The sequence below is a fragment of the Xenopus laevis genome, chromosome 9_10L (assembly GCF_017654675.1).
Source record: "Xenopus laevis strain J_2021 chromosome 9_10L, Xenopus_laevis_v10.1, whole genome shotgun sequence".
Classification (NCBI taxonomy): Eukaryota; Metazoa; Chordata; class Amphibia; order Anura; family Pipidae; genus Xenopus; species Xenopus laevis.
In genome coordinates this window covers 55,661,589-55,804,608 of record NC_054387.1, presented here as the reverse complement: position 1 = coordinate 55,804,608, position 143,020 = coordinate 55,661,589, and the positions used below count along the sequence as shown (strand labels likewise).

The 143,020-nt window shown below is 43.2% G+C and overlaps 8 protein-coding genes and 1 long non-coding RNA gene across 19 annotated transcripts; 4 read left to right on the top strand and 5 right to left on the bottom strand.

Moving 5' to 3' along the window:
- Positions 1-9,912: 9,912 nt before the first annotated feature.
- Positions 9,913-42,884, bottom strand: LOC108701237 (cilia- and flagella-associated protein 221). Its single transcript, XM_018235595.2, has 24 exons — positions 42,105-42,884; positions 40,541-40,722; positions 39,427-39,527; positions 31,337-31,423; positions 30,620-30,715; positions 29,362-29,462; positions 27,622-27,725; positions 22,164-22,323; positions 20,526-20,637; positions 19,529-19,640; positions 19,167-19,275; positions 18,130-18,217; positions 17,568-17,657; positions 17,238-17,333; positions 16,917-17,010; positions 15,441-15,535; positions 14,167-14,247; positions 13,593-13,700; positions 13,335-13,499; positions 11,678-11,821; positions 11,504-11,601; positions 10,780-10,872; positions 10,458-10,544; positions 9,913-10,363 (listed from the first exon to the last, which is right to left on the bottom strand). The coding sequence occupies exons 2-24, from the start codon at positions 40,674-40,676 to the stop codon at positions 10,243-10,245; spliced, it is 2,478 nt and encodes an 825-aa protein (XP_018091084.1). The 5' UTR covers positions 40,677-40,722; positions 42,105-42,884; the 3' UTR covers positions 9,913-10,242.
- Positions 42,885-45,975: 3,091 nt separating this feature from the next.
- sctr.L (secretin receptor L homeolog) lies at positions 45,976-60,422 on the top strand. 2 transcript variants are annotated; one of them, NM_001280613.1, is given in 13 exon segments: positions 45,978-46,279; positions 53,380-53,491; positions 54,266-54,373; positions 55,055-55,152; positions 55,410-55,504; positions 55,745-55,877; positions 56,348-56,501; positions 56,648-56,708; positions 57,667-57,736; positions 59,221-59,315; positions 59,585-59,723; positions 59,839-59,880; positions 60,010-60,422. In NM_001280613.1, coding segments are annotated over 13 exon segments (1,353 nt in total). In that variant the 5' UTR covers positions 45,978-46,216; the 3' UTR covers positions 60,193-60,422.
- Positions 60,423-67,017: 6,595 nt separating this feature from the next.
- tmem37.L (transmembrane protein 37 L homeolog) lies at positions 67,018-77,491 on the bottom strand. 3 transcript variants are annotated; one of them, XM_041576194.1, is made up of 3 exons: positions 76,231-77,491; positions 75,186-75,273; positions 67,018-68,477 (listed from the first exon to the last, which is right to left on the bottom strand). In XM_041576194.1, the coding sequence occupies exons 2-3, from the start codon at positions 75,186-75,188 to the stop codon at positions 67,956-67,958; spliced, it is 525 nt and encodes a 174-aa protein (XP_041432128.1). In that variant the 5' UTR covers positions 75,189-75,273; positions 76,231-77,491; the 3' UTR covers positions 67,018-67,955. The 3 variants fall into 3 exon arrangements, with proteins under 3 accessions (XP_041432128.1, XP_041432129.1, XP_018091083.1); XM_041576195.1 differs by lacking the exon at positions 75,186-75,273 and adding an exon at positions 69,758-69,836 and having other exon boundaries at positions 76,231-77,490; XM_018235594.2 differs by lacking the exon at positions 75,186-75,273 and having other exon boundaries at positions 76,231-77,490.
- LOC121397925 (lamina-associated polypeptide 2-like) lies at positions 69,858-75,172 on the bottom strand. Of its 2 annotated transcripts, none has more exons than XM_041576192.1 (2): positions 74,373-75,172; positions 69,858-74,293 (listed from the first exon to the last, which is right to left on the bottom strand). In XM_041576192.1, the coding sequence occupies exon 2, from the start codon at positions 72,062-72,064 to the stop codon at positions 70,085-70,087; it is 1,980 nt and encodes a 659-aa protein (XP_041432126.1). In that variant the 5' UTR covers positions 72,065-74,293; positions 74,373-75,172; the 3' UTR covers positions 69,858-70,084. The 2 variants fall into 2 exon arrangements, with proteins under 2 accessions (XP_041432126.1, XP_041432127.1); XM_041576193.1 differs by having other exon boundaries at positions 72,064-74,293.
- c2orf76.L (chromosome 2 open reading frame 76 L homeolog) lies at positions 74,646-96,648 on the top strand. Of its 3 annotated transcripts, none has more exons than XM_041575652.1 (7): positions 74,646-74,660; positions 84,918-85,032; positions 91,630-91,769; positions 92,618-92,668; positions 92,950-92,987; positions 93,335-93,416; positions 96,097-96,644. In XM_041575652.1, exons 3-7 carry the CDS (start codon positions 91,637-91,639, stop codon positions 96,171-96,173), a joined length of 381 nt encoding a protein of 126 aa, XP_041431586.1. In that variant the 5' UTR covers positions 74,646-74,660; positions 84,918-85,032; positions 91,630-91,636; the 3' UTR covers positions 96,174-96,644. The 3 variants fall into 3 exon arrangements, with proteins under 3 accessions (XP_041431586.1, XP_041431585.1, NP_001086381.1); XM_041575651.1 differs by lacking the exon at positions 74,646-74,660 and adding an exon at positions 79,159-79,220; NM_001092912.1 differs by lacking the exons at positions 74,646-74,660; positions 84,918-85,032 and adding an exon at positions 91,026-91,111 and having other exon boundaries at positions 96,097-96,648.
- On the bottom strand, positions 78,583-81,253 carry dbi.L (diazepam binding inhibitor (GABA receptor modulator, acyl-CoA binding protein) L homeolog). Of its 2 annotated transcripts, XM_018233870.2 has the most exons (4): positions 81,097-81,253; positions 79,505-79,622; positions 79,131-79,193; positions 78,583-78,800 (listed from the first exon to the last, which is right to left on the bottom strand). In XM_018233870.2, the coding sequence occupies exons 1-4, from the start codon at positions 81,166-81,168 to the stop codon at positions 78,727-78,729; spliced, it is 327 nt and encodes a 108-aa protein (XP_018089359.1). In that variant the 5' UTR covers positions 81,169-81,253; the 3' UTR covers positions 78,583-78,726. The 2 variants fall into 2 exon arrangements, with proteins under 2 accessions (XP_018089359.1, NP_001090580.1); NM_001097111.1 differs by lacking the exon at positions 81,097-81,253 and having other exon boundaries at positions 79,505-79,956.
- A 1,320-nt stretch (positions 96,649-97,968) lies between the features above and the next one.
- Positions 97,969-112,074, bottom strand: steap3.L (STEAP3 metalloreductase L homeolog). Of its 4 annotated transcripts, none has more exons than XM_018235590.2 (5): positions 111,987-112,074; positions 104,623-105,101; positions 101,874-102,401; positions 100,061-100,225; positions 97,969-98,903 (listed from the first exon to the last, which is right to left on the bottom strand). In XM_018235590.2, exons 1-5 carry the CDS (start codon positions 112,057-112,059, stop codon positions 98,619-98,621), a joined length of 1,530 nt encoding a protein of 509 aa, XP_018091079.1. In that variant the 5' UTR covers positions 112,060-112,074; the 3' UTR covers positions 97,969-98,618. The 4 variants fall into 4 exon arrangements, with proteins under 4 accessions (XP_018091079.1, XP_018091081.1, XP_018091082.1 ...); XM_018235592.2 differs by lacking the exon at positions 111,987-112,074 and adding an exon at positions 111,631-111,917; XM_018235593.2 differs by lacking the exon at positions 111,987-112,074 and adding an exon at positions 111,687-111,917.
- Positions 111,976-113,552, top strand: LOC121397931. Its single transcript, XR_005964053.1, has 2 exons — positions 111,976-112,277; positions 112,622-113,552. It is a non-coding gene; the product is annotated as an uncharacterized LOC121397931 (long non-coding RNA).
- A 13,736-nt stretch (positions 113,553-127,288) lies between these two features.
- Positions 127,289-133,638, top strand: LOC108701234 (complement C1q-like protein 2). The gene is made up of 2 exons (XM_018235589.2): positions 127,289-128,673; positions 132,250-133,638. The coding sequence occupies exons 1-2, from the start codon at positions 128,116-128,118 to the stop codon at positions 132,427-132,429; spliced, it is 738 nt and encodes a 245-aa protein (XP_018091078.1). The 5' UTR covers positions 127,289-128,115; the 3' UTR covers positions 132,430-133,638.
- Positions 133,639-143,020: the final 9,382 nt, after the last annotated feature.

The following is a 143,020-nucleotide window of genomic DNA, read 5'->3' as shown; positions in this document are numbered from 1 at the left end:
ACCCAAAAATTCCACAGATTCTCTTTCAAATTCACACTTCTCTAATTTCACATACAGACGATGGGTTCTGAGACGAGTGAAGACTTTTTTCATATGGATTCGATGCTCCTGAAGTGACTGTGAAAAAATAAGAATATCATCCAAATAAACAATTGCAAAAATATCAAGAAAGTCCCGTAAAACATCATTTGCAAAATGCTGAAATGTTGCGGGCGCGTTGCAAAGCCCGAATGGCATAACCAGATATTCGAAATGCCCATATCGGGTACGGAAAGCAGTCTTCCACTCATCTCCCTTGCGGATCCTCACTAAATTATAGGCTCCTCGCAGATCAAGTTTTGAAAAAATCTTTGCATCTCGAAGCTGTTGTACCAGTTCTGGAACAAGAGGAAGCGGATATCGATTTTTAATGGTTATTTTGTTCAATTCTCTGTAATCAATACATGGCCTTAATGAACCATCCTTCTTCCCTACAAAAAAAATACCAGCTCCTGCTGGGGACGTAGAATATCTTATGAACCCTTTGGCAAGGTTCTCGTCCACATAATCCTTAAGAGTCTTTAGTTCTGGCTCGGATAGCGGATACTTGACTGCCAGGCAAAAGTTCAATCGGACAATCATATATTCTGTGAGGAGGTAATATGTCCGCACCTTTCTTGTCAAAAATATCTGCAAATTCTTGGTACTGTTCCGGAAGAGGATTAAGTTTGATACTTGAAGGCACCGCACATAACTGTTTCCCAAGAGGTTGTAGACAAGACGTTCGACAAAGTTCAGAGTAAAAAGTTATTTTTCCGGAGACCCAATCAATAACAGGGTTATGCTTACGAAGCCACGGAAGACCTAAGATGACTGCAAATAATGGGGAAGCAACAACATCAAAACTCAATTGCTCAAAGTGAATTTTATTCAAACAAGTGATCAGGGAAATAGTCTCTTGAGTCACAGGTCCGGAGCTGATTGCAGAACCGTCCGCGACTCTAATAAAGACAGGACTCTCTTTAGACAGAAGAGGAATGTGAAGATTATCCACTACTTGAGAGTCAATAAAGCACCCACTTGCACCAGAATCAACAAGGGCTGGAAGATTCACCTGTTCCTTTCCCCACTGTGAAGAAAGAGATACAATCAGTAAAGGGGAATAGCTTAATGACTGATTAGTAACGGAAAAGGAAGTTCTTTTACTTGGGGAAGCTGGACGAATAGGGCAGGTTCGTAGAAGATGTCCTGCTTGCCCACAATAGAGTCAATCAGTAGAATTCGAATGCAGGACAAATCCACAGCAGTATTCTTAACTGCAAAAACTTTTATTGGGAATGCACAACACACAACATGTTTCGGGCTAGGCCCTTTATCAAGTGCACTGTGGATTTGTCCTGCATTCGAATTCTACTGATTGACTCTATTGGGGGATCAACACAGGATACCCCGCAGGATAACCTATCAAGCAAACAAACGGTGAGCTGCAGTCCATTTCTCTATATAATAGATTGCCCACAATAGAGGCATAAGTTAAGCCTTCGTCTTCTCAATCTCTCCTCAGCCGAAAGAGTAGGTCTGATAGCCCCAATTTGCATTGGCTCAGGGTCAGGAAGCACAGGAACGTTTCTCACTGGAGGAGGAGCTCTGGGAGTGACCCAAAAAGGAGAGGTCTCAGCAACTCTTTCAGTTCTCCTTTCGCGCAATCTTATGTCCAATTGTACGGCCAGAAGAATCAATTCCTCCAGAGAGCCAGGAATTCCCACACAAGCAACCTCATCTTTTAAACCTATGGATAATCCCAAACGAAATTGATGTTTGAGTGCAATTATTAACAAAAAGTCTGAATTTCTTCCGGTCACCGGAAAATTTCTCTGGGAGAGATAACTTGGGCTCAGCAGCAGCGGAAGAGGCAGAAGTACTGGGTTGCTGTATGTTTATAACAGGAGGTGGTCCAGCAGCAGGTTGCACATTCTGCAACTGGTCCTGAAGTTGATTGTACCCTCCTTGTAGTTCTTGGACTGCTTGGGTGAGAGCAGCCAGTTGCTGTGTCATTTGGCTTAACACAGATTCCTCTTCTTCTTGATCCATGGCTAGGTTATACTATAAGGCTTTATGCGGATCAATTAGTAGAAGAGGGCTCACAAGCAGCTTCCACCAGCGACAGACTAACCTGAGGATGAAACAGGAAGAATGCGCTGTGAAAAGAGGCCGGAGAGTCCGGACGAAGTAACAGAAGTATGAAGGCTGAGGTCAAACAGGTCCGGGTCAGAGGCAGGCAGCTCAGATTCATAAACGGAGTCAGGTCGAGGTCAGATGCAGGCAGATGAGGTTCGTAGTCAATATCAGTTAGTAAAACTGGTGCATGGTCGGACCAGGTAATTGGTCCAATGGTAGCCCTAGAGCACATAGGAAGAGTATTGTGTGATGTGAGCAGATAATCTATTCTGGAGTATTGTTGATGTGGGTTGGAGTAAAAAGAATAGTCTTTTACTTCAGGGTTCAAGATCCTCCAAGTGTCGATTAAATTGTACTCCTGCAGCAAATGCCTCAGTTGAGCCAGTTGATGGTTCGGTAAACTAGAATGTGTAGCAGAACAGTCTAGAGTTGGTTCCATAGGAAAATTAAGATCGCCACCTATAATCATGGTGCCCTCTGCAAACTGGTCAATTTGTTGAAGTAACGGTGTAAGACGGCCTAGTTGGCCCACATTGGGAAGGTACAGCGATATAAAGGTATACATCGTATTATCAATAAGTCCTTTAATGGCATTCATATGCCCCATTTTATCCATAGTCTGGTCTATATGTGTCCATTCTATGTGGTCTGCAAGAATAATAGCTGTGCCTCTAATTTTAGTCGGTTGTGGTTTGCTAGTGTAGATATTTGAGAAGCCTTTACTATATATCCTAGACGTCGCCTGTTGCTTAAAATGTGTCTCTTGTAGCATGGCAACGTGTATCTTATTATGTTTCAGCTCCAATTTAAGGCTATATCGTTTTTGTATCGTATTGAGACCCCTGACATTCAACGACATTATGCAGAGTTTGTCACTCATTAGTGTCGTTTGGTAAGCGTAAGCTAATGTAACCATAGTGCTTCTCCACCACGCATCTGGAGCCGAGTAACAGAGTAAAGAGATCTGCCCAACATAGAAAATAAAGCTGTAACTTGTAACATAAACAAAATTTCGTATACATATCAGTTCCTCCCTGAGAAGACTCCTATATCAATGTGCAATTAGTCGAACAGGTAGGGGGGATACGGTATAGGTACTCCGTGGGTTCCCTCGCCAAAAAGTGGGGGGAGTTGTAGCACAACGGAGAAAAAGGCAGTGGGGGGGAGAGTCCGAAACCGATTCAAGGTACGTGTTATGGACAGCTCCCAGTCTCCCTTAAATATAAAAATATAAAGCATTGCAACTAGAATATATGAAAGACCATGCTGAGTATATCATGTAATGAGGGTGCATAGGTCAGAGCTATCGTGAGCGAAAAGAGAGAGGGAAGAGAAAAAAAAAAAAAAGGGGGGGGTAGGTCAGGTAGACTGAGGTGTGTATGAAGGGCTATAGGCCAGATATTATAAAAAGGAGGGGAGAAGATGTACTCCTATATTGAACGGTTCGCATTATGCAAAGGGGAAGACTTCAAGCTGAGTATGCATCGACATGGTAGCAGAGTCGTTGTGAGTAATAAGCTCGGTATGAGAGTTGCACAGTCTACATGTTCGGTTCAATCTCAATGAGATAAAAAAAAAAAAAGGGGGGGTAGAAGGGGAAAAGATAAAAATTCTAAGGAAACGAGGCAAGGACATAGATCAAAAAGAAGGAGACAGTCATCCTACAGCATCCAGTAAGCATTATTCATAGCACTAGAATTCAAACCGAGTATACATCAAAATGAAGTGAAGCATGTGATAAGAGTAACAGTCATGTTAGGAAGAATTGCATAGTATACACATCCAGCGTAATCGCAATAAGCATAAAAAGTCTGAGGGAAAATTAAGTAAAAAAATAAAAAATAAATAAATTTAAAAAAAAGGGGGGGGAGGGGGGCGGGATGGGAAGGGAAAAAATAATTCTAGTGAAACGAGGTAGGGACGTAAAGCTAAAGACAGCTTAGCATAGAAAGGGAGATAACCACCCTGTATCACTCAAGTAGCATTCATCATAACAGCAGGATGCAAGTGTGCATCAATATGAAGTTAAACATGTACTGTAATATGAGTAACAAACGTGATAGAAGGAATTGCTTAGTCCACACATCCATCGTAATCGCAAAAATTATAAAAAGACTGTGGGAAAATTGAGGGGAAAGAAAAAAAAAAGGGGGGGGAGGGGGCAGGGAGTGGTAGGTCCTGCGAAAAGAGATAGATACTAGGATCTGAGGGTGGTTAGCATGGGAAGGGCAGGTCGTATCCCACAGTAATCAAATAGTCACATAACTAGCCACATAAGTCTAACTGGATAGATAACAAAGTAAAGGTAGGTGCAGGTAGTATTGCGAGTTACATCACAAAAATAGCAAGGTCCACAGAACTACCTCAAAACGCAAAAAACATGAATAGTCTGGGGAAAACATAGTTCTCTGGGCCCCAGGGCTGATAGGCCTTCAGAAGTGGGGTTATAGTTACCCTCCCAAGGCAGCAAAGATGAGGATCACCAAATCCCAAGCATACAGCCATCTTCATTCGGTAGGTTGTTTATCTGTGCCTCTTCGGCGCTTGGTAGGTGTTGACCAATCTCTGGAATCCAACTCCGGCAGGTCGTCTCCATTGTAAACGAGCGATCTCCATTCTGATAGATCAGGCGGGGCAATTTCCAGTTGATTGCAGAATTGTGGGAGGTCATCTGGTTCTTTAAGGCTGATGAATCTGCTATTTAAATTAGCAATAAGTGCGAATGGAAATCCCCATCTGTATTCCACATTCTTTCCCGTAAGTAAGGATGTCAGGGGACGCAGCATGCACCTCTGTTGTAGTGTAAGCCATGCGAGATCCTGGTAAACTTCCAAATTATGGCCTTCAAAAGTAAGCTGCCCTGCCATCCTTACTTTTTTCAGAATGTCCTCCTTCAGTTTGTGGCTGTGAAGGTAGCAAATGATGTCCCTGGGTTGGTCTCCTCTTAGCAAGGCGTTAAGAGCCCTGTGTGCTCGGTCAAATTCGATGACTGACTGAGGTGGCTTGTCCAGCAGAGGGTTAAAGATCCCACATAGAGTTTGCTCGATGTCTGCTTGCTTAACGGACTCTGGCACTCCTCGAATGCGTAAATTGTTACGGCGTCCTCTATTATCAAGATCTTCCATATGGCGTCGCAGCAGATAGACATATTTATGGTGCAAGTTTACTTGGCCCATGGTTTTTTTAAGTGCCTGCGAATTGTCGTGGATTTGCAAATCCATCTCCTCAAGCCGTGACCCAATGTCTTTTAGTGCAACTTTTATGCCAGAGAGTTCAGCTTTCTGGGCCGCTTTAATAGTTTTAGCCAACTCCAAAAGGTCTGCTTTGGTCGGCATAGCCGCTAAAATTTCGTGCAGCTCTTGATGTTGTGAGCGGGGTGCATCGCTACTCACCGAGTCAGCAGGGCTGGGGCTGCGGTGCGGCACGGCCGCCATGTTGAGTTGTCTCTCGTCGGGCCCAGAGTCCTTCGCCGGAGTCGCTACTGTGGACGGATATTGTCTTTGCCCATCGCCGTTGGTTCTCAGGTCTTTGTGCTATTGAAAGCTGGATTAATAAAGCCTAGAGACGGGAGCTGTTGTGTCGCACGTCTGTTCAGCACGGCATCCGGTCACGTAATGTGAGATTTCATTTCATTGTGAGTGTGATTGGTGGGTCTGTTCTGATCTCATTGGGTGAAAATAAGTTGTGACACTCCCTTCCCTTGTGTTGGGCTCTTGCACACTGAGCATACACATGGAAGAATATTTCAGTGACCCTGTGAGTATTATTCTTACCCTACCCCCAAGGGAAATGGAGTAATTCTTATTAGAGTACACGTCGCTTACATGTGTCTTTGTGAGTACAGCCCCATTGACAATAATTCAGTGTGTCTACTCCTGTGCTCCCCTGCAGCTGCATGGAAGAAAGGCAACGCAGGGGAGCACAGGTAAAAATGCTCGTCTGTAAGAACTCTTAGAGTTGTATGCATTCTTTTCAGAGATGTACATACACTGAGAGCTGCATTTGGGGATCCAATTTTTTTCAGGGGCAGCAGTTGTAGAAAGAAATTCCATCTTTCTACTGGAAAGATATTGTAACACAATAGGGGCATCAGCGGAATGAATAAAAGGCACAAACTTCCATCAGGGTCACCCCTCACAACTTATAGTGTTACTTTAGTTGCCCCAGGAATATGTAATGTAAAGCTGCTGTCTGCACTGAGCTCTTTGGGGGATTTCCCATTGGTCACACTGATTGGTTTATCCTGAGCCTCAAACTATAATTAGGAGCCCAGAACTGAATTGGTTCCCATTGAATTACACAGACTGGCTCCATATTTGCTGGACGTTACTGTCTCACTCTTTGGGGCCTGGGATGTATTCTGGAACTGATCTGCGGGGACGGGACACAGTTGCTCATTCCAAGGTCTCAACTTCGCCCAGCTGTTACATATCCACCAAAGCTAAGTGCAGGGATCCTGCAGGGGACATTAGAGGGACTCACAATGGCCCCAAAAATACCCTGCTGGGGATTTGCCTGCAGTAATACTCCCAGTTTGTGTCCTTCCTAATAAACACATTAGAGGGCGCTAGTGTGACACCAGTATCTAAAAGTTATTTATACAATAAAAATTAAAAAAAGAGCAATTTACTGTTGAACTGAGTCACATTTACTGCCTATCTGTATAGTTGATGATATTTTCGCCAGAAATTAGCTCTCTCTGTGACATTATTCCAGTTATTACTCCAGGCAGTTACAAAGAGTGTTATCAGGCTGGAATTGAGCCATATGCTGGAGATAACAACAAGATAGTGCTAAATATAGGAAGATACTTTATTTCACACTGGAAACACAAGCCATTGCCCTTATTGGGTTTAAACACACAAAGAAGAAAAAGAGCACAGCACCGGCAAATAGAAGATGAAACCATCAAGATGAAACTTAAAATGCTGTGCATATGGGTAACAATATACCAAATGGCCATATTCTGAAGTGTGGCCAATGGCCAAATTAGTAACGTGTACTCGTTTACTGGGCAAATTTGCCCCCAGCTGCAATCGGCATTGCTGCAGGTGAGACAAAGAAAGCAGATCTGATTGGCTGAAATAGTTACTGTACTGGAGCAAGCCCCTGTGGTTAAGGGGAATTCCACCAAAATATTATATAATTTGATTATGAACCTACTTGATAACAGACATCTGGTGTCTTACTGCTCTGAGAGAACGATATCAGCCTTGCAATTATGGGCCAGTACGTTTGACATCTGTGGTATTTGAAAGTTTGTTAAGGGATAACATTCAAGATTATGTTCTGGAGAATGGCATTATGCACAGTAATCAGCTTTATGAAGGATAGGTCGTGTCAGGCTCATTTGATTTGCTTTTATGCTGAAGTTAGGCAGAAGTTGGACAGCAGGGGAGCAGTAGATGTGATCTATTTTGATTTTGCCAAAGCATTTGATACAATGCCCCACAAAAGGCTTCTTTATAAAATGAGGGCTGTTGGTCTTAGTAAAGTCGTTTGCACATGGATAGGAAACTGGCTACAGGATCGGGTACAGAGGGTGGTTGTTAATGGTACATTCTCTACTTGGAGTAAGGTTCTTAGTGGGGTCCCTCAGGGCTCGGTATTGGGTCCACTTTTATTTAACTTGTTCATTAATGACTTAGGGGAGGGTATTGTAAGTAATGTATCAGTGTTTGCAGATGACACAAAACTATCCAGCCCAATTAATTCCATCCAGGATGTGGCATCCTTGCAACTGGATCTTGACAAACTGGCAGTCTGGGGTGCTAAGTGGCAGATGAGATTCAATGTTAATAAGTATAAGGTAAAAAATATGTAGCCACTTACACTATAAATAGGCGAATGTAAGCGCCGAACGCAGGTTGAGACACAGCATGTTGCATTTTACCTGCGTTTGACGATTACATCTGTGTGAGTACAGCCCCATTGAATAGAATTCAGTGCGTCTACTCCTGCGCTCCCCTGTGGCTGAACGCATGAAACCGGAACGCAGGGGAGCACAGGTAAAAACTCTCGTCTGTAAGAGCCCTTATATAGACAAAAAAGGTTGAACGCGATGGATGTGTGTCTTTTTCAACCAAAGTTACTATGTCATTATGTCCCATTGTAACGTCCCACTCAGCTATGGGGCAAAGATGGCATGCTGAGGGAATTTAACATCACTTTGATACAGAGCAATAAATGCTTGTGCTTCACATAAGTTATATATCACAATCACAGGCATGTACTGTGAGATATGGGAGTTACAGTGCAGTTTGCAAAATCCCCCCCCTTCCCCAGGAAGATCCTGTATTTGCCCTTGGCCTGGGTACCATTAACCAGCCAATCACTAAGGATTCTGCTCCAGGGGTGGCCTGACAGAGTTATTGGCTTGAGTCCTGCTGAACGTGTGGCTGCTCAGGCAGCTCAGTAATTAATGGGAGAGTAATAGATAGGGTGCACTGAGCCAAGAAAGGCTTTTAGGGAGTTATGTTCTGACTCAGTAGTATAAACCAACATTGTATATGTGACAAGCAGCTCAGTTCCTTTATTCAATAAGACAGATTGGTGACTCGTCTCTCCTATTGTGCTGCCTGCAATAACCAGTCTAAGAGCGATGTGCTTAGCCATGTGATTTCCCTCATGGGACCCCTTTGCCCACCAATTTAGGATAAGTTCACTTCATCAGCACAACACTAATTACATTCCCAGCGGGGACACAACACCAATAATTGATTTGATTGGTTTTTCCTTATTAGCAGTTATACTGTACAAGCAAAGTGAAATTAACCCCTCAGTGACTGTCTGACAGACTGGGTTTTCCTGGCTACTTACCTCAGGGGCAGGAGAGCTTCTTATATCTTTCACAGAGCTAATCAGTTCTAATATATAGAGAATTAAATGGTAGATTAGTATGAGAGCCTGGACCATTATATTAGAGGTACTTCCCCCTGTGTTTGTAACCCCAATATTTATCCAGGTCCAGAGCTCTAGATCTCTGTACTTCCCACTCTTGTTCTTTTTCCCATGCAGGAACTTTCCCCTGGGTAAGTGATCTTCCATCCAGGTACAGAACCCTGATTCTAGATAGTCCCTGGTTCTGGGCTGCTCTCTTTCCCGTGGCCACAGAGGAACCTAACATGTGAGCAACCCAGATCAGGAAGTACAGAAAATCAGAGCTCTGCTTCTGGGTAAGTACTGGGGTAGGAATATGTCATTCACTTACCACGGGCAGATGGAAATGGACCCACACTTATGAAGTAACTGTAAGATGAATTTTAATTTGTATGGCACCTCAACATCCCACAGTGCTCCCTGGGGGTGTATAAAGTGTTTTCTTTAGTGCAGGGATCCCCAACCAGTAGCTCGTGAGCAACATGTTGCTCTCCAACCCCTTGGATGTTGCTCCCAGTGGCCTCAAACGAGGAGCTTATTTTTTAATTCCTGGCTTGGCGGCAAGGTTTGGTTGTATAAAAACCAGGTGCACTGCCAAACAGAGCCTCAGTATAGGTTGACAATCCTCATAGAGGCTACCAAATGGCCAATGACAGCACTTATTTGGCACCCCAAGAACATTTTTCATGCTTGTGTTGCTCTCCAACTCCTTTTACTTCTGAATGTTACTCACGGGTTCAAAAGGTTGGGGATCCCTGCTTTAGTGGATCTGAGTGAGAGATTCTAGCAGTTCATAGTAAATGTCATGGGCACCTACCCAGGCACACTTCAATCTAAATATGCAGGCCAGCACCAGCCTCAAACTGACAGGAAATATAGAAGATTACTGTGGCCTTTAATGCAGCAAAACAAGAGACTTGGGAGTCGCAGATTGTAATGAGATTTCCATTGATAACATTTGGTTGAGTAACTGGAAATAAATTGTGAGGATGATATACAGAGTGCCATATGATCTAGTCACTTTGCACATATAAATCATCTGCCCACTGCCCTGCACTGGCTACTTGCTGCAGTCACACTATATTGTGGGGTTATTCAGACTGAGTAGAGGAGTTGGTTTCAGGATCAGATGCGCGGCCGGTGAGCAACTTGTGATATTTGTGAATAAAGTGGCAGATGGGGGGGTCACAATAGAAACACATTCTGTTAGTCCAGTACCAGCCGCTGATTGTGTGATAGGTGCTTCATTTGTCCCAGACGCTTACTGATTTTATCAGTCAGTTTGACGCTGTCATTCTGTAACTCCTCCTGCTGAGCCAATGCATCCCTGAATGGGAATAATATGGGAGAGTAAGTTAATCATTCTGAGCTTTTGGGATGGCACAGGATAGTTATTAGTTGGGTCTAGTGGGGATACTCACGCAATGGGGATTTCAGTCTGTATTAGGTGAAATTCAGCCTTTATCATGTCTGGCGTGAGCACTTTGTTCTCTTCCTCTTCCCCGTCCCTGCACAGGGCGAGATGAGGAAAGAGCATTTGTTTGATTGGAAATGGTAAGTTATTTCTAATAACTCTTACTAAATGATATGAATGAAGGGGCAGCTCCCAAGTCATGCCAGTCCATCCTGTCTGCAGGGGGGGGAGAGGGCCACAGATACAGGCAGAGCTGCTTTTAACTTCTGAGCATATTTGGGGAAACGTGGGGCCTTAGTTAGCTCTCACTGTGTTACAAATACACTTACTTGGCTATAATATTCTCCTTGTCCTTCTCCTGCAGGTCACTGAGTGTGGGGGGCACCAGAACTGGCAGCAAGTCCTCACTGAATGGGTTGCACCTGAGGAGATAATCACCTTTTGCATTAAATGCCCACACAGGGAGACAATGAACACAATGTGCAGCACATGAAATTTGGAAACAGAAATAGGGAATCATCCTGGCAGTAAGGATGCTCCCAGATTATGTACAGAATGTATAATATATATTTTTATAGCCCTGCTGCTACGCCACATTTATTAAGGAAGCCTGTGATGAACTTTCTATATCACTCACATGCACATGGATCTGTCACGCCAGTAAGAGCTAGTGTCTGCATATAGGCTCATACGGGCAAAGACTCTGGAGCACTTGCATAACACCTGAACTGGAAACTAGGACTTCACCTGCAGTGCCACCCACTGTAATTAGTAGCACCTAATATCTTCCGATTTTTTCCTGTAATTTACCCACCCACTTAGATTGTAAGCTCTACTGGGTCCTCCATACTCTAGTCTCTTAGACACTAAGCTCTTTAGTAAATGTACTTTGTATTTATTAGTATTTACTATTTTAATGACCCCTTATTTGTTCTAATAATTTATCGTACTACTGTACACTGCTGGGTACATACATACATACAATGTGGCTCTTGTTTCAAGCACAGGGACCATGAAAGAGACATAGATGCAGGCGAAATGGAAGATACTGACCAGCGAGGCTTGTGGGTAATCAATGTGGCCCCAGCAGTAGCAGCAGCCAGAGAGACAGTGGGGAACTTCCTCCAGTCCATCACACCCCGGATCACTTCCTAAAGAATGAAGTAGAATTTGTGACACAATCTTTACACACCCTGGGATAAGCAACCAGTACTACTCTGAATTCACCTCTCGGTCAAGGAACCTCTTCTGTGCGCACGGGGCATTTGGCCTTGTGTTGGGGTACTTTGGCACAGGACAGAGGTGAAACTCCATGTCTATTTCTGAGTAAGAAAGAGGCAGCTTAAAAGCGACCAATCCTGGAGCTGGATTCTAGAAGACAAATTATAAAGCGAAAGTTAAGGTTATTGGCAACGGCAAGCCTGGACTGGCAATCTTTGGATTCTGGCAAATGCCAGAGAGGTTGCTGTAAGTTGACATAGACAGTCACAGTTGATTGGGCTTTTGGGGGGCTTTTAGGACTTCTGTGTACTTGATATACCAGGGTATATTTTGAATCCTAGTCCTGACTTGGGCAGGTGTGGTCGGAAAAAAAAGGAGTAAAACAGGATGTGCTGTCATTGTAAACCGGAAGTGACATCATCAGAAGTAGGCATGATCAGAAAAAAGGAGTAAAAATCACTATTGCGAAGATCTGTGGCCGGACCCGTGACCCGCATAACCGCTGACCCACGTTTATACCTGCACCCGGAACTTCTACCCGCAATCCGCAGGGTACCACAGGTTTTTGTGGGTAACCCGCAGGTACCTGCTGCAGGACTCTACCTCCCAGTCATCAGACAGCAGACCACAGAGCTGACCCCAACCCATGTATTACATAACACCAGAGGACTGCCCTTGCCATCAATGAGCTGATGTGTTCCTTGGCCTGATGGAATTTTTAACCCTGCCTGATGGACAACTGGCTATTTTTTGCCAGATATTGGTCTCCACACACTGGCTAATAAACTGCCAATATTGTCTGTTGTCAGCTTTTATTGGCCTGTGTATGTCTACCTTTACACCGGTGGAATTTGTACTGAGTTGCCAGAGTGACGTTCAGCCCAGAGAAGTTTGGCTCTGAGGATACTGGTTCTGGGTAAATATTTATGTGTGTGTGAAATTAACTGTGAAGAGAAAGATCTGTTTACGACAAGGGAGATGGAGCAGCAAGGACTGGGAGAGATGTGCTGTTGGATTCCCATGTATCACTAGGTGAGACAGCTCATGCACAGGAGATCATGAGGGCTGAGTAATTACTGGAAATGCTGAGGTTAACACATGGCTCAGGGGCAGATGTTCCTATAAGGCAGAAAATTAACCATAGCCTGTGCCACAAGATCTTACTAGCCCAGTCTCCCCTCACAGCCAATACACCAGAACTCTGTAGCAGCCGCTTAAAGGAACAGTAACACAAAAAAAATTTAAGTGTTTTAAAGGAATGACAATATAATGTACTGTTGCCCTGCACTTGTAAAGCTGGTGTGTTTGATTCAGAAACACAACTATGGCTCATATAAACAAGCTTCTGTGTAGCCATGGGAGCAGCCATTCAAGCACAGGATACCAAGTAGATAACAGATAAGTTCTGAAGAATCCCATTTTATACTACAGAGCTTATCTGTTATTGGTTGTGTATCCTGTGCCTTTTCTCATTTTTCAGCTTTGAACGGCAGCACCCATAGCTACACAGAACAGCCAATACTGTAGAGTTTCTGAAGCAAGCACACACATTGTACCAGTGTAGCACAACTGGACATTATATTTTCATTACTTTGAAAGACTTTAATTTTTTAGTGTAAGTGGTTCTTTAATGGGCACAGAAAGGGATAGACCAAGTACTTACAAACACGTGCATGGGGTGATAGTCCGGGGGGTTCAGGAGTAGCTCTGGGGGAATGAATGAGACCATCTGTGATTTCTCTTCCAGACGAGCACTCTTCACTTGGTGCTCTGATAAATCCAGCTTGAAAGGCACTTTAGGGGCCCCAATAGTTGGCGCCAGCTCATCCTTCAAGAAGATTGGAATTAATATTTTACCCCTCTCACTGATTTATACAAGTGAATGCATATATATATAAAAAAGGAATAGGGGTGTTGTTACCTCTGCCCCTCGTTTCAGGGGTCTTGCAAAATGTCTTGGTTTATGGCTGGAAGATGCTTCAAGTACTCGGACTGGCTCATACCCCATCATTCTGTAATACTGGGGCACCTGCGGGTCAGGAATATGCCCGTTAGCCCAAGAAATTTAGTGACCATCTACAGCAAAACCTCAATTTTACATACCTTTTAAGCTTCCTTGCATTTTATACAGTTTTAATGTGCTCCCACCAATATATAATACGTAACACATTTCCCTGATTTTTACATTTTCCCAGATTTTACACCATTTTTCTGGTCCTCTAAAAAGCATAAATGGGGGTTCTACTGTATATGCAAACCATTTGAGATGTGGATATAGTGTGAGGCCTCTCTACCACTCACATTTTATACTGCACATATGGGGGGGCAGTATAATAAGCTGGTGCAAGACTGGGCACCGTTCTCTAACTCATTATGCATAAGCAGATGATCAGGCTGATTAACTCCACCTGGCAGTGGGGTAATAAAAGGAGACCCAGACCTCACCAAGAGGCAGAAAGATACAAAGGCCCAGCTGCAGAACAAGTGAATGGTACCTTAAGGTCGTACAATGGAAGTATGTGCCTCAGTTGAACATCTGTAGGTTTGGGAGGCGCTGAAGTGAGGCCTCCTGCAGTCTGTGCTCATGGGAGGAAAAAATGGAGACAGTAAGTAACATGATGCATGTTTGCAGGTAGCAGTTCAAGGTTGGGAGGAAGTGAATTTTGGAGAGAAGGGAACTGGAGTCGCAGAATAATAGGAGAAGGGAGGCAGCATCCAAAAATCCTGGAAGTGATGTACTGAAAAGGTATATATATATATATATATATATATATATATATATATATATATATATATATATATATATATATATATATATATATATATATATACTTAAAGAAGGGAATTGAAATCACAGAATGTTAGGAGAGACGTGACATCACACTATGATTCTATAATAGCACCTCCACATTAAAGTAAACCCTTAAAATAAGTGAGTGCTATTCTAAGCACTTTTGTAATGTACATTATTTTTTTCCAAGATATTAAAGCTTACATGTGCTATTAACATGAATGAATTTTGTTACAACAGCGCCACCTGCTGGTCATTTTCTGACCATTTCGACCACCAAGTAGCCAAAGAAGTTGGCAGGAGAAAGGAAGACCAGAAGATCATCAAAGCAGCCCTCTTTCTTTCTCCTGACAACTTCCTTGACTACTTGGTGGTCAAAAAGGAAAATGACCAGCAGGTGGCGCTGTTGTAACAAAATTCATTCATGTTAATGCTTCCTTTAATATTCCTTTAATATTTTGGAATTAAAAAAAATAAAAATAATTAATGTACATTGCAAAAGTTCTTAGATGAGCTTATCTTATTCTTTAAAGGGGAAGTATTCACTTAATATCCCCCCTGAAATTGTTCAGAGCTCCTTATCTCCTTTTTAAACAAATCATTAGATAATTATCAGGGGCATTTTATTAAGGTGGTAAATACATGTAGTTTTTTTTAGCTCCTCCTGAACTAGGAAGTGACAGGAAGTGTTTAAGTGAAACCATTTTAATTTTCTTTTTGGTGCCAAAAATAAGAGAAATCATAGATAGTTCTTAATTAAAAAAATAGGCAAAACGTATGTTCAGCACAAGCCCCATTCATTCAGCTCATGGTGAAAAGAGTTGTGTACTGCTCCTTTAATTTACACTATAGGACACAAGACTCTAAGGATGGAGCAGATCTGGTCAACAGAGCGATATATATGCTACTTAGTGAATTTATAATTCCCAAACCTTTCTGTGACTTGAAGATTTCATTTATGGGGCCCTCTTTACTTACCTCCCAGTCCTGCTCCTCTGGGTAGGATGGAAATTGGAATGGCAGCACCAGTTCAGCGGGCAGAGGGAAAGCTGTGGCACCATCCTCCCTACATTCTGTGTGAGACAGGGTCAGTGACTGATTTAATATAGATTTATTTTGCTAATATTTGCAGAAGTGACAATAATCACAGGCCTAATTTAGATTTAATAAACAAGTTAAACACAATGCTTTCCGTGCTCATACTGTGATAATTAAATAATTACTGGAGCAAATAACACGTGTAGTCACAGAGTATCAAACACGGATTATTGAGCAGCACCAGACCACACACATAGAAGGGAAAATACACCCAGTCTATGATTATATTAGCTTTATATTAAATAATAGGGTTTGCTGATGCTGCATGCTCTGTAGGTGTAAAACATAGTCTCATCAATCAATGGAACAGAGCACCTAATGCTGAAATTATCATGAAACTTACTTTTGTGTTTCTGGCACAACGTGTCTCAGAGAAGCAAAACTTCAGCATACCTAGAGAGGCAATACCCTGGTATGAACAGGGAGACAATCCCCAGTATAACCAGGGAGGCAGTGCCCCCCCCCCAATATAACCAGAGAGACTGTTTCCCAGTATAACCAGAGAGGCAGTCTCCCAGAATAACCAGAGATGCAGTCCCTCAGTATAAGCAGAGAGACAGTCCCCCAGTATGAGTAGAGAGGCAGTCCCCCAGAATAGAGTTATTGGCTGAGTGTATTGTGCTTCTGAAGGTATAACACTTATTATCCCATACAGGGAAAACTCAATAACATAAACAGAACCTACCCTGCTTAGATTCCTGGCAAGAAAAGCAGCCAATTACAACATTCATGAGCTCCTACATTAACTATTCATGCACCAGCACAATATTCAAGGGAAACAAAATCACTTGCTGTTATATATTTTACAGCTTGCCTTTAACACACCCCTCACTGCACAACAACCAATGACACAAATGAAGCTACGGGATGTTAAAGGGGAAAATATCATGTTTGCAAAGAGGAAGCATAATTATCGGGAAATCATAAAAATAACAAAGTAGATGCCTAAAAATGATCTTTGAGCAGAAACACCCCCACATGAACATTCACCCTCCTAGGGGGGGCATAATTATCTGGAAATCATAAACATAACAAAGCAGATGCTAAAGGAATGATCTTTGGGCAGATATGATCTGGTAGAGTGATAGAGGTCTGCGGCTAGCAGAATCCATGTAATAATGCAGTGAAGTGCAAGATAAACAGTGGCTGCAGGGAATGGAAGCTCTTCCATTGGTGAACAGTAGCTACATACAGTAGCTCCAACTACAATGGAAAATATTTATAAGGGAGGTAGAAATGGGGCTCAGGCCCAGGTAATGATAAAAAAAACCTTCAGCAACATTAGAGTTCACCATATGATATGTAACTGACTGATCAGCGGACTGTTTTGGGCTTGTGCCAGCACCATTACTTTACCTGGTGCAGATTGGTTTCCTTCTCCTGCTTTCAAACACTGAACCAGTGTCCTCAGCAAAACTAATCTGTGATTTACCCGACAGCGAATAAGAACCTGCAACACACATACATGCTATTTAGTCACTGTAAACTCCATAGGTATAACCAACCTCACCAAGGGCTGCTGGGTCAGGGGGTATTAACAGGAAAATAAGGATATAATTGAGTCTATAAACAAAGCAAAGCAAGACCCTGCCCCACTGGCCAAATCAGAGTTTGCATTTTACTTTACCACTTCTAAAGGTACAATGAAGTAAGTCCCCTCAGGTTTTGGATCCTCACCTTACGGGCCGCTTGCTGGAAGCTGATCAGTGCCCTTTGCCTTATGGCCCACAAGTTATTCTGGTAAAGGTCAAACTGTGGCTGGAAAGTTGGAACCTGTAACATCCATGCAATGTTAATAGAAGATATTTAATCCTACAATAATATTCTCCCATCCATGGCCACCTACATTACAGACTGGGGCGTTCCAGGGTAACCTCTGTGACAGTAAACCATAAACATGCATTTGTCATTAGATACCTTTACTACTTGCTGGGAAACCACAGTCTGTACTGCAAGAGTTGGAACTAACTATACAAACTGCATAGATATGGAACATTAGTCACTTACCTGATGTTTTGCTCGTAACACTCTATGGGATACCACCCTCATAGTAGCTCTTCTGTACTCTTCTTCAGAGACTGGTGTCCCCTTTTTAAACTGCATTTAACAGGAACACATTAAGGAAGTTTTTAATGGTGTAGCTAGGACTTATGGTAGGATGTAGACAGTTCAGAGTAATTTCTTTAATACCCTACCTAGAATATTTATGAAACTGGTGGCGTGCATGAGAAAGGAATTAGTATATTTATTTAATTGGACAAATTACACCCTAGAGTACTGAGCTTACATATTTATCTTATTGGCTGAATTATCTAACTGGTCAAGCGTAATTATCTGCATGTATTTATATTACTTACTTGCCAAGTGATAAACTAGTGCATTGAGATGACATATTTAGGTTTTTGAGCAGGATATTTATCACACTGGTCAAGCGATGAGCCAAAGTGTTGAGCTATTTAGGTTTTTGGCTAAGTGTTGAGCTTGTGTTGTTACTGAGCGGGGCCATTGCTTGTGGTGACAAATGTTGAGGAGTTTTGCTTCCCTAAGGCTTTGCTAAAATGTTACTGACCTGGTATTCTTTCTCTGCCAATATTCTGTCATGGAGGATATTCTGACGTCTTTTTGGAGAAACTGGGTCACTGCCGAGATGACATTGCCTGGAGAGAGTTCAGATTGTTATGGATGAGGCACTTAGGTTTTGTTATGACTGCAGTATGAGGAAAATGAGAGACAGTGTATCACACCATGAGGAGAGGTGGCTGGATAAGGCTAAGCCTAATGTATTTCCCCTCAGCACAGATACTGTACAGACAAAAGAGCGCAGGGCAGGATTCAGTTCACTTACAGGGAGGAAGGGAATGTTGAAAAGAATACATATAACTCCTGATAGAGTGCACATATAATATATGTGTCTTTCCTAAGTTTGCTGTATTATAGATGTATAATAGTCCCTTCCTGTCCCACACTGACCTCCTTATAAGCTTAAAAGATTGTTTACACAATCAAGGCAGGCCTTTTGCAGGACTAGGAGTGCCACTGAACACTAGATGAAAGGTACCAGCTGTAAAGTAAATGTATCAGAGGCAGCAACTGTACAATGACTGTCAATACAGCCTCCACCTTAAAGGGATACTGTCATGGGAAAACATGTTTTTTTCAAAATGCATCAGTTAATATCAGTTGACATATTGTCAATTTCCCAGCTGCCCCCAGTCATGTGACTGATAGCAGATCCCTAACACAAGATAACAGCTCCCTGAAAGATCTAAGAACAGCACTTAATAGTAAAAGCCAAGTCCCACTGAGACCGATTCAGTTACATTAAGTAGGAGAAATAACAGCCTGCCAGAAAGTAGTTCCATCCTAAAGTGCAGGCACAAGTCACATGACTGGGGCAGCTGGGAAACTGACAAAATGTCTAGCCCCATGTCAGAATTCAAAATTGAATATAAAAAAATCTGTTTGCTCTATTGAGAAATGGATTTCAGTGCAGAATTCTGCTGGAGCAACACTATTAACTGATGTGTTTTGGAAAAAACATATTTTTCCATAACAGTATCCCTTTAACTACTATAAATTACTCAAATGAGCCTGTATAGTACTCACCAGCGGAGTTTATTGGCCTCTTCCTCCATTACATTCTGTTGGACCTTGTGTTCAAACATGGCTTCCTTCGCTTGCCTTGTTATAGCTCTCATGTTGGGGTCAGAAGGCCCTGAGAAAAGGGATCAGGAGACTATAATGTTCACCCTATATCGGTGGAATTATGAACCTGCTTTGGTTCAATATTTGGTTGGACTCCCTTCAGCCCATAACAAGGTTACAGATATTTGAAAGCACTGCTTTTTCAGGCAAATAGTCAGCCACTGCTCCAAGCCACCCTAGAGGGCCTGTCGCCACAGCTTGGGAACCACTTTCATGCTCATCGCGTGACTTGTATAAGGCAGATAATAAAAGTATTATTTTACCTTCTCGCAGGTCCTTGGCTCTCAACTTGCCAGGCTGCTGGTTTAGCACTGAAGCTACAGCATGCGGGTTGGACAGATTAACTGGAAACCTCAGGTTCTGATACTCAATGATCTGTGATGGGAAGAAAATTATAAAGGAACAAAGACGTAGACTGGGTGACACAGTTTGGTAAATAGTTTATAGACACAAAGTTGGCTATCAGTCTGTAACTGGTGACTCAGGAGACATATCTAAAACTGCCCTCCATGTGATCCCACTTGATTCCAAATGTTTGGATGTTTTCAGTTGGAAGATGTCAGTGATTATCCGTTTACATTGCAAATTGCTTTTCTGTATATGTAACCCCGAGTAGCACAGCAGGGGTTGAATAAAACCTTCTGATAATAATCCCCGCTGCTAATAAATCCTTCTGGTAATAAACCCTGGTAATAATATCTCCTTCTGTATATAAACCCTGATGCTAATAAATCCTGCTGATAACAATCCTTGCTGCTAATAAACCCTGCTGCTAACAAGACCTGCTGATAATAAACCCTGCTGATATTAACTCCTGCTGCAAATAAACCCCGCTGCTAAGGGCAGTGGCACACTGAAAGATTTGCCACCCATGATTTTTTGTGCACAGCTCAGGGCGACAAATCTCCTGAAAATCGCTCTCCATTGCCAATAATTGAAATCGCTGACAGTATGCCCAACTTATGGCTAAATCACCAGAAGTTGCCTCCGGAGGAAACTTTGGGTGATTTGGCAATATGTTGGGCATAACCTCTGAAGCTTACAAATCCTGCTGCTAATAACCCCTGCTACTAAAAAAAAAAAACTTGCTGATAATAACCCCTGTTTCTAGTAAACCTCGCTGTTAACAACTCCTTGTTATAACAACCCAGTTGATAATAAATCCTGCTGATCATAAACCCTGCTGTTCATATCTACACAAAATGAAGGATGTAAAAAAGAAAGGAAGACAGCATGTTGTAGTTATTGTGCTCTACTTACTTTGGATGCGTTTTGCTGGAGTGCCTTTAAGCGCTTTTTCTTGCGTGATATTATCGCCATTGGTTTCTGTGCGTCTCCCATAGAAACAAACAATTTCTGGGTGATTTCTTCACTGCAATTAAAGTTACACACACATAGATAAGATGGGTTCCTCATCACATATAACTTAAGATGGCCATAAACATGCAGATTATTAGGCTGTATCGCTCCAATCTTCCAACCTGCAACTAACCATTCAGATTAAAATAAAGTAGTAAAGTGAACAAATCACACAATGCTTGGGCCATTAATTTACAGGCAGCAAATGTACGAAAGTTATGTCTGACAAATAGTAGTGAAAGTCTCCCATTGATAGTGTGCCATTGGTATTAGGGAAAAAAGTCACTGCTAGTGATACTTGCAAGTAGGGTTGCCACCTTTTCTGGAAAAAAATAGCGGCCTTCCTATATATTTAACTTTTTTCCCTATTAATAACATTGGGATCAGCCATAATTTTTACCGACCAGGCCGGTAAAATACTGGCCAGGTGGCAACCCTACTTGCAAGTGATCAAGCAAACAAATTAAGAGGATCATGTGATGCACATCTCTGCGGGGGCTATAAGACTGATATGCTACAAATGGATGTGTAAACTATACAGCAAACAGACCCTTTAACTCCTGAGAGGCCCAGAAGGTACAGGGTGGTCTATTGGTCACTGACTGATAAGCAGTTACCAGTGACATAACAATAAAGGAAGCAGACCTGGGGGGGGCAGACTGCTTGGTCTGCTTCCCCTACTGTTGCATATAACTCCCTGTAAGAGCGGATGGGCATCAGGAATTTATACACAAGCAGGCACGAAACTTGAGGGGACATGAATGGGCAGGGGAAACAGTTGGGTAGGGTTTGCTACTCTGCACCAGGCCCCAGCTCCCTTTGGGTTGGGGGGAGCAACACCAAGTAGTTATGCCATTGGCAGCTACAATATATACTTACGACAAATGTCTCATTACAAAAGTTTAGGGAGACCCTAAAAATATACTGTGGGACCTAGTAACATTAAGTTATGCTTTTTAATGAAAAAACAATATGGCAACCCTCCTCCATTGTTCTAAAGGTCCAGATTCAATTCCACAAGAAAAAACATGTTCAGGCTGCAGTGTTTTATGAGGCATTATTCAGCTATTAATGGTGTCACAAATGTGCAGGACATATTCCAAACCATCTCCCAGTCTATAATATTTTTTTTTTCTCTATGGGGACAGCAACAATAGGGGGCTGTGAGTTTTGCAGTTTTCAGGGCTTCTTTTTATCAGGGACTGTCTACGTTGTGCTGCAACTAGAAATTCTATATGCTTGAAGAAAAAAACAGTGAGGGTTAAATTTATTATTGTTTATTATAGCTTCTCTCTCTTTAGGCTTTCTCAGTCATACTCCATTCTGACTTCCAAACTGCTTCTTGGTTTTTAGGGTAACTAAGACCTAGGAACTACTCACTGATGCTGCCACTGGTATAAATTGATGTGTTGGCTGTTGGGAATGAAAGGTGTATGTTTAAGGGCCCTGACAAATAAGATGCTTTATCACCTGTGGGAAATCTCTAGTAACTATTTGGAATATATACTCCCTATACAATTCACAGTGTGTATTAATTACCTTCCCGGTGCTCCTGGAGAGCAGGTTCCAGTGAACGCACAAGAATAGGGTTTTGAGTTGAATTCTGAAACCAGCAGCTGCATCTTCATGTGAGCGGTGCCATATGCAGACGGGGTATAGGTCACAACCACATTGACCTGCCCGTTACCTGGAATTACTCCTGAGACAAGAGGGGTGAGTCCAAACAGAAGGCAAAGACATACGTCACAGACTTTTTTGGTTTACTTATTTCAACAGAAAAACACAAAAAAAATTAAATGTATATATTACTTATTTTGTATGTGTAGTATTGTACATGAGCAATAATAAATAATATATATATATATATATATATATATATATATATATATATATATATATATATATATATATATATATATATATATATATATATATATATAGTTACCTAGTGTTAACTTTAATACTGTTGGCATGTTACTCAGTGCTTCTGACTAGTGAATATAAGAGATTGTGATAAATGCAAAGCAAACACTGGAAACAGAAAATACTGGCACACAAGAATCCATGCATGCTGGGATAACCCCTGCGTGTTTAATGAAGTATAACGTTTCGGGGGCACTCCCCTTCGTCATACATACACACCACAGTTCCCACAGTGGGAACTAAGAGTAGTGCACATGCACAGCACAAAGCACAATTGGGAAATCACAGAAAAGCACATTTTGGTCCCTTAGGGTAAGTCCACACAGGGAGCGTTTTGGGGAGATTTGGTTGAGGCAACTTTGGGCGACTTCGGAAAACAAACTGCCGCGTGGGATTAGCGCCGGCGTTTTTTCATTTTAGTTGGCGCAGATTCAGGGAAGGCGTTTGGGGAAAAACGCAAAAACGAGGCGATTAGTCGCCAGGCGACTAAATCTCCCCGAAACGCCCTGTGTGGGCTGACCCTTAAAATTGTTCAGTATAAAAATAAAAACCTGGTAAATGGATAGGCTATGCAAATTAAAAAAAAAATCAATATAGTTAGTTAGCCAATATGTAACCTATGAAGGTTGGAGTGACTGGATGTCTAATATAACAGAATGTAACTCTACTTCCTGCTTTGCAGCTCTATTGGTTTCCACTAATTGGTTACCGGTCAGTAACCAATCAGTGGCTTGAGAAGGGGGGCACATGAATCTAACCGAACATGCTGAGAATCAATAACAAACTCACTGAACAGTTACAGTATGTCCCATGTGGGCCCCATTCAAGTCACTGACTAATTCAGAGATAGAGAGCTGAAAAGCAGGAAGTAGTGTTAGACATCCAGTCACTCCAAACTTTATAGATTTTTGGCTAACTAACTATAATTTTTTATTTTGCATAGCCTATCTATTTACCCAGTTTTTAATTTTACACTGACCTTTAAGGTCAGTACTTCAGAGCACAGGTTAGGGCATTATGCTTTCTATTAAACAAAACAGAAATGGTTATCATTTAAAATTATATTTAATCATTACTATTCTCCGTTTATTGTTCTTATTTAGAAATAAATGTAATAGTGCTAAGCATGCCCCTATGTGGCTTAATTCAAAGTAAAGACTTAATTGAAGAAAAAAAGAAAATCATTTAAAAACTACTAGTCAGAGGGGACGGGAGCTGTGTTTAATAAATACAAACACAACAATGAAACAACAATGAGGAAGTGTGTATCTAAGTAGTCTCTAAGAAACACAACTACAGCAGATTACTGCTCACTGAGTGCTCTCCTCTAACTATATGGTATTGCAGCAAAAGCTAAGACTATCCCCCCCCAAATGTTTTTAGTATATTAATCGATAAAAGATGCACATTGAGAGTGTGGCTCCATTAAATAATATAATTAATTTGGTCATAAAATATACAGAAAATTGAACATTAGTCAGCATGGCTTTATAGGGGATAGGTCATGTCACACACATATGATTGCTTTTTAAGATAAGGTTAGTAAGAAGTTAGATAGTGGGGGTGCAGTAGTCAGACAGAGTAGTTGAAGTAGATGAGATCTATTTCTATATTTCTATTTTTATTAAAGCATTTAATACAATGCCACATAAACCACTGCTTTCTAAAATAAGGTCTGTTGGTCTTAGTACTGTTCTATAACTGGATAGGAAACTGGCTACAGGATCGGGTACAGAGGGTGGATGTTAATATATGTTTATCCACGTAGGACATAAAATATGGAGCCACTTACACCCTTAATGGGACTGAGTTGGCAAATTTATGATGGGGAAGAACTGTCAGGTCCGGACTGAGAATTAAAATAGGCCGTGCCATTTCAGGTACACAGAGGCCCAAACAGCCCCCACCAGCCCACTAAATAGTCACTTTCTATGAAACCATATAGCAGCCCCTCCGGCATTTGCCAGAACCCACAGATTGCCAGTCTGGGCCTGCCTGGGGTGACTTGTGGTTAATAAACTTGGCTGTAGCAAGCAATGCCAGTTATCAGCTGCAAAGGCAAACAGTGTTCTGAGCTGCAGTAAAAGCTATATCTATTAGCTGGAGGAAGGGGTTATTCTTCCCCCTTCCACAGCACTGGTAAGGCCCCATCTAGAATATGCTATGCTGGGATATTATTAAATTAGAGAAAGAGTCCAAAGAAGGGCAACTACACTGGTAAAGGGTATGGAAGGTTACACTTGAGAAGAGGCACTTAAGGGCAGAGACACACGTGGAGATTTAGGGAGATTAGTCACCCCTCGACAAATCGCATCTTCTACGGGCAACTAATCTACCGCAATGCCTTCCCGTTGGCTAGAATCTAAATCGCTGGTGGGATGGCACTCGGATTGCTTAATTTTCCGAAGTCGCCGGATGTTTCCTTGTGAGGCAACTTCGGGCGACTTCGGAAAGCTAAGCGATCCGAGTGCCATCCTGCCAGCGATTTTAATTCTAGCCGTTGAGAAGGCAGTTCGGGGAGAATAGTCGCCTGAAGAAGAGGTGATTTGTCGTCGGGCGACTGAATCTCCCCAAATCTCTATGGTGTGTCTCTGCCCTAAGTGGGGGTGGGAGATAACTATATATAAATATATAAGGGGAAAATATAAATATATAATGATGCTTTATTTACCAGTAGATTCTTCCAACCACATAAGTCAAATCAACTGGACTTGCTGTCATTTTTTTTGTCTTGAAACAAAAAAAAAAAAATACAGCAATTCCAGTTGACTTATTACTATAGATATCTTATTACAAAGCTGATCCAGGGATTGGTCATATTGCCCTCTTGGAGTCAGGAACGAATTTGTTTTCCCTCTAAGTGAGAATTGGAGAGACTTCAGATGTGGTTTTCCTTCCGTCTAGATCAACTACCACGATCTATTTAGTGTCTTGTTTAACCAACCTACCACTGTGTTTTTCTAATAATAGACAGGTATGAGCGTTATATTATCTGGCAAGCATGGCTGAATAACAGATAAATAATTCTGCTGTTAAAGGGAATTTATTACTGAGCAATAACTGGATCAGCGGAAACACAATTAGCAGTTACACAATAAAGAGCTTTTTCACGTTATGACAAGGCATTTGCATGAAACAAATGGTTTATTAGCACTTTATTACCCTGGCCGTAATGATTCAAAAAAAAAGAGATAGACATTTCTGTGTTTAGCAGAGCTAGACTTGGATTAATCTCATTATGGGGAATATTTCCCATATTCACTGCCGTCCTCCCTGGGAATACATGTTATAAGCACTGCCAAACTGCAGGATATTTATCAAGAGAAATTAGAAATGCAGAATTTAAAAGGTCAGAATAATCTATGAGTTTGGCAAAAAGAGTCATTGTGCATGTTTAGGGCACACATGTGTGTCAAGGTCAGTCAACAGGTTTAGTACAAGGGCTGGAATTCATGGGTGCTGGATAAGAAATGTTCCTATACCCTGGGAAGTTTGCTGGCAGCCTCCTGCAGCCATCATTAATCTCCAAGCAGGTAGGGCAATTAATAACCACACAATGGTGCCAGTGTTTGTCCGGTATGTTTATAGCTGCCTTGCTTAGGCTTGTGTTACGTGGAAGAGAAAAATCTTCACTGAAAATCTGTTTATGCAATATCAATAACAGCTGGGAGTGTATTGCATCATCACAACAGGGCAGATAAGAAGCAGAGACATCTCTCCAGGCTATCCTAGTACAAATACCTCTAAACCAGTGTGCCAATGACCTCCCTTGTGTGGCCCCCCACATGCAAGTATACCTGCTGTGACTGCTTACCTTGTGTAAAAGTATATGTACTGAGATTAAGATCCTGTATTGTTCACACTTGTAGTTCCCCATGCATTGTTCACACCTGTAACACCTCTATTGTTCATACCCCTAAAGCCCTATATTGTTCACACCTGAGACCTAGACTGAAAGTGCCCAAATTGTTCACCTGTTCACATCTTAGACAAACTGCTGGAGGGCCCCAGAATTGTGTGTAGCACCGAATGAACTGTTCATATTAGGCTAGGGCCAGACGATGCTAAGTAATGTGGATTTTCCTCAGGTGGAGAGTCTGCTGCCCTGCTGCTCCTCATGCCTTTCAACTGTGGGCGGATTTTGGTGTGAAATGTTAAATGCTGCATTTCTGCACCGAAATCTGCAGCGTCTGCCCGCACCGAAGCGGAAACAATCATTCCAGGTGCATGCAAATCAGAAGCGTATGTGCAGTGGGGCAGCGGATTCTCAGCATGCAACGCAGGTCAAGATATGTCATCATCTGGCCCTGGCATTAGAGTGGTCCTGCTGTATTCTGCCTGCTGCCCTATGTTCCTTGTGTGTGCCATACTCTGCCTTCCCTCATGCTCATTGTGTGTGCCATACTTTGCCTGCCCTATATTTCTTTTGTGTGCCATACTCTGCCTGCCCTATGCTCCCAGTGTGTGTCATACTCTGCTTGCCCTATGCTAACTGTAGGACAGGAGCCTGGTAGAGTTCGTTCTGGGGGTTTATTAGCATTTTGAAATTGTTGTTAGGGGGCCCCTAAGGTGTTTAACCAAGTCCTGGGGGGGTTGCTGTGTTATTCACAGGGGAGGAGGAGGCATACAGATTTAATGGTATGTTTTAATATGACTTAAAATTTTCACATATGAATGTAATGTGATATCCCTGCAGTGAGCTATCACCATTAATGTGGGCATGATATGCAGGCATGTGGTTCTTGTGGTAACATGGGTGTGATTTATAAACAGGGAGTGGTCAACACCGACTTCCATTATTGGCCCTCCACCACATAGACCAGAAACATTCCAGCCCTTTGTACCACAGAAGTTGGACATCATTGCTCAAAACAAAGAGGTACTAAATGACTACCCCTTCCAAACTGTGATAACACATTCCCATCAAGGGGAGATCTAGTGCCTTGGTTTTCAATAGCCTTAACACTTTAGGTGGATAAAACTTCATCCATAAAAAGTTTCTTGTAATGCATTAGTGTTGTTCATGGAGAGAAACCTTTTCACTAGCGCACTGGTGCCAGAGATTTCCACGTACCTGAGGTTGGTGAGACAGTGAAAGCTTTGTGAACCTGAATGATCTCAACGCAGAACTCAAAATCAATTGGGCAGCTGCAGCGCAAGGGGACGACATATTGTTTGCTGTGCAGATAAGGAGGCACATAATGTGAAAATGAAAATAGACCATAGGGGGGGGGTCTGGGCGTAAGAATGTATAACAATCAATAACTGCTTCATAATAATACATTATTTTTATTAAAAGCATAGGCAGAATACATTTTATACACAATTCTTATTTATTTTTCTCAACTTAATCAAAGATCTATATAGATGTATAATGACTAATGACATTGCAAGTCCTGAAGCCTGGGTAGGGATGAAAAGGGGCTAGAACTGATGCTGTTACACAAATCTTGATGATTGTGTAGATTGATTATTTTGCAAGTCACAGAGGCTGATGAGGTTGGGATGATGGTGGTACAAGTCAAGGAGACTGGGTTGGGTTGATGGTGTTACAAGTTTTGAACACTGGGTATGATTGATTATGTTACATGTCTTGGAGACTGGATAGGAGTAGTGGTGTTACAAGTAGTGGAGACTGGGTTGGGTTGATTATGTTACACGTCTTGGAGTCTAGGTACGGTTGATGGTGTTAACAAATAACAAGCCTTGGAGACTTGTAGGGTTGATAGTGTTTTGGTTGAGTTGATGGTGTTACGAGTCTTAAGAGTCTAGGTACAGTTAATGGTGTTGTCTTGGAGATTGAATTGATGGTGTTACAAATTTGGGAAGCATCTAGTGCACACAACAGCACAAGTCTGGGACTGATGCTGCTTAATACCCTTACTATGTACATTTCGGATGCTGATTTGGGACTAGTTTATAAGAGAACTTTTATTCACAGGAATCAAAGTGTCAGGAAAAAGTAATATTAATTAGTGACAAACACCAGATCACTGTAAGCAGAGCATTTTGTCTTGTATCAGATTAGCATAAACACAGGGAGCATTTTCCATTTTACGTGCTTGTCATGGCACGGTGTCTTGCCAAACTTCTAACGGAAATTAAGCCATAATTTTATAAACAAACTTTTTGTATATTTGTGTAAAACAAACAGTCCGCTCTGCAGGGATTACAACTTTTTATTTTATAGTGAGACTTGTTTTTCCTTACATGGCCAATTCCAAACTCCTGCATCCTGGTGGGAAGAGCCACATCCAGCTGTGAATGTTGGAAACTTAGCAAATAAACAAAATCTCAGTGTATGCAGCACACTTGGCAAGGGAACTACAGTGTTGTTGTTTCAGTTACATTTATAACTGCTTGTTGGACTTCCTTAATGAATACATCAGGTTGTATATGCCTGCATTGTGAATGGCATTATATAATCCAGCTGTGGCTGTGTATGGGCCAAAGGGGCAAGTAAGGCAAACACTTGGACTTCCTAATTAAACTAGCAGGGTGAAACTAGTTTCCTAACACACCAATTATTATATCTCCTTTCAGGGCTTTTGTGCAGTACAAGAGTGGCAGGACATACAGTATGCCACAGGAGGAATGAAGACCTCACACTGTATCTAGGTCCATATGTGTTTGTATAGTTACAAATTCCAGTAACATGCATTTGCAATTAGCCAACGGGAACAATGCCATGTTTGTTCAGTGCATTAGACACACACCAGAGCCCTTCCTCTTTTTACAATGGCGCGAGAATTTTCTAAACACAAAATCAATATTTGTCATTCAATTTGGCAGAATATCAAGCAAGGCAACTCACCACTGTCCCAGGGCAACATCAGATAAGTTGATATGTGATGGAAAATCTAATTGGTTCATGACTGGGTAGGCATGCAAAGGTACAAGCAGCATCTCTCCTTCCTAGGAACAGTACAATCTGCATCAGGTCTGACATACTCAAACCCTGTGCCAATCTGTTCAGGTCAGTGTTACCTGGTAATGGAGCTGGGAGAAGGCATGGGCACTGCTAACAAAGGGCACATATAGCCAAATGTTTCTCACTTTTATACAGATCAAATTAACATATACTCTCACACCAGCATAGGTCCACTCCAACACATGCCAAAGCACACTCTCAATCAAATCCACTTTCTCAGGCATGGAAAACACGTAGGGGCAAATTCACTAAGATTCGAAGTTGCGCCAGGCGCAACTTCGCCGCACTTCGCTGCACTTCGCCAGGCGTAGTTTCGCCAGCGCTCCGCAAATTCACTAAAATCCGAAGTTGCGCTCAGGGGTAGCGTAAGGTTGCGAAGTTGCGCTAGCGTTGATTCGCTATGTAAAGCGAAGTTACGCTAGCGAAGGCTAATTTGCATACGGTGCCAAATTCAAATTTCAATGGAGGAATACGTATCAGCACTACAAATGCCTAGAAAACCTTCAAATCATCAAATAAAAAATTTATTTTGCCCTACACATGTGCCCACTGTCTAGGTAAGTTGCCATGAGTAAGGAAATGTAGGGGGGAAGGAGGGGAGCCCCAAAAATTTTTTCGATCTTTTTCAGCCTATCACCCATAATGTAGAAAACACGCCAGCGTTTTTTGGGACTTAGAAAAATTTTTGACTTTTTTTGAAACAATCCCTATCTACTCTATTGCGCTTCGCCAGGTCTGAGGTGGCGAAGGAAGTCTAGCGTAAAAGGTAGCGTTCAATACACTGCGCAAGTTAGTGAATTTGCGTAGTTACGTCGCTAGAGAAAATTTGCCAGGCGTATGGGTGCGAAGTAACACTAGCGAAACTACGCCAGTGTTCGTTAGTGAATTTGCGCAGTAACGAAAATGCCAAACGCTAGCGAATTAACGCTAGCGTTCGGCGCTTTGGCGCTTAGTGAATTTGCCCCATAATGTGACACAAACACTCAGACTCACACAATCAAATTCATACTGTGAAATTAGCCAATTTATAGTCACACTCCAGGCTCACACAGATGCAAACTCTAGAACAAGCAGATGTGCACTTTTACACAGGTTAATACAACTTCCCTTCAGATACAAACTCACTCCAGCAATATCTTACCTTGCAGTGGACACGAATACAGTCATAGTAATATCTCCACTCATCAGGGGAAAACTGGATGGTTACTGTGATGGCCAAACCAGGAACCAGCCGATGCTACACAGAGACACATTAGATATTTTAGTTCAACAACAGGTAAGCAACGAATGCAAACTCTCCCGATATCTGCAATGTCTATATATACGGGGGGACCCTACCTCTGACACCCTCCCTAACTGAAACAACTATTCCCAATAGCTTTAGTGTTTATATGCAATGGGGGAAATACACCTGATGCTTGGAGAACCAACACAGCATCCCTCTACCAAACTTACTAACCAGTACCTTTCACAATCAAACTGGAAAGTATCTCAACTGAAAGAATGCTCTCCACTCTGTTACCTTGGATCTACACTCCACGTGAATCCATGCTTATCCTAATCCATAGCCCCTGCAACTAAATTTGTACAGAGTATCATTATGTCTTGACCTGGATGTTCACCCATAGGTAGCTTTCACCTGGATCTGTACAGGGTAACTACTGGAGTTTTCTGGAAATTGTATTGTTCAACTGCTACAGGTCCTTAAATTTGAAATGTTGGTCACATAAGCTCCAGTAACAATGTGACCTACATACATCATTTTAAATCCATATAACTTTCTATCGGGTGACCACAGTATAATGGTCTGGGTACTAAAGAACAAGGGCCCATCCCAACACATACAAATATTACTTACTGCTTTGTTGTAGCTAATGGTGAAATGTTTTGTCTGCGGTGGTATAATATGGATATTCATTATATCTGAAGAGATATTTATCAGCTTCTATTTGAAAAACAGACAATAAGACACAGGGTAAATATGTGTTCAGCTGGATTCAAAACTGCATAAAAGCATTATCATTACTGGGTAATTACTGGGCATCAGTACTTGCACAATTATATTACTTTATACTATATATAGACTCTATTGTACAGACCTACGCTAATTTACTAGAAGTTAATTAACACATTATATATATATACAATATATATATATTGAACAAGGATTGCGGCACTTACAGGGTTTTAGTGACAAAACAAAAAAAAAATTTTTTATTAAGCTTAATAATAAAACATTTTTTTGTTTTTTCACTAAAACCCTGTGCGTGCCGCAATCCTTGTTCACTGCTTATTTCCTATGCTGGCACCCAGGTATTAATTTTGACTACGGAGTGCACCATTCCTTTGGTTATTTTATATATATATATATATATATATATATATATATATATATATATATATATATATATATATATATATATAAATTACACAAAGTTTAACCCCAGCACTCCAATATAGAACCCCAAGAGAAACCTATTTTTGCACAGCTGAACTGTAACTAGTAAAAAAGACACTTTTAGTTACAAAGTTTGTACAAAATACTGTATGCATAAGCTGACGCGCCCCGTCAAGGCAGTGTCCATGCGTCAGTCCTACCATTCAATGGTGTTTTTGGAAGAGATCATGCTAAATAAAGAGAAAAGCAGGTATGGTCTTTCTCCCCCCAAAAATAACACTTTTTTCACTTAGGTAGGACTGACGCATGGACACTGCCTTGACGGGGCGCGTCAGCTTATGCATATTTTGTACAAACTTTGTAACTAAAAGTGTCTTTTTTACTAACTGTAAGTTCAGCTGTGCAAAAATAGGTTTCTCTTGGGGTTCTATATTGGAGTGCTGGGGTTAAACTTTGTGTAATTTGTTTATCAAGCCTCACCCACGTGCACCCAATAAAAAAGGGATGAGCTGCAGTTTATTGTGTTTTATTTTATAGTATGGGGAGGTGGCTCACTCCTTAATGCTTGCTCTCCCAACCCCCATTCAATGGTGTTTTTGGAAGAGATCATACGAAATAAAGAGAAAAGCAGGTATGGTCTTTCTCCCCCCAAAAATAACACTTTTTTCACTTAGGTAGGACTGACGCATGGACACTGCCTTGACGGGGCGCGTCAGCTTATGCATATTTTGTACAAACTTTGTAACTAAAAGTGTCTTTTTTACTAGTTACAGTTCAGCTGTGCAAAAATAGGTTTCTCTTGGGGTTCTTTATTGGAGTGCTGGGGTTAAACTTTGTGTAATTTATCAAGCCTCACCCACGTGCACCCAATAAAAAAGGGATGAGCTGCAGTATATATATATATATATATATAATCCCACAGTACCAGCACTCGGACAGATGTAGCCATTGGTGCACGATCAATAAAGCATATATATTTTTGCAAGGGATCAGCACACACCTCGCAAAAAAAAAAAAAAAAAAATATATATATATATATATATACATATATATATAGAGTCCCATATTGCCTGCACTCAATCCAAAGGATGAAGCCAGAGGTGCACGATCCAAATATAATTGATATATGAAAAGAAGATCAGCACTCTCTGTAGTTTGGTGAAATTGTGTTGATTTATTAATCAAAAATCACATCTTATCCGACGTTTCAGTCCCACATGGGGACCTTTCTCAAGAGAATCACTCAAGAGAATCTCCTATAATAATCTTCAAGAGATATTCTAAGACTCCTCTCATATACTATTGCTTCTCAATAGACTCCTTTGCTAATCAAAATATTGTGTATCATTATAACAATGTTATTATATTCACAGATAATAAGAAACAGTCTGTTCACTAATATTGTCCCACACACATCTAGCCCTTATATATAACAAATACTGGTTTCCTATCAGTTTATTTAAAGATAAATGGAGCATAAGAGACCACTTCATTAAGTCCCTTCGGATTTAAGGTGTTCAATTTATGGATCCAGCTGAGTTCTCTTTGTAGGAGTAGTTTCTCATGGTTGCCGCCTCATATGGGTGGGGGCACAAAGTCAATGAGCATACACCTCAGACTTGCTAAGGAATGTCGTTGTTGCAGGAAGTGCAAGGCCACAGGTGTGTCAGCCATGTTTGTCTCCAGGGCTGTGTGTATGGCCGATCGATGATTCGCCATGTGTTCCCGAAAGGTAGTGATGGGCTTACCTACGTAAAGTAAGCCACAGGGGCACTTGATGAAGTATATAACAAACTTTGTGGTACATGTCAGCCTGTAATTGATGTTGATCACCTTACCAGTATGGGGATGATTGAACAAAGAACCCACTATCAAGTTACTACATGTGATGCAGGAAGGACATCTGAAACATCCTTTCTTTTGTGAATTTAGCCATGTTGTCTGTTGCACAGATTGATAGCAGTGTTGTGGGTCTGACTTTACTAGGATGTCTCTAAGATTCCTGTTTCTTTTGTAGGAAATGCGTGGCTGAGTTCTAAAACAAGGAGGGTGTGTTCCATCCCTTTCGATAACCGACCAGTGGTCCTTAACTGCCTGTATAAATTGCTCCTTGTCTGTTGTGTATGTTGTCAGGAACACCAGTCAGTCCTGTGTTATATTTTTATGTATATATTTAATATATATGATTCACAATGGAATACTTTATTGAATGGATGGTGATGATTGGTTCATTTAAATGGTGTATAGACACTCATTAGCCAATGATTTGGCTACATTTCATCACTCATCACACACTTTGAGAAAGGCTGGTGTCTCAGCCGAAACGTTAGTTTTTGTGCCCCTATTAAATAATTTTTTCATTCATAAGACCTGAGAGTGCTCCTTTTTTGAGGATCATTGATTACATAATTTAAGGATTGCACCCCGGCATTCAGGTTGCTGATTTTTCGAGAGTGCCGGTATTCTACAAGTATACTTCAGATTTTTATACCAGCACCCATGTGGATTTTTTTCTTTCACCAATTTGATTGAAGTTATATACAGCTGGCATGGCAAGTGCTGACGGCAGGGATATTATTGAAGTTCCTTTATCAGGTTTCCAATTTTCTGATGCAGAAGCAACAGACATTTTATTCACAGAAACAGCTGACACCGTTACCCCACTAGCTACTAAAAATGAATTGTTTCATGATCTATTGAGACTACGGGAGAAGGAGACGGATTTGAAATTGCATGGCATTTATTTGTCAGATATTTACAAGAGACAACACACCCCTCGAGGCTTTCGCATCAGAAATATCCCCACCATAGGACGCAACAGTGTAGAGTTCTGTAACTAAATAATTGTTCCATGGATCTGATGCTCCTAGTGATCGAAGAAGTTTCTAGGTACCTTACAACTACACGTACAGAAATAGCAGCGTTCAAGACCGCACATTTACAGACCCTGAGGACAGACAGTGATTCCAAGGGGCTCGATAAGTTACAACAACAATTGACCCACTACACTGCAGAACTACGTAAATTCAAACAAAGAAAAGTAATCACAGTTAAAGTAGATTACACGAATAGAAAAGTGTACAGGTGGCTGACTGGAGGAGAAGGGACCCAACCCAGTCGACCACTGAGAACAAGATCATACAATTTCCCTACACAAGTTGATTCTTCACCGTATACCAGCAATTCATCAGATACTGACACCCCAATAAGAGGACAGGGACTTGGATATAATCGGGGGAGAGGTGGATGATAGATACCCTGGAACAGCAGATATTCTACCCCACAGACCAATCTCCAGAACACATCCTCTGAGTCTCCAGCTTTTTTTGGGCAGAGCCAACATCCCTCCGACCGGGACGTCCGCACAAAAGAAGGGGTGGCCATAAACACCAGTTCAGCCAGACAACACAAGCCCCAGAGGAAGTAGTGTTTAATTTAAGCGCTCACCGACTATCTATAGCGGAGAAGCGCCTTCTTTCCAAGAGTTTATCTTTTGTTCTGACAGCCCATACACGTTCATTGGATATAATGGTTGACATACACTGATTTCAAAGAACAATGAAACTAAAAGAACATTTGAGGAACCCCTCTCGGGATCCTTGACTTTTTAAAAAACCAAGTTGGTTTGAACCAACAAACACACCTAAGTCGATCGAGGCCTATACAAGACTGCTGAAGGATGCGACACATAGGATTACTTCTACACGACGCACATTCTCTAATCTTACTCCAACTGAGCGGGAAGCTCTTTACGATCTAGCTAAGAACACCAATATAGTCATCAGACCCGCTGACAAGGGGGGAACTGTGGTGGTACAAGAATATTCAGATTACAGAAGCGAAATAATTAGACAACTGGCGGATACCGCTGTATATATGCAACTCCCTGGCGACCCGACGGTGATCTTCAAAAAACAAGTTGATAGCATGATCCAAATGGGAGTGACAATCAGAGCAATCAATGAAGATACAAAAAACTTTCTGATACAAGAATTTCCAATATGTCATCTACGTATGTCAGAGACACGGGAGACTTATTGATTAAATTAAAACAATCGACTCCATTACCCCAGAAAATGTGTCTAGCCACCATGGATGTATCATCTCTATATACGGTCATCCCTTCAAATGAGGGCATCGAAATAATTAAGGAGTGTTTAATTAACAGCCCAGATCCGGATAGACCACCGACGGAATATATAGTACAACTACTACACCTATGCTTGACGCTCAATTATTTCAAGTTTGAATTAGCATATTACCAACAGCTGAGTGGCACAAGTATGGGGTTGAATGTGGCACCTTTGTTTGCCAGTCTGTATATGGCCAAATACGAACAGACATATATACTCACAGAATATGGCCCCTATATATACAGACTATATTGGTTCATCGATGACCTGCTAATCATCTGGACAGGTACCACCAAACAATTTTGGGAGATGGTAGAGAATCTTAATGCTAAACCAACAACAATCAGGTTCACTGCCGTTATACATGATACTAAGATCGATTTCCTGGATCTGACTCTTACATTAGTGGATGACAGACTTTAAACTACCACATTTAGAAAAGAGACAGATCGCAAAACTATATTGCACCACAATTCCTGTCACCCTCCTCATATATTGGCGAGTGTACCCTATTCCCAAATGATCAGGATGGTGCGTAACAACTCGGAAAATGATCAATTACATCAACAACTAGATGATTTAATAGACCGATTTTTACAACGCGGCTATAAATTGAAGGAGCTGATGAATTGCAAACGGAGGGCGCTACAATATACTCATACTGGAATGTTCTACATCTAATACCAAAAATATAACACAGGACCGACTGATGTTCCTGACAACATACACACCAGACAATGAGGAATTTATACAGGCAGTTAAGGACCACTGATCGGTTATCGAAAGGGTTGGGACACTCCCTCCTTGTTTTAGAACTCAGCCACACATTTCCTACAAAAGAAACAGGAATCTAAGAGACATCCTAGTAAAGTCAGACCCACAACACTGCTATCAATCTGAGCGACCTAAAACATGGCTAAATTCACAAAAGAAAGGATGTTTCAGATGTCCTTCCTGCATAACATGTAGTAACTTGATAGTGGGTTCTTCGTTCAATCATCCCCATACAGGTAAGGTGATCACCATCAACTACAGGCTGACATGTACCACAAAGTTTGTTATATACTTCATCAAGTGCCCCTGTGGCTTACTTTACGTAGGTAAGACCATCACTACCTTTCGGGAACGCATGGCGAATCATCGATCAGCCATACACGCAGCCCTGGAGACAAACAAGGCTGACACACCTGTGGCCCTGCACTTCCTGCAACAACGACATTCCTTAGCAAGTCTGAGGTGTATGCTCATTGATTTTATGCCCCCACCCATACGAGGCGGCAACCGTGAGAAACTACTCCTACAAAGAGAACTCAGCTGGATCCATAAATTGAACACCTTAAATCCGAAGGGACTTAATGAAGTGGTCTCTTATGCTCCATTTATCTTTAAATAAACTGATAGGAAACCAGTATTTGTTATATATAAGGGCTAGATGTGTGTGGGACAATATTAGTGAACAGAATATTTCTTTTTATCTGTGAATATGATAACATTGTTATAATGATACACAATATTTTGATTAGCAACGGAGTCTATTGAGAAGCAATAGCATATGAGAGGAGTCTTAGAATTTCTCTTGAAAATTATTATAGGAGATTCTCTGATAATGACTACAAAAACCACTCTCTATTGGCTCACCTGTAGATGTACTTACTAGACTGTGTTTGTACACTCTTTATTTTTATTATTATTCATCTTTATTTAGATTTCCTTTATTTCATTTTTTCACATAGGTGCCACTTTACCTAGTAAGTCACGTTAAGGGTCACTTTAGTATTTCGGTGGCTGGGGGCATGTATCCCACACACTGTTTCCTCATTGTCATAGAATTAAGAGCCTATTTTAATATTGTTATTGGCTAATACACTTTATTCATGATAGTGCTGACCGCTTGATGTATAACTTGCCCATATTTGCGCTCTGCAGGATCCGTGCACTAGATGAAGGATGAGATCCCTCCAGGTGGTGAAATATGTGGTCTAACACAATACCCCATGAAGAGTTAATATCCGCAGATCCAAGGTGAGAAAGACTGACAACCCAATGAGTATGTGGGGGTCCTGGATCGATGGGACTATTGATACCCACTAGAGAAGTTCAGGCTGAATATGTGGTGATAGATGGACATGACCTGTGGGGACCTACTCCCAGGTAACTAAAAAGAATCTACAGCATATCGCTGTGGTTTGCCCAAAGGGATATAGCTGCCTGCTGAAGCCCTCTACTGATGTGCCATTGTGCATGTATTGCCTTTTGACGAGACGGACGACTGCCACAGACGAAATATGGGAATTTCAGCACCCTGCGTGCTGAGTGACGGCGCGGGTCCTAAGAAAGAGTTTCAGCATGCGGTTGCTAACGGTGCAGGTCCGTAGAGATGGAAGCAACTGAGAGTGGACACGTCACTGATGACCCGGTTGCTAACTCTGAAGGCCTGTATCAGGTTGAGAAACAATTGTGAGCACCAAGAGGTGAGTGAGCACTCTTACTGACTTACTTACCTGGCAGAACATAGAAATTTGGAGAAGAAATGCTGACTACTCTCTGTGGATTGTGTTGGCGCTAAGTACCCCTTGATCTATCGAGTGCGTGGGCAGCGCTAACACACAACAACATCTGAGCGCTTCAACAACGGACATTGATCAGGTAGACTCAATAACAGTTAATCAGGGCTATTTAATATTGCTTAACAATTTTAATAACACTTTGAATCATATACTGTGGACATGAGGAATGCATAGGCTTTGCTATTGTTTGATGCTTTTCTGACACACTATGTTGGTCTAGATAGTACTGACATTTTAGACACGGTTTACATGTTTTCTCTGGCACCTGTGGTTTTAATGTTTCTATGGATATAAGGTTTATTCTCTTGTTTATATTTTTATGTATATATTTTAATATATATGATTCACAATGGAATACTTTATTGAATGGATGGTGATGATTGGTTCATTTAAATGGTGTATAAACACTCATTAGCCAATGATTTGGCTACATGTCACACATTCCTTGCCTGACACACCCCCACTTGTCCTTTCCTGTATATTAAACGTTTATTGTGCAGTGTTGTATCACTTTGAGAAAGGCTGGTGTCTCAGCCGAAACGTTAGTTTTTGTGCCCCTATTAAATAATTTTTCCATTCATAAGACCTGAGAGTGCTCCTTTTTTGAGGATCATTGACTACATATTTTAAGGATTGCACCTAGGCATTTAGGTTGCTGATTTTTCGAGAGTGCCGGTATTCTACAAGTATATATATGTATATATATATATATATATATATATATATACACACACACATACATCGATATATTCACAGACAGATATACAGATATATGAACTACACATCTTCACCACCACTGAACTTTAATCCTCCCAATGAAAGGCCAGATTAAAGGATCTGTGTAACTCACCAAACTTTCCAGGTGGAAATTTCCTATTTTATAGCCTCCAAAGTGTAAGATTCCTGGCTTGGCCTCAACAGCAGTGTTTTTGTGGAGTTTTGAGTAAATCTCTGCAAAAATAAATAGGGGAGAGAATGTACTGATTGGGTGAAATAAGGACAATGTGGGTGAGGGACCAAACACAATGTAATGGGGACAGTAATGGGAAGGAGATAGGTGTATGTGTTGGATGAGGAGGTTAGATGCTTGTATGCAAAAGGAAATTGTTCCAGTGCATCAAATGCCTATACAGTTGGGATGAAAAGCTGTATGTAGGGGTTGCAGAGATAATATAGTAAAGATATACACCATGGTGGTAAGACAAACACCTCACATAATCAGATTCAATCTCAGGGTCTTTCTTGGTAAATTATTCCAAAATGGAAGAATACACCTAGTGTTACCAGACAAGGCATTTGGTGTGACAATTTGCTGTTTGAACTTTGTAAATACCACAAGGAAGTACCAGATAGCTGTGTATAAGAAAGACATGGCAGGTGTAGAACTGCTCTGCATTACTGCTCAGGCCACAAGAGGTATGTATATACCAGGAGGCTGAATTGGTGTGGTAGGTACATGAGAGTTGCATGAGCATAGGAGAGAACGAAGCCTATAATGGATTGGATGCGTTGGCTACGCAAGAGGATGTAGCAGATGCAGGCATTGATACATGGCCACATAACAGGATGAAGCTGGAGCAGGACAGGATGTGGCAGCTGCAAAACTAGATTTGCTATGTACATAGAAGATTATGGCACAAAAGAAAGTGGCAGGTGAGTCAGAAGTTGCAACAGGTCAAAGAAAAAGGCTATACAAGGGCAGGTGCATAAAAGGATGTGAGAGAAAAAGAGTTAATGAGAGTTTGTGGGTCCATGTGCGAATGCAGAAGGTGCACAATAGATTGGCATACAAGAGGATAAGGCAGGTTCATTAGTAAGTGCAGCATGTACATGAGAGGAAGAGGCAGGTTCATTAGTAAGTGCAGCATGTACATGAGAGGAAGAGGCAGGTTCATGGTAGGTTGAATGAGCCCAGAGTGGGTACAGTTCTCTCTGCCATAATCTTCAAATAAGCTAATACTCACTTGACTCAAGCAGATGGTTTGGAACATTTCTTCTTACAGGCTTTTCAACCAGACTCTCCAGAAGTATTGGTGAAACCCTCTTAAATCTTTTATCCTCTGTGGGAAAATCCAACATGGATGCCTGGACCACCTCCATTGTGCAACAGAGTTTAGATATGGGTACAGTAGAATCCAGATGTTACCTAGGAAGTAACCATGTTGAGAGTCAGACCAACATTACATCTGTATCCAACCATACCAGGCTAAGAGAGTCAAACCAACAGTATCTGTGGCCAAACATATCAGGCTTGGAGGGTAAGACCAACAGTATCTGTGTCTAACTGTACCAGGGTTGCAGAGTAAGACCAAAAATATCTGTGTCCAACCATATCAGGCTGGGACAGTCAGACTGATGGTGTTTGTATTCAGCTGTACCACGGCTGGGAGAGTCAGAACATTGGTATCTTTGTCCAACTCTACCAAGACTTGGAGAGTCAGACCAACTGTATCTGTGTCCAATGTAACCAGCCTGGGAGAGTCAGACCAACAGTATCTGTTTCCAACCATACCATTAGTCTGAGAAAGGCAGGCTAATGTTATCTGTGTCCAACTGTACCAAGTCTCGGAGAGTCAGGCCAACTGTATCTGTGTCCAACCATATCAATATGGAAGAGTCAGACTTATGGTGTCTGCGTTCAACTGTACCATACTGTACCTATGGAATCTGTCCAACTGTACCAGGCCACATTGGGCACAGAACACAAACTCTATTATATGAAAATACATACTAATTATTTAAAACAAATCCATGCATTTGAGGGGTCCAGTTTGTGCCACCTATCAAGACATCATCCGGCAGTATCAAAAATCCTGACTGTACAAGACAAATGATCAGCCATCCCTCAGTTATAACTATATAGGTGTTAAGCGTAAGCATATTGTTCTGATTTATCAGATGGACTCCCTCCCTGTTAAATAGGTGATCCAGTCCTGGATTTACTAGTCCCCATACAGCAGTGTCGGACTGGCCCACCGGAATACCAGGAAAACTTCCGGTGGGCCCATGCTGCAAACTTTTGGCCTATTTCGTGGCCATTCCCTATTTTTATGAGAACAAAATGGCTAAATAGGTGGAATAATAGATTATAGTATGTAAAGAAAAGAGACTAGGAGAATAGAGGTTGAGTGAGGAGAGGAAGAAAATAGTACTGAGAGTGGGCCCCTGGTCTGAGGTTTTTTGGTGGGCCCCTGGTGTCCCAGTCCAACACTGCCATACACAGTTGACTAATAATGGTACTCCACTGTGACTGCACACTGGCAGCTCTAGAAACTTCTGACTGATAGTGACACTTCATTGGTTACTTTACGTCAGAGATAATCTAACTCCATTTCATCAGGGGGCAAATGATCCAGTGCTGGCAACTGTAATAAACGTATTCCCTATTGTACCAACCAAACCACCAAGGACCTCTGACACTGCCGTTCCCTGCAATAAAGAATTCTGGGATCAAGATGGCTGCCATTTTCTAAGTGCTTCTCTGATAGGAAACCAAAGAAACATAACAAATAACCCAAGTATATTTACCATGTGAGGCCCGCCAGGTAACTCTCAGGGCTGCTCCTTTTCTGGTCACCCAATGGCTCTCATTTGACCCCTCACCTCTCTGTGCCAGTAGGTGTGACTCTCTCAGAAATCTTGTAAATGTGTGGCGTTCTCTCACCACTTCTTTCAGGGTGTAGGAATGTCTCCCACACTGTCAGCTAGAGGCACTGCCAGGCTGTCTCTCAATAGGTGGCACTATACCAGTCTGTCTCTCAATAGGTGGTACTCCACCAGACTGTCTCTGAGTAGGTAGGAATGTCTCTCCCACTGTCAGCTGGAGGCATTCCTAGGCTACATCTCTCCCACGCCGTCTCTCAGTGAGTGCCCTGAAGTGCCAGTGTACCCCACTGTGTCATGCACTACACCAGTGTATATCCAAGCGTCAATATCAGAACCCCTTTGCCAGTATCAGTGTGCCAGGGTAACGGTGCCAATATTCGTGTCCCAAACCCAGAGTGACGGTGCCAGTGTCCCAGTTGAAAGTTCCAGGGTAACAGGGTATCAGTGTGCCAAGGTATGAGAAGTGGGAAGACGTGCGCCACCAGCAGTCTCTTTCTTCCTTTACGGTGGCAGGACGCGTTGCTATGGTGACGGCCTAACACTGGGCGGATATTTGGCTGTTCCATTCCATGCGGGGAAAGGCTACGGCGGGTTCAATAAATACCTGCCGGTTCTGCGCGTGTTCAGTTCCCCCTATCCTACCACGGGTTGTTATTTCGGGTAAGTAAAACCTCCAGGAATGCGTGTCCATAATAAAGTTCATAGTACTTACTCCCCCCTACCCGACTTCAATTGGTATTTCCCAAATTCACTGATTGACACTTATAGGAAGGGCCGGGTCTCCACCATATGGGACAGTCGTAGGGATGTGTCTGCTCACTGAGACCTTCTTCACACTGAGGGAAATTCGTAGGATGTCAGGCTCTCCCAACTAAGGGCCACTAATAGAAACTGGCAGCCCTACTGACTACAGACTGAGCATCCATGGCAAAATCTTAAGCATAACTAAACTCCTGTGCTACATGCTAACAGGGGCTTATGGGTAACTAGGTTACAATCTCCTGTGCTGTATGCTGACAGGGGGTTACAGGAAGTGCTCACAGTACTACTTCCTGCAGTATACAATTCTTGTATTTATTTACTAACAGTAGTGTAGGCGCCAGTGAAGTTACCAGTAGCAACCAATCAGCAGTTCATTTTCATTTAGATACAGATAAGAATCTAAAAGCAAAGATGTGTTTGTTGTTTGAGAAATGTGGGTCCCATGCAGAGTCGGACTGGGACAACAAGGGTCCACCAGAAAACCCCTGGCCCACCAGAACTTAAAACCTTGTCTTATTGAGAAAATAACCAGCCACTAGATGCCAGTTTGCCGAAGTCTATGGGAATTGGGAAACATTTTATTCATACAGATTTCACAGTAACCAGAGTAAATCTATCAAATATGATAATGTCAGGACCAGTAACGTAACTAGAGGGGGGCGGGCCGTGGCCCCCCGCCCCCCCCATCCGTACACCCGGAACTCCGTAGAAGACAGTGGCGCGCGAGCTACTGGGGGGCCCTGAGGGGGTGCAGGCCCTAGCCCTATCGCACCCCCTGCTCTCCCGGTAGTTACGCCACTGAGTTAGGACTAAATATATGTGGGCTGCTGTGCTCTGCTGTGTGTTCTGTCCCCAGCATCCCTGGCCAAAAGCCACACAGGAAGCAAGGTTCTTCAGACCCCCTTCACCACAAGGCTCTTTTGTACTTTCCCTTCCAGCCCAAAGGCCTGTGTCTCCATCAACATAATGTGCCCTTGGTGGGGCTACATTTCAGAGGGAGACGGAGTTTAATGGCCACCCCCCATATAAGTGCATTTAATAGTTCACCAAATCCAAAAGTGCCATGGTGCTTTAAGGGTTAAAGGGAATGTCAACGGAAAAAAAATGTTTTTGCTTAATAAAAGATAACATAAATTTAAGCAACTTTGCAATATACATTCATTACAAATTTTCTATGGTGTTTAAGTTATCAGTAGGGATACAGCAAATCCACTATTTTGGAATCCGCCGAATCATTCACAAAAGATTCGTCCGAGAAACAAATCCTAATTTGCATATGCAAATTAGGGATGGGAAGGAGAAAACATTTTTTACTTCCTTGTTTTGTGACAAAAGTGACACGATTTCCCTCCCGCCCCTAATTTGCATACACAAATTCGGATTTGGTTCGGCCGGGCAGAAGGATTCTCCGAATCCGAATCCTGCTGATAAAGGCCGAATCCTGGCCAAAACTCAAACCGAATCCAGGATTCGGTGCATCCCTAGTTATTTAGTTAAATGAGTTATTTAGCTGTTTATTCAGCAGCTCTCCAGTTTATAATTTCAGCAATCTGGTTGCTAGGGTCCAAATTACTCTAGCAACCATGCATTGATTTGAATAAAAGTCTGGAATATGAATAGGAGAGGGCCTGAATAGAAAGATGATTAATAAAAAGTAGCAATAACAATATATTTGTAGCATTACAGAGCATTTATTTTTTTAGATGGTGGTTAGTGACTCCCATATGAAAGCTGGAAAGATTCAGAAGAAGAAGGCAAATAATTCCAAAACTCTAAAAAAAGAAAAAGCGAGATGTTGCTTAGACATAGCTACTCTATAACATACTAAAAGTTAACTTAAAGGTGAACCACCCCTTTAAAATCACATTGGAAGTCTGTCCACCCATCCCATAAACTCACTGGAGCCAATTCATATAAAGAAGCTGCTTCAAACATTTCTAGTCTCTATGGAGCTTTAGTGTGGATAATAATATGTTTTCATTACTCATGCTTAGGTGACTATTATTGCTCTGGTGCCCATGGGTAGAAGTGCCTGTTACAGGTAACTACCCTCTCCTTTATCTCTGCAGATTGGAGGCTACAGTAACAGTAATCTGGGAATGTACTGTACTTGCCCCTTATCTCTCATAGGGTGTAGATTGGAGGCTACAGTAACGCATGGGGCCTGGACACTTATTCCAGGGCCAGATGATGGCACATGGCCCTGCTGCTCCTCCACTTTTGGTCTGCCTGCATCTGGAATCATTGTTTCCTCTCTGGTGCAGGCAGATGTGGCAGATTTCGGTGCTGAAATGCAACATTTTGCATTTTACGCCAAAATTCACCCATCGTTGCACTAATCTGCTTGCAAAGACATTACCTCGGGAAATCCCAGGTCAGGCTGGCACCTGTCATGTTCCTCCCAGCACCTGAAGACTTGGCAAAAACAACCCTCACTGCCCTTATCTCCTCGGCATCAGTCATCAGATTCTGTGCCCTTTGCCCTTAAGCAGAATCCACAGGTGCATAATGGCTATGTTTCATGGTGCCAACACATCATCATTTATTTATATAACACCAAGTTACATAGCGTTTTGTAAGGGGTTTTACAATAATGTAATAGACAAAGGTTACGGAATAAAAATAGCATCAGAGGGCCCTATTCTCAAGAGCTTACAATCTAAAGAGTTGAGGTGAATTTGAGACATAAGAAGTATGAAAACAGGTGGTGATTTATAAGTTAATGTCTGGTCAAACAAGATACATTGCATATGCTTTCCTAAATAAATTGGTCTCTAGGGAGTGTTTGGAAGGAAGGGGATAATATGACAGTCATTATGGGTTGCACTGAAACTACAAGGAATGGGGGCAATACCTGTTGAATGTACATTAGAAATGGCTGCTGCTCCGAGGGCACCCTGCAGCGCCTGCAGCACTTGAAGCACGTTCCTGGCACGGGCTGTGTGATTATTTCATTAGAGATATTTAAAGCCAATGGCTGGGGCAGGGAGGGGCTTGGCTCAGACTAGGTTGTGAGACTTCAGCTCAGAAGTGTATTTGCCCTGAAGCCACTGAGTGTCTCACACTGCCTGTGGTATGCTACTGCCCCCCTTACACTCTTCCCGGTGCTTCCTGCCCCTGTTACTCTTCCCTGCTCTGCTCCTGTCCCCCTTCCACTTTTGCCTGTGCTGCTCCTGCCCCTGCCATTGTCATAAGGATTATTGCCCTGCTCAGGGCACTGAGGATTTCCATGCCAGTATCTGCCTTTTTGTCTCCTATCTGAAAGCTATAGGATGACCACCTCCGACTGGCTTTGGAGCACTGGGATCTGGGCACTAGCCCTTCTTCTTAGACCTGTAAGTATTAGATGGTTCTTGACATTTTGTGGTCTAGGTAGGAGCAATGCTGTTGTGTAGCCAGAACCTTAACCCTTACTGGTCTGTAGTTGAGGTTTGGTTATTTGAGGTTAAATCTTGGGGTCCATGCTTCCTGTACCCCTAAAGTCCAATACATTTCTTTACAAGGGGAATGTAAATAAACATCTCAACTTCCAGCCCTGGTGTAACGTGCTCCTCAGATTCCTCTAACTCCAAACAAAATAACACTTTTACACTTTAACACTTGGCTGAGTTGGAAGGGCAACACTTTATTCCAGGGTTGGAAGGGGCAGGAAGAGTAAGACTTTAAACAGAGGCGAAACTAGAGAGGAAACAGACCCTGAGACTGCACGGGGACCCAGGAGATATAGGGGCCCCATGAGACCCTAATTCATATATAAGTTCAATAAATACTGGTAAAACAGGTCAGCATCTAGACATTTTGGGGACTTGAAAAATAATGTGCTGTGGAGCCCATTAATAGCTAGTTATGCCACTGACTTTAAGCCAGGGTAGGAAGAACAGAACTTTATACCAGGGTTGGAAGGGGCAGGAAGAGAAACACTTTATGCCAAAGTTGGAAGGGGTAGGAATGGTAACACTTTAAACAGGGTTGGAAGGACAACACTTTTTAAAAGGGTTGGAAGGATAACACTTTATAGCAGGGTTGGGAGTGGCAGGAAGGGTAACATTTTATACAGGGTTGGAAGGACAACACTTTTTTAAAGGGTTGAAAGGGGCAGAAAGGGTAACACTTCATAACAGGGTTGGAAGGTGATAGAAAAGTAACACTTTACAGCAGAGCTAAACGGAGCTGTAACAGTAACATTTCATATCAGAGATGTACAGCTTGCAGTGTTTAGCTACGGTTGAACTCCTATCATCCACTGACAGCCTGAGTTGTAGTTCAGCCTCTGCTGAGAGCTGCAGGTTGAATTAGTAGTGGGACCCAAAACAATATCTTGCTGGGCACTAGGCACCGTTAAGAACAGCCCAACTGTGCAGGATACAATCTGGGGTTTATTTGTCACTCAAGTGAAATTATTAGAAATGATTTTCCCCATTATTTTATTGAGCTGTCAGTTAGACACAGAGGGACATTTATTTATCAAGGAAGAGTCTTTAGCTGAAAGTTAAGAGCAGAGATTAGGGGAGAGAGAGATGGGTCGCAGGGTCGGGAGCTTCTCTTCTACTCAATAAATGTTGGATCGGAACTGCAGCACATGGAGCAGATACTGTATGTCATTGTTTCGGGAAGGGAACAAACTTGTTATTGCACTTACTGCCCCTGAAAAGCTCCATCCTTCTGCTCAATAACAGAATCACCCCACTCAGGCATTTCCTTCTTAGGGATATTTTATTCCTAAGCACTCACACTCACTAGTTTAACCTCGGATTGAGTCCAGAAAATAAGGATTGTTTTCATCTTACATTTTTATTGGATTCCCAGTTGATACTAAAAAAGGAAGATTCAATACACTTGTATTAGGTTAGAAAATTTAAGGAATGTACAAGCAATATAGGGAGCATTCAGCATGTTACATTATGTACCGGTTGTACCAGGTAAGTACTGGGTCCGACCCAGTAGAGTAAATGAATAGTACCAGTTACATGTTAAATTGATACAAAGTAACAACAAGAATAAAAATACGTTTCTTTTGTTAATTAAATACTAAATGAGTGGGTAAGGACCCCCCCCCCAATCAATAGTCTATTTAGGGTTACCCAGTTTGCCTGCAAAGCATATATTTATCCAGTGAAATACTTGTCTGCTTTTTATTTATAGAGATCCAATAAATGTTTAGTTTTATTTTAAGTAAATGTTTATAGAAGCACACCATCAGGGCCTCATCAGTGTCCCTAGCTGCTAAATCGATGTGTTTTATTAAATGCTTCTGAATATGAGGTGCATCCTTTAGGGGAGGTCCCATCAATTCAGCCTACAAGATCATTTTGTAAATGAACTTATAGAATTGAATGTATAGCCCTTATCTAAAACCTAACAGCACGTGAACAGGACCACCAGATATGTGCCATAGTTCCTGCTAAAAAGCAACCCTTAAAACATTTATTATGTACTCCTATTTACAATCCTAAGCAGAGCTAAATACCAAAGCCAGAGACTTTATAGCCTTCTCCTAAAAGTACCAGTACTGTATTGATAAGTCTACATTTCAGGTTAACCCAGAGTTCATTTTTTGTCAATGAAGAAAAATCTATTACAGCAAGTTGCCTAGTCCCTGCTGATTAGGTGCAGCCTGGCGGCAGAATGCAGCTACCCCCAAACATCCCTGCAGGGATGCTGCTTTATGAGGTGTGGTCTCATCATGCATGTGTAGGTGCATGTGTAGGTGTAATGCACTAGGGCAGGGGTCCCCAAACTTTTTTTTACATGTGAACCACATTCAAATGTAAAAAGAGTAGGGAGCAACAGACGCATTAAAAAAAAATCCATAGGGATGCCAGATAAAGGCTGTAATTGGCTATATGGTAGCCTCCTATGTGGACTGGCAGCGTACAGGAGGCTTTGTTTAGCAGAACAACATTTTTTATACAACCAAAACTTGGCTCCAAGTTTGGAATTGAAAAATAAGCACCTGATTTGAGGCCACTGAAGGCAACTTCCAAGGGGTTGGTGAGCAACATGTTGCTCGGGAGCTACAGGTTGGTGGATTACTGAGCTAGGGAAAACCATGGAAGTCACATTCCTGGTCCATTGGCCCATTGGCACAAGTTGTAAGGAACATGTATTGGGCAAAACAAGTACCTTTGTGTATCAAAATTCATGAACTTTGGATTTTGGGCTTTGCCTTTTTGTTCATAACTGAGCCCTAAAACTCCCTTCTGTCCCAGCACATTGTGGGTTTGAGTTTGGCCTGAGCAATACTAAAAATGCCTGCCCTTGCTAGGTGGATTGACTACAAGAGGCACAAAAAGCTGTAATGCACGATCTGTGCCGAATATGTGGCCCGCAGCGGCTGATTTGTACAGAAGGAATTCGCTTTTGTTTTGGTTCCAAAAAGGGTTTATGTGAGGGATAATAACAGTCAGATCCGTGTCCCTTAATAACCAGTGTAATTGACTGCCCTGCTTCCTGCTTTCCTGGGAAACACAAACATATCTCAGAGTAATCTGAACATGTGGGGCGGAATCATAGACTCAACATGCCATAATAAGGGCTGGTTATTGATTTGCCCAGCTAAAACTGACATAGCAGCATATGTCAATGGGTCTCCAGTTGCTAGGGTCTGACTCCCAGTGGTACACTGAACAGACTCAAGAGGAATCACTGTCTCTGCTTTATGGTTGCTGGGGGCACTGACCATAACAACCAGTTACATTTTAGATTAAAGACAAAATAGAACGGCAAATAATGAAAAAAAGGACAAGATCTTGCCCTGAAGTTTATGTTAATTCTGAAGTTAACTTTTCCTGTAGAGCTACAGAGGCCAAGATTCGGGACAGAAATACAATAATTGTTAATGATCTATTGAGAGTCACTGCATAGCACCAAAGGGAAAAATCAGGGCTCAGCACAAGTGCAGAAGACAAAACTATCAGTCCATGCAACCAGAGCTCATTCAAATGACATGACGCCACACGATTTATCCATCTGCATCCTCCATTTTCAGGGAATAATCTTGTTAATATTTTGCAGACAAAAACCTGCGTCATGATGTGATTGATGCAACGTCCGTCTTTCCCACCGCCCAATCCCATCATTTATCAGCACTGATAAGCACAGGCCCACTTTCCCATGCACTCTCTCATGGCTGATAGTATACATGCAGTCATGTGAAACAGTAAGTGCCCCCCATATATCGTTTGTTCCTGTCTAATGTATGTGCCCATATCAATATTTGCTCTTCATACAAACAAAATAGAAAGATAAAAGGGAAGTAACTGAACAAAAAAAAAAAAAGAAAAGAAAAAACGGACTTTGCAGTCATTTATTTTACAAACAATTAAAAGATCTGTCATTTCCATCTGTGGGAAAAGTAAGTACCCCCTTGGCTCTATTGCCTAGTATTACCCTGCAGAAACAACCCCAAGAAGGCTGTACTAACTGTCTGTCAATCTATGATACCGACTGAGACATGATTTCATGGCCCACTTCATATCCCCTCCTCAAGCATCACAATGAAATTTAGATTTGGGATCTGATTTGCCCATTCCAGAACCCTCTATTTCTTTTTTTAAGCCATTCCTGGGTGGATTTACTGGAATGTTTTAGGTCAGTGCCATGGCACAAGGGCAACTTGCAGTTGAGCTTCAATCTTCTGACAGATGGTCCCACATTACCCACAAACCCTCTGGTACAATGAAGGATTTGAAGTTAGTTCTGTAATAGAGAGCTGCCCAGGCCCTGATGCAACAAAGCAGGGTCAAGGGGAAACATTAGTCTTGGCCCGAGGTTCTTTCTTGGGAGCAAAGGTATCCTTTTGGACAACCCTACACACACACATATAGATCTCATTTGTGCAGCCTCTGTCTAATAGCAGCACCATGCGTTGTGGCATTTATAGTGGAAAGAGCTGCCTGTAGGTTATGGTATTCTTAGAGACTTCCTTCAGCATCTTGTGTTCTGCTCTTGGACTCAGCTAGTTTGGTCAGCCAGGCCTGGACAACTCAATGAAATTAAATGGATGAAAGCAATGAAATCTTCTCCACTTGTAGATAATCTTCTGGACAGTGGAATGATTGATGCCCAATTGTTTGGGGATCCTTTCCAGACACACAGGACCCTATACCCTTCTTTCTAAAGGCCCAAGAGAGCTCATCCTATCCAGGCCTGATATTACCACTCACTCCAGTAATAAAAAGCAACACAACTACATGTCTAAGGGTTAAATTAGGTTCGTCCAAGATCATCTCTAAGGCTAGGGCGAGACGATATGGATTCTCCACAAGTGAGGGATCTACTGCCTGGCTGCTCCCCTGCTCTTCCTGCAGGCATGCCAGATTTCGGTGCTGAAACAAGTCTTCCAGACACAAACACAGAAGAGGATTCAGCTAGCGGTCGGAGGCTGAAATCGGGCTGTGGCTGATTTTTGCCCCGTCTGGCCCTAGCCTAACTATGTTCTAATCATTTGCCCCTATCTGCTGCAGTGGATTCTAATTGTAGGTATGTGAGTGAGGGATACAATAGGGGAGAAATTACCATTTCCACATACCAAAGCTGTATTTTCTTTATGTAAACGGCACATTGAGTAAAACATGTGACCTGATTCCCACTGAAACTGGCCCTACTCCATTCCGTTGTGATCCTGCGTTTTGGGACAGGAACGGCTAAGTGTTTGGGAACTGCCACTTGTACTAGAAAAGAAATAAAGCCTAATGATACTAATATCGCTGATTGCAATAATACAGTATGTAATTGAGTTACAAGGAAATATAATTTGTCTGACATATGATGGGGAATGAGTTTGTACCAGCCCTAATATTTCTTAACAAGATACTGAGAGAGTTTATATAAATCGCTAAATACTCTCATAATTTGATATAAGAAATGACTTCCGCAAAAATTGCCTTAACCCGACATTGAAGAACACTTATCTCTAAATTTTTCCCCTGGTTTATAAATTGCTTTTGACTGGATAACCCAGATAATGCTTGTCAGATCAGCAACATCAATTCATCCATAGAGTAATGTAATAAAAGGCATTATGTTTACCCAGGAGCAGTAACCCATAGCAACCAATCATCAGGTAGCATTTCCTGAGATACTGCTCCTGGGCAAACTTAGTGCCTTTTATTACATATGGTGGTAGAGAGGAATTACCACTTCTGGCCTGGATTTATACAGTGATCATTCTAAACTTGAATGATGTGCCCTGGAGATGGATTAAGGGTTACGATTTATTAACATTTAAGGAGACCATACAATAAACTCTCCTATGATTTCTTCACTAGAAGGTCCTTCCAGCAGACATGAGGGTGCCAGTCCAGGGTCGGACTGGGCTGGCGGGACACCGGGAAAAAACGCAGTGAGCCCCTGGCTCTTGTGGGCCCCGCCTGCCCAGATCTGCTCCCAGATCCAGGTTCAGGTGGCTTCTTTCCTGCTGATACCTCCTTTTTTTTTCAGGCGGTCGCGGCAAAAACATAGTGCATGTATACTCGCGGCAGCACACATATGCAAAGGCACAACATCACGAAGGTTCAGTGGGGGGGGGGGGCCCACACAGACCCTGTTCCAGTCAGATTAGAGGAAAGGACTTCCAAGGAGGGAAAATGGTTGTTACAGTGAATGCTGGGAAGTTGTAGGATTCTCTCTGTAGATCAGTTGTACTGGCAGATAGATTATATTTAAGGAAGGGTCAGAACCCTTTTTAGCAAACGAGAAAATATAAGGCTACTGATGTTGATGTTTTTAGTACAATGTTGATCTGAGTCTTTTGGAGTCAGGAAGAAACTTTTTTTTCAACTGGCAGAGAGCTTCAAATAGTGTATTTAACCTTAAGATACTAGCTCCATGGAGTCTGTATGTTCTCCCTGTGTGTTTGTGTGTGTGGGCCTTTGGGTTCTATTCTTTCCAGTGCACTGCCTGCAAGGAGTCTATATGTTTTTGGTTTTTTTGGGGGGGGGGGCTACTTAGGTTTGAGTCAGACACGACATGTATATTTAGTATAGGTAAATCTAAAAACAACTGGACTTGCTGAGTAATCACACCAGTCAGCTGAAGAAGCTGCTCGGATGAGTAGTAAAACGTCTTCATTGATTACTCAGCAAGTCCAGTTGTTTTTAGATTTACCTATATTAGATATACCATGACCTGGATGAATGAAAATCTTCATAGTCACACGACATGTATGTTTTTCCTGTGATCATTTTTGACTCACCAGGCACTATATTCATAGACCCCACTATGATAATATACTTGCCCTGGCACTAGTTTAGTGACGTAACTAAAGAGCAAGCAGACCCACATTCCAGGCTTCTGTGTCCCCTGGACCGAGATGGGTTTTCAGCGCGTGCCCCTCCAAAGATTTTTGTTTGGGGCGCACTGTAGTTTAGTTGCTGCAATAGTTCATCTCTCTTGGCAGATCATGGCGCTAACTGAATGTCTCCTCTCTCTACAGGCTGCAGCCCAGCTGTCATGTGACCTCCTTAGGGTCTTAAAAATGCAAGAAGACCTCTGTACTGAGGCTCTAGCAGCTGAAAATGTGTCAAGGAATTACTGGCCAGAGGGAGGTGAGAGGTGCTGGGTCTGGCTGGAATCAAACTCTGGCTGAGCAGCCCCCCATTGTGTCTTTATATTTATATATCTGGCTAGTACTGGCTTGTTTTAGGTAACAATGAGTATTTGCTGTAACTGACCCTTCATTTAACATAATCGTAACATTTTACCCTAAGATGTATTGTAAGAACAGATGGGCATGTCCAGACAGGATCTGCCAACTCTCTTTCTTATCTGCAATCTCCTGCCATAGCTCCTCCAGGTCTGATTCAGACACTAACCTGGCCATAGACGCAAAGATCCGGTCGTACGAATCCTCGATTCGTATGATTTTCGGACTGTGTGTCGAGAGTCCCGACATTTTTCATCCCATGGAGATCGGTTGTTTAGTCGATCGGCCAGGTTAAAAGATTTCTTTCAGCTGCTGATAATTTCTTTGCATGTATTACTGATCGTACGATTTTCAGTGGGAGACTGTCACCAGCTTTGTCGGACATAACTTTCGTACGATTGCTGTCAGGGACAGAACATCGGCTGATCTGATCTTTTACTACTTTATTTGATCTGAATGGTTAGTGGCAGGTCGGGAGATGGGGAAGTCCGATCATTCGAGGATTTGAACGATCGGATCTTTGCATCTATGGCCAGTTTAAGGATTTAAGAACCTACTGCCTGGCCCCTAGGGGTCCCTGCAGATGTCATTCACTTTAGTTTATTTGCTTCCTAGTTAGTGAAGGTGTTAATGATTCTGACGAGTCTTAAACTTTTCTGATTTTTTGTTATTTTAGGATGTGTTGGGAAGTGGGATAAGATTAGCTGCTGGCCTTCCTCTGCCCTCGGAGAAACCGTTACCATTCCCTGCCCCGAGATCCTGCAGGGCTTCACAGATCAGCAAGGTAGGTGCAAAGCAGGAGATTCTCTGCCAACTGCTTGGTTGATGTGCAGTATATTAAATAGGGACAAAATGGCTTACATGGGAGATGCTGACCTGATTGATAATAAATCCAGTATGAGCTTATTTGCTTCATAGCTACACCTCAATATTAAGGTGTGGCTCAGATCTCACTTATTCCTGTTCTGGGAAGATCTTTGCCTGTTGGTCAGCCAGGGGCTCTTACTGGCCAGTGAGGGGGAAGTTTAGTTGGCTTCGGTCACAGATAGGGTTGCCACCTTTTCCTGAAAAAAATACTGGCCTTTTTATATTCTTGATGTCTATTAATAACATTGGCATCGAGCATCATGCATACTGGCTAGGCCGGTAAAATACCGGCCAGGTGGCAACCCTAGTCACAGAGCATTGTGAGATAAGTCTGTGAGCGGAGATAAAACAGTGGGAAAATAATAACATGGTGTCTGTTTTTCCCAGAGACACATCGGCACACATATAACAAGATGATTAGTACAACTAGTGAGACACACAAAACGGCCCGTGTATAAGATGACTAGTATGACTAGTGAGTCAGTGGCTTTACAGCAAGGCTCCCTTTTACCCCACTGGGCAATCCCTCGGCTTATTACTAAAATCTAACCCATAGCTCTAAACTTTTTATAATCAAGTCCCATTTTATCCCGACCAGGGTCCTTATACAGAAACTGTACGAAAGATGGCTGGTCTACAAGGTTCCCTTCAATAGATGTGGCGTGTGGATATGATGCCAATATAACAGACAATGTGGTAAGTAACTGGTACATGTACACATTCCTTTTCTTTATTCCAACACAAACATGCCTCCATAGTGCCAGCTATTTTTATATGAAAAAAGGCTTATTGCTGACTTTTCATTCTAAGTGCAAAACTGAAGGTGAGAGGGACCAGGCCTTCCCTGGGGTAGTTAGAAACTATGAGGTAAGGTTGAGATGCCCTATTCGGACAGTTAGGAGGAATGTTGTGACTCTAATGAAATTTCTCCAGTACCCTACATTATCCCCCAGGTCTATTTCATGCACCTGAAGACTCTGTACACCGCTGGCTATGGAACCTCTCTGGCTTCCCTTGCCCTTGCCCTGGCTCTCCTGGCATCATTCAGGTGAGTACTGATGGGACTGGGGCCAGTTTAGCAACTGGGTCTGTTACATCAGTTGACCCTGCCCAGGACTGGCAATCTGTGGGCTCTGGCAAATGCCAGAAGGGCTGCTGCAATATGCCATAGAAAGTCACTACTAAGTGGGCTGGTAGGGGGGCTGTTTGGGCCTCTGTGTACTTGAAATGCCAGGGCCTATTTTGAATCCCAAACCTGACCCTGCCCATGTCTTCTCATTGGCCACAGGCGACTGCGTTGCACTCGCAACTACATCCACATGCACCTGTTTGTGTCTTTCATCCTACGTGCAATGTCCATCTTCATAAAGGATGCAGTTCTTTACTCCACAGAAGACATCAACCATTGCAACATCTACTCAGTGAGTGGCCATAAAGTTTTACTCACTGGAATGCACTGAATCGGGGATTCAGGGTTCCCGGGAATCCAAGGGTCTAATGAATTCTGATTGTGTTGTTTTAGTGAAGAGAGAATTTATTGAGCAGATCTGCTCCACTTCAATATAGGGGAATTAGCACTAGGTGTTAAAGTCATTTGTGGTATTTTAGTTGGATTTATGTTCAAAACCCATGTAGGAATTTGGGATGGAACCATTTGGCAGGTGCAATTACACAATGTTTAGTGCTCAGCGCCATGGATATCTTTTTGGCAGACCAGTGAAATTTAATCTATGCCCTGATTTGGTGAAACTGCTAGGGAGATTACTGCTCTGTCTCATCTCTTTTTCAGCAGATATAAATATCAGGTCTAGAAATTCTACAGATCTGTTTGTTTGTGTTACTTGGCATCCTCTGCAATGAAAAGCTGACAATATGTTTCCTTCATCCACAGACCGATTGTAGCTTCCTTATGATTTTCTTCCAGTACTGCATCATGGCCAACTACAGCTGGCTGCTGGTGGAAGGACTGTATCTCCATACCCTGCTGGTAATCTCCTTCTTCTCAGAGTGGAAATACTTCTGCTGGTACATCGCCCTGGGCTGGGGTGAGTGCAGTACATTAGGGTCTGAGGCAGAGGTCACAGCCATTCTTACTTTTAAGAAGCACAGAGGGCAAATAGATGGTTTGGAATCTCAATACTTGGGTATGGGGCCATAGAGGCAAGTTTAATGTTTCTGTCCTGCTTTCCAGGATCTCCATTGGTTTTCATTATTGCCTGGGCTGTGTGCCGCCATCTTTATGAGAACATTGGGTAAGTGAGGGTGATGGGAAACACAGATGACTTGTATTTATGACTGTAACATGTCAGTTCATAGAGTTGCCATCTTCATGTAGAAACTTATATCTACATGTAAAATTATAGCGACTGTGTTGTTCCATTCAGCAAAATTAACCAGCTAAGTAGACTGACTCACGTGTGATATATTTGATTCCAGTTGTCCCATTTACTTGCCTCAGATGGATTTCTCCGTGTATGTGTCTGGTATGCCATTGGCTTACACAATCACTTCATAGAAGTACAAGGCTCTCAGATTGTGCCAGCTGTTATGGTGCCATCCTGCCAGGAAAGAGCTGGTTGATTTGTGTCAGATTGGGGCACCTTTACAGACAAAGCCAGAAACAGAACAGACCTGTCAGGAAGAAATATCACATTTATCCAGAAAGAAGCAACCCATGCTCCCAGGGTTCTACCTGAGTGAATGCCTGGGCCTTGGTTTCCCCTATCAGTCCTGGTTACTGCCCCATTTCTTCCTGCTGCTTTTTCTTCAAATGTTGGCATTGCTTGGCACCCCCAGTGTTCTCTGCTGGGCCAGTATTTGTTTTAGAAACATATGTGAATTTAATCAAAATAAAACACATGTGGGTACCCAGGATACTTAATCAATTAATTCTAGGTACTACCGTACTGTGATGAAATGTACAGTGACAGACCCAGTCCTCCTACAATGTGCCCCCAGTCTGGTGGGTAAAAGAGCACACCAACTCATTGTACCAATGCAGAGCCATTGCTCACAAGCTGCTGCCTCCCATTGGGGCCTCATAGTTACACTGTAAGCTTTTCTAAGGACAATGTCTTAATACGGGTACACAGTGTAACTCCTCCTCCCCCAAGCTGTCTATTTCTGCCAAAAAGAGTGTGTCTAGCCCAGCAGGATATATGAATGCCCCCCAAAAGGATATACTAATGACTTGTGTATGCTTCCTTGCAGGTGCTGGGACATTAATTCCAATGCTAGTATCTGGTGGATAATCCGAGGCCCAGTCATTCTGTCCATTTTTGTACGTGAGAAAAAAACCTCAGATATAATATGTTCCAAACCCACTTTCTTACAGCCAACCTGCTGCTACAGAACTACAATTTCAAGCATGTTCTTCCCTACCTGTCATGTAGAGAATGCTGGGAGTTGAGTTTCAACCAGTGATGGGCGAATTTGCGCCGTTTCGCTTTCGCGCGAAATTTGCGAAACGGCGAAAAATTCGCGAAATGACGCCGGCGTCTCGTTTTTGACGCCGGGCCCGTTTCTGACGCCGGCGCCCGTTTTTTACGCCGGCGCCCGTTTTTTACGAAAAAAATTTGACGCCGGCGAATTTTTTTGGCGAATTTTCGCGGCCGTTTCGCGAATTTATTCGCCTGCCGCGAATCGCGCAAATTCGCCGCGAATTCGCGCCTGGCGAATAAATTCGCCCATCACTAGTTTCAACTTAGTCTAGAGGAGGATTTCCCAGACTCTACTAATGTCCTATATGAATCATGTGTCCCATCACCAGGGTTATAGTGCTAGGGGAAATGTAACAAACACACTCATTCAGGAGAATAATACATATAAAGTAATGTTTATTATGGGAATGTGAAGCAGGCAGGGTGATCTTATGGAGTTGCTTGTGGACAGTGCTGAGCTGCTCTGATCTACTGTCCCCATGCAGTGTCGGACTGGGATGCCAGGGGCCCACCAGAAAACCTTAAACTATTATTCCTCCTCTCCTCACTCAACCTCTTTATTTTCCTAGTCTTTTATATCTACTTACTATATTCTTCCATTATTAAGCATTTCCTCCCATAAAGAACTTGGGAATGGCCATGAAATATGCTAAATTGTTAGAAGCAAGAGGCCTATTGACACCTGGGCCCACCGGTAGTTTTCCTGGTATCCAGTTGGGCCAGTCTGACACTGTCCCCATGTGATGATCTACTGGTCTGGCAGCACATCACTTACTTCTCAGTGTTTGATTCGTTATTTCAGCATGTAACACAAGATCTCCAGTAGGTGGTGCTGCATCAACATCTTGCAAATCTCAGTTCCCAATGCACATGCTCTTATACTAGAGATTCCCAAACCTTGGGGAAAGCATAGGCTAGTGAGGTCATTAGGAATGAATGTCTGTTTACTGTCTTAGCTACTCCTCAGCAGTGTCAGAATGTTAATAATTCACTTTTTAACTACCAAGGAGTTACCATGGGTCTCTTCCCTATCAGCAGACAAGTAGTCAGCACAACGACATTCACTCCTTATAGGGGTAGTGCACGTTCTTTCAATTGGCATCACAAGTCGACAGATATTTTTGAACAGCACAACTAAACTCTTCATCTTTAAAAAGTCTTTATTTGTGCTTTTAAGGGCATCACAGCAACGTTTAAAAAGTTGATAAAAGGCCGCACAAATAAAGGCTTTTTAAAGAAGAAGAGTTTGGTGGTGCTGTCCAAAAATGTCTCTTCCCTATCAGGGCATCTCCAGTTAATATTGTCATATACCTGCTCCCCTTAGATTAATTTTATCCTCTTTGTGAGGATCATCCGCATTCTGATGAAGAAGTTGAAGGCGACAGATGTGGTTTCGAGGAATGATTTTGGGCAGTACAAGTAAGTGCCACAAATGGGGGGGGGATTTCAGCTGATTTCAATATATATACTGCATTGTGTCATGTGAGACTGTCAGTTCTCACTTGTGTGGTTCTGTCATTTTAAGGCCATTTTGCTACAATTAGTTGGACACCTGAAGAAGAGTCTTTCTCATAGGTCACATATTGATCACTCAAGTCCATTCCAGGATCTTTAATGCAGCTGTCCAGAAAGTGCCTGAAGACTTTGGGGAATATTCATGGTAATTCCCAACATTTTGTTTCATATAGGAGGCTGGCAAGATCCACTCTGCTACTTATCCCACTCTTTGGGGTCCATTATATGGTCTTTGCATTCTTCCCAGAAGATGTGAGCAGTGGAACGGTTGAGATCCGCCTGTCATTTGAGTTAACACTGGGCTCGTTCCAGGTGATTAATGACTGAGGTCCAAGAGGCTTTACTAGGATGCATGGATTTCACTTTTGTTCTGGGGCTGATTCTCTGATTCTGGAATAATAATAATAATAGTTCTGTTTTCCTTCAGGGCTTTGTGGTGGCCGTGCTCTACTGTTTCCTCAATGGAGAGGTAGGTAGACCATCCTCTTATTAAGTTAAGCTACCCAAAACATAACAGTTCCTGTATTGTTGGGTCCTCGTGTGAGCAAACCTGCAGGTGATAACTGAAGTAACTCAAATATTGTTCATGTCTTGCCAGGTGCAAAGTGAGATCCAGAGGAAGTGGCGCAGATGGCATTTTAGGGAATATTTCCTGTTACGGCAGCAGAAGAACTCAATAGTGAGCAATGGGGTCACTGTACTTACACAAGTTTTGCCAGTCAGCCGGAGCAGCAATAAGGAGCAGAGGAATACACCAGCCCAGAAAACTAGTGTCATCTAAATTGGAGGCTCTTCATTCTCCTACAATCAAACATTTATCAGAAACCCAGATGCTTCTAGATCTCGGCATATTCAACCGATCAGTCCAATTGGGACCCTGAGTCAAGCCAACAAAATTGGGTCAACTAACTAGGGGCCACATATCTACAGGGAAATCCAGAATTATCTAGATCAGGGGAATGTCAATCTAACTGGTATCATGATTAAAGAGAATAACATAGGGTCAACTAATTGTTGGTCACAAATCTGCTGGTCAATCTAGAATCATCTAGATTTAGGCATCTTCAACCCATCAATCCAACTGGGACCCTGAGTCAAGCCAACAATATAGGGTTAATAAACTGGATTCTAGATTTGGATCTTTAATCCATCAGCAATCCAGAATCATGTAGATACAGGGACCTTTAAACAATCAACGTGTACAGTACCTCCAAAAATTCATCATCGCTAATCAAGGGAAGTCAACCCTGAAATCTAGCATGATGTAACTGAGTGAGAAAGAGAAATGCTAGGGTACTAAAATCGGACCAAAAACACAAGATCTATAGCCCAGACACACAGGTCTAGCTAGTGATTAAGTACAGACCTGGAGATATTCAGGATACTCAGTCTGAGTGTCATGAAATCTGGTGTCACCTGGCTTGGGAATTTATTAGTTCCTATGCAGAAGGTGAAGTGAAATTGTGTGCAGAGTCTACCCCTAATCCAATATTTAACCAAAGTAAAAGGTTACACTTAAAAATTGGGTCTCTACCTACAAATTGCACACAATTTGCTTATATATTATACTGGGGGGGGGTTGCAGAGCCCTACAAGGCTACCCTTCAGTTGTTCCTTTGCCATCCCAGTCCAATCTGCTCCTCTTTTTGGCCCCGCCTTTCTTTCCTCTTCCCTTATATTATCCCTGCGTGCCTAGCTCCTCTTCTTCCCTTCTCAGTGCCTCTGCCATCTTTTTTTCCATATTGTCACTTAAATTTATATCCACCTTTCCATCCCTCAGGCATCAGTTTATGCCCATTTGAATCATTGAATACAATTTTAAGGGTCCATAGATGGGTACCACCCACTTCTACCTCCTCCTGCTATGTTGACAGGCAATTACAGAACATTAGGGGCGGGACTCTTGCATATATTATCATGTTTTGAATTATACACTCAATATACACAGCCCTGTAATGTTTTGTATGCACAATTTACACAAACATTAGCTGTATTATGTGTGAAATTTACCCAGCACTGTATTATATTGTATATATATATGTGACTACTGTACAATATGCAAAATGATGACTGAATTGTACTGTATTGTGGGCCAAATTCAAATCAATGTGAAAACATTATTGTATGGTTTATCATGTGAAAACTAGGGATGTAGCGAACTGCCGATTTGGTGTTCGCGAACGGCGTTCGCGAACACCGGCAAAAAATGCGAACGTTCGCGGACAGTTCGCGAACTTCGAACACCCGCTAAAATCGTTCGATTCGAACGATCAAAGGATTTTAATCATTCGATCGAAGGATTTTCATTCGAATCGAACGATCGAAGCCATTCGATCGAATGCTTTTCATTCAATCGAATGCTTACAATCGTTCGAACGAATGGAAATCGTTCGATTTTTAGCGGTCGAAGGAATTTGAATGGTCGAATGGTCGAACGACTTGTATTCGAACGCGAACTCAAAATGCGAACGTTCCCAAACGTTCGCGAACATTCGGCGGACGCGAACAGTCGAAGTTCGCGCGAACTAGTTCGCAGCAGAACAGTTCGCTACATCCCTAGTGAAAACATATGGATGAGATTAAATTTGAGGAGAAAATTCAGTTCCAGTTTTTCCTATAGATTTCAATAGAGATTTCATTTGATAAACAGAGAGATACGTTTTTCTAAATGAAGTGCATCTGGCTCATTGGGAAAATGTGGAATAGAATTAGGAGATAATATTTTTCTTATCAAATTGAATCTGGTCCTATATGTTAAATGTGCAGCATTGTATCATGTACAGTGATCATTTGTAACACATTGTAATGGGCTCCCAATCCATGGATTGTGCTACTGGGCCCTAAGGGTGGTGGTACATGCGGCTATCGAGGGAGATTAGTTGCCCAGCGACAAATCTCCTCTTCTTCAGGTTGACTTATTTCCCCAAAATGGCACCCGCCAGCTAAAATGTGAATCGCCTGTGGGATGGCATTCCGGCCGATTGCTTTGGCTTTCTGAAGTCACCCTAAGTTTTCTTGTGAGGCAACTTCGGAAAACGAAGCGAAGAATAGGAGATTTGTCGCTGGGCAACTAATCTCCCCGAATAGCAGCGTGTGCCACCACCCTAACACGGTGTCATCAGTTATTCTACAGACACTGATAACTATTTATTGTGTTGTACTGGTTGCAAATACATTGTGTTGTATTGCAGTGACACTGGTATAATCTGTTGTGCAATTGTGGGTTTCCTATGGACATTATTGTTGAAGTGCCCTGGGCTGGGGTAACTGTATTGGTAACATTGATTTATTGCAGATTAGTTTAATCGGCTTATCCCAGAGAACAAGTTAGGACTGGCACATGGTTTTGGAAGCCAGACAAGGGATTTTACCCTTGAGAGTAACAAAAGATCCGAAATTCTTTAGGTGCACAGAATCTACACTAATGTATAGTTACTTCATATGTGTACCAGACACATCACTTTCCTTTGGGAGTCATCAATGGGATTTTTCTGTGGGGCCCACTCACCTCATTATGTCACCACTACCTGTTCCATATCGGCAAGAGAGGTCTCTGGTTTTTGGCTGAGGATCAGTGTCCCTGGAAACAGATCCCTCAGAAAGTACTGTGACCAAGTGGTGATTCATCAAGGAACTTCTAATGGGTTGTGCAGAGTAGTACTGTGATTTTGAAACATTACTGGATCCCCAGATTTATTCTTGTGGCAACAACAGATTTCACCAAATAATCCTTCAAGATGATTCCAGAAGTCAGTGTTCTCATCATCGTGGGTCATATATCCTATATATGTCCTACATGGGCCACACATCAACATATATCTTACATAGGCCGCATATTCTACATGTAGCCTACAATTGCCACATATCCTACATGCAATATAAACATATGTATTTAAGCATAGACTTCGCCAGTAAAATAACTCACCAAATGGAGTAGGCGGCACAGGTGCTCCTGCCCCAGGCCCTCAGCTCAAGGGAGCGGACAAACCATATACAAAGAAGCAAAATGTTGGAGAAGGGCAATCAAAAGGTCACGCATAGATCACGAATGTAAAGTAAAAAATAGAAATCTTTATTGGTATAAACTGCTCATGCCTGACGCGTTTCGTGTCAAAGACACTTAGTCATAGGCTAATATATTCTGCATACCAAAGATTCAGGGGCAGAATTGTACAAAAACAATACAGTGGGGTCCAACGTGTGGTTACAGAAGCCACTGGGTGGGAGTAACTCACAACTGAATCCCAGTAGTTGTGTGGAGGAAGACACACACAGCAAGGGACAAGACTCCCCAATGAGAAGGGTCTAATCCAGAATTGATTGGTTCTTTTTGTAGTTACTATTATATTATGTAACAATCCCTATTTATTGTGGCGCCTCCCACTGGGACCAAAGAAGTACTGCCTGCCACATATCAAGATAAACAATAACGCTCTGGTCAATCTTGGTCCGGTGTAAGTGCAAAGTATTGATAAAGTGCTGCTGTATAATAGCCACACCCCAGTGACTGTTCATTAGCCCCTGCTTTCTTCTCTTTGAGTCAAGACATTAAGGGCCCTGATACCCAGAACTGCACCCCTAACCTATCCTGTCTGCAGTGGGCACAAACAAGGGACCCCTCAGGGCACCTTCTAACCAGGGTGAGGGGCCATGATGCTGCCCTTCTCCTACCCAGGCGGTATGTGCGATGCTAGCAATGTGCCTTTTAAAGCTGCACATTTGTTCAAGCACACAATATGGGACAGTAATACACATGTGCTCCTGCATAGACTCCCACCTAGCCATCACATCAGATATGGGAGGCACAGTAGCAAATGGAAGGTGCCAGTCTTTATACAGATATAACAGCTTAAAGAAGTTCAGTCTGACCCATAGAGCCATTGTGTATTTATCTGGCTTTTGCATTATGATTAGGGTTTTTTTTTGTTCTGCTCAGGCTTTATCCATTTTTTGGTTGCTATGCTTTAATTATCCTAGAAACTAAGCAACAGTTCATACGTCAAAACAATAAAAATAGAAGCACATTCCATACATTTGCTGCCTCTCCCTCCTGCATAATAGGCAGGATTAAAGGAACAGTAACACCAAAAAATGTAAGTGTTTTAAAGTAATGAAAATATCATGTACTGTTGCCCTGCACTGGTAAAACTGATCTGTTTGCTTCAGAAACTCCACTATAGTTCATATAAACAAGCTGCTGTGGAGCAATGGCGGATATTGAAAAACGGCTATATGGCACAGGTTAACTAATGGATAACAGATAACACGACAGAGCTTATTTGCTATCTGCTGTGTAACCTGAGCCTTTTCACCTTTGAATGACTGCCCCCATTGTTACACAGCAGCTTATTTATATAAATAATAGTAGTGTTTTTGAAGCAAACACATCAGTTTTACCAGTGCGCAGCAACACTGCATTATATTTTCATTACTTCAAAACACTTTTATTTTTTGACGTTACTGTTCCTTTAAGGGGCGGCTAATAATTCAGGAACCATACAGAACAGATAATGAAGAAAAACTGAAAATTTGTACAAAAAACACTACTCCCTTTGTCTACCCACTTTCTGTAATGTAGCATTTCTTTTTGTTCCCCCTCAGCATCCCCCTCCTATTCCTTTACAATAGTTGTCCCAGACCCCTGCTGAAATGCTGTTCACTGTTTTTCTACCGAGGGTGTTATTGGTTTATGTTTGGAGCAGATATAACAATTATCATATAAATTTGTTTGGCTCCAGAACACAATCCATTCCTTTGTTATAACAGAAATTTACCGCCCTCCCCATTCTGCTCCCCCTTCCTTCTGGATAGAGACAATAATCTGGCAAATGGCACTCCATTACTCAGAACAGCGGTACCCAGTGTGACTCTGAGATGGGGGTGGGGGCTATACAGGCTTGTGTTCTCTTTGGGGACCCAAAACAGTTTAGCTCTTTCAATATGAAAAAGGATAGCATCATCAGATAATTACCCATGTTTATTATCCCCCTTTAATAAAAGCCTAATTAGCTTTGTGTGAGCCTCTGCCCCATCAGAGCAGCACATTCCATACATTTGCTGCCTCTCTCTTCTGCTATTCTTCTACAGGCGCCAATGGTGTAAACAGATTTCCTGCAGCTCTGTTCCTGAGTGTATGTCTAGGATCCCTGTTATAATGCAACACAGGGCTCAGGGCTGCTTACTGTAGCTTTGGCCAGAAGTAAGGAGAGAGACAAGGGACTATGGGACAATAGTATCTAGTGTTACACACCCTTTAAAACAGGACAGTTATAGAATACACATGCTGTAAGTTGGATGCATGCCTCAAGGATTTGCGTGCAGTCATGCATCCAAATTGTCATGTGTGTCCTGGTGAACCTAACAGTATCAATTTAAAGGGGTGGTTCGCCTATAAGGTAACTTTTAGTATGTTATAGAATGTCCAATTCTAAGCAACTTTTCAATTTTTTGTAGTTTTATAGTTATTTGCCTTTTCCTATGGCTTTTTGCAGCTTTCAAATGGGCGTCACTGACCCCTTCTAAAAAACAAATGCTCTATAAGGCTACACATTTATTGTTATTGCAAATTTGTATTACTCATCTTTCTATTCGGACCCTCTCCTATTTATATTCCAGTGTCTTTTTCAGATGGATGCATGGTTGCTAGGGTAATTTGGACCCTAGCAACCAGATTGCTTAAAATGCAAATTGAAGAACTGCTGAATAAAAAGTTAAATAACTCAAAAAAAACAAATAATAAAAAATGAAAACCAATTGCAAATTGTCTCAGAATACCACTCTCTAAGTCATACTAAAAGTTATCTTAAAGGTTAACCACCCCTTTAAAGGGGAACTCCACCCAAAAATATTTTTATCTATCCCTTTCTGTACTCTGCCGTGCTGGTTCTGACTCTTGAATTAGCAGGTCAATTCTCCTCTAGGTCTATTAATCAGCTGGCTTCTGCTACATTGTTCAGGAGTCAGACAATAGCAATGACAGTTCCACATAGTAACATAGTAAGTTAGGTTGAAAAAAGACACACAGCCATCAAGTTCAACCTTTAAACTCTATTTTAACCTGCCTAACTGCTAGTTGATCCAGAGGAAGGCAAAACCCCTATCTATAGCCTCTCCAATTTCCCTCCTGACTCCAAAATGGCAATCGGACAAACCTAGTAAGAGTGAGGAATGAATGATTATTGGCAGGCTCGGATTTGTGAAAAGGCCACCAAAGCCCGGGCCTCGGAGGCAGGATTTTAGGTGGTGGCATGAATAAAAGGGAGGGGAGCAACGAACAACAGCGGGCCTAGGGGGTGCTGCTATGTAAATCTGGCCCTGATTATTGGGTTGTTTCATGGAACTAGAGTTTCATCAGTCAAAAAAATCACTTTTGGGTAGTATTTCCCCTTAAACTCAAAAAAATCATATATTTTACAGAATGACTTACATACATCACACTCTGGCTCAGTAATAACACATGGAACCTTGCTTTTTTGTTAAACTACAACACCCCACAACCCAGATTACCTATAGCTCACCCAACCTGTTACAATATAATGAGGCTCTTCTAACCCAAAGGCCTAACACAAGAACGTGTGCAGAGAGGAAACAGGATAAGACAAAAAACTAGTATCACAACAATTTTTATTCACATAGCATCTATTGGCCAACAAAATGGAGCTCCAGAATTCACATAAAACATTATCATCAGGATTCACATAGCACACTATATACAAAAATCCTATGCAGCACCGAATGGCCTATTGAGTCAGATCCTAGCACTGGTGGGTATCCTGATCACCACAGTAAAGGGAGAAAATAACCTATTATTCAACTTATATTATTCATTCCAGACTATGTTTTTGCAGGCTGAGCTATGGAAAAGAAAGCCAGTCCAAAGTACTGCCTAGTACACCCCCCCCCCATCACAGTGCTACACAGTGGCTACTATAGTGGTGCTACATAGTCCCCCCCTCCCCCCCAGGGCAATGCTACAAAGTGGTCCCCATAGCAGTGTGCTTCTTATTGCAGTAGTATATAATGGTCCCTATTGTGCCTTTTATTGTAGTACTATATAGCAGCTACCGTCAAAGTGCTAACAAATTACCTTGTGCTAAATCACACCCATAGCATGGTTATATTATGTGCTGTATTGTGGCCCCCATTACAGTGCTACATAGTGACCCCCATAGCAATGCTACATAGTGACCCCCATAGCAGTGCTGAATAGTGGTCCCCATAGCAGTGCCATGTAGAGGCCCACATAGAGCTACATATTGGCCCCCATCACAGTGCTAAATTATGGTTGCCACTGCATTACTTTATAGCGGTCCTCATTATGGCTCCCATTGCAGTTCTATATAGTGGGTGCCATTACAGTTACTTTTCATCACATTGGTATATAGTGGCCCCCAATCCAGGGCTAATTAGTGGGCCCCCACAACAGTGTTTTATGGTGCACAATCACTGTGCTGTAGAGTGGTCCCCAATGCTATATAGCAGTCCCATAGCAATGATAAACTTGGCCTCCACTACTGAGCAATATAGTGGCCTCTGTTTCTGGGTTCATGCTATCAGGCGGCTGAAGTAAATGCCACTGATTCCATTCAGGAAGAACAGAAATACTCCCACAAACTGGCACCAGAATAGGAGGGTGAAGGACCCAAGGTCTGTGAAGTCCTTCAGCAGGATGGCGTAAGTCAGGGTGCCCGTAGATGACAGAAAGAAGGAGATGACCAGTAGGACTGAACCCATGTTCCACTTCTTATGGGAGTGACCATCCTCACACAACTGGGAGACCATCAGCAACTCCAGGCCAAAAATGGCCACCACCACTGCCAAGGACACAGTGCTACGGACCAGCACCATGTGTTGGCTTAGCCAAGCCATTTCTTCACTGCATTGGATGGAACCTTTCTTGCAAGTGTCCCAAACCCCAAAAATTGGCTCCTCTGGAGTTGAGATCCACTGACCATCACACACAGAAATGGAGGAAAGGATAATAGCAAGGGCAGAGCTGACTGTAATCAGTACCCGCAGGAACATCTCGAAGAACATGTTGCGATGGTGATTGTGGGGCTTCTGCGTCTGGGGGAGAGGGATGCATTAAACCTTGAAGCAAATAGGTGACATGCGTAGGAATAGTGCAAAGAACAAGATGCACTAGAGCAGTATTCACTGATTTACAATTGCTCTAATATATGAACATGGGTGTAGGCTTTTATGTAATAATAAGATAATCTATTATTTACCAACACATTTGAGGCAGGGGAAGAGACTATATACCAGTACATCTGGGGCAGGGGGGGAGGCATTATATACCAGTACAGCTGGGGCAGGGATTATATACCAGTACACCTGAGGCAAGGGGAGGGATTATATACCATTATGGCTGGGTAGGGGGAGGGATTGTATACCAGTATAGCTGGGGCAGAGGGAGGGATTATATCCAGTACATCTGGGGCAGGGGGAGGGATTATATACCAGTACAGATGGGGCCAGAGGATTACATACCAGTACAGCTGGGGGGCTGTATACCAGTACAGCTGGAGCGGGGATTATATACCAGTACAGCTGGGCCACGTGGTGTGTCAGAAAATCAGGTCACCCATATTTTTATCAATCCCAAAGTACAAGAGGTGAGTATATGAGTAGATACTAATGGCAAGATGCAGATAACCATTGTTGTTTTGAGCTCAGAGAGACCTTTGGTCTGTTATATTCTGGCCCCAGGCAATAAATGGGGAACTTTACCCTGTGAGCTGAGATTTATCAACTTCACCTCCAAGGGCACAAAAAGTAAAAGCCACGACCCAGATTAACCATTTATTGCCCACAGAATAGGTTGACTATAGGGAATGTCTCAGTCTCTGCTTTCTCTGGTTCCTTGTACAAAGCAGATGCCCCTTTGTCTACCCAAGAACCACTGAGCTGGTGTCCCATGATTCTCTATTTATTTCAGTTAGTGTTAATATGGAAACTAATTACACTTCTTATACACCTAATACATGTACATAACTGTGAGCTGACTGAGAGTGAGAGGGATGATTGGGAGCAGATAGGGAGTGGGGTGAAAGAATTGGAGCTGACTTAGAGGAAAGCCTGAGAGCAGATAGGGAGTAGGAAGAAAGACTGGGAGCTGACAGGAAGTGATAGGAATCACTGGGAACAGATAGGGAGTGGGCAGACAGACTGGGAGCTGACAGGGAGTTAGTGGAAAAGACTGGAAACAGACAGGGAGTGAGTGGGAAAGGCCAGACTGAGATAACAGCAAGTGTAACTCACTCACTGTGTGAGTAGTGAGTGAGTGGAGAGGCTGGAAGCAGACAGGGAGTAAGAGGGGAAAGAGAAAATTAAATAATACCTACCGGAATTTTCTTTTCCTGGCCATCCTCCCCGTCAACATGGAAATTCTATACTTATGGGTATCTCCTGCTGCTTCCCAGCCTGGACAGAAGAAATGGTTAATTTCACCACCCCATAAAGCCCACCCCTTCCTATTCCTCCTCAGTCTGATTATAAAGTCACAATAGGGCGGGCATGTTGACGGGGAGGATGGCCAGGAAAAGAAAATTCCGGTAGGTATTATTTAATTTTCTCTTTTCCTGGCCATCCCCCGTCAACATGGAAATTCTATACTTATGGGATATACCCAAGCAATCAATACAAGGGCGGGATTAATGCTGATCAATTTATTATACAGAAGTAGCTGAAAGAAGGATAGATTGCCCAAACTGGGCCTGAGAAAAAGACATCACATCCAATCTGTAATGCCTAATGAATGTATTGGGCGTGACCCAGGTCGCTGCTCTACAAATGTCCTCAGAGGAGGCTCCTGCTTCCGCTGCCCAAGAAGCTGCCACACCACGGGCCGAATGTGCTCTAGCTCCCTTGGGAAGAGAGTTGCCCTGCTCTTTATATGATCTTGATATAGCCTTGACTATCCAGGAACTTAGAGTAGACTTAGCGGCTTGCTCCCCTTTTCTTTTCCCAGCGGGAATAATAAAGAGCATTCTTGATTTCCTGAAACTTTCTGTTCTTTTGATGTAGATTTCCAAACATCTCTTGACATCCAGCGACAGATCTTTCTCTTGGGAAGCTGTAAGATTCTCAAATGAAGGCAAAACAATCGGCTCATTAATATGAAATTTCGATACCACCTTAGGAAGAAAATTAAGAACTGGCCTAAGGTGCACCTTCTTCTCATGAAAGATTGTATAAGGTGGATCCACAGAAAGAGCTTGGAGCTCAGAGATTCTGCGAGCTGACGTGATAGCTACTAGAAAGAAAGTCTTCAAGGTTAGTAACCAAAGCGATATCTGTTCCAGAGGCTCAAAAGGTTCAGCCGATAAGGCCCTTAAGACAAGCGGAAGATCCCAGGAAGGAAAAAGAGGCCTAGTCGGAGGCCGGATTCTTTTCACTCCCTGAAAGAATCTCTCTATTAGGGGTTCCTTGGACCATCTCTTTCCCAGAACTGCTGACAAAGCTGAAACTTGACCCTTTAAAGTACTAAGGCTCAGCCCCTTTTGAAGACCTTCCTGGAGAAACTCCAATATAACTGCTACTGAAGGTGTCAAAGGATCCAGGAGTTTACTCATAGCCCAAGAACTAAAGGTCCTCCATACCTTATGGTACTTAGAATTGGTGTTACTCTTCCTAGCCCTAACCAAGGTCTCAATGACTGAGTCAGAACAACCATATTCTTTCAGGATCCTCCTCTCAATCTCCAAGCCGCTAGCTTGAAACTCACTGGATTGGGATGTTTCCGAGAACCCTGAAGTAGGAGGTCCCTGGAGTGTGGGATTGGCAACGGATCCGCAATTGATAGGCGTCTCAAGAGCGGATACCAAGGCCTCCTGGGCCAGTCGGGGAGAATTGCTATCACTTCCATTCTCGTATTCATAATCTTCTGTAATACTCTTAGTATTACCGGTATTGGAGGAAACACATAGGCAAATAGATCCTTCCAATTCTGGGAGAAGGCATCCAGTACTGCTGCTCCTGGACAAGGGGCTCTGGAAAAGAAGACCGGAAGCTTGGCATTCCGATCTGTTGCCATCAGATCTATCTGCGGGCAGCCCCAAATAGATGTTATCCAGAGAAAAACCTTCTGCTTCAGCTCCCATTCTCCCTTCGGTAAATGGTGACGGCTCAGGCAATCCGCCCATGAATTCTGAACACCCGGAATGTGTTGAGCAGTAAGGTCTTGAAGATGAGTTTGAGCCCACTGCATGATTGGTGTTATCTCTCTGAGAAGGGTCTTGCTCCTCGTTCCTCCCTGGCCCTTGACATATGCCACAGCTGAGACATTGTCTGTCCTGATCTTCACTGAGGAACCGAGGATGACTTTCTCGAATGCCCGAAGTGCTTGTGAGATCGCCCTGATCTCTAGGACATTGGATGGGATCTCGGATAGATTCTCTTCCCAAGCTCCCTGAGCATAGTGATCTAGTAGGTGAGCTCCCCAACCTACACCAGAAGCGTCCGTAAATATCTCCATCCAAACTGGTTCTTTGAGAGGGAATCCCCTCCGAAGGTTGCTCGGAACCGTCCACCAAACAAGACATTGTCGGCATTCTCCGGTGATCTGGATTAACCGAGACCAATCCTGGACAACTGGATTCCACTGCCTGAGAAACGAAAGTTGAACCGGTCTCATCCTCCATTTGGCCCATCTCACCAGACCTATCGTTGAAGTGAGGAGACCTAAAAGACTCATAAATGTCCTCGCTGAGGTGTAGGACCTCCCCCGCAACTGATCGACCTGAAGTACAATATGACGGATCTTCCGCAATGGAAGAGATACCATGCCCAGGACTGTATCCAACTGAGCGCCCAGGTAGATCATCCTCTGAACTGGTATAAGAACTTGGCCGTATTTATGATCCACCCAAACTTCTCCAGAGTGTCCCTGGTCGCTTGAAGGTTGGCAGATAAGCTCTTTGGATCTCTGGCTACGAGCAGCAAGTCGTCCAGATAATGGTAGACTTCGATTTTCTCCCGTCTCAGCTTGGCTATTATTACCACAAGAATCTTGGTAAAGGTCCTGGGCGAGGTTGCTAGACCAAACGGGAGACAGCGGAATTGGTAGTGCCGACCCTGAAGAAAAAAACGCAGAAATTTCTGATGCTCCAAAGCAATGGGCACGTGAAGGTAGGCATCCTTCAGATCCAAGGATGCCAGCCAATCCCCTGGATGAATAACCCTCTTTATGGTCGCCAATGTCTCCATTTTGAAGGGTTGATACTTTAGAAATTTGTTTATTCTTCGGAGATCCAAAATTGGACGAAAGTCCCCTGTTGCCTTGACAACTAGAAAAAGAGGAGAATAGAATCCTGTTCCTTCTTCTTGGAAAGGAACTTCTGTAACTGCTTGTTTCATCAGCAGCTGCTGAACATAATGAAAAAGGACTTCTCTTCTTTCTGGATCTATTGGTATGTTTGAAACAACGAAATGGTCTAACGTAGGCTATAAAGAAAATTCTAATTGGTAGCCTCTTTGAATTGTAGTGACTACCCATGTGTCTGTAAACTCCTTGGCCCATACTCCTTGAAAGGCCAAAAGTCTTGCCCCTACAGGAGGATGGGTAGAGAGACCGTCATTGAGCCTTTGAAGAGGACTTGGGGGACCTTGGAGGTCTAGCTCTGGCCCTAAAAGATGTTTGGCCTGCACGCCAATTCGAGGTTCTAAAATCTCTTCCGAATCTGAATCCTCTAGTATCATCTCTTCTTCGAAAGGAACTTTCTGGCCGCCTCCTGAAGTTATCAGGAAATCTTCTACTTTGCGGCAGAAAAGTACTCTTGCCCCCAGAAGATTTTGATATGATGTCGTCCAAGGCCTTGCCAAATAATTTCTTGCCCTCAAAAGGCATCTTGCAAAGCGAATTTTTGGAAGCAGTATCCGCAAACCAAGATCTTACCCAAAGGGCTCTACGGGCTGCTACAGCAAAGGACATTGAGCGAGCAGACAATTGCACTAAATCCAAGGATGCTTGCAGGCAAAAATTAGAGGCCAACCTGAAATCTTCAAGACCTTCCAGAATCTTCTCTCTGGGCATTCGATCTTTAACGGCCTGCTCTAGGTTTTCTGCCCAAAGGGAAAGTGCCTTGGTAACTGACACCAATGCAATAGAAGGCTTACAGGCTGCTCCTGCTGAAATGTAGCATTTTTTCAGCTCAGTTTCCATGCGGCGATCCATGGGATTTTTTAAAGCAGATATATCATCTATCGGCAACGCCGACTTCCTCGACAATCTTGCCACTGGAGCATCCACCGAAGGAGGTTTATTCAAAGTATCTTGAATATCATCAGAGAAAGGATATAATTTCTCAATCCTTCTTTCCGCTGGAATTCTCCTGGAAATCTTCTCCCATTCCAAACGGATTAAATCCTGCACTTCCTTATGAATAGGAAAAGCCATCTTCGCTTTTTTAGAAAATAGAAGGGAGGTAGAAGGCTGACTTGCATCCTCCAGATTCAAGGTGCGCCTAATAGCCCTAATGAGGGGAGTAAGATGTTTCTGATCGAACACTGAAATTTCATCACTAGGCAATTCCTCATCAGATGAAGAGCTGTCATCCGAAGAATCCTCCTGAATAGAAGGATCTCTATTAAATACAGACAAATCTGGGTTAGAGAGAACTGTCTCTTTAAGAGATTGAGATACTGCAGTTTTAATCCATGACATCAAAGACTGCTGATCAGGCAAAGTGGCAGATGTTGAAGGAATAGGCATATCCTGGGGAGAATCCCTGGCCACAGAGGGGTTAATCTGCCTAGACAGATAATCATCAAAGCAGTCCTGGCAAAATTTCTTATCTCTCATAGCCATATTAACACATGCTCGGCATCTCTTCTCAGCATCTTGCTTATCTCTCTTTTTAGTAGGCTCTTCAGCAGAGGCACTATAAAAAATAAGGGCATACATAAGCCACTATATAGGGGAGATTTCTTTTCGTAAAATCAGTAGATTGGAGTACTCACACTATCACCTTGGAAGCAGTCCTCTTCGGGGCAGCTGGATCCATTTTGCACAGGCAGAATAAACGCCAATATCCAAGGCAGCGCTGCGACTTAGCGCCAAACTTTTAAATTTTCAGCCGTCGCCGAGTGATGACGTCATCGCGCACACTGGAGCGCACCTTGAACCGCAAATGCGGCAACAACATCCAGCCCCGCCGTAATCCGCCTCCAGACAACGCAGTTGCCACACAGGATAGGGGCTTCGGGCAAAGAGAATCTCCCTAAGAACTGTGCCCGGTAATCTTAAGTGTGAGTATAAATTTTCACCTGAAGTACAGAGGGAACAATCTCCTACTGCATCCAGGCTGGGACAGAAGAAAAGACTGAGGAGGAATAGGAAGGGGTGGGCTTTATGGGGTGGTGAAATCAACCATTTCTTCTGTCCAGGCTGGGAAGCAGCAGGAGATACCCATAAGTATAGAATTTCCATGTTGACGGGGGATGGCCAGGAAAAGACTGTGAGAGACAGGTAGTAAGAGCAGAAATACTGCGGGAGCAGACAGGGAGTGAATGGGGAAAGGCTAGGACCCTACAGGGAATTAAAGAATGGGAGCAGACAGGGAATAATTGTGAAAGACCAGGCTGAGAGCAGACAGGAAGTAAATGGGAAAGGAACGTGTTTGTAGGGCAAAAAGAAGGCCCACCACAGAGGGACAGAAGAAAAGTGCAACTTTCCCCCAATTGATGCAGATTATCACAGGGACAGAAAGTTAAAACGTAACATTTACTTTTACTATCTTAAAGACAACAAAATTATTAAAAAAGCCTTATTACCATGGGTATAATATACGTATTAGCAGGTGACGACTAACACTGTTTATAGCACACCGCTTAGAAGATGTTTAAGGCCTTTCAGAAAGATCTACAGTGAGAGAAGCGAAACATGCATCAGTTTTCTTTTATTCATTTTGTTGTTTTGTTTGGGATAATGCTGCACATCACCTGTAACTTTTTGGGCTGCAGTGCAAAAGATTTCTCTCGTTTTGTGAGTGAGAAAGGTTGGGAGCAGACAAGAGACTAAAAGTCGCACACAATGGGCCCCAGTGCATTGGATAGAGACAAAACAAGCTGACAGCACTAACAGCAGTGAGCAGAATTTCTGGCAACTCCTGATAGCGCAAGAGCAAGTAAACATGTTTATGGATTGCAAATCCACTGTACAATAGTAAAGTGGCGATTATTTTCCCTATAATAAAATGAATTCCCTTGCCAGGGTGGCAGATCCCTGCCCAGGACCTGGATCTAGCTTCAAAACATATCCCTCTTTTATATATTCCAATATTTTTATTGAGTTTACAAAACAAAAACAAAGTTGACAATAGCCGACAGTAGCATAGTAAGAGACAGTACAGATTGAGTCTGCAAATATACCAGAAAGTCTCCACGTGTAGGTACATCAAACAGCTCACAAATGTACACATAGCTTATAGATAAATTATAAACATCCACTGTTGGTGAATAAAAAACAAAATACTGACAATCAAATGACCATTAAACTAGTGGACAAGTTCTGAAAATCCTATAAAAACAGTGACAAGTGAACATATCCCTCTTTTACCTCTGGGATTCTTCCCCCATCCAGCCCTGCACACCCCTGCCCCACAGCAACAACCTGGGTGCAGCCCCTCTCCCCAATAACTACAGAGGCTGTGGCTCAGTGAAAATGGGGCCCTTTTTTTAGGCACACCCTAAAAAGTCAGAGTTAAGGAATGTGCTGCCCCCCTAGTGCTGACCCAAAGCCGAGATCCTGTCCCTGGGAGAGTTTGGTTAGAAGCCCCTAGTTCTGGTATCCCCACACCAGCCCCAGAAAGAGAGTTACCTGCACCCCTATAGCTGTCATGGCTGCGTGTTGATCCCAGAGTAAAGTCCCACACGGTGCAAGAGGGCAAGTGGCAGAGTATCAGTCACGTTACTTGGGCCGGGAGCCCGGATCCTGCTGAATCAGCGATTCTCTCCAGGAAGGGGGGGGGGGGGGGGTTTGAGCAGAGGGAACTGCTGTTGTTTTTGTCTATTCTCTTTCTTTTTCCTTCTTTCTGCCCCCCCCTTTGTGCTCATTGGCACAACCCATTAAAGGCTTCCAAACACTTTTTTTCAGTTCAGCTTTTTTTAGATTGTTCCCCAGAAATAAAGATTTTTTTAAATTACTTCCCATTATTTATTTTTTACTGTTTTTCCAAAATCTAAGTTCAAAGTTGAATTTTCCTGCCTCTGGTGTTTGAATTCATGCACAGACTCTGAACTGCTACAATTTTGCAACATTTAGTTGATGCATTACACTTCAATATTAGAAAAACACATAACATACTGTATTTCCAATAGAAAGTAATTGGAAAAAGTTTTTATTTCTGGTGATCTATCTGAAAACAACTAGTTGTGAACAACCCCTTTAAGAGTGTGCCGGCTCCTTCAGTGTGAACAAGGGACTAAGCCCAGATCTACCCCTTACCACTGCCCTCTCTGCCAATAAATGGAGACTGGTGAGGGGGTTATTAGAAGCTCATTGCCCCACGATTCAGCAGTATCTATGGCCAACTTCACAACTACTAGGACCACATGCATCGAAATCACTCGATACCACCTAAACTAGTGCAGCTGACCGCATGGAAGCAGGAGGGTCCACGTACTGCTGCCCTCTTGGGGGGTAGATTTGGCATCTGCTACTACAATTCCAGCATCCTCTTTGCCATCCTCTAAATGAAGCTTAACTGTGCTGCCCCTGCACGATTTCCTATACAAAGGTGCCAGCTCAGTGTATTGCCCCGGTGGAAGGGGTACTTACCAAAACGAGACCATTAATATTCTGCACCAAAGAAGTCAAATAATTATACGTTTCTATCAAAGGTCGAGTTTTCGAGGTTTGTGAGGTTTTTTTATACCTTCAATGAGCTCACAACTCAAATGGTTTCTAATTTAAGAAAAAATTCACATTAGTGTAGTTGGGGTAAAAGCTCAAATACTTTAATTGATCAAGCTTTTGGTGAAAACCAACAAAAAATCATGGAGGCTATTAAAGGGGTTGTTCACCTTCCAAACACTTTTTTCAGATTGTTTCCCAGAAATAAAGTATTTTTTCAATTACTTTCCATTACTTATTTTTAACTGTTTTTTCAAAATCAAGGTTTAAAGCTGAATGTTTGAGTCTGGCAGCTCGGTAATTCAGGTGCAGACTCTAAACCAGGGATCCCCAAACTTTAGAACCGGTGAGCAACATTCAAAAGTAAAAGGAGTTGGGGAGCAACACTAGCATGAAAAATGTTCCTGGGGTGCCATATAAAGGCTGTGGTTGGCCATTTAGTAGCCCCTATGTGGATTGTCAACCTACATCGAAGCTCTGTTTGGCAGCGCACCTGGTTTTTATGCAACCAAAACTTGCCTCCAAGCCTGGAATTCAAAAATAAGCACCTGCTTTGAGGCCACTGGGAGCAACATCCAAGGGATTGGAGAGCGAGCTACTGGTTGGGGATCACTGCTCTAAACTGTTACAATTTTGCAACATTTAGTTGATACATTTCTCAGCAACGTCTCTGGAGTATTAGCAGCTATTGTATCAATTCTAACAGCTGCCTGTAGTGAAACCCAGAGATTCTGCTTAGCAGGGACAAATAAGAAATGTATCAACTAAATGTAGCAATTAGGAACAGTTTACAGGGTCTGCGACCCTGCTCCCCCTCCAGAGCTGCTTTAGAAGGTGAAAATTGGCACTTTATAATTCAATATTAGAAAAACGGTGACACATAGAAAATAGAAAGTAATTGGAAAAAGTCGTTATTATTAATGCAATTGCCCCAGCCAGGAGAATGCGGTTGTGGTGCACATGGGCCCCTAGGAACGCCTGCTACTTCCTCCTATTGCCCTTATCCCTTTCTCTCACTTTCCTTTCTGCATATCCCCAGGCTTAATTGGGGGGGGGACAGACAGCAAGGATAATCAGCAACAGCTGAGAAACATCGCAATGACCACAAAACACCTGATTGCTGGGGGAATATGTAGCACCAACTACAGGTCAGGATTGGGGCACATATACAGTATAAAAGAGAGCCTGTACATTTACCCATAGGCATTATAACATTGGTAGATGCATGGGGAAAAAGCGATTGGGAAGAGTCTCCTCTGCTCAGAAGCAATGCCTTGCTGTATAAGGGAGGGGGGCAAAGACCAATCACAACACAGACAAAGGAACAGAGAGGTTTTATTGTTACTGTACAGCTAATGTATGAAATGTACAAAAAGAACTGTTATTCAGCGCCCCCTGCAGCACACAAAGGGCAACATGCAGTCCGGGAAACACACTGGTAGGAGACAGGCGATACCTCGGTTAGCATCCATATTTGCCCTTTAGCTTTTCAACGAACTCCACATACTGGGCCATGGCATCCTCCTTGCTGGTTCCTAAGGGCAAAGAAAGAAAATGGTTAAATTAAGCAGTCTCATGTCTCAGGCACAAATAACCTCGGACATTATTCCCTGTAGGAACAGCCACTACTATACATTACAAGAATAAATAGGAATGGCCTTTAGGGTCAGGGCACACAGGCAGATTCGGGAAAATCCCGAAAATCTCTCCGAACTGCCTCCCCGTCGGCTAAAATGTAAATCACTGGCGGGATGGCCCTCTGAGCAATTTGTTTTCTTGTCAAGCAACAAAACTTAAAAATAGCAGAGGTTTCTAGCTCTAAAACGGCCCACATATCATTTGAGGGTTTGTACAATTCCACTTACCTTTTTTCTTGTTCCAGGCATCCCACTTGGCTTTGCCTTTGAAGTCCAGCATTCCAGGACGGTCTGCAGGGTGACATAGGGATACAAGGGGTGAGTCTCCAAGGAACAGACACATAAAGCAGCAAAGACAACAAGGCCTCGGAGGGGCTGAATTATACAGCTCTCCATTAGCTGGCCTTAGATAGCAGAAGCGTAACCTCACTCACCTGCCCAGTACAGACCTGCAGATCCCAGTCTGGTGGGCAGGCAAGGTTGGACTGTCAATCTGTGCTAGCTGCACCCTAGGATGGGACTTCCCATCCAGTCTGGGATTTAGAATGCAGGTATTAAGGAAGGGGCACCCCAGAAAATGGCACACAGTGTGGAGCCCATACCTGTATTTACATCCCCGACAGTGGCCTGCTTGTACAGGGCATAAGTCTCCAGCATTTCCTCATCTGCGGGTGTAGATTTTAGCTGCTTCACCTCCTCTGCTGCCTTCTCAAACGCTGCCTGGAAGGGAGGGCAAAAACAGTGAGAGGTGGAGTGTCCAGCAGGGGTCAGTAATGAGACATATGGCATCTCCTTGGTAGAATAGTCATAGGACATAATGCCCTGCCTAGAGAATTTCTAGTGATGGCCGGCATAACTCATAATGCCCACAAATCAATGCGGTACGAGAAATTCACGCTGCAGCACTCAAGTGTTGAAAAGTGTTTATTTGTGCCAAAGATCAGGCTCAAATAAACACTTTTCTACACTGATCGGAGTGCTGCAGCACGAATATCTTGGATTTCACGATCACCCTTGCAGTGGGGTTAGCAGCCTGCACCCGATGCTACAAAGAGAGACTGGTTTAGTAGAGCATTTCCTCTTTTTTCTATTGGTATCACAAATCCATGTGGGGCACTGCGCTTATGAGAAAACTCATGAATATGCAAATCACCTCCAAAGGCATGGGTGTTACACCACAAATGTGCTGAGCTTCAGTATAAGGGAGGGGCACGATTGGCCAATATCTGCCCAGGGCTGCTGCTAAGGTCTAGACCTGCTGTAGTCTGACATGTTTCAGCCAATCAGAGAAAGTCAGTAAAAGGGGGGGAATCTGTCTGTAAGGAAATCACTCCCTACCACCTTCTAGTATCTAATCTATATGCTACTGCAGTGCTGTCCGATTCCCAATAATGAAAACCAATACCCTACACTGCACAGTTCCAACCCACTAGTACCCCTGTAGTATCTACCCCCTACACTGCACAGTACAGAACTCAAGCCCACAGGTCCTCCCATAAGTCTCTATCCCCTGTATATTACTGCAGCGTTCTAGGACACCCAATAATTAGATCCTAACGTCACTTTGATCCTTGAGACTCTCAGCTTGTGCCCATTGCTTAATTAGTATCAAGGGCAGAGCAACATGTCTACCAATATTTCTGTGCCCACCAGCCCATATACCAACGGAGGGCACGTGCCAGGGGGTGCAGCTCAGATCTAAAACACAAACTGACCACATCCTGGTGCCAGGCTCATTACTACACTGCTCCCTAAATGAAATAAAATGAAGGGGCCCCATAAATGAAGGGAAATACAGGCACCAGGCCACGCTAGGATAGTACGAATGCGGAAACCTCACATCTCCATGTGATCTGTGCCTAAAGCTATGCCGAGAAGCAGGCCCGTACTGGCAATCTGTGGGTTCTGGCCAATGCCAGAGGGGCTGCTATAAGGTGCCACAGAAATTCAGTGGGTGGTGGGGGCTGTTTGGGGCTCTGTGTACCTGAAATTCCAGGGCCTATTTAAATTCTCAGTCCAGACCTGCCCAGAAGTTCTCCCCAGTGTGTCAGTTTGCCCCATTCCTACCCCAAGGAGGGAGACAAAGACATGGAGCAGTTAGGGCTCGGTGCATCTAGATAATTGGGGGCGTCATTACGGTGTTGGGTCATCCTGACCGGTACGAAGAGCCATTGGTACCCAATATTTCTAGTACCTGAGACATCCTGGTGCTTTTCGTCTCGTTCTGACCTCTCTGCACTGCCGGTTTGACTTCCAATGAGCACATGGGCAGCGCCGAGCTGAGGTTACTCCCAACAAGCCGTCATCATCATCCAATCAAACAGCTGCGCTACGACACGTGACGTGGGGCAAGAGGCATTGGCGGACAACCCTGTTGGAGGAGGCAGATTGGCCAGGGGCAGAGACAGACATTTCTAATCAACGCAGCTGCCACCCCATGTTGTCACGTGATCATTGGTATATTACAGAGTGCGCGGTAGATGACATTATCTTGACTTAAAACTGTTCACAATACGCTTCAGTGAGGCTCCCAATAAGTTTGCAGTCAGCACCCTAAAGCAAGTCTTGATAAAAAAAAAACCCTCCTGATTTTTTTTCTATCTGCCCTTTGGCCGAGAGCCAGAAAGCTTTGTCTTTGTTAGTAAAATGAATCCTGTATGTGGCCCAATCAGGGCCCAGCTATTGTGACTGCCTACCCCTCCTTTGCCTGGGATTGGTGCGGAGCTATGGGGAGATTTGTGGGTTTCTGAGTGTGTGAGAGGGCACAATGCTCTGTGTGTTCAATAAGCGTCTTCCCTCCAGCACCCAATCTCCTTACACAAAGACACTTTCTCTTGAGTAATGGGAACTGAATCGTAAGACAGGGGCCACACAGACCCAAGGCCAGATAGATTATGAAGCTGGAGGTTCTAGCACCCCGAGCCTTGTAAACCTGCGGTGCCTTACTACGCGTTTTTTCTTTGGGGCACGGGGGCTGAGCACATCCTCACTTTATGATTTTATCACTTTCCCACTGAGGCTAAGAAATTTCTACACCTGCAGAGAATCCACAATCATCTGGCCCTAGACTTATGCATGCAAAAATCAGCTCCTCTGTGACATTACCTTTACACCACACACCAGGAGGGAGTGGGTTGTTTTTTTATCTGCCCACATTTATATGTAGACAGAGAAAAAGATACAATAGTTTTTTAAATATCCTAGGTCACAAGGAGCTGCTGCTGGGAATTGAACCAGGGTCTCCCGCGCAGGTGGCCAACCCCTCCTTCTACAAGTAATAGGTTCTTTGTCATATATATGTCGTATCTGCCTGTTGAAGAACAATGGTATGTGGGCAGCCAATCACAGCTCAGCTTTCACACAGGAGAGGGCAGACAACAGTCATATTCATGTAGTTACTGATTGGCTATTAAACTACAGTGTAAAGTGCTTAGAGCGAAGTGGAACAGCTGGGTAGTGCATGTCAGGCTTTGGGGACATTTTCAGTTAAGCTTAGCATGTCAAGTGATGCTCCTTCCATTTTATAGGAGTCGGACTATGCATGTAGGTACATCTCCAAAACAATACTGCTTAAAAAAAACTTCCATTTCAATGGTTTGTCCTGCTATAGCACAAACAGGGATTGAACAGGACCACTTTCAGGGTGGTTTAATAATGCTGAAGAAGTTCATATGGCTGGTCATGGCAGTTGAGTAACTCAACTGCTGTAACTATAACTTGCTGAAGTAGATTAAGCATGCTGCTAGAGTTTATATGGATGGCCATAGTAATTTGAGGTGGTTTAATGATGCTGCAAGAGATCATAGAAATGGCTGTAGTGTTCTCTCTTAAGTGCTTTATATCTTACTGTGTAAATACATGTATGTATGTGTGTAGATGTACGTGTATGCATGTGTGTATATATATATATATATATATATATATATATATATATATATATATATATATATATATATATATATTTATGTATGTATGTACACAGGCGTATGTAAGTAGGTCTATATAGGTATTGGGCAAAGACACCCCTTCCCCCACGAGAGCACGGGCACATTTTATCAAAAATAAAAACCTATACACAGTCTTCACAAGATAAGAGTCTTGGCTTGTCATAATAATAAAGAAACTGACTCCCGAAAACTTTATAAGCACCCCCCCCTTGTGTTTCCCTTCACAAGAAGACATGCACGTGTTCACTTGAAAAAAAAAAATGGGAGCACTTTATTGGAATAAGATAGGTACCTGTCGTTTAAAATTGCACTTTGAAATTGGTTTCATAATAATATTGGCACTCTTTCTTTGTCTACAAAAAAGCACCATCACTCCTTTTATAGAATCAGAATAACACTGACACCAGCTCCTCACTGTCACTGACACTTGTCCTACACAACAACACTGACACTTTCTCTCTAGAAGAGTATAGGCCCCCCCATCAGGAAGAACATTAGTTTTTAATATATGTATTACAATTTCTTATCCGTGTATTAAGCAATGTGTATAACAATGTGGATATTATATCATCTATATATAATTTGGAAAAGTTAATAAAATTTAAGAAAAGAAATGGCAGTAGTGATTTGGAACGGTTTAATTCCCTTGTAGGCAGGGCCGGATTTCCAACTGCCGCATTCCGAGGCCTCACAGTCCTAGCACTCCCTCGATCACGCATGGCGGCTGATTGCATTCAACCCCCCTCGTGTTTTCACCATATCGACGGGGAACACTGCATTCCCAATGCGGCTGGGCAGCATGCCGCCCCTAGAATTTTGCCATCCTAGGCCCGGTCCTTTGTGGCCTTGCCACAAATCCGGCCTGCTTGTAGGGGGTCATACTGTATGTGTGAACCAAAACCTGAAGAAGGTAGAGGGAACTAGAAATAGCGTGTACTGGAGTGGGGCAGAGCGGATGGAAGAAACTAGCAAAGGAGATAGCAGAGGAGAATTGGAAAGAGGAAGGAGGTGGACAAAGGAAAATATAGGGACGGGGGAAAACATAAGGGAACAGGAGAGTGAGGGAGAGTAAAAGTTGACAGAGAGACCTCAGAGAAGAGCACAGAAAGATGACAAAGGGAAGAGCAGAGGGAATGGGAAATGTATGAAGATGCCGGTGTATTAGGGTTAGTTGGAAAAATAGAAGAATACTGTACATTATGGAAGAGAGAAGCACTTAAAGATAAAATATCCCCCTATTTAACATGAGCTTGTTCAGTTGGATTACGAGGAATAGGTACAGAAAGTATACAGAGAGTATTTGAACTTCCCAGATATTAAAATAAATTTATTTTTTTAACACAAACATACCTGATTCTATAGATATTTTCCCAGATCACTAATGATAACACTGTAATACAAACTCTCCCTTAACTTGTTCCATTGGGATTTATTGCTGGGAAGCTGTTTGGGAGAACGTGTCGCTGCCACAGAGTGTTCCTGCCATGAACAAGATGAGAACCTCAGGTGGCAGTGCCCTGCAGGTTACTAGGGGAACCAAAAAGACTACCTCTGGCTTTAGTATTGCATAGAGCGCAATGGCACTAGTAATCCAGCCCCCCCTCGTCCCTGTATGGGCACAAAAAAGACAAACGTTGGGGGTGAGGAGAGAGGCATGGGGAAGCTGCCTAGTGGCAGCATGGGGGCAGTATTGACCCTGAGCTGCTGGGTAAAAATGGTGAACTTAAAGATTGCTTTTTTTGTGGCTATAATTGCTTTCAACAGGCCCTAATAACTAATGTATGGGGCAATTGCCTTACTGTGGAGAAAATGTTTTGCCTGTGGGATAGTAACTACCCTTAGCAATGAGTCTTTCAAACAAGTGGTTGATGAGCAACATGTTGCCCATGAGCCACTGGTTGCTGATTACTACCATAACGCATATGTCTTCTTTTATTATAATTTAATTGCAGGTTCTCAATGTCAATTTTTTACCTTCAAAGAGGTATAGCTCTAGTGCCCCTTGTTTTTTATTTAAGTGTCAAGCTTTCACTTAATTTTGTATAACACCCACAATTATACTCATAAGGCAGAAGATCGGGAACAAAAAGTCAGAAAGCAGCTTACACAGAACCAGAAGAAGACTGGAGGCGAAAAATACACAACAAGAGCCCAGGATGGAGACAGAGTTGTCAAATACAAAAGTGAGTGTGTACTAAATCTGGTGGTCATTGTAAGATAGGGGTTTTGTAGCAGACAGTATAGTATTAGGGATGCAAGTAACAGTGAGACCATGTGAGAAAGCCCAGCTGGAGGAACATCCACCCACAATGGGGCCTCCATTTGAATATCTCTGAAGGGGCTGAAGCTTCAATAAATAAATATCAAATCACTGGAAGATGTCCAAGACTTAGAAACAGCTTGTTTATAATAATTAAATAATTAAATAATAATTAAATTACTACAGCTCTTCACATGCTATCCATTCATTCAGCACAAGAGCCATCAGTTGTAAATCTTGCCTTCTTGACCTGTGTAAAGACACCTCGAGTAAAGCTGGCCATAGATGCAAAGATTTTTAAAAGATCCGATCATCATCGTGAGACCACGATTATCTCGAAACGATCGTACGATCGTATGAATTGTCCATCAACTAAGAAAACCAATTTGCCAGGAAAACAAAGGGTAGCTTCCTGCTTTGCCCTGCAAACATAGATAGATTGCACTGGGACCGATAAAGATTTTTTAACCTGGCTGATCAATTTCCTGACAGATGTCGGCCGAAAAATCGTAAGATGTACGATCGTTCGAATCCCACTAATTTCACGATGATTTTGAAGGATTTGTCGGACTTCGGTAAAATCGGTCGTTCGACAAGAAAAAATCTTTGCGTCTATGGGGAGCTTAAGGCGGCAGTAAGACCACTGATTACCTTTCAGACTGAGTTTAAGGGATACTGTGAGCCAACTAGTTTGGTTGTTAAATAGTAAACACCCCCGTATTATTCAGTCTGAACTATGCAATCTGATGGTTCTTTGTTATAACTGCCATCTTTGGCCATATGATCAGGCCCTGATTTGTGGAAAGGCCACAAATGTCAGTCGGCCTAGGGGTGCCCACTGGCCCTGGCTGCTGCCTGCACTTCCTGGTCCTCCAGCTCTGTCCACTCACTGGATCAAGCAGGGAAGATGGTCTCTTTTGGGTCCAGCTGTGCCTCCAGTCCTTATTATAACAGTACACACTCAGCGTCGATTCTCCTGCAATGCCGCCCCCCCCCTCACCGGCTTACCTGTTGAGAGGGGAGGCAGGAACACTATTGCGGAGAGCGAAATTGTGCTCTTTCGCAATAGTACAGCCGAATTTCCAGTTTAAAAAACGGAAATTCGGCCCTTAAAGGTGCAGGAACGGCTTTTTGCCGCCCCTGGAATCTCCCCTGTACACACTTACTTTCACACTTATACACACACACGGGCATCGACAAATAGGGGCAAAGGAATTGTACTCAGTGCTGGAATCGGGGCGGGGTGAAATAATTTAGAATACAGGAGTGGCTTACTTTAATAAATGCAGACCGAGTCATAAAAAATTAAAATGAAGATAGTGCCGAGTAGTTAATGGGTAGGAGAGCGAGGCAGCAGCACGTAGGAGAAAGATACGGCAGCAGGAAACTCAGACAGCTTTTGACCCTCCCCACTTCCTTTATCACGGCAGTCCTCTTTAGCTGGAACTTTAGCTGGAATCGAGGATTCGTATGATTTTCGGATCGTGTGTGGCATGTGCCGACATCTTTCGTCCGGCGGAGATCGGTCGTTTGGTCGATCGGTTAGGTTTGATTTTGACCCGACCGATCCCGCCGGAGCCCACGGCACATCATAATCGGATCGTTTGGCCATATGGACGAGCAATCAGATTACACCCGATATAGCCATGTTTTTTAATGGCATATCGGGGAAAGATCCGCTCGTTTGGCGATGTTGCGAAACGAGCGGATCTTTGCATCTAAGGCCACCTTTAGGCATGCAGGACAGACTGAACAGCACTATTTGTTTATTTATGTCACGAATCCATCCCAAAAGATTTGGCCGAACCGAATCCGAATCCTAATTTGCATTTGCAAATTAGGGGTGGGAAGGGGAAAACATTTTTTACTAAAAGTCACACAATTTCCCTCCCCGCCCCTAATTTTCATATGCAAATTAGGATTTGGATTCGGCTCGGCCTGGCAGAAGGGTTTTCCGAATCCTGCTGAAAAAGGCTGAATCCTTGCCGAATCCCGAACCGAATCCTGGATTCGGTGCATCCCTACTTTATAAGGCTACAGAGCTCTCTGGGCACAGGTTTTAGGGGATAAACATATATTTCTTTGTTTTTTACTTTGGTAACCTATGCACAATGGGCATCAAACTGTTTGGAGGACCCCTGACAATCATATTCAGGGTGCTTTTTCTTGGTATGTAATGATTCATGGGTGACATAATGCTGGAAGTTAAAGCTTTGAGGCAATTTTCAGGTATTTCACCAAACTGCCAATTATGGAAAAGCCTTGCGATTAAGTTGTTTGGAGCAGAAAGGCATTGATACCAATTTTAGATTCGTATATATGGTTTTGGGGGGTAAACATATTTCTGTGTTTTTACCCCACAAAAAATTCAGTAAATATGTTGATTTTTCAGTAGACTATTTGTATTAGTAGACTATGGGGCAGATGTATGAAGGGTCGAATATCGAGGGTTAATTAACCATCGATATTCGTCTAGGAACTAAAATCCTTCGACTTCGAATATCGAAGTTGAAGGATTTAGCGCAAATCCTACGATCGAACGATCGAAGGATTATTCGTTCGATCAAACGATTAAATCCTTCGAATCGAACGATTCGAAGGATTTTAATCCAACGATCGAAGGAATATCCTTCGATCAAAAAAACATGGGCAAGCCTATGGGGACCTTCCCCATAGGCTAACATTGAGTTCGGTAGCTTTCAGCTGCCGAACTAGGGGGTCGAAGTTTTTTTTAAAGAGACAGTACTTCGACTATCGAATGGTCGAATAGTCGAACGATTTTTAGTTCGAATCGTTCGATTTGTAGTCGAAGTCGTAGTCGAAGGTCGAAGTAGCCCATTCGATGGTCAAAGTAGCCCAAAAAACACTTCGAAATTCGAAGTTTTTTTAATTCGAATCCTTCACTCGAGCTTCATGAATCGGCCCCTATGTGTATGTGCTAACTCCATTTTGGGGCCTGTAAATGCCAGATACTTTGGTAATCCTATGCACAATGGGCATCAAACTGTTCAGTGGACCCCTGGCAATCATATTCAGGGTGATTTTTTTTTGGTACCTAATACAGTGTGGGAAATGAGGAGCAGCAAAATAAAACCTTTGAAGTGATTTTTCTGAATTTTAATACATTTTTATAAAAAACGCTATGTTCAGACAAGCTTTGATGTTTGGTAGATAGGAGTAGAGAGACATAGTAACCCACTTTGGAATCAGCAGAAAATATATGGTTGTCTGGGGTAAACCTACTGTTTCAGGATTTTTTGGCCTTGGAATCTAAAGTATGCCGATTTCTGCCTTAGTGCTTTCAAAATTCCGTAATATACTGCTGGGAGTTTCGGCTATACATAAGTCCTAAATCTCCCTACAACTATACGTATCTGGTATTGTAGGTCTGGACTGAGAGTCAAAATAGGTCCTGGCATTTCAGGTACACAGACGCCCAATCAGCCCACACAGAGGCCCAAACAGCCCCCACCAGCCCACTAAATACTGACTTTCTATGGCACCTTACAGTAGCCACTCTGGCATTTGCCAGAACCCACAGATTGTCAGTCCGGGCCTGTGGTATTGGCATGTTCATTTTTCCAAATCAGTTTTATTTTCATGTGTAAAATGAAATATTTTTCTGGTATAAATCCATATATTATGAAAAATAGCAATTTTTTTTTTTAGAATTTAGCGCTATAAATCTTTTTGCAGAGGTGGAAATACATTTCCAGATTTGGAAAGCTCAGGTTCTCCTGATAAAAACAATGTATAGTTTTCCTAGGTAAAATAAAGGAAAACATTGGCCTTCCCCTCCAGAGACTATCAATTCTCCAGTCCATAATGAACACTACTGCGAGGCTCATACACCTCAGCAACCGCTTCTCCTCTGCCTCGCCATTCTGTCAATCCCTGTACTGGCTTCCGTTACCTTTCAGAATCAAATTCAAATTAATGACCCTGACATTCAAAGCACTTCATAACTCTGCCCACCCTACATCTCTGAACTCATCTCTATATACTCACCCAACCGCTTACTACGCTCCTCTACTAACTTGCTACTCAACTCTCCTTTCATTACCTCCTCACATGCTCGCATTCAAGACTTTGCAAGGGCTGCACCCCTCTTCAGGAACACTCTCCCACGGTCTGTCTTTCTCCCAACCTTTCTGCTTTCAAGAAATCTCTTAAAATGCACTTCTTTCAAGAAGCCTACCCTCACTCTGCTTAAAGGAAAACTATACCCCCTCAACAATGTAGGTCTCTATAAAAAGATATCGCATAAAACAGCTCATATGTAAAGCCCTGCTTCATGTAAATAAACAATTTTCCTAATAATTTATTTTTCTAGTAGTATGTGCCATTGGGTAATCCTAAATAGAAAACTGGCATTTTAAAAAATAAGGGCCGCCCCCTGGGATCATATGATTCACTGTGCAAACAAACATACCATACATGTTAGGTCACATGAGAGTTGTGTCTTTTGCTTCCACACTTCTTCCTGTTACAGTTAGAGTTGTAGTATTTCTGGTCAGGTGATCTCTGAGGCAGCACACAGACCATCACAAAATGGTGGCTCAAGGCAAGAGATGTAAAAGGGCAATATTTACTTAAATATATATACCAGTTTGGTAAGATTCTTTAATATGCCACTTAATATGATATAAACTATCTGTTACTTAAGTGTTCATTTTGGGGGTATAGTTTTCCTTTAACTACCAAACGCAACACGACATACAGTACCACATTTCTCACCCACTTAATTCGATCTTGCTCACTCCCACACCTTGTGTATTACTCCCTTCCCTTTAGAGTGTACGCTCTTTTGCAAAGGGCCTTCCTCTCCTTTTGAACCTTATTTATTGTGATGTATGTAGCTCCATATGTGCTATGTATATAATTCATGTGATTTAGTTGTATAATCACATTTACATTTACAGTGCACAATATGTTGGCGCTATACAAATACATGTTAATAATAATAAAAACACAAAATGTTTCAAAAACCTTTGGCACTGAGTGCAAATGAACTGTGAAATTCTGCTGGCACCTAAAGGGTTAAATTTCCCTTGCGCCAATCCCCATTTCTACAGTTCCGATGATGAAAATTTGTACGAATAAAAGGGAGGGGACGACAAACGTCAGCGGGACTGGGGGGTCCCCACTATGTAAATCCGGCCCAGAGTAACAAGCTGAGTCGCCCTGTAGAACTCTGGGCTAGTGATATGCGGGTCAGGGTTTTCCTGACCTGCACCCGACCCTAACCCGCCCTGCTGCAACCCGCACGCACCATCGCTTCCGGGGTCCTTTTATAGACCCGTGCCGCCCTGCCAATGACATCACAAAAGGGGCGTGGCGAGCAGACGCAGACTATAAAACCAGAACCCTTAAGTCAGCTGCCGGCATTTGAAGGTGGTGGGCTGGAAGAGCAGGAGAAGAACTCAACCCGCACCCGCGAGGACCTATGGGTATCGGGTCGGCCCGTACATCACTACTCTGGTCGCTTTGTACTTGGCACGCTGCACCTTCTCACTCATACAGTTGCATAAATAATAATTCTGTTACATTGTATCTTTAGCAGAAACTGGGTTACACTGTATCTATAGCACCTGTAGTTCCTGGTCTGTATCTGGGTTACACTATGTATCTATAGCCCTAACTAAAAAAAAACAAACAAAAAACCAAACAAACTGGGATATATTGTATCTATAGCATAGCACCAACTGGGTTACACTGTATCTCAAAGCTTCACCGCTCATCCTCGGTTTGCTGCGCATGCGGCCCTTTGGAACGCACAAATAACTTGGCTCTGAGCCGCAGACCTTCGGCATTCTCCGTTCTCAAGTCGTTAAGCCCGCCCACCCCCAATAGTAGCTCAGTAAGCTCAGAAGGGTTGTCCCTTTCTGCGATCCGTACTTCAATGAGGCGAAGACGCTGTATTATAAACCCATTCATGCAGTAATTTGAAATGCTTCATATTAAGCGTGAATAAGCCAGTGAGAACTGTGTGATTACCGCAAGTGAGTACCTAAGTAGGTGGTTAGTATTGCGGTGAGCAACTGAGCCCCCGAGCTACTTTGTGAACATCTCAGTGACCGTAAAGTACGAGTGAATGAGTGAATATCCCAGTGACTACTAAGTTGGGGGGGGGGGGTAAGTGTGAGTATCCCCATAAGTACCTGGGGGGGGGGGAGGAAGTGTGACAGTATCCTGGTTAGCTCACTACCTGGGGGAGTATTGCAGACAGTGAGTTATTTGAGGGCACATCAGTGGGCCTGGAAACAGCTTCATGTTTGCCGAGATGAGAGTAATTTTGGGATGAGGTATATGCTCCTAGGGGGTGGGTTATGCAGGGGCGCCCAGGAGGTATAGGGGGGGTTCATGAGGCCATAATTCATATACAATTTCAATAATTATTGGTAAAACAGGCCAACTTCTAGACATTTTGGGGGCCTGAAAAATAATTTGCTGTGGGGCCCAGTAATATCTAGTTACACCACTGGCTGGTGGTGGTTCATGACTACGTGTCTGATTGCAGGTTTCCCATGATGTCCCAGGGTGTGACTGTCACGGTGCGTTTGGTTCGGTCTTTTGAGCATCGGAACTTCCGGCCGGTGGTTTACCATGGAGTGAATCTGGATCAGAAGGTGCAGGAATTCATAATGCAGATAAATGATGGTATATGGCTCCTCCTACTTTGCATCTTGGGGGTGGGGGAACGGGTGGGCTGGATTGGATGCAGTAATTACTATCCCTGCAGAGCCTTAGTTTTATGGGCAAAGTATGGCAGGTGCCCCATTGGTGATACAGAGCAGGAACTTCAGGGGCAAGTCCCACAAAAACAGGGGCACCCCGTTATATCCAGGTGTCTTGTGGGACCCACTAACTTAAGTGCAGGAACTGATGTCAAAATGCTCACAGTTGCAGTGTGGAAATGAGGCTGAATGAGTGTGAGCAGAATGCATCAGTCACTCACAAGATTGAGAATTCTGAGACGTGACTTTTACAGTTAAGGGGGGAACTAAACCATTTCCAAGTCCTGCTTGTATTGACTCCAGTGAACTGGTTGGTCTGAGGTTGCTATCCTTAAGGTGGCCATACACAGGCCAATATAAGCTGTCGTCAGATTGTGGGCAGCATTATCTGCCTGATGTTGCCCACCTCAATCACCCATCTTTGTATGTATGGCGGCCAGCTTTATATCCATATTACAGCCCCCCCACAGGGTTAATGCTTGCTCAGTACCATGTTCAACCGTTCATTGTGTTTTCACTGTGGCCCCTATGGGCCATGCAACTGCTTAATTTTGGGTGAAAATGCGACTGTTTGCATGGGAACCAGTGTGAAAAGGAAACAACTGATTTTAAGACCCAGTTGAGCCCATTTACAACAGCTCCGCAATTTGATGGGGGGTGGGCGGGGGATAGGATGGATTAAACCCTCTAATCTTGTTCTTTCCTTCACTCCCACTAGAATTCCAGGTCATCTCATTTGGCACACTAATGTGCCTTCCCTTTACTTTACAGATATTCCTCAGAGAGCCAGTCTACCACAGCCATTTAAGAAGCACTCATACGGTAAGTACTCAGCGTTCTATCAGCATACACTGGGCCTTGTACCCTTTAAGCCAAGGGCTACTAGTGGGCACCAGTTACATGCATCCTGGGAATAACCGGGAGAACACATGGGGCAGCACCACCCGCCCCCTTATATTAACCATGTGGCCCTTTCATGCCTCCTGATGCTTCACATGGTACTTACCCTTTAACTCCCCTGTGCCGCACTCCCCTGTGCTTGAATACCCCACCCCATCCACAGGTACTGTTTCCTGACCACAGATCTTTCTTTATTTGTGCAGATACCCTGAAGGTTATTCACCAGCCCCATGGGGCCAAGGTATGTGTCTTGCTCAGCAATGGATGTAAGTGAATGTGGGGCAATACTTGGGCTATGGCAGGAAAAACAGTAAGACATGTTCCCCACTTGCTCATGAGTCACAAGGAACAATGGCAAAGGGGATGTTGGCATGGAAATTTGAGTACAAGCAACCCCCCCCACACACACACAACTAGGGAAAAGTGCATGTCTTTGGGGCAGGCAATGACAAAGGGTCAGTGGGAGGGGCATTTGGAGATTAATAGCGGTTTACAGTCACCCCCTTACTATTTATCTTTATATTAATTTGAGTGATTGAATCCATGTCATTGTAACAACAGCTTATACTTGTACTCACCCTCCCACAGACTAATGAACTGGTGGTGGGACTGGAGGATGACGAGAGACTGATCCTGGCACCAGATCGCACTCTGAGAGATGCTGGTGTGGGTAAGTTACATGGCACGTTCTGTCGGGGTGCAATGGGACAGATCAGCTGCTGATATTTGTTTTGTCTGACAGTTTCTATATATTTATCTTTACTGCCCTCCCCATAGATATAAGGGGTAATATCCCCAATGCCCATACATAAATGGGAAGTATTCCACCGTCTTACATTTTCTCAAATTATTAACAAGGGATGGGGAGGCGCTCAAGCTAAATGGGGAGGAGCTCAAGCAGGAAGTACAACTAAATGGGGAGGTGCTGAAGTGGGAGTAAGGATGGGCAGGAGTTGAAGCAGGAAGTACAACTAAATGGGGAGGAGCTAATGTAAGCAAGGGTAGCAGCTAAGGTAGGAAACACAAATGAAATGGGTAAGCTGAGAAAGCAGTTCAAACAAATGGGTAGTAGCAAATTACAGGGTTAATGGATGCAGACTGGCAATGGTGGACTGGGATAATATACAACTCCCTGTATTTCAGAGCTTCTCACTCCTAATGGGGAAGCCCTCCAGTTATTCTTTGTTCTGAAATAAGTGGGTGCCTTAACTTTACAACATGGCAATAGGGGCCAAAGCCATTTAAATATTGCAGGAATCCAAAAGTAAAATGATAGAGGTAACAGTTACTCTTTAACCTGCTTCGCCCCAATGCTGGGGTAGAATGTTTGAGAGTAAACTGTTAGTGAGAAACATTGTCAGAACCAGCTCACTCACTCATTACATAGAGACATTGAAATATTTATTCCCCAAATCATCAGCCTATAACCCCCCCACACAGACACACACCAATGCGACCACCATAAGTGCTCATTTAATAGCATAATTGCACACATACCTATGAATAGATGCTTCTGTTTTCTAACTTGTAGCTGACTGCTCAAAGTTAATTTCTTATTGGTTGCTATGGTAATATGTACAGTATAGCCCCATGTCTTTAAATTAGCCTCCTCATTTGTATGAGGCGGTAGATACCTGTATTTTAGGGGTTTGGTCACCAGGTGGCACTGTGTCTCTATGGGAGAAATATAATGGCATCTTGAGCCTCTGCACTGAACTGTAGGTCTGTATACCAGATTGATTAGGGCCCTTATCAGGTATCCTGATTGTATATACATGTATAAATTTGCATGTGCTTGTTTATATAGGGTATTGAGCTGCAGTAACACGTTCTGCTAGAAAACCAATAGCCAGGGCTTGATTCTGGGAGTGGCAGGTTGGTACTTTGGGCCTTGGGGGCTGAGGTACATTCTTTGTGCCTGAGTTGCCTCAATTCCGTTGGCAGGGGAATGATCATTAATAAGGAGGCAAAGTGTTGGGGGCAGGTAGATCATACAGATGGTAGAATTAATAGGAGGGAGCTGTACCACCTACACCAGTATTTCCTTTTTTCCTCTTTTTTTTTTTTTTCTTTAAGTTACAAGACCCCAGGGGGCTAAGTTGGATAAGGAGTCAAGCAGCTGCAACATCTCATGTTCTTAAAGAAACAGTATAGGAGGCTGTGGCCCTTATCTGAGGCAGGAAAACAATGACATAAGTCAATGTTCAACCTGAAGCTCCAGAGGGCTGTTGAAGTAGAACCTGCAGTTCTTTCTTTAGCTGTCAGGGGCTGATGGGAGATGCTGGGGACCCCTTGGTGGAAATAATTGTGGTCTTTGATCCATATGTGCTGTTCATCCTTTACACTTGTTATTCTCCCCAGAGAGCCCATAGTCTGCAAAACATCTACAGCAAATGATCCATAAGAATTCTGGAAAATGTAGTGAGCATTGCTGTGACCTGACAACCCCCCCCCCCCAAAAAAAAAGAGGTTTTGCAGCAGTACAAATAAATCCATACCCAGTCGTGTCCTGATGTGGTCCCAGCTCTCATTATTATGTGCCTAGGGGTGTAGGGGGTTAAGGGACCCAGCCATTCCTCTGCCCAGTGTCCTTATGTGCAGCGCTGCCCCGAATTAATCAGGCTGCTGGCACAGGTGTAAGAGAGGCACTGACCCGCTGGGGCGACTGCTCAGAACCTGCTGTACGGGGCTTAGCCACTGCCTCCCAGGTGGATAATTAGCGCTGTTTGAAGGGACCAATTTGTGTCTGACTTTGCATATTCTCTCCGCTCCATGAATTAATCATCAGCAGGTTTTGCAACCACAGAGACTTGGTACTGATCCTTTTGTGCATGAAGGGGGGGGTGGCACTGCTGCACGAGCAGCGTGCCATAGGGTAACACTGGTGCTTACTGCCACCTATACTATACCTCCCACCTCCTTTTTGCCCTGTGCCAAACTGTATTACCCGTCTCTGACTGGAAAGGGTGTAGAAATCTGCACTGACCGTATCAGCATGGTGTGCTGTTAATTACCCCACTCAGCTTTTATTGCCCCGAGGCATAGTTACCCCATTACATGTCTAATAACTGCATTTGAAAGGCTTCTGTGAGCAATTTCAGTGCTAGAAACTTTGCCGACTTGATGTTTGCACTCTCACAAGTCTAACAGGTCTGTGACAGCCCTGGGGAATCCCCTGGAGTCTCTGTCATTTGAGGGTGGTGGAATTAGTTTTTCTTTGATTTGACCTGAGCATCTGGACTGTGTCATTAGCATTCCTGGTTCCTTGGGGTTGGGATGGGGTAATTCTAATAAAGAATGACTCACCACTTTATTATATTCCCTGACTCTTATTTTTTCCCAACCCACAGCCCATGAAACAGAGCTGGCCTTCTTCTGCCACAAGGACTATCAGATCTACAAGGCAAATCCAGTTTCCAAGTGGTGACACGAGCCTCCATCAGCTAGGGACACCTCACTCAAACGTGCCTGAGCTGCCAAGCATGGTGGGCTGCCACGCTACAGTTTATATTTACACCCCCCCTCCCCGGATCCAAGTCTTCAAAAAACGTAGCTTAAAATTTAACGCTTTCCCCATTGAACAAACAGTTAAAACTTTCCCCCACCACTGAGACTGGGTGAAACAGCAGCAGTGAGTGTGTTGGCATTTATTTAATCAGATCTGCCCACCCCTCACTTTTTTCATAAGGTTATTGACTAATAGAGCGCATGGATTGTATTGATTATAGAAGTGCTGAGACATCAGGAAACCAGGAATGAATCCCTGTGTTCAGCCCAAAGTCCAGAATTCATATGTGAAGCAGTGGGACCTCTTTAAAGTGCAATTATGAACCTCCACATTCGACTCCAGTAACTGGAGCTTGCAAATTATTGTAATTAAAGGGCAACTCTCATGAAATCCAGGTTAATATCAATATTATGTCATTAAATAATAATTGTATATAATATACTCGGGCCCAGAATGGACACCAGCAATGCACGCACTCAAATTTTATTGGCCAAACTAACGCCGGGCACAGGGAGCACATGCCAATGTGGTATTTGAGTTAAGCCAACTAAATAAGTGCGATTTCACACTTTGATGAGTTATATATTGAAAGTTTCTCATTTCCTGGGACAATTGTGTGCTTTTTTAGGATTGTTCCACTTTAACAAATATATCAAATATCATTGCAGAACAGTAAAACTAACTTCTTTGGTTCTCTGGTGCAAACCTGAACCCAGTTTACACTACTGTATGAAGAACTCCTTATCTGTAAGACAACACATGGGGGAAGGGACATTGAGCTCATGTCTCCTTTATTTTAATAGGGGTAAAGATGTGGGGGATAGTAAGAGCTAAACTAAAACAAAATTACAGGGGCAAGTAACGGATATAGCGAGGCACAGGAGCATGTAACAGATATAGTGCAGCACAGGAGCACGTAACAGATATAGTCAGGCACAGGTGCGAGTATAACAGGCGTAATAAGGCACAAGTGCAAGTAACAGGTGTACAAAGGCACAGGTGCATGTGTAACGGATAAAAAGTGAGGAACAGGTGTTGGTAACAGACATGACAAGGCACAAGTAGGATTAACAGGTGTAGAGAGGTACAGGTGGGAATCAGGGCTTATGTGTATAAGGTTAAGGGAGGAACTCTACGGGCGATTTTGGTGCAATCCGACACTTTGCGCAAAAACGCAGGCACATGGAAGGATCACCGGCACACAGGAATTTAGTTAAGCAGGGCAAGCCCTTGCAATTTTATTGAATGCAGTGCAATGTTTCGGGGCACGCCCCTTTGTCAAGCATAAGGGGCGTGCCCCCAGGGCCGGATTTACATAGTGGGCGCCCCTAGGCCCACTGCCCTTTGTCGCCCCTGTCCCCTTCCCTTTTATCATCTGGACCGGAGCAATGGGGATTGGCGCACGGGAAATTTAACAAAATTATTGTATCTCCAGTGCATACCCACTGTTTTTGAATCAATGTGGGTGTGGTTGGGCAGCATGCCGCCCCCCTAAAATCCTGCCACCCTAGGCCCGGTCCTAGGTGGCCTTTCCCCGAAACGTTGCACTGCAATCAATAAAATTGCAAGGGCTTGCCCTGCTTAACTAAATTCCTGTGTGTGGCGGTGATCCTTCCATGTACCTTGGCTGGGCGGTTGCCGATTCCCCCATAACTGGGCACCAGGAAACTCTGGTGCGGTTTGTGAGGTGTGCGGTTTTTCCAAATTGGCTTGCAAAAACGCAGGCATCAAGTCGGATGCGACGGAAATAAGGTAAGAGATGAAAATGTTTGATGAAGTCACGTCGTTCATCCGCCGCGACTGTCAGATGGTCTGCATCCGACAGCGCTGCAACACCATCTGACATTCCTGTTGCTTACCTTATTTCGGTCGCATCCGTCTTGACACCTGCGTTTTTGCGCATCACGTCGGATCGCACTGAAATCGCCTGTGGGTGCATCAGTTTATGTAATTTACCCGGTTCTGTTATCATAGCCCAAAAGACAGTTTTCCTGGATGCCCCTGGGAGTTCAGGGAGCAATACATCCTGGTAGTTACCTGGCTATGAATACTCATAGTACCAGGCTGAACCAAGAATTGGTGCCATTGCCATTTGGGGTCAGGCATTCCAGTTTTTTGCACCTTGTGAGATCCTTGTTGTTTTGGCATGTGTAAAACTTTTCCAGCTAGAGTAGAGCACTGTATTACAGGACTGGAGACAGCCCCCTGTAGATTCATGTGGAGGGGCCATCCCCTGAGCTATATATATATATATACTATATATAAACTATATATAAGGCCATCACTTCATCATCATTGCTTAGATTAAATCTTTGCAGCTATGAGGCAATTAATATCTCTCTGCTTCAGGGTTAGGGAGCCCCCTTAAACATTGCTGGAACTTTCTGCCATTTCCTCTGTACAATTTGTCATCATGATCTGGAATGAGCTCCTCCTCTCCCAGCCCCTGCGGATCTTCATCAGCCTCCGGTGGATGCAGGGCAGGAGGAGGGTAACTCTGGCCAGGATAATGGCACCGGGCACCACGAGGGTGAGAGTGAAAGTGGGCGGCAAGTAGAACTTGTAGAAATTGCCATCAAAGGCTCGCTTCCAGCCAAAAGTCAGCGTGTGCAGTGTGCTAATGAGCAGCGCCACCAATCCCAGCTGAGACTGCAAATAAAGGAGAGATTTAGGGCTCAGCGTTACCCCGGGAAACTGTCTCCCTTATAATCCCCCCAACCTCCCTAATAACCCTCGCAGGATAAGAGCGGAATTAAAGTGCCAGCACCACTCTCCCGCGTGCAGAGTTAATTGGGGGAGACAATGGATATCAGTTAATTGGGTGGCTGTCAGACGCACAGCAGCGCAGGTTAGAAAACAACTCACGTCTGTCACATTCAACCTGCTCATATCATCCCTACTTGCCCTTTAGCTGATGCTGTTGCCCTCATGTTATACATAGGAGGTGCCAATATGCATTTAATATTCAGCACAATTTACATCTGCCTGTTGCTAAGGGAGTTTTAGGAGTGTTATCAAGCATTGCAACAGGGCAAACTGTATTTTCAACCTTTAATATATATGCCTCTTGGCATAACTAATGTTGCAGTTTCCCCTCTGGTGAACTCTTTTTTCACTCGCTGATAAAGAGAGCAGATGCTTCTGTGATATCCCTGTTTCTGGCATCATTAACTGGTCAAATTATTTACTGGAGTCTAAGGGGGTGGGTGTCTTTCTGGGGCACTTTCCTTAGCTGCCCTGCACCCCACTTATGTCACACAGAATGACAAAGGGAGTCTGAGCAGTTGAGTAGGTAGGCTGCACTGATATGACTTGGGCTGACACCCCTGATACAGTGCTGTATTTAGGTCTGGTGCCACCCTAAGCACTGGACCTCACTGCGCCCCCAGCTTGTCGTGACGCACACCACCGTTTTATGGTTGAACCCCTCAACCCCCAGCTCCTCCACCGGATTTATTTAGGTACTCCCTGGCGGCGGTTGGGGAAGTTTTTATATTTTTCTTTAAAAGAAATTATTATACAGGCACCCAAGGTTAGTCCTTTTAAAGATCGGGTGCTTATATATAAATATAGCCTTGCCCTGATGCACTGTTGCTATTGGCCTTATTACATAGCTAAACGGTGTTTGTTACCATGAATACATAGCATGTGAGGTTGAAAGGAATGATAAATAATAATATACCTTTCTACCAACAGCACTATCTACTGTATAATGGGGGTATTGCAGCAGATTTCCCTTCCTTGAGGTGTGTCTGGCCTGGGAAACCTTACTCTTGGCCTGTGCCCTGGGGGCTGCAGGGACTTACCTGGATGAAGTTGAATTCTCTCCAGTTGAGTGAGTTAGAGATGGAGGGCAGGGAGGTAATAGCCAGCAGAGAGAGCACCCCAAGCGCCATGATCCCAAAAGACACGTATATCTCCATCCGCCATACCTGCTCTTCCACCCAGGCATCTGCTCCTCCATCCTTGACCTGCACAGAGTGAAACAGTTGCCTTTCCGTAGTTGAATTACTTCACATCACCAGTTAGTTCATAAAGGAAGTCTGTGCACCCAGTCTGTTGGGGCCCAACATGTAGCAGAAACTACTGACTCCTGTGTCTCTTAACAAGTGGCACTTAATCCCTGGAACCATTTATATAATTGTGCCCCCTGGCTTTGATACTGTATAGTGCTGCATATAAGTGGTGCCATATAAAATAAATACAGAGGGGTGTCCATGGCTATATATTTATATATATATATAAAGTCTGTGAGACTGCTGCACACACTTCAAAAAAAGGGTTAATACGCTGGTGCTAACAGATAAAATGTATACAAATGTATACAGGTTGAAGAAAAGCTGTTCCAGAAGACGGCACGAGTGTTGTTGCCGAAACGTTGAATAAAACTTTGTTTGATTTTTTTTCACTAAATAAGTCCTAAGAGTGCGGTTTTTTGTATCATATATATATATATATATATATATATATATATATATATATATATATATATATATATATATATATATATATATATATATATATATATAGTCCAAACTCTGGTGCACACATAAACGCATCTGCCTAGGTGCTGGTTATGGTGAATCATAGATAGAGCAAAAAAACCGCACTCACAGGACTTTTAAAGGTACAAAATCAAAAATGATATTTATTTCAACGTTTCGGCTATTCACTTAAGCCGTCATCAGGAAGTGAAAAACATATATATATATATAGGTTGAAGAAAAGCTGTTGCAAATGTTTTGCAAGAAGTCCTGGGTGCTCGATCAATATAATATCTCCATCCAAAGAAGATAAGCACTCTCAGGGCTTAAAATTATGGAAAAGGTTTTATTGAAAATAACACAGCATAGGACTAACGTTTCGGCCCTGAGAGTGCTGATCTTCTTTGGATGGATGTGTGTATATATATATATATATATATATATATATATATTTATATATTTATCTTTTCTTTTCCTTGTCATTAACACTGTTTTTTCATGGCCCCACATATGCCAACTGTGTTATTTTTTTTCTGGATATTCTGATTCAATATTTACACCATTCTGATACTGTACCTTGGTATGTGCAAAATCGAGATTTGACTGTATACAGTAATGAAACGTGTGTCAAAGATTTCTCAATCCATAGCTGAGCCTAACCCAACCCAAACCTGACCTACCCCTCCAATTTATATACCTATACCCAAACCATCTCTGACATCATCAAGGGAAGCTGAGGTGAGTGGGGATATAAGTAAGTGCTGCCCATTACTAGTGGGGCTGGGAAAGCAGGAAGAGATAAGGGAGGGACTGGGATGGTGGCCACCCATTACCTACTGAGGAAACTAGTTGGCACAAACCTGCCTGGCCCATGAGTCCAGGTTTTCAGCCAACCCCCACATCACTAATATACAAGTTATGGAACTCCAAGGTGACTTCTAATATGCTCATATTTTGCGGGGGTACATTATAAATTGTAATACACAAGTTTGTAAGTCATGTGACAGAAATTACATCACTAAGCACCATTTATATGCAGTTGATTTGCAGGATATTCATGACTTATATTTTATACATGACATGTATTATACATACATATCTACATACATATATATCTACATAATTATATACATACCTGTTTCACAGCGTCGTTAATGAGGAGGTAGCGTGCAGACCTGCGCATGGGGAGGCACAGGCTATAAATGGCATGTAGGCAGGCACAGAAGAAACTGACTAATCCTATCTGCTTTCTGTGAATCATCCACTGATCCAGCCAATCTGGGAAGCGCTGGTACTTGGTGCCTCTGTGCAGTTGGTAGAAGGCAGCCAGGATTCCTGGCAGATATACCATGGACAGGAGTACATAGGAGACACAAGGGAGGGTAACGTTAACCAGATCAATAGGGATCTTGTAGAACTTGTTCTTGTTCTCTATCAAGTAGGGGTGCAGCACGGAACGCACAAAATTGTACAGGTAGAAGAACAGGAAGAGGCAGAGTGCCAGAACCACTGGAACTTTCCAAAATGGCAGGAGCCGGAGGGGAATGTTCTCAATCTCCCTAGCAGAACAAAGGCTTCCCATATCTACAGGGATGAAGCCCATGCTCCGGGCAATGCCAGCCACATGGCTCCTTGCTTCAGGGCAATTGGAACAGAGCAGAACCTGCAGAAGGAACAACAGGAACCATGAAGGTATGGGGGAGGTAGAGTTTCCCATTTCAGACATAAAACTGAGTAAAACAGGATTTACAGATGATTACTTGTAGTCCCACCTGTATCAGCCAAGGGCCAGAGCTGCCCATATACTGTAGCTGCAAGAGAACAGCACCATGAATAAATTAGCTGTGCAACATGAGGAAGGATCCCCTTTAAAATGAAAGGGATACCATATAAGGGGCAAAAGGAATTAATTTATTTATGTTCTAGTCCCTTTGTCTGCTGGCATGGGGGGATGTATTTACTTGTACTTGTGAGACTTTCTCTGCTTCCTTTGCATGGGAGTGTCTATTTCCTAGTAGACCTGTGACTGGGTCTACTTCATTTGCATTGTGGAGTGTATTTTCTGGTACACATGTGAATGTGTCTACTTTCTTTGCATGGGGAAGTGTATTTCTTGGTACTCATGTGACTGCATCTACTTCCTCTGCATGGGGAGTATATTTCCTGGCACTCACGTGAATTTCTCTGCTTCCTTTGCATGGTAGAGTGTATTTCCTGGTACTCAAGTGGCTGTCTCTATTTCCTTGTGCGGAGAAATGTATTTCTTGGTAATCTTGTGTCTTTCTCTGCTTCCTGTGCAGGAGAGAATATATTTCCTGGTACTTGTGTTACTGTGTCTACTTCCTTTGCATTGAGAAGGGTGTTTCCTGGTACTCACATTAATGTATACTTCCTTTGCATGGGGAAGTGCATTTCCTGGTACTTGTGACTGTCTATACATCCTGTACACTGGAAAGTGTGTTTCCTGGGACTCGCATGATATTTCCTACTTCTTTGCAATGGAAGAGTGTCATTTCTGGTACTTGTGTGACTGTTTCTATTTAATTTGCAATGAGGAAGTGTATTTCCAATTATTTGTGTTACTGCCTCTACTTTGTTACTTCCTTTGCATGTGGGAGGATATTTCAGGGTACTTGTGATTGTCTCTACTTCATTTGCATGGGGGAGTGTATTCTAGGGATGCGAGCCTATGATTAAGTATCCTGTTGATACGAAACGCGTTAGGTTGTGTCCTAGTGCTCTTCAATAAATAAATACGTTTTAACTGTTTAACCTGGAAGATTGGTTCCTAGAAGTGCCTGCTCAATTTCTACATACGACTATTCTAGGGATGCACCAAATCCCTTGGGATTAGGCCGTACCCCAAAATTTAAACAGCAAATTAAAAAATAGAAGGGGAAAGAAAGCATTTAATCCCCTTAATTACATTAAAGGAACAGTAACACCAAAAAATGAAAGTGTTTTAAAGGAATTGACTGTTGCCCTGCACTAGTAACACTGACATGTTTGCTTCAGAAAGACTACTTTAGTTTATATAAACAAGTTGCTGTGTAGCCATGGGGCCAGCCATTCAAGCACAGGATACACAGTAGATAACTTCAGAAGAATTCCATTGTATACTACAGAGTTTATCTGTTATCTACTTTGTATCCTGTGCCTTTTATATTTTTTCAGCTTTGAATGGCTGCCCCCATGGCTACAAAGCAGCTTGTTTTATAAACTATTATTGAGTTTTTTGACACACACACACCAGTTTTACCAGTGCAGCACAATAGTAGATTATATTTTCATTAATTTAAGTTCCTTTAATTTAAGTCACATGGTTTTAAGGGTTTTGATCAGTTTGGTTGAACCTTAAACTAAATCCAGGATTCAGTATATCTGTAGTGTATTCCATGGTACTCATGTGACGGGGGAGTGTATTTTGTGGCTATCTCTACTTTCTTTGGATGGGGATATGTTTTGCCCGATACGTGTGTGACTGCCTTTGCACTGGGAAGTGTATTTCATGTTACTCTTGTGACTGTCTCTACTTCCTTTTCATGGGGGAGTGTATTTCCTTGTACTCATGTGACTGTTTCTACTTCCTCTGAACAGGGCAGTGTTCATGTCCCTGCATGAGGGAATGCGTTTCCTGATACTCGTTGGGGGGGTTGGGGCAAGGGTATGAGGCAAAATGTAGAGCTATGGAGTCCTGATGCTAGTAGTGGATGGGATGTCCCTCTATATTTGGGGGTGGAGAGCAGATGCACACGTTACTGCTCACATATGCTGAGAATCCCAGGCTAACGTCATTAGATACTGAGCACATTAATGACTTCATCTATTTAGACATTGCCCAAATCAGAGCTAAAAGTTATATGTTGGTCTCACTCCAAACCTACCTGCTTGTTCCCATCTTTGGGTCCAGACTGCAGGGCCCACGCTGACACCACGTTGAAGCCCTTCACCACTGTGCTGTGAGGGAAGAGGGAGGCAAGGTACTCGGCATTGGATTCTCCCTTTGTGTTCACTTCCTGGTTATTACTGATGTCAATGAGGATCTTACGTGAGAGGGCCCCTGCCAGACTTCTCAGGGTGGAATAATGTTCCTTGTATAGGGCCACAAACACCAGCTCCACCCTTTTCACTGCCTCCTCCTGAGACATCAACTCTGCCTCAGCAGGAAAAATTCCTACATTGCGCTTTGGGTTCCTGCTCCCAACCACCACCTTAAACCCAGAGCACAGGAGGCGAGTGGCCAGTGAGCGAGCAAAATCCCCGGTGCCCAATATTCCAATGGTCCCTCCAGAACAGGAGCCCCAGGGTCCAACGCTATTATCCCTCTCCAACAGAGGCCTGGCCATGTCTGACTCCGGCATATCTAATGGAAGGAAAGAAGAGGTCAGGGGCAGAACCCTTATTTGTATACAACTGTCCCTACTCACTGAATTTCCATTAAGTGGTGCATTCTCGCTGACCCACCACTGGAGCATATCTAAAAAGAAGGGGAGTTCTGAAGAAGAAACCTTAGGTATACACAATTTCCTCACATCTCTTCCCAAGCAGTGAAAATGAAACTGATATTGTCATTAGGAGTGTAGGTCTGAGAGACTAAATGACAGGTGTCTCCTTAAAGGGATACTGTCATGGGGAAAAAAAAAATTTCAAAATGAATCAGTTAATAGTGCTGCTCCAGTAGAATTCTGCACTGAAATTCAATTAAAATTACATTTGAAATTAATTAAAAAAACAATACAAGAAACACTGATTGCAAATTGTCTTTAAATTCTGCTATCTACATCATTTTAAAGGGATCCTGTCATCAGAAAACATGTTTTTTTCAAAACGCATCAGTTAATAGTGCTACTCCAGCAGACTTCTGCACTGAAATCCATTTCTCAAAAGAGCAAACAGATTTTTTTATATTCAATTTTAAAATCTGACATGGGGCTAGACATATTGTCAATTTCCCAGCTGCCCCAAGTTATGTGACTTGTGCTCTGATAAACTTCAATCACTCTTTACTGCTGTACTGCAAGTTGGAGTGATTTCACCCCCCCCCCCAGCAGCCAAACAAAAGAACAATGGGACGGTAACCAGATAACAGCTCCCTAACAAAAGATAACAGCTGCCTGGTAGATCTGAGAACAGCACTCAATAGTAAAAACCCATGTCCCACTGAGACACATTCAGTTACATTGAGAAGGAAAAACAGCAGCCTGCCAGAAAGCATTTCTCTCCTAAAGTGCAGGCACAAGTCACATGACCAGCTGGGAAATTGACAAAATGTCTAGCCCTATGTCAGATTTCAAAATTGAATATAAAAAAATCTGTTTGCTCTTTTGAGAAATGGATTTCAGTGCAGAAGTCTGCTGGAGTAGCACTATTAACTGATGCATTTTGAAAAAAACATGTTTTCTGATGACAGGATCCTTTTAAAATGATGTAGATAGCAGAATTTGCAATCAGTGTTTCTTGTAATGTTTTTTAATTACATACAATTCTGCAGCCCTCACGATTGGAACTCCAATGGTTATCTGGTTGCTAATGGTTATTTAACCCAGAAACCAGGGAGCAGTCTTAGAATAACATAGAAGATATGTATTAAAGGCCTGAACAGAAAGATAAGCAATAAAAACAAAAATGACAATTGAAATTGAAGTCAGTCATGTGGTTGCGGGGGTGAGTGATAACTATGTAACATTGGCAGCTGCAAGAAGGTAAGAGCTAGAAACAGAAGTCTTGTATAATCTAAAAACAATACAATATAATTTCCTGGTACTTAATCTATTACATGCCAACAGTTAATGTACAGGTGATCTTCCCCATTAACTAAATTAGAGAACAGCCAGTTCTATAAAAGGAGCAGGAGTCACAAGCAGGAGTCACATGCAGGAATCACGCACATGAATAGGGAACTGGCCGGGAATGGTCATGGAAATCTCTTCTAATGCCAATATTGGGGAATAGTCCCTCCCTAACTGTTCAGCTAAGTACCAACCATGGACACTGTCCCATCCAGTTCTGCCTTACTGACATCCCTGTGCTCCCAAATATGTCTATACATCAAAATTTTGGAATTGGGGGCACACTCTCTGTATACAAATTGCTTTACCTACTGATGGTGTGACTCCCTGATGTATGGCCGCATCAAGCAGTGTACTTCATGTAGATAAAGGGGGCCCACCACTCGTCAAAGTAAAATGCTGTGTTAGGGGAGAAGGGAGGAGTTTGCCTCCCCCAAATGTTATTCCATTTGGTATGGTCCAGATATGTCTCCCTATATTGGCAATACCACCCCACACAGATCTGCATCATACTCTGAGCAGCCTGACATCATTGTATGTAGAACTTCTTCAGTTTCTGCCTCTTTTGGAGGGCCACAATTTGGTCAGGGCTTCTTTAGTTCATAACACAGATAATAATCACCCTGTATAGCTGTGAGTTTTTTCCAAAAAGTAAAGACCAAGATTATAAGTAAAAATTCAAATAATTTCTAAGTACATACACAACTTTTTGCTGTTTTGGACTTTTGCACCCGTGGACTAGGGTGAACGGTGAGTATTTTCTCCTTTCATTAATTGCTTTCGATATTTTGCTTTTTGATTAATAATGGTACACTTATTGGCACTGCGAACCAATCTCTTTCATATTTTTACATTTAGTTCCAGGGTTACTCAGGACACAAATAAACACTTACCCCAAACCTCACCCTAACAGGCCTTCAGGCTGGGCCCCCTTAGCTCATGACAAAATTACAGATATATAGAAACATTGGGGTAACAGTCACTTTGCTATAGTGCCAGGGGTACCCAGGGCACAAATAAACAATCACCCTAAATCTCAACCTAACTGGCTTTCAGGCTGGGCCCCCTCAGCTCATAACAAGGTTACAGATATAAAGAAACATTGGGGTAACAATCACCCAGCTATAGTGTTATGGGTACTAAGGGCACAAATAAGCACTTACCCAAAATCTCACCCTAACTGGCCTTCAGAATCGCTGCTGCTACTATTTGTCGGACATAATGTTCATGTGATTGCTGTCTGTCAATTAATGGGCAGAACATTGTCTGATTTGTTTTTTACTACTTTATTTAATCTGAATGGTTAGTGGTAGTAGGTCAGGAGATTGCAATGAACGATCGTTTGTCAGATATATAGTGAATAAAGTACCCTCTCTTGTAAAATATAAGGATATTATAAGTTACAGAGGAGTTTCATGACCATAAAAAAACATGAGGCCATGGAACTCCGAGGTAACATATAATATACTCATAATTTGCAACTGGGGGTACTTTATTTATTATAATACACAAGTTTCAGTGAGTCATGTGACAGAAATGACATGAGAACTCACTGTTTATAACTGATGACATGAGACCTCATGTTTATAAGGATATAATTTACAAGATATTCATGGCTTTTGTGTATTATAAGGATATATCTGCACATATTTACTAGCCTTCAGACTTGGTCCCCTTAGCGATTAACAAGGTTAAAGATATATAGAAACATTGGGGTAACACTAACCCTGCTATAGTTCCAAAAACATCTACAACAATGCATTTGTATCTGTAGAGACCTCCTGTAAGTCTCTTATTCCAATTGGCTGATCCCAGGGGTGGGGGCAATATATTAGAAAGGGGCAATGTCCTTACCAGTTTTTCCTTGCACAGTTTGCATTGGCCTCTCCTGTCTCGGTAGCAGAGGGAAGTGTGGCACAATCTTCCTCTCACACACTCACTCAGGTCCACCCTTTATTATCCTAATGTTAACCCCTTTCTTGCTGATTTATGTGTAGTAGGGAGTGGCCCCTGAGGCCCCCGCCCTGACTCCCAGCAAGCAAGAAATAAACACAATTGAACCGTGTTTGCATGCAAGATTGTGAGATCAACAATGTGCTTTTATCAGTAGTGTGACACCCTCCTGCATCTCTGCCTGCCCTCTGGGGCCCTGAGTACTTGCACATGTACCTGTGCTGGTTAAATGGAGGGGTCAATGCTGGGGTCTTAAGGATACAAAATTACTTTTTAAATTTGGTATGTTCTTGCCCCAGTGCTTGAGACACCCCCTTTGCCCAGGTAACTACAGATTGATGTAGGCAAGTTAGGGCTCTTACACATGAGCGTTCTGACCTGCGCTCCCCTGCGTTCCGTTTTTTGGCGTTCAGCCGCAGGGGAGCGCAGGAATAGACGCAAGTCATTATTTGAAATGGGGCTGTACTCACTCAGGCGCGTGTAGGCGCCGAACGCAGGAAAAATGCAGCATGTTGCGTCTGAACCTGCGTTCGGCGCCTACATGCGCCTGAGTGAGTACAGCCCCATTTCAAATAATGACTTGCGTCTATTCCTGCTCTCCCCTGCGGCTGAACGCCAAAAAACGGAACGCAGGGGAGCGCAGGTCAGAACGCTCATGTGTAAGAGCCTTTAAACTTAGGGAGAAAGCAAACATGAGCTGTGCATTAATCTGACTTAAAAGGGTTGTTCACATTTGAGTTAAATTTTAGTATTATGTAGAGAGACAATTTGTAATTGGTTTTCTTTTTTTATTATTTTTTAGTTTTGGAATTATGTAGCTTTTTTATATAGCAGCTCTCCAGTTTGCACCTTCTGCAATCTGGTTGCTAGGGTCCACATTTTGCTAGCAACTATGCATTGATTTGTATAAGAGACTGGAATATGAATAGGGACTGATTAGAAAGATGAGTAATAAAAAAAATAGCAGTAACAATAATTGTGTAGCCTTACAGAGTATATATTTTTAGATGGGGTCAGGGACGCCCATTTGAAAGCTGGAAAGGGTCAGAGGATGAAGGTAAATAATTTAAAAACAATAAAAAATAAATGACAACCAACTGAAAAGTTGCTTAGAGCTAGCCATTCTATAGCATACTGAAAATTAACTTAAAGGAACAGTAACTTCAAAAAATTAAAGTGTTTTAAAGTAATGGAAATATCATGCACTGTTGTGAAAATAGAAAAATAAATGACCCATCTGACTGCACCTTCCTATCTACTGAATCCACAATCTCATATGTACACATAAAACATAACTTTTAATAAATATGTGCTCAATGAAAATCATTTAAAACTAAAGCTAGGAACAGGAAGCCAAACCACCAGGAGGCAAGAGGTTTGGTGTCAGAGCAAATAGAATGAACAATCTAGTCAATATCAAATGTGTGCTCTGCTGCATACACAGTCTGATCATTGATTATAGAATCAAGCAGGTTTACCCCATACATCCACCTTGAATCCAACCCCTTCACCCACAGAGTTCCCTCCCAAGTGTTGGATAGTTACAGGGAACTGATTCTAGGTATCAGGGCCGCCAATAGAAATCCCAGGGCCCTGTATAACAACATTTTCGGGGGCCCCTGGGTCCTGCCCACCCTGACACCCAAGCCCCACCCCAGATCCCGCCCACTCCACATAACAGTTAAAAAAAACACACAGACATCAGCACTAAAAAAGTAACCCCCCACATACACAAGTTATAAAAAGCTATTGATGGTCAGGGCCCCCTTATAAGTGAAAAAAAAAAAAAAAACATTGGTGCCAGGGCCCCCCATAAAAGTTTTTTTTTTTTTTAAAAAAAACATTGGTGCCAGGGCCCCCCTTTCAAATTAAAAAAAAACGGGGCCCCAAAAAATATATTTTAAAAAAACACTGGTGCCTATAAAATATTAAAAAAATACATTGGTAGCCAGGCGATTAAAAGAATTAAAAAAAAAAACACAAATTGGTGTTCAGTAGTATTGAACTCATGGCTTCAGGACTTCAACTTCGCCTCCTTTCGTAACTTTGGGTATTTTTGGCTTCGTGGCTTCGGGTCTTTTCGCTTCTTCAGGACTTCGGCTGTTTGGCTTTTCGGGACTTCAAAAATGGCCGCAAAGCTTAGGCGCTCTCAAGGGGGGCCCAGCTCTTTCAAAAGTGCAGCACTGCCGGGCACCCCTTCATGCCCGGGCCTGGGCCACTTGTCCCCCCGTCCGCCTCTGATGGCGGCCCTGCTAGGTATAGTACCAAGTACTACAAATCTGTTAAGCCTGACCGATATGAGGTATTCCACCTCAGGTTACACAGCAGATAAGCTCTGCAGAACATAATGGTGTTATTAACCTGTGCCATATAACCTTTTTTCAATTTCCACCATTGATACACAACAGCTTGTTTATATGAACTATAGTAGTGTTTCTGAAGCAAACATCAGTTTTATCAGTGCAGGGCAACAGTACATGATATTTTCATTACTTATATTTTCATTACTTCATTTTCGTTACTTTAACTTAAGTCACATGATCTTAAGGGTTTTGATTCAGTTTGGTTGAATCTTAAACCAAATCCAGGATTCAGTCGTGTAGTATGTTGTGGCTATTTCTACTTTAAAATGCTTTCATTTTTTGATGTCACTGTTCCTTTAAAGTTGAACCAACCCTTCAAAGGGGTGGTTGACCTTTACGTTCACTTTTAGTATGTTATAGAATGGCCAATTCTAACTTTTCAATTAGTCCTCATTATTTATTGGTTATAGTTTTTGAATGATTTGCCTTCTTCTTCCAGCTCTTTCTAGTTTTCAAATGGGGGTCACTGACCCCACCTAAAAACAACTGCTCTGTACGGCTAGAACTGTATTGTTACTGCTACTTTTTATTTCTCATCTTTCTATTCAGGCCTCTCCTATTCATATTCGAGTCTCTTATTCAAATTAGTGCATGGTTGCTGGGGCCATTTGGACCCTAGCAACCTGATCGGTGAAATTACAAACTGGAGAGCTGCTGAATAAAAAGCTAAATAACTCAAAAAAATGAAAACCAATTGCAAATTGCCTCAGAACATCCCTCTCTACATCATACTAACAGTTAATTTGAAGGTGAACAACCCCTTTTAGTGCAATCAAACAGCACAAACCTCTATCTCGTGCGATTGGTTAGAACTCCAGCATTGAGAGCAGATAAATATCTCACCACGTGCTTTGTGAGTTGCCTCTACCAATCCGCTGGGAAGAATGTAGGGACTTGCTAACTATGGAATTTACCTATTACCTATGGAATTTCCCACTACACCCACAGACTGTCAGGTAGAGGGGGGTCGGAACCATGTGGGGCAGAAACGGGATATTTCCGGGACATGTGAGCTGCATGGAAGCGTTTCCGGTTCCCTTCTGTTAGCAGCGGGATATTTAATAATACAGTGTGCTAGAGCCTGTACTAAGCGGGGCAAATAAGGGCAATTGGAGGGCACAGCCCCACCCCAACCCGTCTCACCTCTGTCTGCCTGGGACTTGTACCGGGAAGTGAGGGGGCAGCAAAGGGGAGGAGCAGTAGGGGAGGGGCACATGGTGGAAGTTTACACAGAATGGAGTATTGGGGCAGTGACGGGCGCTTAGGCAATCCGGTGGCCACTTGGCCCCCCGCCTTTGCAGTGCGCAACCAAGTACGCGCGTGCGTAACTGCGCGCAACCGGGGACGCTCGTACTCAACCGCAAGCAGACGAGTGCGGTCGTGCACAAAGCACTTTCACTTCAGACAGAGAGAGCGCACCCACTTTTCAATCAGGTAACACTTGCCTGACTAGGGATAGGCTGCATAGGCACCTGCCTCTTCTGCCTACCCCTAGTTCAAGCGCTGCATTGGGGAATTGTATATGTGGTGCTTAGTATCCATTCGTGCAAGGGATATTACCCTACTTTCCCAGTGATACAAAGTTACCCTGACTCACAGATATACTGTAGTTTTGCTACATTATTGCAGCAGACAAGTTGAGCTGATAACAGAGCTTTGGTCAGGGTTGGCCCAGAACACCCAAACCTGAGGCCACAGATAACGCTCATGTAGCATAATGGGGGCTGCTGAGAGAAGATAAAGGAATTGAGGTGGGGACAAAAATGTTTTTTTTGCAGATTTCTGTCCGTTAAAGCTTGTTAAAATTTTGAGCTTCGTGGGCGCCCCACCTATCTGCCCAGTGATTGGTGCATGAAGGACCAGCGAAGAAAAAGAAAAGAGGACGCGCTACAACATTTGCTGCGGTGTACCCAGGTACCTCCAAAAAGCTTTAATGTGCGGAGTACAAAAAATCAACATTTCAGGAGCTGCCTGCCTCCTTCATCAGTGATAGTGTACATTAGTGCATGAATTGTACATGGATCCTCAGGTCTTGGGATACACTTCCTATGCTGCATGTCTTGCACGGGCTTTTTGGCTCATTTTAGCCTGTCTCACCCTGACTAGGTTAAGTTCTCTGCTATGCTCAAATCTTGTTTCCTTTTCCACTAATGACTTGCTCATTCTCCTCTTCTGGTAGGGAATTCCTTAACCTGACTATCCTTTCAGATAAGAAACTTCTTCTTATGCTGGTGAAAGCATTCTCCCTTTTCCCACCTAGAAGACATATGCATAGTCTGGGCTGGCGTCAGAAATCACTGGGCCCCATACAACACAATTTTCTGGGTCCCCAGCCCCCAAGCCCCTCGCCACAGTATAAAGGCCACACAGACTGTGCTTAAAACGGTAAAACCGCACACACACAAGTTATAAAAAGCCATTGATGGTCAGCAGGGCCGGAACTAGGGGTAGGCAAAGTAGGCACGTGCCTAGGGCACAAAGCTTGGGGGTGCCAGGCACATACCTGCTCTGTCGCCTACCCCATGTCTGGTCCAGTCTCTTCCCAACTGGCACTGGTATTTTTTGCGTAAATGCGCTTCTGTTTTTCGCGCACTCGGCCGGCCAAGTTGGCTAGGGCGCCTGCCCGGGCAGGCTGGCTCTGGTGGTCAGGACTCCATTATAAGTTAAAAAAAGATTGAAGGCCAGGGTCCCAAATAAAAGTTTTTAAAACACATTGGTGATCAGGGCCCCCCTACAAGTTAAAAAAAATTATTGGTGGTCAGGCACCCCTATAAGTTAACAAAAATCATTGATGGTCAGGGCCCCTGACACATTAGTGTCCTACCACATTGGTGGTAAGGGACCCCATAGAATATTTAAAAAAAAAATAATGGTGGCCAAGGGCCTATATAGTATTAAAATAATACATTGGTGGCAAGGGGTTAAATTTAAAAAAAAAAGTGTTCAGTGGAACTTAACTTAGGCTCCTTTCATGGCTTTGGGTCTTTTTGCGGCTTCAGGACTTCAACTTTAAAGGGGTGATTCACTTTTAGTATGTTATAGAATGGCCAATTCTAAGCAACTTTTCAATTGGCCCTTATTAGTTATTTGTTAAAGCTTTTGAATTATTTGCTTTCTTCTGGCTCTTTCCAGTTTTCAAATGGGAGTCACTGACCCCATCTAAAAACAAATGCTCTGTAAGGCTAGAAATGTATTGTTGTTGCTACTTTTTATTTCTCATCTTTCTATTCAGGCTTCTCCTATTAATATTCCAGTCTCTTATTCAAATTAGTGCATAATTGCTAGGGCAATTTGGACCCTAGCAACCAGATTGGTGAAATTACAAACTGGAGTGCTGCTGAATAAAAAGCTAAATAACTAGGGATGCACCGAATCCAGGATTCGGTTCGGGATTTGGCCAGGATTCGGCCTTTTTCAGCAGGATTCGGATTCGGCCGAATCCTTTTGCCCGGCCGAACCCGAATCCTAATTTGCATATGCAAATTAGGGCGGGATGGAAATTGCGTGACTTTTTGTCAGAAAACAAGGAAGTAAAAAAAAATGTCTCCTTCCCATCCCTCATTTGCATATGCAAATTAGGGTTCGGATTCGGTTCGGTATTCGGCCGAATCTTTCGTGAAGGATTCGGGGGTTCGGCCGAATCCTAAAAAGTGGATTCGGTGCATCCCTATAAATAACCACAAATAATAAAAAATGAAAACCAATTGCAAATTGTCTCAGAACATCACTCTCTACATCATACTAACAGTTAATTTGAAGGTGAACAACCCCTTTAAGTATTTACGTGGCTTCGGCTCTGTTCACGGCTTAGTGTACTTAACGCTTCGGGTGTTTTTGCAGCTTGGGCTCTGTTCGCAGCTTCAGGTCTTTGGCGCTTCAGGACTTCAGATCTTCGGCCCTTAGGAATTTCCGCAGTTCGCCGCTGTCAAGGGGGGCCTGGCTAATTTGAAAAGTACAGCAAAGCCAGACCCCCTGGCCCCCCTGATGGAGGCCCTGTGCACAGTACATGGCTGCAGTGGCATACCTATAGAGGAAGCAGACCCCACAGTTGCAGCGGGGGTTGTGGAGGGGTGGTTGACCACAGGGCCTGCTTCCTCTGTAGTGAAGAAAAACCCCCTCCCCAGCCCTCTCTTCTACTGTGGAGCAAGTGGTGGGAGTGGGGATACGCAGCGGCGTTTCAGGAGATGTTGCCGTCTGAGGCATAAGCCCCCCCTCCCTCTCCACGTTTTCAACTTTTAGCATTGGAGCGGGTCCAGGGGGACTGCATTGGTAGTTTAGTGTGAGCTATTATGCTCGCTGCACTAACAGAGCCGAAATTCAGATCTTAAAGTTACCAGGGGTGTTTTTTAACACGTAAATGTGGCCGCTCCATGCCACTTAAGGCAATGTTCCCACCTTTTCTCTTTAGGCAGGAGAGGCCCTGGGGATTCGAGCAGGAGGTGGAGGAGGATTTGCAGCCTTGTCAGAACCTTCTTAATATTTCCTTTTGGTGCCTGGTGCCTTTTTGTTACTTCACTGCATGGCTGCAAAGAAAGAAGTGTAGAATGCAGCATTCAATTGCACTGGCCCATGTGCTGCTCTAGCATTTGCTTACCTGCTGTCCCAGACACCTCTAGTAAAGATTTTCATTTGTACAATTCCGGCAGTATGAAACTGAAGGCTAAAAGGTAAGCAGATGTCATTGCAGCTTTCTCTGAAAAGGAGAATCGAACCGGGGACAAATTTTAGTGATTTATTTTATTTTAGAGCTTATAATTATATATTTTTATCCTTCCTCCTCCGTGAAATGCTCTTTACATATCTTTTAAGTTAAGGTATGTTTTGCCTCAATTTGGAAAGCAATTTCACGAATTTTCAGCAATATAAAGAGATTCAGCCTTGCCTCCTGCTGGTATTTCACTGAATTACATTAGGATGCCTGCCTTCCTCAATGTGTGTTTCATTGGTTACATTGGAGAAGAGGCAGTTAACAGGGGGCTATAATCACTGTATATTTATATTTAATAATGTTTTAAAATATAAGAACAATATAAGTCGCCAAGAAGTTCTATTACCCTATAAAATATTTTTATACAGGTCACAAAACTCTGAGGTGACTTCAAATATCTTCATATTTTACAAGAGGGGTACATTATTTATTATAATAAACAAGTTTCAGTGAGCCATGATATCACTAAGCACCGTTTGTAAGGATATAATTTGCAGGATATTTATGGCTCTTGCATATTATAAATATAAAGGGTCAGTAATGAAATAGAGAAAGTACAGAGAAGGGCTAAGGTTGGACAATTTGAGATTGGTTACATGGGAGAAGAGGCCGTTAAGGGGGTGCAATTACTATATATAAATATATAAAGGGGCAGTAATAATATTAATAATAATTATTTTTGGAATGAGAAAGGAGTTAATTATATTTAATAATATAGCAAACGAGAGACAGAATCAGAAGGGGGGGTAGTTATCATGTTACTCTGGATCAGTGTTATATGCCACTTGCATGGCACAATGGCTGAAGGCCTATGATTATGGGGTAGAAAGGACAGTGCAGGATGTAACACTTTTGGGAACATATAGGACAGGAGAATGGAGCATTTGCTGCTTTATTGGGACCAATTGCAGCTGTCCAACCAATCACATCAAGCAGATTGAGAATTGTGACAGTTTCTTCTGTTCTAAAAGAGACTGATTTGTCGGCTGATTATTCCCTCCAAGAAATATTCTCCTCCAGAAATTGCTTATTAGGCACTGGCGCTGTTTGTTTCTCAGTCACCCCCCACCTTCACCTGATCCCTCACATCTCCCACCTCCCAAATCAGCTTGAAATTGGAAACATGCAAAACACACAGAAATAAAGTTTGTCACCCCCGCTAATGGGAAAAGGGGTGTCTGGTCTTGTGTCTGTGGTGGCAGTCATTGCAATTTTGTGGTCACAACAGTCATGCCTGGAAGTGGCTGGGACTGACCACCTTCCTCCATTATGCTCTCCAGCAATGCTCACATTATATACCAGCATGTGAGTGGGCACTCCAGTAACTTAGGAAAGTTCTGAGGGCCTCATTCAGTTATGTGATGGGTTCCCAGTGGGAGCAACTGTCCAGAGAACATCAGAGTGGCATTTGTAAATAGAAAGAGTTTGTATTAGATTTTAAGATATGACAATTGAAGACCAGTGGGAGAGGTGGACAGGGGTGTTGGGGGAGGGTGTCTTCTATAGTTGAACCTCACCCACCCATTGCCATCTGCCAGAAGTGAGTGGATACAAAGGGGGCTAGATGGAAACTGCAGGGCAAGATGGAGACAGAGAGCAAGCTGGAGACTCAGGGCAAGATCGGGACAGCAGGACTAGATTGAGGTGTTGGGGCAAGATCGAGACAGTAGTGTGAGATAGGGACAAGACTGAGACATTGAGGAAGCTGTAAACAGAGGGCACGATGGCGACAGTAGGGCAGGAAGGGGATAGTAGGATTTATATTGAGGCGCTGGCACACACTAGAAACATAGGGCAATTATTTAGCATCACAATGGCCTATGATATTATGTTTTTCCAATAAATCAACCAAGCCACTCTTAAAAGCAGTAATAGATCAGCCATCATCTTGTAGGGCAACCTCTCCCCAACCTCTCTGTCCTCACTGTGAAGAACCACCTACACTGCTTCGAATGAAAGTTCTGTTCCTCTAAAGGGGTGGCCTCTGGTGCTTTGATCCAAAAAATCTCCCTGACTATCTGTATAATGCCCACTAATGTACTTGTAGATGTACATGGAGACTGCAGGGCCCAGACGGAGACAGTAGAAACAAAGTGGGGACCGTTTGAACAAGATGGGTGGCAGGTGAACATTTTTGCTCTGTAGATGCCCCCACTACCTTGTAGTGAATAATCTTCATTCCCTAAAGCCAAAAGAACAATGACCACAGTTGGAGCTATTGGGAATCAATCTCCCAATTCCTGTACATCTAGCAATGTCTGCACTACTGGGGGGATCAATTATGCACCATCCTCCCCCAGCTCAGCTCTTCCCTCCCTGCGTGTATGATTGTCTGTGTAACATTATAGCACAGTCTGAAACACTGAGTATGGGGATCCCAAATGAAAGATATGAATTTACCAGCTGAGAAATATGGGGCTCCCAGTTGCAGAGCTAGATAAAAGTGACATGGGATTCCTGGCTGAGAGATATGGGGTTCCCAGGTGAGAGATATTGGGCTTACCATCTGAGCGAAAAGCAGGGGGACACTATAGCAAGTGACAGGATCCCAAGAATTCAAACTAAATGTTACACAAATTAAGGCAAGCAAATTAGCCATGGGAGTGGACTACTTTCTGGCCCTTACCAGTAGAGATACAGATGTGAGTCACATGTTATTGTTGATCTGAATGTCCCATGTGACTCCCATTTTGTGCCCCCCCAGACACAAAAGTGCCCATTGGGTAGTGGAACATATTATATAATGTTATATGTGTATAATTCTAAGATATCAGGCATGCAATAGCTCATTTATATAATGACCCTTCTACAAAGCTAGGGACCTCTTTCTCTCTAACCCTGGCCCAGCATAAGGTTTCAATACAAATTAATTTCTCTGAACCAAATATTGGGACACAGAGAATTATGGGAATTTCTCATGTTAGTGGGCTGCCCTTGCTCTGCATAGAGCAGCAGTTCTCAACCTGTGGGTCACGACCCCTTTGAAGGGTTGAACGACACCTTCATAGGGGTCGCCAGAGGGGGGTGCACTTTTAAAGGAAAATTTTTTTTTTTAGTTTTTTTCAACTTTTATTACTATATGTTTGAAGGTTCTCCCATGCTCCAGCAGAGCTCTGCTCTGCTCCCCGCTTCCCTCTTACTTTCCCTTTGCCCTGGGTCTGATTGCATCTCTCTGACTCTCTCCCTCCAGTTAGTAAAGACAGTTCTTCAACAAAGCTGTCTGGAAGCGCATATGCATGCGCATGTATGAAGCGGCGCATGGTGACGTCACTCTGCATAGAGAGCTGTACTGGCCTGGCGTGTTGGTGTGCGGCTGTGCGCATTGAAGAGAGCCAGCTCAGCCAGGCGGTGACGGTGCAATTCTTTGTTCTGAAACTGGTTGCCTGGTGTTGTAGCACTGAGCAGAGAGGTACAGTCAGATCTGGGGCAATATTTTTGGTGCTGCTGCTTAGACTTAGGGGCAATGCATTATTGGCACAAGAGGTACAGAATTGGGGGGCAATATGCTGGCACAACAGGTACAGATTTGGGGGGCAATATTTTGGGTATTGCTAGCACATGTATAGATTTGGGGGCAATATTTTGTCTGTTATCTGGCACAGGTACAGATTTGGGGGTGATATTTTGGCTGCTGGCTGACACAGGTACAGATTGGGTGCAATATTTTGACTGGAAATGGTCCTACAGAACGGGGGGGGGGGGTTGCTGATTGAAGCCCTTGCCTAAGGTGCCAAACTACCCCGGCTCTGCGCTCACATATGAGTACCATGCGTGATGACATCATCGCGCCAACCCCATCATATACACCCCATACAAATAATGGGTTGGCGCCATAATGTACTTATGCGGACCAGTCACACAAGTTTAGAGAGCCGCTACTGCAAAATGACAGTTATGAAGTAGCAACGAAAATAATTTTATGGTTGGGGGTCACCACAACATGGGGGTTAAGGTGGTTCAGGAATTAGAGCAGAGACTCTGAGATATTTACTTGTCAGTACAGGGGGCAAATGGGAATCTCATTAGGAATTTGTGCTGATGCGATGCTAATCCTTAAATCTCCACTTCTCCAGAAGCAAATCTACCAGGCTCTACACGAATATCCTGCTCCTTCCCACTTTCCTTCTCATTCGTCACTTAAATCCTGGATAATTGTCCCACCTTCCCCAGTGAATTAACCCTTGACTTTCATCATCAAGTGTTATAAAGGGGCCCCTTGCTGCCCACTGCCCACAGATTTCTACATGGCTGCTGGTAAACAAGAAGTCATGAATATGGAAGATACAAATGAACCCATTCCCTTCTATTGTACTTGCCATTGGTTTCTTTTCCTCTTCTCATTTTGGTTCTAACTATTATGAAGGAGTCACTAACCAACCCTAAGCTGCCAGTCTCCTAATCTTCCATTCTAGCTTTCACAGGCCAGTACAGAGAGATACTGTCAAAACAATTTCAGCATAGGCATTCCCAGTACTAAGCACATATCAGCAGAAACAAACTCTAACTTTGCTCATGACCTGTACACATACCTCCCAACATTTTGGAAATAGAAAGAGGAACAAAAAGATTTGGCATGGGAGTGGACCATGTCCATTTTGTGGCCCCATCCCCCTAATTACCATGTCCATTTTACAAAATTTGGCAGGTTATGAAAGTTTTAACACATTTCTATGGTTTTTATGTGTTATTACAGTTTTGCTAATGAAGGTGAATTGCCTTTAAGGGTAAGCGCACACCTGGCGATTCGGGGAGATTTAAAGTTGGCAATGTTGGGCGGCTTCGGAAAACAAATAGCCGATTGTGCCATGCCACATGGGTTTTTCATTATAGCCGGCGGAAGACAGACGGAAGCTGTTCGGGGAGATTAGTCGCCCCAAAGAAGAGGCTATAAGTGGCCAGGCGACTAACTCTCCCCCCCCCCCCCGCCAGGTGTGCCCTTACCCTTAAACTGTGAGTCTTAGTTCTCCCAAAAGACCTGCTTATCTTAGATTGTTACAAAAGTATCTATTCTGGGCTCCTTGCCAAAAGCCAATTTAGGTAGAAACTTTGTATATTTTTCTGACTGTTCAGTGCAGGAGATCAAAGAGAAAGTCGCGACATTTCAGTAACAAACCCAGGACTGCAGACCGAGCTGTCAAAATCGGTACTGTCCCGCGAAAAACTGGACAGTTGGGAGGTATGTGTACAAAGTAATACCATATTGGCAGCATAGTTATTACCTGTACTAAGCACAATTCAGCAGGAACACCCCCTAACTTTGCTCATAGCCTGTACAGAGATATATCATAAAACTATGGCAGCATAGGTATTACCTGTACTTAGTACAATTCAGCAAGAACAGCCCCTTATAACATCCTTGCTTCCCTTAGCTAAAACCTAATGTTTCCAGCATTGAATGCAGGTGATGATCAGGCTGTGTGTTATTGATACAGAGGTCTGGGGAGCTGCTGTTCTGGAATAGGTAATGATTTGTTTCCAGCACAAACATTTCTGTAGCTCCTAGGGTTTGAATAAGCAAAATTCACTGCAGAGAAGACTGGTATCAGTATATGTACCGGCATCTTAACTTCAACTGGCTGTGCCCACTCTGGCAGTGAAGTTTAAGATGTGAATGATGCTGGATGGAGAGACTACCATACAGCAGCCCCCCTCGGCCCATCCACACCAGCAGGCCATGTAACACCCCCACTCAAATGGAGGGGAGTCTGGAACTAGGTCTGGAACTAGGATTGAAGAGTAGCTGCTGGTGTTCTGGAATTGAGATCACAGGCTGGGGGTAGTAACATTTTCATTCCAGGACCCCTCTGTCTGTAGATCTTCCCCAGTTGTGGGGTCTGCTGGCTGCAATTTATACTATTGATAGGGACAGGAGCAGTTGTGGCCATGAGCACATGGTGGTGCAGCACAAATGATGGGGGCATTGTGTGAGAGTTACTCATAGTTCAGCTGGGGACACTTCTTGCTGTGCCCTCTAACAGAGAACTGGCCCACATTATGAAACCTCCCCCCAAAATTAAGAAAAACTTTTAGAAAATGCAAGAAATCTCCATATAAGGCAGATAGGTATGAGGTATCTGGGAAATAAGCTCAACCTGATCTCTCAGCTCCTGCCCCTAATTGCACAGAATCCAATTCTGCTCGGCTAAAAGCATCACTGCGGCACATTAATGGCACGAAATATCTACAGAGAGAACCCGAGAAGGATAAAAGTCTCCCATCCTGTTGATATTGGATAAATAGATACATCAGTTCTGTCCCATGGGACGTGTCAGGAGCACAAGAGGCTTAAAAATAAGGGCAGAGCTGTTATACACACGGCATGGGACACAAATCCTAAATAGCAGTATGAGAATAAGTGCTGCTTGTTTGGAAGCCATAAGAGTTTCTACTGAGATTCGAGGAAAGGAGATTTTACCATCAACATAGGAAGGGGTTCTTTACTGTAAAGCTAATGGCACACAGGGCTGGAAATCAGCAATCAGCAAACGCAGTGATTTCAGTGAAGAAACACAAGAGGCTAATGCCAGTGTAGAAGCTGATACTTGGCCTGTGTTTCAGCATTAGCTTAAAGGGGTGGTTCACCTTTCAGTTAATCTATAGGTTATAAAATGGCAGATTCTAAGCAACTTTTCAATTGGTCTTCTTTATTTATTTTTTATAGTTTTTAAATTATTTTCCTTTTTCTTCTGATCCTTGCCAGCTTGTTATTGCTACATTTTATTAATCATCTTTCTAATCAAACCATCTCCTATTCATATTCCTGTCTCTTATTCAAATCAATGTATGATTGCTAGGGTAATTTGGACCTTAGCAACCAGATTGCTGCAATAGCAATAGCTGCTGAATAAAAAGTTAAATGACTCAAAAAACAGAAATAATAAAACAAGAATTTTCAAATTATCTCAGAATATCACTCTCTAAATCATACTAAAAGTTAATTAAAGGTGAACAACCCCTTTAAGGAAAGTCAAGTTATGGGATTCCCTACCAAGAGAAGCAGAATCAATGATTCATTGGTGGGGGGGAAGGAGTTTTCACCATCAGCATAGGAAGGGGTTCTCTACAGTAAGCACAGTCAAGTTATAAGATTCCCTTCCAAGAGAGGGGGATGAATGATTCATTGGTGGGGGAAGATAGGAGATCAGCATAGGAAGAATTTCTTTACTGTAAGGGCAGTCAGGTTATGGGATTCTCAACCAAGAGAGTGAAACTGAGGGATTAATTGGTGGAGAGGAAAAGAACCAGGGGCATAACTACAGAGGAAGCAGGCCCTGTGGCTGCAGGGGGACCCAGGAGGTATAGGAGCCCCACGAGGCTCTAATTCATATACAATCTCAATAAATATTGGTAAAACAGATCAACTTCTAGGTATTTTGGGTGCCTGAAAAATAATTTGCGGTGGGGCCCAGTAATATCTAGTTATGCCATTGAGAAGAATGCTCACTATAAGCATAGGAAGGATTTAGAAACCACAACTCCCAGCATCTCCTGAGAGCTAAGTGAATTGCTACAAACAGTGAATGTGAAATACGGAGATGATTTCAGCTCCTCCCCCCTGCCACACACAGAGGAGGGGTATTGGCTTTAAGAGACCAGGGATTTGTCCCATGTGACATGGATCATTTGAGATAGAAATGTCAGAAGGAATTTAGCACTGACTCCCTGCACCCTCAGGAGGACTGCGAGCTGCTCTGACACAATCAGTTCACATGTTCCCTTTAGCCTCGCCTACTAAAGATACAACCTCCCAGCACAGAAACAAGCCTCTTCCCAGGGGGCATTGGGAGCAAAGGGTCAGCTGCACACAGGGATGATCATACCCCGGGGGGTATTTGGATGTCATGTCAGTTTCAGCAGATGGACACAAAAGGGCTTATTGGGATGAGATGGGATCCTGGTCATCATGAGGAGGTGGGGGCCCATATCCCTGTATTATTAGCCTTTATTTATATAGAGCCACTTCTACATCCTTCCCATTAGCCCCCCCAGTGAGCTTACTATCTAAGGCCCTTATCATTTTACTATCAGTCCCTGCCCCAGTGAGCTTACAATCTAAGATCCATGTTACATTCCCATCAGTCCCTGCATCAGTGAGCTTACAATCTAAGGTCCCTGTTACATTCTTATCAGTCCCTGCCCCAGTGAGCTTACAATATAAGGTTCCTGATTCCCTTCAGCTACTACCCCAGAGAGTTTACAATGTAGGGTCCCTATCACATTCCCATCAGTCCCTGCACAAGTGGAGCTTACAAACTCAGGTCCCTGTCACATTCCCACCAGCCCCGGTCCCAGTCAGTTTACAACTAAGGTCATCACATTCCCATCAGTCTCTGCCCTAGTGAGCTTACAATCTAAGGTCCCTATCACATTCCCGCAGACATAGGGAGAACGTCTGTAAATACATATGAGGATTAAAAGAGAAATAGAACATATAGTGCAGATGAAATGGGAAGAGACAAGTTAATGGGTGACTGTGAGGCTCTGTGTAGGAGCAGGGGGGCAGGAGATTATTAGGATTATGTAGGGGCAGGGGGGATGGATATAGAATGTTCAGGGGGCAGTCATATATTGAGACATAAGATTGAATATAGGAGGAGTTCATTATTGCTGTAATTTCTTATTATTACTATTATAGTTGTCAGTGTCGCTAACTCCCGATCCAATATTTTGCCTTAGATTATTGTCTCCCCCTACCTGTTACCAGTATCTGTGCAACCAGTCAAGTAAATAGACATCACACATAGAAATCCTAGTGCATGTCGGCCAGTGAATAGTGAATTGGTAGATGAGGGAGCTGCAGTTCCTCTGCACTTCCTGCTGTTTGGATTATTTGGGTTTTCTGCCTGAACAATCAAAACAACAGAAAGTCTTGTACCCTGAATAACAAGGAGATTCTGGGGGCCCGGGGCCAGTAACCTCTCTGTTCTGTAAATAACCTTCATTCACCCCCGAAAACAGGCTTTTCCCCCCTTTAATAAGTTGCAGAGGATTCAGCATTTGGGATGTTTATAGATCTCATATTCGTGGTCGGATTATTCATGGGATGTAATCTATTGGCTATTGAACTTTCAGCATTGGCGAATCCCAGAAGAGATACAAAGTAGCAATTATGTCACTGAGCTCAGCCACTGTTCATACAGTGTTGCCTTCTGGGAGTTACTGACTTACTTGTACTGTGCTGCTGATTTACTGAAACCGGTACTGTTGTACTAGGTTACTGATATTTGTACTGTTGTACTAGGTTACTGATATTTGTACTGTTGTACTAGGTTACTGATATTTGTACTGTTGTACTAGATTATTGATACCAGTCCTGTTGTACTAGATTACTGATACTGGTACTATGTTGCTGACTTCATGATACTGGAACTGTTGTACTAGGTTACTGATATTTGTACTGTTGTACTAGGTTACTGATATTTGTACTGTTGTACTAGGTTACTGATATTTGTACTGTTGTACTAGGTTACTGATATTTGTACTGTTGTACTAGGTTACTGATATTTGTACTGTTGTACTGGATTACTGATGCCGGTACTGTTGTACTAGGTTAGTGATACTGGTACTGTTGTACTAGATTATTGATACTGGATCTGTTGTACTAGATTATTGATACTGGTACTGTTTTACTAGGTGACTGATATCGGTAGTGTTGTACTAGTTTACTGATACTGGTACTTTTGTACTAGATTACTGATACCAGTACTGTGGTGCTGACTTACTGAAAGTGGTACTGTTGTACTAGATTACTGATGCCGGTACTGTTGTACTAGGTTAGTGATACTGGTACTGTTGTACTAGATTATTTATACCGGTACTGTTGTACTAGGTTAGTGATACCGGTACTGTTGTACTAGATTACTGATACCGGTACTGTTGTACTACATTATTGATACTGGTACTGTGGTGCTGACTTACTGATACCTGTACTGTTGTACTAGGTTAATGATACCAATACTGTGGTGCTGACTTACTAATAGTGGTACTGTTGTACTAGGTTAGTAATACCTGTACTGTTGTACTAGATTACTGATACCGGTACTGTTTTACTAGGTTACTGATACTGGTACTGTTGTACTGTATTACTGATACCGGTACTGTTGTACTAAGTTAGTGATACTGGTACTGTTGTACTAGGTTAGTGATTCTGGTACTGTTGTACTAGGTTACTGATACCGGTACTGTTGTACTAGGTTATTGATACCAGTATTGTGATACTGACTTGCCTGACACCGGTACTGTACACCAGAAGACTAATCCTGTTGGTGTTTCTGTGTCATGGTGCGAGCCCCTGATGCAGCATCCCCAGTGGGGGACATAACACAGTACTTTGCATCCCCAGTGGGCCCAGACCCCCCAGTCTGACACTGGTTGCTACTGTATGAGCAGCAATGATTTTTTATTACAATATATGAATAGTGGAGACTAGACAAACATTGCAATAAATATGCATACCCATTTACAGGGAATATGGGCCAATCGGGGCCACAGTAAGCATGTTTCCAGACAAAGGGAGAAGACAAGTGGAAATAATTTTTGACATTTGCCTCATGTGACAGTTTAACCATTTAATGCTTGGAATGCTATAGAGGGGAGTGGGGATCTGAACGCTCTGGTGGGTCAGATGTTGCTGGGGGCGAGTGACTCAGCTACGGATAAATAATAATTGTGCTTGTGGCTTTGGGCTCTGTTAGTCAGACCCCAAGGATAGAACCCCACTAAGGTCTCACCCTTCCTCCTACGCAGAAAAAAAACAAATATATTGGAATTAACCATTTCCCTTGATTTCAATTGGAAAGTTAACTGGAGTACGCTGAATATTGCAAAGGGGTCCCTAAAACTGTTTATCAACTGCCTCTTGCTGAAATATGGGCTGAATTTTGCATCACTCCTCTATACATGTGTATGTGTGTTTATTATATATGATATGAGGAACACATGGACAGCATTTCCTTGCTGCATGGTGAATAAAATCATGTATTCTATTAGATGGGCCGAAATGGCTGGTGCACACAAATCTTTCCAACAATAGGTTTCTTGGAAATCAAGTCCATAGGTTGGTCCTTTTGTATAAATATATATCTGCTATGTAAATATTAGATGTGCAGTATATGAAGATACAACAGCTATATGGTATATAATATATACATATATATATAGGATCTAGATGATGATATGGGATAAAAGATTTATTTATATATATATATATATATATATATATATATATATATATATATATATATATATATATATATACATACAAAATAGATGATGATATGGGATTTAAGACACTCCAATATACAATGGCAGTTTCATTTATTAAATAAAATGTTGTGACTTTTTACAGCTTTTTGACCCAATAAATTATTGAGTAAGATGTGAGTGGGGTGCATTCAACAGTTTACAATCGAAATATCCCACCTCTACTTTTGACTCAAAGCAAATTCACCTGCATCACATTCCTGGTTCCTGTAAAGTTTCTCCATCCTCCAGAATAGTTAAATGACTCCTTCTAAGAAAGGCCGACTCCTCCCCTAGCAGCAGCAGCAGCAGCACAGTCCCACTGCTCCACTCCCTGTAACCCTTTCTCTGCTGGTCCCCTTACGGACAAAAGAGGGTCAGCATTGAACACATACAGCATCACACACATACTAGAAACTAGCACAGTTATCACACACACACAGTAACACACATATACAATGATGCCTACACACTAGCACACAGGTATACACATATACACATACAGCAACGCACATACAATCACAGTTGCATTTATGCAGATTATGTTACACACAGACACACTTTGTGTCTGTATAGTGAACACACACATAATGAAACTCACACACACAGTGACACAAAGTTACACATACATAGTGACATGGCCAGTTACAAACACATAGTGACACACAAAGTTGTACACACAGTTACACACATATAGTGACAGTTGTACAAATACAGTTGTACATAAACACAAATAGACACTCACAGTTACAAACATATAGAGACACACACACACTTACACCCCACTACTCACATTTTGCCTTTCTAGGTGATTTCCACACTGAGGATTCTGCAGTTATGGGCCCTAGACCCCCGACCCTTTTCCCAGTGCCTAGAAAGCCCCTCCTTCTTTGTCCCTGTCACTCGCACAGATATCTGTGCCCAGCACAGTCATCCCTGGCACTCTCTCCTCCAGCTGCTCTGGTACTTAGGGACAGGCACTAGTCTCTGCTGCCAAGTGAGTACCGACTGACTCTCCTTCACCTGTCAGGCTGATATCCAGGGACTGGCACTTTCTCTGTTGTTCTGGTACTCAAGGTCCTGCACTTTCTGCTCCTGGAACTCCCATACTGCCTGGGACTCTCTTCAGCTGATCTGGTATCCAGAAACTAGGATTATCAGCTTCTACTGCTGTGGTACCCAGCATCTCTTGTCTGACTGGCACTCTGCCCTTCTCCCTGGCTGGGCTCCACCATTCCCTCACCCGGTGGCAGGGAGCAGCTGGCCCTGGTACCCGGGGTTGTGCCCATAAAGCGGGTGGCATTGGTGGCCCTAGGGGTTGCCATGCTGCTAGTGCTGGTCATTGTGATCCCGCTGCTGGTACTGGCCCCACCTGGGGAGGGTCACTACGAGATGCTGGGCACTTGCAGAATGATCTGTGACCCCTACAGTGGACACCCCTCCACTGCTATCGGTGAAGCTCTACAGGATCTGAGTGGTGCCCCTCCCCCTTTCATCCAGGGGTCCAAAGGGGACCCAGGCAGACCTGGAAAGCCAGGAGCCAGGGGCCCACCTGGAGAACCTGGACCAAGGGGCCCTCCAGGAGAGAGAGGGGAGCCAGGCAAAGCTGGCATTCCAGGACTGGGTACCTCAACGCCAGGTTCAGTCTCTGCCGCCCTCCCATCTCCTCGGATCGCATTCTATGTCGGGCTGAAAAGCCCACACGAGGGTTATGAGCTGCTCAAGTTTGATGATGTGGTGACCAACCTAGGGAATCACTATGACCCCTCCACTGGCAAATTCACCTGCCAAGTACCTGGGATCTACTTCTTTACCTACCACATCCTCATGCGAGGGGGAGATGGCACCAGCATGTGGGCAGATCTGTGCAAGAATGGACAGGTGAGATACTGGGGGCACTGCGGGGGGGGCATAAGCATTTAGGCAGATCTATGCAAGTCCAGGCAGAAGCATATGGGACAGCAAACCAGTACCAATGGGGGGAAGGCTATACATGTTTTGAGAGGTGATGGCACACACAGCACAGGGTACAGGGGGTGGGAGAATGAAGCACTAACTGAAGGCAGAGACTCACAAAGACCCAATGACCCATTAATCATTAAAAAACATCACCCTGTATTTCTGAGGCAGCTTTATCTGCAGGGGGTGAGGCATTCGTTTTTGCGGAAATGAGGGTGACCGGATAACCAGGGGTACAGTGTAAATCCATTCGTGAATTGGGGGTTCTTGAACCTTAATGTCAGTGGTAAGTAGGAAGGGGCAGAAAGGGCTTAATTAGGAATCAGGGAGCAACAGTTATTATGAAAAGGGTTAAAGTATGTTTCATGGAGCAGGGAATGTTAAACAGGGTTAATATGAATGATAGGAGGTGGAGGGTTAATATGGATGATGGGGGACAGAGGACTGATGTGGGGGTCAGGGAGCAGAGGTTTAATGTGGATGATTAGGAAGAACAGAGGGTTAATGTGGATGAACAGGGAGTTAATCTTGGTGATATGAAACAGACCATCAAGCTCAGAGCAGAGGGTTAAAGAGGGTTAATGTGGATGATATAAAATGGAGGGTTAATGTGAATCATCGGCAGCAAAGGTATAATGTGTGTGTCAGGGAGGAGACAGCAGCATTCCCCAGCCCCTTATCCACCTGCCTGGGTGCAGCAAGGGATTTCACCACAAAGGAACTTGGGAGAGGAACAGGTGTCAGAAACAGGGAGAAACTGAGCAGGGGCAGTGAGTCTGATATTCAGTACTGACACAGTCAGGTGGGGGCAGTTAGTGACTCTATCAATACAATAGGGCAGTTAGTGATTATGTTATAGAGTACTGGGACAGTTATTGAGTTTGTTTAAAGTACTGGTTTACTCAGCAAGTTTGTCATCGTCCTTGGATAGAGGAAGGAACAGAATTGGTAGCCAAAGTGCACAAAGGAGGGTTTTACATAGTAATATAGTAAGTTAGGTTGAAAAAACACACACGTCCATCAAGTTCAACCTTTATGTCTATATAAAACCTGCCTAACTACCAGTTGATCCAGAGGAAGGCAAAAAAAAAAAATCTGAAGTCTCTCCAATTTGCCTCAGAGTGGGAAAAATTCCTTCCTGACTCCAAGATGGCAATCGGACCAGTCCCTGGATCAACTTGTACTATGAGCTATCTCCCATAACCCTGTATTCGCTCACTTGCTAAAAAGCCATCCAACCCCTTCTTAAAGCTATTTAATGTATCAGTCTGTACCATTGATTCAGGGAGAGAATTCCGCATCTTCACAGCTCTCACTGTAAAAAAAACCCTTAAACCCCTTATTTAGCCCGAACCTCTTTTCTTCTAATTGGAATGGGTGTCCACTTATCAGCTGGAAGAACCTACTGGTAAAAAAAGCATTGTACAGATTATTAAATGATCCTCCTATATATTTATACATAGTTATCTAATCCCCCCCTTAAGCACCTCGTCTCCAGAGTGAACAACCCCAAGTTTGCCAGTCTTGATTCATAGCTGAGATTTTCCAGCTTTTACCAGCTTAGTTGCCCATCTCTGGACCCTCTGTAATTTCTCTGTTCCTCTCTATTTTAGACTCCTGTTATTGTTACATGACATTGAATGGGTTAAAAGAGCTTCTCCGCATGCCCCAGTCTTACTGCACAATGTGAATGACACACAGAAAGATGCAAATAATTGCACTTAGGGATACAATGAGACTCACTTACCTCTTAGAAACCCTGATTTCTTTAGCACAATGAAAGGATATACTGGGGAGGGCCCCTGTCTCTGCACAGATTGGCCCTGTACCAATGATTTGATGGGCATTTAGATACGGAGAACTGTGATTGCTGTTTGCCCATAGCCTGAACAACAGTATACTTGGACTCAATACTCCCTGCTGGGCTTTGGCAGAGCCTGTTACTGCCTGGTGTTCAATGAGGGGCCCTATGCGGCCCAGCAAAAACACCCACCATCTAACAGAAAACACAAGGTGGTTTGAGGTGCCTTTAGCCATTTCCTCTCTCCAGTCATTGGGCACCCTAAGTCTATTGGTGATTATGTACTACAATCACAAATGAAAAATGAAAATGTGTAAAGTCCCTGGGGATGCCAAATAAGGACTGAGTTTGGCTACCTGTTAGCCTATATATGGACTGGTTGCCTACAGGAGGCTCTATTTGTCACTACACCTGTTTTTTATGCAACAATAACTTGCCTCCAAGAACCTGCAATGGGGCCACTGGGAGCAAAATCCAAGTGTTGGGTGAGCCCATGAGCCACTGGTTGGGGATCACTGGTCTAAATCTTGACCTACTGTCTCCATTTTGACCTGCTGTCTCCATCTAATATTAATGTTTACACCTTGTCCTACTGTCTGTGTGTTGTCCTTCTTTCTTCATCTTTTCCTATTGTCTTTATTCTGTACTACTGTCTCCATCTTGTCTTTCTGTCTTGCCCCACTGTTCCTACCTTACCATATTGTCTAAATCTTGACCTGCTGCCTCCATCTACTGTCTCCATGTTGTACTTCTTTCTAAGCCTTGTCCTATTATCTCCATCCTATCCTCTGTCTTGACCTACTGTCTCCATCTTGACCAACTCTCTCCATGCTGTCTCCATCTTGTCAAATAAATGTGTCGCCTCTGTTTCTGCCACAAATAATTAAGAGGGTTTAAATTATCCAAGATTTTCACCTGGTTGAAAAGGTTGTGGCACTCCAGGATCCAAGGGAAGGGTTAAAATGGCAGCTTAATCTTTTAAACAGCTAACATGAATGGACATATTATAATATATTATGATGTTTATAAATCTCTCACCTCCCCTGTACCCAGCTGGCACTTCTGTTGTTGGATGTGGCAGTAACATGTTGATTTTCTCTACCAGCCTGAGGGGTAAACTAAATGCAGATGGGCCCATTGTTAGCCAGTGAGTACAAATGTGAAGCTGGATATTTGCTGAAATACAAGAAGCACTGGGGCCTTACATATTCATTATCAAATGGATTGGCATAGCATAAGCTGCCGCCATTTACCCACTGAGAGGGGTCACGGGCAGAAAACGTACCAATTGTAACAGTGGATCTGTGACAGACATTGGTAAAGCTCAGGGAGAATGCTCAGTAGGGGCTGGAGGTGCTACTGGGAAATGTACCAACTAATGTACCAATTATAATGGGGTAATGGAAAAAAATCTTTTAAACAATGAAAAATTAGCTAAAAAACATAATTCTTAGTTGAGTTTTACTCGTAAGGAAAAAGTATAATAAAATACCCCTTTAACTTCCATTTTCTGTATTAAGCTGTTCCTTTTATATATGGATTCCGTTATACCTTGTGACGCCTATAAATAAGATGATGGGTAGAGGGAAGGGTCTGTAACAAGTGATTTCTAAGGGAAGATCACTGACTGTCAGTTACTACATCTGCTGTTTTACAGAAAGTACAACAGCTTTTATTCCCTGGTTTTCTCTCAACAGGTCAGAGCCAGTGCTATAGCGCAAGATGCGGATCAGAATTATGACTATGCCAGTAACAGTGTGGTACTTCATCTGGACTCTGGGGATGAAATCTACGTGAAGTTGGATGGAGGAAAGGCCCATGGGGGAAACAATAACAAATACAGCACCTTCTCTGGCTTTATCTTGTACTCAGACTAGATGGAATCCACCTGGCACAGAAACTGTGAGACAAAGATACTTAGACTGAAATAGATTGACCCACTGTGGGGGGCTTCATATTTCAATTGTGACTACCATGGAACTTCATCACTCTGCTCAAGTTCCCCACAACCTACCCTGCTGAGCTACTATAGAAACCCTGCTCAACTACTATACCAGAACCCTGCTCAGCTACCCCAGAACCCTACTCATTTTCTCTTAAATCTTTGGAAAGCTACTCCAGAACCCTGCTCAGTCACCATAGAAACCATGCTCAACTACCCCATAACCCTGCTAAGCTATGATAGAAAGCCTGCTAAACTACCCCAGACCCTGCTCTTTTACCATAGACACTCTACTAAACTACCCAGAACCCTGCTCAGCCACCATAGAAACAATGTTCATCTACCCCAGAACCCTGCTCAGCTATGATAGAAACGCTGCTTAACTAGCCTGGAGCCTGCTCTTTTACCACAGACACTCTGCTAAACTACCCCAGAACCCTGCTCAGCCACCATAGAAACCATGCTCAGCTACCCCAGAACCCTGCTTAGCTATGATAGAAACCCTGCTTAACTACCCCAGACCCTGCTCTTCTACCATAGACACCCTGCTAAACTACCCCAGAACCCTGCTCAGCCACCATAGAAGCCACACTCAACTACCCCAGAACCCTGCTCAGCTATGATAGAAAGCCTGCTTAACTAGCCTGGGCCCTGCTCTTTTACCACAGACACTCTGCTAAAGTACCCCAGAACCCTGCTCAGCCACCATAGAAACCATGCTCAACTATCCCGAATCCTGCTCAACTATTCCAGAAACCTTTTCAGCCACCATACAAACCATGCTCAACTTCCACAGAACCCTGATCAGCTATGATAGAAAGCCTGCTTAACTACCCCAGCTCAGCTACCTTAGAAAAACTGCTCAATTACCCTAAAACCCTACAATTCTGCCATAGACACCCTGCTCAACTACGTCAGAACCCTACATATCTACCGTAGAAACTTGATCAGATACCATAGAAACCCTGCTTATCTGTCCTTCCCTGCTACCACAAAAACACTGATTAGATACCATAAAAATCCCTGCTCATCTGTCCCAGGGTCCTACTTATCTACCATAGAAACCCTGTTCAACTATTCCAAGTTATCTAATAAAGAAACTCTGATCTATGGATCTATTCTCCATAGATCCATGGTCAGCTACCCCAAAACCCTGCTCATCCACCATAGAAACCCTGCTTAACTACCCCAGAAACCTACTCTTCTGCCATAGACACCCTGCGCAACTACCCCAAAACCCTACTCTTCTATAGTAGTAACCTTGCTTAACTACCCGAGAAACCTACTCTTCTACCATAGATACCATGCTCAACAACCCCAGAACCCTATTCATTTACCATAGAAACCCTATTAATCTGCCCCAGAACCCTGCTCAGTCATCACAGAAACGATACTCAACTACTCCAGAACACTGCTCAGCTACCATAGAAACCCTGCTCAACGACCACATAACCCAGCTCAGCCACTTTAGAAACCCTACTCAGCTACCCCAGAGTCCTGTTCAGCTACCATAGAAACTCCATTCAGCTACCACAGGACCCACACTCTGCTTCTGTATTCCTCAGGCCAAAATTGTATGCTAAATCAAACCACAGATGCTTGTATCACAGAAAACATGATCATCTACCTCAGAAAGCTTCTTTGTACATGTGTAACCAAATCCAAGCTCAGTCCTTCTGGATCCATGTTCAGCTACTGTGTTATAGGATCAACTCTCAACTCTCAGCTTCTGTACAATTACTGTTTGGAGGCATGCCTGTGCAACTTCCAAAAATCCACTTCTACGCCTACACAGACATTGCTTGTACTCCATGGAACCATTTGAGGCTTTGCCATCAAACCGTTTCTCTCCAGTTCTCACCCATTATTGACTTAGATATCCAGGGGCGTAACTATAGAGGAAGCAGACCCTGTGGCTGCAGGGGGGCCCAGGAGGTATAGGGCCCCATAAGGCCCTAATTTAAATACAGTTTCAATAAATATTGGAAAAACAAGTAAACCTCTAAACATTTTGGGGCCTGAAAAATAATTTGCTGTGGGGCCCAGTAATATCTAGTTACGCACTGTAGATATCATTAGACATTTTTAAACATTCCTTATACATTAAACATTTTGATCTCATCCATGAGTTTTTCAGCTCAGCATTGGTTGTCTTTGGGCTCTTGCTCAGCCTTTAACTTACTTTTTGAGCATATGTATTACTTTTTCTGGGTTTTGCTTATGAGCACATACCTGGATTCCTCTACCTTCTTTGTTATAGGTCTCTGCCATTGATGGACTCTCTCTGAGGTTTCCTAGCCATCTAGCCCAAAGTTGACTTTATGAGCCCACGTGTAGCTTCTGTGGTGGTTCTAGAAGTGACACCCTGGAGCCATGCCTGATCTGATGTCTTTTGGACTGGAGAAGTGAATTCTAAGCTTTCTCTTAGCATGCCTGATTTCCAGAGAGACCATCCAATAGTCAAGTATTTGTTCATCTGCATCTCAATGCTCTTTGCTACATGTGTGTAAAGGTGACAAAGCATCGCTAGTAGTCATATATGAACCAGAACATGTTCAGCCTAGATTTGTATCAATGTTTCTGATAATGAGCTGCTCCTCTACAATGTGACTTCTCTGTTTAGTAGGGGCAGGACAGGGCAGTCGCCTATTATAGGGATAGTGCATATGGTTGTTGATGGCAACTCTCACAGTCAAATGAGAAGTGATTCCATTGGATGTGTGTAAAAAGTTATCTTGTCCAATGTATGTTCCGTTAATGTATTGCACTCATTGTATTTAGTCCACCTCATGTCTTGTTAGTCTTGTACAATAATCACTGAACACACTAGGGCTGACCCATTTCAATCTGAGAGGAGCAGATCAGGCAGTTCCTTCTTTGGAATTGCCCCGTGTTTCCCTATTGGCTCTGTCTGGAAACTTATTAAACAGACAATTTAGACAATATCTCTGATGCCAATTATTTTGTGCTTGTCAGGGATGATTTGGTCTCTGGCCCTGAGTCACATCTGAGCTCTAAATATATTGGTGATATTTGTCAGAGGCAGAAAAGAGAGATGAGTCATGAAATAGACTAAGGGGCAGATTTATCAAAGGTCGAGGTGAAGTTTTGAATTGAAAAACGTTGAATTTCAAGCTAATTTTTGTGTACTTCGACCCCAAAAAACCTTCAGCCTCCATTTGATTGGTCTTTTTGAATTCTAAGTTCGAATTTTTTTTTACTTCGACCTTTGACCTTTGATAAATATGCCCCTAAGAGTGGGGAAAGCAAGAGTTGGAATGAATCATGGAAGGGCCTTAAGGGCATAAATTTAGGGTAAGGGTCTGGGTGACTTTATAAGCATTTAACACAGAATAGGAAAAGGACACTAATGAGACTCATAATGGGGCAAATAGAAAAGTAAGGGAGAAGAGAAGTAAGTTTTATATAAGGGTAAGGGAGAAGGACATTTGTGATAAGGTGAATGGAAGAAGGACATGTAGGGGGATATTTGAGAAAATGGGGAGAGAAGAAGGACATTTGGAGAACAGGGAGAGGTAAGGATAAGAGAAAGCAGTACCTTTTGTAAGATGATAAGCGTGAGACAAGGATATTTAGGAAATAGAGAGTGAGAAAAGATGAGGTCATTTATGGGGTGATGTGATGAGGACATTTGGGGAGAGGCGAGACAAAGATATTTGGGAGAGAAGAAAGCCTTTTAGGGAGTTGCAGGATCGGCCCCATACAAATAGAAAATAGATAGGTAATTCTAGTCTCATAATGTGGCCTCACATTTTGCCCTATATTTGGCCTTGCTCTATGCCCCATATTTGGAGTCACCCTATGCCCCATATTTGGCCCCACCATTTGCCCCATATTTAACCTAACGTATGCCCCGTATTTGACCTTCTCCTATGCCTATATTTGGACTCACCTTATGCCCCTTATTTGGACTCACCTTATATTCCATTAATTGACTCACCCAATGACTCTCTTCTATACCCAGACAGTTTATAAACACTTTTTAAACCAATCACAGTCGTATCAAACCCTTTTGGTTGATGTTGTGGAAATGATGAATAGTGACCTGTAGCTGCACTGCTGTCACACCTCAGACCTGACAAATAATATTTTATTACAGTAATGTTTGGAAGCAACATAGGAACCCTTGTCAGACAGAATAGATGGGGTGCTTTTTATATACACCCAATGCTAAGAGATGTGAAAAACAATATTATTATCTGTTATTTATATAGCACCAACATGGTCCGCAGCACTGTACAGAGATTGCACATCATGCCAATCAGTGTGTTTATAATCTTAAATGAGCTTACAGTCTAAGACCCTTATCACATTGCCATAACTTCCTGCCTCAGTGAGCTTACAGTCTAAGGTCCCTATCACTTTTACCCACACACTGTGGTCAGTTTTATTAGGAGCCATGTAACCTGCCTGTATGTATTTGGGGTGTGGGAGGAAACCAGAGTAGCCAGAGGGAACTTCCATGCAGACAATGAGAGGGCATACACACTCTTTGCACATATCATGTAGCAAACTTCAATAAAAAGAGTTTATTAAGCCACACTTGGCCAGTAGTTGCCATCTTAGCTGTCTGAATGTTTTTGGAATTGTTTCTCAGAGGGCCCCATGGTTGTACTTTTATTTCTTTTGTCATCTCTAACTTATTACCTTGTTTCCACCTGGGCAGTTTGCTATTTCCAAAAGTGGAGGGCTCCTTCTGTCTGATGAAGGTGTCTGTGGTATATTGAAGGGGCAATTCAATCCTGTAATGGGGGGATATTAGTTTACATTTCCCCCTGTACCACTGCCCCTAATCCTCAGGGTGGATGTGCAACAGGTATGGGGCTCATCCCTTCTTGAGATGGGAGAATCATTTTAGTTCTGGTTAGAAGGGTTTAATCAAACTCAGGTGCTATATCTGCTTATTATGTATGGCCCCGGGCCCCTAATCCTCTCTGCCTCATTCATCCCCTTCCTCCCATAAGAAGCGGCTTAGAAACAAAGCCTTTGCTTCCCACGTACAAATGGAAATTGACAAGAAGCAACGAGGGAGCCGCACGGAATGCAGACGAGTCGCACTGTCGCTTTATCTTCCACATTAACAAGCAATTTGTTCCCCTCGCACATGACCAAATCTTCCCCTTCAGCCAAAGGGCAATGAAGACTCCTTGCTGGGGAATTGCACTCACAAGTCTTGCACTAATCGCAATCTCAGGCTCCTAAATCTGTATTCCCCTGCGGAGCTGCCAACCCCCCCATTCTAATGCAGGTCTCGCCGCAGGTCTCTGCCAATGTGTCAGGGCTTAGCGCCTGATGGATTGATGAGACTGGGGATGACACTGGTCCATAGTGGCAACTCAGGCCGACAGTGATCTATGTTTTTGTCTGTTAGCAGCGACAACCTCCCACCCAAGCCCCCTTTCCTTCTGCAGCTCTCGTTGTGCGACTACAGAGGGACAGCAAGAGCTGAATGGTCTACATGTAACAACCCTGATGTATCTATAGGGCCCCCTTACAGCTGCCATGCTTTATCTACAGCGCCTCCTGACAGTTGCCATTATTTATCAATATTACCCCCTGTAGTTGCCAGGTTGTATCTATAGCTCCCCATGACGGTTGCCAGCCTGTATAAATAGCTCTCCCTGATGGCTGCCAGGCTTTATGTACAGCCCCCCAGTTACTGAGTATAATATATGTTTCAGTGTGTCTGACCAAGCTCAGAGAAATGATGCCAGCAGCCCCTGGGGCAGGAGTGAGGCAGAAAAGATGAGTGTACTTAGGGCACAGAGATCTGTGCTGCCATGGACAATGGATGGAAGTAGTCGCTCTGTGCCTCCTCGTCCCAGTACTGGGAGGACAGCTATCAGTGCCCAGGAAATAATGCCACAACATGCCCCTGGGGCCTTATATCCCAGCCATTTACTTGCCAAGAATGAGTAGAGAATATGGATCAGAAGGAAGGAGACAACTGCACAGCTCCTAGGAACCCTGCCCAATGAGCTCACATAATTTCTACTGGTACTTGCAGATGGCAGAGAGTTCCACCTGCACTGATGACTCCCACGCAGATACCTACAAAGGGCAGAGAGTCCAACACCAATCTGCTGGCTCCTTCCCACTGGACTGAATCAAAATAGGTCCTCGCATATCAAGTACACAAAGGCCCAAACATCTCACTAAATAGTAGCTGTCTATGACATCTTACAGCTTTTCCTCTGGCAGTTGCCAGAACCCTCAGAATGCCAGTCCAAGCCTGCTCCCCAGGTACCTACAAAGGGCACAGAATCTGACCCCAAACTGTTGGCTCCCACCCAGGTAATTACAGGTGGCCCTAAACTGTTGGCTCCTCCCCACAGTGTCGGACTGGGACACTAGGGCCCACCCAAAAACTTTAGACCAGGGGCCCACCAAGAAAGTTTAGGCCAGGGGCCCATTCTCAGTACTATTATTCTTCCTCTTCTCACTCAACCTCTATTCTCCTAGTCTCTTTAGTTATACATCCTATAACCTATTATTCCATCTATTTAGTCTCTTTGTTCTCATAGAAAAAGGGAATGGCCATGAAATATTCTGCTCATGCTTCTCTCAGTACCCAGGGCCGGATTTACATAGTGGGCACTCCTAGGCCCACTACCGTTTGTCGCCCCTCTCCCCTCCAGGGGGACAGGAGCAATGGGGATTGGCGTACGGGAAATTTAACAAATTATTTTATCTCCAGCGCATCCCCAGTGTTTCTGAACCAATGTGGGTGTGGTTGGGCAGCATGCTGCCCCCCTAAATTCCTGCCGACCTAGGCCCGGGCCTAGGTTGCCTTTCCACAAATCCGGGCCTGTCAGTCCCAAATATATTATGGTGCAGTGCGTCCAAATTCTCATCCTGAACCCCTTGGCACAAACACTCACTGAATATTCCCTCTCCTTAACCTGAAGCAGGGAATGTCATGGCTCCATTAGGGTTGCCACTAGGGTTGCCACCTTTTCTGGAAAAAAATACTGGCCTTCAGATATATATTTATCTTTTTTTCCCTATTAATAACATTGGGATCAAACATAATTTTTACCGGCCTAGCCAGTAAAACACCTGCCTGGGCTGGTATTACAAATTTACCGGCAATGTATTTGCCGGTAATTTTTAATACCCTTAAGAAAAAGCCTTTGGCCCGCACATAATTCGCTCAGTACTTACCTTTTTTTGTCATGCTTCTGGCCATTGTGTGTGCTGCTCCGCCCCCTTTGTGTCACTGTTTGTGACTCCACCCCCTTTTTTCCCACCCTCCACCGGCCGGTAAATTTTTTTAGAAAAGGTCGCAACGCTAGGCTCCATACAGGCCCAGACTGGCAATCTGTAGATTTTGGTAAATACCAGAGGGGCTGCTGTAAGATGCCATATACAGTCACTATTTATTGGGCCTGTGGGGGACTGTTTGGGCCTCTGTGTACTTGAAATGCCAGGGCCTATTTTGAATCCAAGTCCAGGAGTGACCCCAGAACCGTGGGGGTTGGGTGGCTGTACCGCCTACAATTTTTATCACCTCTTGCTGCCTATGGGTGGTGCTATAGGACTCACTGACGACTGGAAAGAGCCAAACAAACCTCCTGTAATTGGCTTCTAATTAGCATTCCCACTGCGTGGGGACCTTCCCTCTCAATTTGACTCATCAGGACACAGTAAATAATTGATCGTTGTCCTGTTGGTTTGATTTTGTCTTTCTAAAGGTGATTAGTGCTGGGAACATTCAGCTGCCAAACAGCATAAATAAAAACTGATTAACATACCCCTCCTCCTGTCATTAGCATAATAGAGTCACTCAGTAAAGCAAGGAAAAGTCTTGCTTCCCCTACTAATGTCCAACACACAGCTCTGTTAGTAATGATACAATTGTCCCTCTCTTCTGTGTCCCCCCCCCAACTCCATGTGACAGTCCCAGGGCTGGAACTAGGGGTAGGCAGAGTAGGCACGTGCCTAGGGCACAAAGCTTGAGGGGCACCAGGCACTTACCTTTCACTGCTGCCTACCCCAATCCGGTCTTCAGTCCTGCTCATTGCGCTTGTTTGCACGCATGTGCGCTTACAAGAGGGGGGGGAAGCGGCCGTTAAGGGCGCATGCACTGTCATGTATGAGTGTGCATGCGCGCGTTAGAGAAGGGAGATGCGGCTGGCTAGGTTCCCTGGGGCACCTGGTCCGGCCCTGGAGAGTCCCTGGCTCCCTGGACAGTCCGTCCCACTTCTTGTAACACTATGGCGCCTTCTCTCGACGTCAGCACTGTCCAACTTCTGTGGTACCGGGGGCCAGATTGTACTATATACAGTGACAGAATGTCAGTGCTACTCCAACAGTTTGTATGAGGTGTGAACTGGTGAACAGGTGTGAAAAATACAGGGTTTTACAGGTTGCAGTACTGAAATTTGGATATTCCACAGTAAGCCCCAGGTCTGGACTGGGAATCAAAATAGGCCCTGGCATTTCAGGTACACAGAGGACCAAACAGCCCCCATAGAGGCCCAAGCAGCCCCCGCCAGCCCACTAAATACGGATTTTCTATGGCACCTTATAGCAGCCCCTTTTGGCATTTGCCAGAACCCACAAATTGCCAGTCGGGGCCTGGTAAGCCCCATAAAAACAATTAACAGATATCTGGCTTTCCATCACATGGCAACAGTGCAGGTGCAAGCCTGGACAACAGACAACCTGCCAAAAAGAATCCTTGTAGTTACAGTACAGTCCATATCAAAGAGATAAATGACTGGACACGCTGGTGTGGGTGCAGGAAGGAATAACAAGAGTTACCAAGGAAAAGAAACAATGTTGGATCAACAAAGTGACACCTAGAGCATTGTACTATGGGATTTCATCTACAGTGCATCTTAACTTGATTTCACTCCCTCCTCTGTCTGAGAAGATATGGATCATCTTCATAAAACAGATAACATCGACCAGGTCCGGACTGGGAGTCAAAATAGGCCCTGGCAATTCCAAGTACACAGAGGCCCAAATAGTCCTCCACCAGCCCACTGAATAGTGACTGTCTATGGGACCTTACAGCAGCCCCTCTGGTATTTGCCAGAACCCACATATTGCTTTTGGGCTTAGCTGTCCTGGGAAATAGGTAATATGCTTGTTTGAATGGTGTGAACAATGCAGGGGCAGTTCTGATACCTTTTGAAGGCTGCACAAAGGTAAACAGTCAAAGCAGCCAGACTTTAATGGAGGGACAAACAAGGGGGGCTGCAGGCTACCAGTTGGACAGCACTGCTTTAGGTTATGTGACTCCTTCCCTCTCTTTGAGTAAAATAAGGGCAGAGACACACGCCACAATTCGGGGAGATTAGTTGCCCGGCGACAAGTCTCCCCTGCCTTACCACCGGTTAGAATGAAAATTGCAGCGGGATGGCACTCGGAGCGATTTGTTTTCCCAAATCGTCTGAAGTTTCCACTTTGCACACCTTGGGTGCCAGAACGGGCACTAGTGCACTTAAGACAATGGCTCTTTTTGCAACACACTGCTCTTTTACACCAGTTTTTTGGCATTGGCGGTGAGGCAAATTTCTATAATCCAGCCAAAAGGCTGGGGCTACACATAGCCACCTTTTATTATTTTATTCTGTTTAATTTTTATCTCCACTATCTGTCACTCTGCTTTTGATATGTTTTTCTTCTTAGGATTCGGTTGCCTTTGCATGTGTCTAGGTGGGAGATGTGTGGCCTCTAGGCTCCTTCTGCCCCTGAAACTCAGCCCCGCTGTGGGTGCAAAAGTTACTGGACCTCTTTGCAGGTCACTTGTCATCCCTTCCCCTTGAAAGCCATGGGGCTGCAGGGATCTGACAAAGGGACCCCCCTAGCCTCGTGGCGAATGGGGGCTGAAGACCCTTTCCTTCTGCTGGCTTTTTGGCTGAGGAGGTTGCGTATAAAGGGTTCCACCCAAGTCCTTGTACCCCTTAGAGAATCCTTTTTTTTTTTACTTTGTGCCGTGTGATTAAGGAGATGGAGACTTACTTTTCTTAAAGCTTGTCCTATTGTTCCACTTTTGCACTTTATGTGGGTTGCATGTTTTTTGCACTGGTATGATCACAAGCAATGGCTCTGTGCTTCAATTAAAAAATGGTGCCTTCTACTTTAGTATTGTGACACTCCTTCATCTGCAAGAATAATAATGGCGCCTTCTTAGTTACTAGTGTGACACTCCTCCCTCTGTGAGTAGAATAATGACACTCTTTACTAATGTGACACACCTCCCTCTTTGAGTAAAGGATCCTTTTTAAGCAATGTGATCCACCGTCCCCCTCTGTGTGTAAAATAATGGTGCATTTTCTGTAACTAATGTCTCACTACTCCAAGTGTGCCATGAAGGCCAATTATTGCCACTTTACACTTTTGTGTGTCATAGAAATGGTGATGTCATTCAAGAAGTTCAGTGGACCCTGTAAGTTGGGGGCCATACAAATCCATGGGGGGGGGGACAGGTCGTCCATAGTCCTTCATTTACATGGCGCTATGCTTGGGAAATAGTTTTTGAAGTGCAGAAGGAG

What these genes read in the sequence shown, in the direction of transcription:
- dbi.L (NM_001097111.1), bottom strand. Translation starts at nt 79,718, where the DNA reads ATGTCCTATGACTATTCTACCAAGGAGATGCCATATGTCTCATTACTG. An exon ending in TGTCGGGGATGTAAATACAG is followed by an intron (nt 79,194 to 79,504) that starts GTATGGGCTCCA and finishes GTCACCCTGCAG; the next exon opens with ACCGTCCTGGAATGCTGGAC. An exon ending in TGCCTGGAACAAGAAAAAAG is followed by an intron (nt 78,801 to 79,130) that starts GTAAGTGGAATT and finishes CTTTGCCCTTAG; the next exon opens with GAACCAGCAAGGAGGATGCC.
- LOC121397925 (XM_041576192.1), bottom strand. Translation starts at nt 72,064, where the DNA reads ATGGGCCAAATGGAGGATGAGACCGGTTCAACTTTCGTTTCTCAGGCA.
- LOC108701237 (XM_018235595.2), bottom strand. Translation starts at nt 40,676, where the DNA reads ATGGAGGTGGTCCAGGCATCCATGTTGGATTTTCCCACAGAGGATAAA. An exon ending in ATTTCCACCTGGAAAGTTTG is followed by an intron (nt 31,424 to 39,426) that starts GTGAGTTACACA and finishes TTTTTCAAATAG; the next exon opens with AAGCTGATAAATATCTCTTC. An exon ending in CACTGTCTCACCAACCTCAG is followed by an intron (nt 22,324 to 27,621) that starts GTACGTGGAAAT and finishes CTCTTGTCTCAG; the next exon opens with GAGTAATTCCAGGTAACGGG.
- c2orf76.L (NM_001092912.1), top strand. Translation starts at nt 91,637, where the DNA reads ATGATGTCCCAGGGTGTGACTGTCACGGTGCGTTTGGTTCGGTCTTTT. An exon ending in CATAATGCAGATAAATGATG is followed by an intron (nt 91,770 to 92,617) that starts GTATATGGCTCC and finishes TTTACTTTACAG; the next exon opens with ATATTCCTCAGAGAGCCAGT. An exon ending in TCTGAGAGATGCTGGTGTGG is followed by an intron (nt 93,417 to 96,096) that starts GTAAGTTACATG and finishes CCCAACCCACAG; the next exon opens with CCCATGAAACAGAGCTGGCC.
- LOC108701234 (XM_018235589.2), top strand. Translation starts at nt 128,116, where the DNA reads ATGCTGCTAGTGCTGGTCATTGTGATCCCGCTGCTGGTACTGGCCCCA. An exon ending in ATCTGTGCAAGAATGGACAG is followed by an intron (nt 128,674 to 132,249) that starts GTGAGATACTGG and finishes TTCTCTCAACAG; the next exon opens with GTCAGAGCCAGTGCTATAGC.
- steap3.L (XM_018235590.2), bottom strand. Translation starts at nt 112,059, where the DNA reads ATGTGCCCCTCCCCTACTGCTCCTCCCCTTTGCTGCCCCCTCACTTCC. An exon ending in CAAGTCCCAGGCAGACAGAG is followed by an intron (nt 105,102 to 111,986) that starts GTGAGACGGGTT and finishes TCCTTCCATTAG; the next exon opens with ATATGCCGGAGTCAGACATG. An exon ending in CCAAAGATGGGAACAAGCAG is followed by an intron (nt 102,402 to 104,622) that starts GTAGGTTTGGAG and finishes TTCCTTCTGCAG; the next exon opens with GTTCTGCTCTGTTCCAATTG.
- sctr.L (XM_041575453.1), top strand. Translation starts at nt 46,217, where the DNA reads ATGACCACCTCCGACTGGCTTTGGAGCACTGGGATCTGGGCACTAGCC. An exon ending in CCAATATAACAGACAATGTG is followed by an intron (nt 55,153 to 55,409) that starts GTAAGTAACTGG and finishes ATTATCCCCCAG; the next exon opens with GTCTATTTCATGCACCTGAA. An exon ending in ACCATTGCAACATCTACTCA is followed by an intron (nt 55,878 to 56,347) that starts GTGAGTGGCCAT and finishes CTTCATCCACAG; the next exon opens with ACCGATTGTAGCTTCCTTAT.
- tmem37.L (XM_018235594.2), bottom strand. Translation starts at nt 76,251, where the DNA reads ATGACAGCTATAGGGGTGCAG. An exon ending in TGACAGCTATAGGGGTGCAG is followed by an intron (nt 68,478 to 76,230) that starts GTAACTCTCTTT and finishes CCTCTCCCCCAG; the next exon opens with ACGCAGAAGCCCCACAATCA.